Source organism: Aythya marila (genome assembly GCF_965140915.1).
Source record: "Aythya marila genome assembly, chromosome: 3".
Lineage (NCBI taxonomy): Eukaryota > Metazoa > Chordata > Aves > Anseriformes > Anatidae > Aythya > Aythya marila.
In genome coordinates this window covers 87,072,672-87,194,567 of record NC_139044.1, presented here as the reverse complement: position 1 = coordinate 87,194,567, position 121,896 = coordinate 87,072,672, and the positions used below count along the sequence as shown (strand labels likewise).

Below are 121,896 nucleotides of genomic sequence, written 5' to 3'. Positions count from 1 at the left end.
GCAGTGATATACTACTCTATGACATTGTGGAAACACTGGTTTTAGAAATTCCTTTTTTAAGAGCTCTAATTTAAATTTACAATTTAATTGTAGGCTATAGTTCAGGATAATTGAATCCTCAGGGAGTTATTTCCTTCTTTAAAGTGAATCAGTGTTAATGTACGCTAAATTGCTTAATAAAAAAATGAATTTTTCTTGGCCATTTCAGCAGTATTTACCACAAAGAGAGTGGGGGTGACACAGGCCTTTTAAAAACACTCAAAAAGCAAAGGGAATAAGGGTGGCTAAGTCAAAATGATTAATGCATCTTGGTAAATGTGATTTCATTGCATACAGCTGTAAAAAAATACTGCCCTGGGAAAACAGAGTTCTGTGGGCAACCTGGCATCATTTGTAAAAGTTTGTAATTTCTTTCACTTTCATTGAAACAGCGTGTTTGTGCAGGTTTTTGCATGTCCCTACTGTAGGGTTGAACAGACAGAGAAAAATGAAGGTGTAACTACTGCCTTGCAATAAAAAGGCATTGTGTGAACCTGCTTCCTAAAACCTGTTCTGCTTATGCATATCAGGTAAGATACAGCACATCAGTCAGAGGTAAGGGGCTAAATGCAAACAATGCAAACAATGCAAACTCAGTTCTTTGTATCAAAATTACAGAGATCTGTGTGCTAGGGAGAATAAAATTCTGGGTTAATCCTGACCCTGCTGAAGGGGATGATTTCAGTGCCATTGATTTCTGTGATGCCAAGAGTCTACTTTTGGGAGACCTCCAAAGGAAATCTGAAAATTCAGCCTGTTACAGATACCACAACTCCTTGCACAATGGAGGTCCTTCAGCACGTCAGGAACAAGAAGAAGGCTCATTTCCTTGTAGTCCATTGTCGTTCACTAACATCCACCAACTGCCAAGAACTGTTCTGCGAAAAACAGAGGACAAGGTCCTCATTTTACTTCCATTATGGTCCTTATGCACTACTCAGTCAGCTCAAAAGGGCTGTAAGGGCAGGGAGCAGGTAACTGAGGACTATTTTTGCTGTAGGCAAACTCCTACGTGTCGTGAAACAGTCCAGTGGAGAGCCCGTTCATTCCTGCACTGGATCCATGGCTAAAAAAAGCGTGTCCAGAAATTAATCTTGTTCTGGCTGCCGGGGGATGGCTCAGGGGAATGGCAGCGAGCAGACTGATGCTTAGAATAGCTCTCAGCTTTCTCCAACTCTTTTTTTTTTTTTTTTTCTTTTTCCCCTGGAGATTCAAATGTTCTCTAGGTAAAGTCTAGAGAAGGAATACAGGAAAACATCATAAAAGCACTCTGTCCCACTGCTAGCTCCATGCTGGTGCCCGGCTCACCTCAAACAGACAACCTATAATCTATTTTGTGCATCAACAGTTTTGACATGATTCTCAGAGTTTTTGTTTGAAAGGGAAATATATCCCAAACATGGCTTATTATTGAAATTTAATAATTGTTATTATTTGAATTTTTTAGAGCTCCTTTTTTTGCTAGCATTGTTACAATGTTATTTTTTTTTTTTCAGGCACCCGGAACCTTCTGTATTTTCCAAGGTTTATTAAACCTCAGCACAAATAATTCAGATAGTGCGGTCTAATGTACCCCAGTAGAAGCTGCACTGTGCTGCAGATTTAAAATGTTCCCTGCTAATAGTTACTGTGTAGCAAATTCCCTTTGGTATTTTGGTACTCAGCAATTTGGCTTGGAGAAGTTTAACTTTGAAGAAAATGCTGGAAGAAGGATTAAGCTTTTATTTTTCAAGAGTAGCAGCTACTTTGCTCCAGTGACAGGTCTTGCAGCAAACAGTCAATAGTCATTTGTAGATTTGCTCATCAGACTTCCACATTTTCCATTGTGTAATTTTATCATTCCTTCTTTAATTCCCCATCTTTCTGTATCTCATTTCTAAAAGTGAATCTCTCAAAACCTCATAAAGTCTTAGCCCTCATACCCTTATACATCTGATGCATTTCCTAAAAGACAGAGCTTTATTTTTTTGGCGTATTTCAAAGCACACATTGAATATGATGCGATAATACAATGTTTACAGCTTTGATCACATTTTTGATGGGTATGATTAAAATGTATGCAAGCATTTTAATAACAAAAATATCATGAAAATATAAACATAATTCTAAGAGAATAGGATCTTTTTATGCTATATTAACAATGAAGAAGCTTCTCTTCTATTTGGACATTCTCTCTGCTTGTTTGTTCTCATACCAATCTTTGAAAAACAGAAAAAAAATCTGATCTCTTCAAACAGGTCTTGATCCAAAGGTTATACAAAATAATATCTATATTAACTTACATATTTATATTATATAATATTTATATAATATATGTTTGATTCATTGAATTCTCAGTTAGGACACTTATGTTATAGTTATGTATTCTGGAGGTAACGATGTATTTCAACTACTTGTCTTGACTCCCTTTTTAGACGTTCAACAGAAGCTGGTACTTGTAGGATGGGATTCACTTGGTTAATTTAGAAGCCACTTTTAAATGTCTCTCATTCAAATGTAGGTATCATAACGGGTCACATAAGCATGGTCTGAAGAGTGCCTACTTCTCTCCATTGACTATTCATTGTATTTAAATAACAAGTTGTAGACAATAGAGTCCACATTTGACCAGGTGAATCCTACCCTCTATGCCTGGAGTAACAGTTCAAGTTGGCAGTGGATTTACAGATGTCAGTATTTATCAAGAGAGATGTCTTCAGGTACTAGGAATAAAGATACTAATTGCAGTGCAGACCAGTTTTTCATGAAACTCCACCCTGATAGCTCTGGGCAAGTTTCAGTGCACGGCACGCCCTTCGTCAGCGTAGCATAAAACATTTTGACACATTCCATCATCAGAGCCTGCATCAGAAGTGTTATTACTGAGCACTTCTGTGAGAGCTTTATATCCTATGCTCCTGTCAGTGCTTTCCAGCAAATGCAAATTCTTCAGGCTTACATCTAAGCAAGGAATGTGCCCTCCTAATACCATGGAATGATCTTCCACCTACCTATTTGTGGTATTCATTATAATTTTTGCTCACTTGCTGTGAGTGATAAAACAGACTTTTGCATCCTTCCTAGTTCCGTGAGTCGCTGAAACACAGTTTCTTTTAGGACCTCATCCAAAGCCTACTGAGAGTAATTAAAAGATTTATCCATCACCTAAATGAGCTCTATTTCAGGCCTTGAGTTCAGTGATGCATAAGGCAACTGGCTAAGCTTTTGAAAAGATAAAATATTGTGCTGGAAGAGATGATAGTGATCTTCTAGTTCAAATTTCCACATAGCAGAGCCCTTCAGATTTCCTTGAATTTGTCTCATTTCATGGAAACATGCTTTGTTTGCACCAAAATGCCTGCTGAATCCAGCTGTATGTCTGACCAGCCAAATTCACTGGCTAATGCTAAAACCAGGATGGGGCATTGACCATTCAAGCCCTTGCTGCTGTAATTCCCCAGTATTTTAAGGACTGTAGCGGTTACGTTTTTGCCTTTACCAAACAGTACTGTTTTCTTCATGTGATATTGGAGAAAAACAGACCTTGCTGTGCATGTGTTTATTTCCAGACAGCCTGCACACAATTTGTAGTGTTTGGTAGGTGCTGTGATCCTTCTTATTTACCAAGGCAGAAGCTGCTTTCTAGACCCATTCAGGAATCATTCCAGTTTGCTGTACTTACATAAACACATTTTTACTTAGCTTATTCCTGGGCCACAACTCAAAGGTGTGATTTCAGCTTGTACTGATATGCATATTCAAGTTAGATTTAAACTAAATCGCACAGGAGCAGACAACAGCATAATTGTGAGCTGCCTGAGAATGTAGCCAGTGATATAGATGAGTTTTGCAGATTTATAAGCTCTGTTTGTCAGGGAACACAAAAGATTAGCAAAATTAGAGAGATTAATGTTGTTAGAAGTGAAATTTTCACTATGATGACATATCACAGATCAGTAAAACTTGAGTCTCATAATGTTTACTTAATTCCAAAACGTGAAAATGAACAGAGAAGGATTTTTCAGCTTGCTTTCCTGGTTGGCATACTGAACACAATGACAACCTGTTTTACCCTCCCAAATTGTGTCTCCAGAGTATCCACTTCACTGGCTTGGAGCAGTTGAAGGTTATTAAGACCTTTCATGCTAGGTTATATGCTTTCAGAATTGTTCCTAATATGCAGAAGTCTGATCCAAAACAGCTTTTCCTCACATGGTGCTCTCAATAAGTTGCTGTGCAGTTCCCTGCTTCCAGTTCTGTGCACAAATTACTCTCCCAGGTGTTTCTCAGAGCCAGGCATTTAAAACCTCATTTAGCCCCGAGACATTGCCAAATGGTTGCTTCCATGGTCTCGAAAATGATGTGTATTTGGGCTAAGGTATTTTGTTTAGCTGAAGACAGATATCCCAGCAATTTAATAAGAGTAATAATTTTTGTCTGCCTGTTCTGAGCAGACTGATTTTTTTTTTCAGCTGAGGATGTTTTGTACTGTACCACAGAAGCCAGTGGGTATGCAAAAGCTTTTCAAATCTAGGCATCCCTATGTTTAAATTTGACCAATTTATTGCAAACTCAAGTGCCGCTTGTTTTTGTTTGAGTTACCAGTCTGAGCTAGATCAAACTAATTAGTGGCATGTAACTGCATAACAAGAGCCTAGCGTACACAGCCGTAAATGGAAACGAGCAGATTAACAGAGTGAAGGGGGATGGGACAGTCCTGTAATCAGTAAGGCTGTGTGATAAATTACATTTACCTGAAGTACAAGTCAGGACCGACTGAACACGTAGTTTAATACTTACTGAGCATGAACAGGGTACTGGCTCAGCCCAATGCTCTCTAAGTATGCTTATTTTCTAATTTCTCTGGAGTCATTGTTATTTTTTCTGCAGTTGTCAGTGAGAGAGTGTGTGCAGAGGAAGCCTGAGATACGTGTTGTAATTATAGCGTACACTCTCTATAGGGCTGAAGGTGGCTTAAAATCTCCTTATTTTATCTTGTATCTGCTCATACTCCACAGTTTCCTATTTACCCATCTACATACTGTGCTGATAGCCTTCGGTGGGGCTGTGTGGCATGATTCCACCAGAGGGAACTCCAGGTAGGATTAGGATGGGATTGAAGGGATACGTCCAGGGAAGTCAGAGCTTCAGAGATCTCCAAGTAGTGGGATGGTCCAGTATTTATTTAGCCTCTCTGAGTGCCTGGAAGTACCTTTAAGAAATGGAGCTTGACTGTTGTTGCGGGATGGCATCAAGCACTTAATTTCTGTTTATCCATATCTTAACGGAGTTAAATTTATTCAGCACAGATGAAGTTGTAAGGTTAATAATCCTTTTATTCTCTTACTTCCTACTGTAGGATTTCTTTATTACTATTTTAGTAGAATAAGAGATCAAATACATTTGCAAAAAGTATATTTAAATAACTAGCCCATGGGAAAAAAATGTGGCTCCACAATACTGTTGCACAACTGGGCAAAATCTGTGTCATTTGCAAGCGTTTTCATTAATGGACTTTCAGGCCACATCCATACTAATGAATCAAACGGTGCCAGCAAATGTTCTTGGGACTGGAAGTTCATTGTCTCAGCCTCAAGCTGTCCTTGGCACAGTTGTGCTCTGGCCAGCCAGTGCTCTCCTGCAAAATCCCTCGTACTGCTGTGGAGCTGTCCTTGGAAGGATGTTTCCATGTGGCCACCCTCTTTTGGAGACTGAGAGAACTACCCAGTGTTGGCAGGTATGGTGGAGTGATGGCTGGTCCTGGTGCCAGAGACTGGCAACGTGTGTGCTAGCGGTGGCTTGACCACCGCAGGCTGCGGTGCTCGGGATGCAGCCCTACTCGTAAGCACGTTTCCACCATCCCCATGAAAGGCAGAGCCGGGGACCGTTCCTCTTCCCTGCCTGTTTCTCAGGAGCAGCGAGTTAAGGACTGACAAACAACAAGAGCAAACATCTCCCAAACCCTGCCTCGGCACGCAGCTTTCCCAGGCGCGGAGCTGCCAGGGCCAACCTCCCCGGCACCAGCCACGCTTGCAGTGCCGCCAGCCCTCTGGGGCCTACAGAGGCGGCACCCGTGGAAGCGAAGAAAACCAAACTGAGCGATGTTGGAAGACTGCATGGCCGCCTGAGAGACTGTTAGAGCGGGGCGTGTGCGTGTGCTCATGGTGTTTGCTGCTCACGTGTGATTTCCCTAAGGACAAAACACGAAGAGAGGTTTCTCCCTGGGACTACAGGTGCGGTGCGTGTGACACGGGGAGTGCCAGGCGGCACTTCTGACGGCTCCTTCTGAATCTCTAAACGCCAGAGAGGCTGCAGATGAATCACTGCGAGCCGTGCCTAGCCCACACAGTTATCACAACATCCCACGGCAGCTGGAGCTCACCCGAGCTTCTCCTGCGCCCGACAGCGCCTTGAGACCCGACTTCACTTTGCAGCCAGCGGGCGCAGCCCCCAGCGCCCCACCAGCCCCGGCTCCCCCGAGCCCTGCGCCCCCGCAGCCCCGGCTCCAGCCCCGGGGAGCCGCCGCCGCCCGGGCGGGGGCTGCAGGCGGGGCCGAGCCCCCCGGTGCCGGCCTCGGGACCGCCCCTGGGGCCGCTCCTGCGGCTGCCGCCGCCGCCGCCGGGCCGTGAGTCAGGCCGGGGCCGGGCGGCCTCTCCCCGCCCTCCGCGCCCGGCCAGGCGCCTCCCGGGCAGCTCGGACGGAGCGACATGGCGCGGAGCCGCCTCCTCCTCCTCATCTTCCTCCTCTGCGGCTCCGCCGAGGCCGGGTACGTGGGGCCGGGGGGCAGGCAGGGAGCCGGCCGGCGGTGGGGTCCCCGGGGGTGCCCGGGGGGCATCGCTCCCCACCCCCCCAGGGCTGCGGCTCGGGAGGGAGGAGGGCTGGGGGCTACACCGCGCTCCCCGCCCTTTCTCCCTCTGCCCGGTTGGTTTTTCCAACCCAAATGCATTGGGACGGGTTGCCCGGGGAGGTGGTGGAGTCGCCGTCCCTGGGGATGTTCAAGGAAAGGCTGGACGTGGTGCTTGGGGACAGGGTGATGCTGGTGGTAGGGGGGTGGTTGGAGCAGGTGATCGTGGAGGTGCTTTCCAACCTTGACGGTTCTGTGATTCCAGACCCACGTTCCTGGTGATGGTCCCCTGGAACATCAGACCCGGAGCAAGCATGACCATCGGGGTGGCTCTGCTGCCGGGCAGCCCGCCGCAGGTCACTGTGAGGGGAGAGGTGACCAGAGACAACAGGACCATCCTGAGCAGGGAAATGGTCTTTGAGAAAGGTAGGGTAGCGGCGCTGTCCTCTTCCACTTCTTCCACAAAGTATCGCGGCTCCTAAATGGTACTAAAATGCAGACTTTTTTTGTTACCTAGTGGGGTGCAATATTGGGAAGGCAGTCGTGTGTGCTGCTGGCTGTGTGTGCAGGTGGATAATGAGGGGTTTGTGTGGGTGTCCCAACTCACTGTAAACTCTAAAAATAGTCAGATGTTGGTGAAGTGTTGTGGGATCTCTGAGGTGCCCCAAGGCACTCTGGTTAGTGTCATCAGGCCACCAAAGACGATGGTGAAGAAGCCGCCTGTCTCACTGAAAGACTTGCTGTTAAGGTGCAAGCTAGGAGCATGTGAAAGGATGGTAAGTGTGAAACAATTCGATAGAGCATCTGGGCACAGCTGCTGCTGGTGCCCTAAGAAAAGGAGAACCTGAATTCAAGAAGAAAGCGGGGGTCACCTTCAAATGCTGTCACTTGGAAGCTTCCTGTGGTTGTGGAATTAAAAAAAATTAAGGCTCAAGAACTGAATTGTGGGTCAGCTTGGGGGACTGAAGCTAAGTAAACCCTAGAGCAGCCTGATCTAGTTCTATGCCCCCGTTGTGGTGTTAGGGGACGTTGTGGCAGGTCTGAGTAGTTGGAGGACTGAGATATCCTGGTCACTGCTACTTTTTGTAAACTCCTGCTGTGAACAGAAGCATAAAAATGTATCCCCGGAGAACAGCCCTCACAGGAAAGAAAATCTTTTGTCTGGATAAGCCAGCTTTCAAAGTGCTCTTAGTATGAAGCAATATAAATGACACCCATTTTATTTGCCAAAACTGGAGTCGGGACAGTATGAGGTCCTAGAAAAATCTACACTGCTGTAATGAACTTTCTCCTTGCTGCTGTCAACTAATATTTCAATTAAGGAATTACAGTTAATGCAGATGCCTTAATTGTAAGCATCACACCTCCATTTCAAAGGCTTCAAAGAGAGCCTACCTCTCTTGACAATCTGTGTAGAAGGCTGAAGCTTTATATATGCCTGCCTAGCTAATGGAATGATGCTTGAAAACTGAGTTGCTGATGTTAGAGGAAATGGTAGATGAACAGTAAGAGGCATGGCACTGTATCAGACACAGGAAAGAGTATATAGAATCATAGAATCTTTTAGGTTGGAAAAGACCTCTAAGATCATCAAGTCCAACCGTTAATGTTGCACTGCCAAATCTGCCACTGAGCCATGTCCCTAAGCACCACAGCTACGCGTCTTTGGAATACCTCCAGGGATGGTGACTCACCCACTCCCCTGGGCAGCCAGTTCTAATGCTTCACAACCATTTCAGTGAAGAAATTTTTCCTAATATCCAACCTAAATCTCCCCTGGAGTAACTTAAGGCCATTTCCTCTTGTCATATCATTTGGTGCTTGGGAGAAGAGGCTGATCCCCGCCTCACTGTAGTCTCGTTTAAGGTAAAAATGTAGAGTGCAATAAGGTCTTCCCTGAGCTTCCTTTTCTCCAGGCTAAGCAACCCCAGCTCCCTTAGCTGCTCTTTGTAAAACTTGTTCTCTAGACCCTTCACCAGCTTTGTTGCCCTTGTTTGGAGACACTCCAGCACCTCAATGTCCTTCTGGCTGACAGGGGTCCAAATCTGAACGTAGTATTCAAGATGTGGCAAGTGTGTTACTTAAAGTGCATATACTGATTATACTTACTAACTGATTATACTTAACTAGAATGTTAATCCTTAACATTCTATGTAATTTTTAAATATATATATATATAATTTGATGAATAGAACAGCAAAAAAAAAAAAAAAACAGTACTGAGCACACAGTGTATTTCTGCTTGTGAAAAAAAAAATTGTATGTGAACATCCATTCTTTAGAAGTCAAGTGATATAATTTGTTAGTCATTTTTTCTCTGTGAAGAAGTATGTAAGCAGAACTGTTAAGGGTCAGGAGCAAGGGAACTGCCCTGTAACAGAGGATGTGGTGTTGAGGGTGTGTATCCTCAGATGCTACAGGATCAATTGTGAATAGAGTTACTGAGAGGGAAAGCATTTTGTCCAAATAAGACTTTAAATCTTTAGCTTGTTTTCTGAAGAATAAAATGATCTTAAGGTAAAATGTGTAGCAATAGTGCTGTAGTTATGCTAGTCTGAGAATTTAACTGAAGCAAGGCCTGGGGAGGTTTTATTAGGCCAGCTGCTGCAATTGAAGGCAAAAATCCAAATATCTCCAGGCACACAGAATCTTCTTTAAATGACATCACTGCTGCATATATTAGTGCCCAGAAAATGTTGCTTTATCTGTCATTTGGGCCTGTTAGGTTACACAGAGTGGCTGATACAGAGGTATTAGTATTCCTGTGGTGCACATGAGCTTGGGAAGTGTTTTTACCATGTGTCTGTGCAAAATAAGGATTAAAGGAGGCAGGGTGTACCTACAGTTCTTGACTGTGGTAAATATCCAGGCAGCTGTGACTGCTTGCCTGCCTTGGTTAGAGCACAGCATTCAGTGACAGTGTTGCCAAAGGTGGCTGAATTGTGCTCTGTATTTTGCCTTGCGGGGCTGCAGCAAAAGCAGGTGGCTTACTGCTTTGAAAAACCTATCTAAAATAGTTTTATTTTGTTGAACACTTTTTTGGGCAGACGGCTTCCCTGGTTTGGTGTGCAAACATTTGTGCTGGTGGAACCGAGATGGTTCAGAGTTGGGAATTAAAGGCTGAGGACAACTTTTTTTATTTGTTTAATCTTGCAGGCTGAGTTCAGCCAAGTACCGAAGCATGAGAGCTTTTAAGTACCTGTCTGACAAAGTGCATCTGTGGTTGCTTAAAGGATGTGCTCTGGTCCTCTAGCAGCAGCTCAGTGTGGTGCATGTGATTGTGTTTAAACTTCTGAGTTAGTTCCATAAAACGATCTTGTTGAATGAGAGGCACAGCTATTTTCTTCTTCATATAACGTAACTCTTGCTTTATATTAAAAATAGAGTGCTTAATGGTTGATCAAACAATCACTGGTTTAACATTACAGGAAGGGGACTTTTCATTTTTGAGCAATTTTTGGAAAACTGACCTTTAGAGAAAGACTGCAGGAATGGAGCTTGGTTCATATCCTCTCCCCTGCTTTGCAAGTAACAAAGGGATTACAATTAGTGATTATTTTATACAACACATAAGTAATTATTATCATATATACAAAACTTTATATAATTACTAATTATATTTATTAATAAGTGGCAAATTTATATTCCTTGGTCTAAGTGAGGAAGTCTGTGTGTGCATGTGCATTTAAACAAGTGCAGCTACTTAAAGCTTGTCCTAACCTAGCAGAATCCAAGCGTAGCAAGGGAGGTAGCTTGAAGACCAATGTTTTGGTATGGAAATTAAGTTGATTAGTTGTAATGACTAGAGGCCCACTGAATGTCTGCAAGCAGTGTGTTACTGCTACAGATAAACTCTGTGTAAACAAATGTAGCAAAAATTGTCAGTGTGTAACCAGGAGAGAATAGGCTTCCATTATCTACAGTGGACTCAAGGAAAACACAAAAGCAGTAATTAAAGCTGCTTGTGTGTGCCATATCAGGCCTTGACACATTTTCTGTGGGGATGCAATATCAGAAAGATCCTCATGCTGATTGAAAATGACTGCAGAAGAAAACAATGGCTTTCATGCAATCCAAGCTGTTGGGTTTTCTGGGTCAACAAATAAAAATGATGGGAATAACAGACAGGCAAGTTAAATTCTGTGCATGAATGGCTTGATTTTCAGTGATTACAGTGAAGGCTGGTTCTTACCATGCCTATACCAATACCAGTGATTGATCAGTAAAGATGTAATTTGAATTGGCAAGAAGTGTTGACGTGCTAGATTTGCTACCTAGCACTGCAGTATGTATCAGTGTATGAGAAAACCTTATACCTTAACCAAGAGATCCTCTGAACAGTCTGCTTTCTTTATGGGTGCTGAAATGATTTGGAAAAAGTAAGTAACATACAAGTTGAAAAAGAACTAATTAAAGAAAGGCTTTCATGTTTAATGAGGTGTCATCATTTACCTGACTCCTTGAACAATTTTAATTCTTAAGAGTAAGGTTTGATTAAAGCTGGTACTTAATGCACAATGCAATGTATTTAAGGCATGGTGAGTGAGAAGTACTCTGAGAACTGAAGAAGCAGGTTTAAAATAATTTGGGTTCCCTGTAAATTGCTTGTAAATGTTAATTACTTTGCTCTGTTTTTCTACATTTCTTCTACATTGCAGTAAACTTGTTAACAGAGGGAACTCTGAAGTAGAGCGTGGTAAACACTCAGCCAGGATTTACGAAACATGACAGACTTTGGGAGAATGTCTGTCAAGTACAGACATGTAGTGATCATCCCTATAGACAATGGAAATTCTGCTTTTACCAGCAGGCATGTTTTGCATGCTTAATAATATGGTTCTGACTGTGTTAGTATGTGAAACAGTGAAAAACACGAGTAGTAAAGTAACAGCTAAACGAGAATGAATGGCCTAGGCATGTCAGTCCCTTTTGTTAAGTTGCCTCTGTGCCTTATTTCAGGATGAAATGACTGGCTCATTGGTGACTACAAAATCCATCCTGAAAATGTAGGACTGTGGGGTAAAGGATTTTGCTGACAGTTCAGTGGGACAACTCCTTTCTTTGTAATTCCACCTGAAAAGTGAAGCAGCAAGAGAGCAGGAGCACCATGTTTTCACATGTGTACTCTCCACCTCCAAACATTGGTGAAATACTCCACATGAAAAATAAGTTGTCAAATATTCATCACGCACAGGTAACTGATGCAAAATTGGAAACAAGGAAAGGTTTTGGGGAAGGAGGTGCTGGGGCTGGATCCAGAGGCAAAGCAGCTAGTAAAGAAGATGGCACTTTCTTATGTGCTTTCATCTTTCTGGAATGAAAAAACACAGGTTTCCATGGCTGTTGTTGAATCCATCTTATTTTACTGATAACAAACCCATTGCGTAGATCGCAGAGAAATGGAAATACCAGTCCCATCCAGTTCCTGAGCTTTATGTTATTGGTTGTGTGGTGTTTGAGGCTTGAGGGAGAGAGTCCTTCTGTGGCTTCATGGGTTTGCCTGAAGTCATTCTGGTCACCACATCCTTCACTGGTACCCAGCCAAGGACAGTGAGGCAGACCAAGTGCTGCAGACTATTTCATGGGAACTTGGGAAGGAAACGGGATGGAATAACTTGGCCATGGCAGGAATGATGGCAGTGGGGAATTTCTTTATGGAGAAGTGAACAGTAACATGTTAGCATGCAATTGTCCATTGCGTGTGTGAGCTGAAAGGGCTTTACAGCTTTTAGGAAAGGGAGCAAAACGAAACAAAACCCACAAAGTAAAGGCTGTGAATTTGGAAAGAAAGGAAAGTGATGCCAATAAACAATGGGATTTCAGAAACAAGAAGGAAGGGAAGCAGCGGGAGAAATCTCTTGAAGGGTTCGTATTAAAGGGATATGTGCACATTACCCTAACACAGCAGAAGGGTTAAAAATAGAGTGACTAAACACAATCTTAATACTGACCAAAAAATAGCAGAAAAATGAAGAAAAAAAAAAGTGTGTATAAACTGAAAATGAGATCAGATTACAAAGGTGGAGCATAAATGAGTAGCATGGGTAAGAAGGGACAAAACTGGAAAGGTCAAGCCATGAACAGGAAAGAAAGTGAAGGATAATAAGGCAGGATTTTTAAATACTGTGTTAGGAAGATTGGCAAAGAGCGTGGCTTGTTCCTGGCTAAGATGAGCAGGGCACTGGTTGGCGATGCTGAGAGGCAGATATGCGTTCAGTCTTCACGGAGAGGATCAGCTGTGAGCCAGCCCATAACACAAGGAGCTGCAGTGCACAAGGGCGAGGAAGTAAGGCAGCAAAAGGGGACGAACAGGTCAAAGAGCACTTGGGTGAAGTAGGCTTTTAGGCCCAATGTATCTGCAGGATAGGGCCATATCTTGACTTTAGTAAGGTTTTTGACACTCTGTGGTGTGACATTTTGGTAAAACGGCTGGGGGAAGCAGGGACAGCATGGAGCTCTGAAAACGTGCATTTGTGTCTGGTTGAAAAATAATATTGACAAAAGAGGACCAAGTGGTTCACCCTCAAATGGGAATTAGATTGCCTTGGAACTGCACTGTTCGATAGTACTGACGTGGGTGACAAAAGGAGGAATGTTTCTTAAACTGGTGAGGGGGTGGCGGGGTGCTGGGAAGCAGGATTAGATTTCAAACTCATTTTTGCAGTTTGGGAAATGATTAGTGGAAAAAAACTAGGATGTGATTCAGTAGGGCAGCTATAGTGTTCTGCTCCTGTTGAGGAGTAAAAGAGTGAGAGTTTACTGGGTGAGGAACAAGGTTAGGCAGCAGCAGTCCTGCAGAAAGGGAGTGTGTGTGCTTGGGGTGGTGTGAAGGGACTCTAAGGTGAAAGCTTTCGAGTAATACTGTAGTGCTCAAAAAAAAGAAGGCAAACGCTGTACTAAAATGTATAACAGAAATGTTTTCTGTAAGCTACGAGAAAGTATTCTAGTTATTTTCACAGCTCTAATTAGCCATCCTGGGGAATGTGTTTTTGGGTGCTTTTAAAGGAGCATGAACCAAAAATTCCAGAGGAGAGCTGAGAAGATCTCTCAAGGAGACGAGTTCAAACCAGACTGAAGAAGGTGGGCCTTCATGTGAGGTGGAAATAAATTTTGGAGCTTCATTTCCTGGGTGTGGTGGATGGAAAATGTGATTGCACAGATTCATGAGACAAAAGTCGATCAAGGGCTGGTCTGGTATAAAGACATTCATTTTGGCTTTTCAGGTCCTGAGCCTTAAATTACATAGGCTGGTGGAGTACCCAAGGAAGGGTAATCGTGTGCTTGTGGTTTTTATGCTTTTCAGAGGTCTGTCCTTGACCCTTGCTGGAGACAGGACCCTGAGCTAAATAAACTTTTGGTTTCGTCCCTGGGAGTCTCTTTCATGTTCTGGATAACATTTGAGGAGAGATTGGAGGAAGGGGGGTGAATTGTGAGAAGTGACCTATACGCATGGTTATTACCCCTCAGGTAGATAGAAGGTAGCCTTAAAGAGAAAGGGGTGGGAGCTGAGAGTGGGTCTTGAAATGGGTCTAGGGTGATGTCTTTAGTGTCTAAGCAAAAAAAAATAATCCAAACTGAAGTGCTGTGGAGCACTTCACACCTGCAGAAGTAGGAAACAGTTGGGAAATTTGTGTACACAGGTGACTTCTCTTTTCAAATGACTCTTGACTGCATTGGCAGTGGTGCTGGATCCTGTGCTGTCCTTGGCTACTTGTGAAGGCAGAGGTGAGATCCTGTCTGCAGAGTTTGAATAGTTCATGGGAAGAGATGATGCTGGTTCATCCAGATTTACTGCAGTCCAAAGAAATGTTTGCACAGAAAATGTGGCCAGAGTGACTGACCCCCTTATCCCCAACTTCCCCGATTTCCTGGAGGTGCAGCTGTGAGGCCCAGGTGTTTCTTTTGAAGAGTAAGGGAATTGTATTGCCTTCATTTATCGATGAAAGAAGTCTCTGGTAATATTTTTATATATCTAAATAATTTTGTGGTCTCAGAAAAATGATGTGGGTTTGTCCTCACGGACTCTGAATGCCTTCCAGAAAATGGAAGAAAACCAATGTAAAAACAAACCCTCTTCTTTCACTGCCTCTTAGAGGAAGCTTAAATAGTACTTGAGTGTTTTCTTTTTCAGTGAATGAGTTTGAAAGGTGACCTGACTTTGAAATTTTACTCCAGTTGAAGCAATTAATGGCACGAGGGTGGTAGTAATACCACCAAGCCTCTGGCGTAGATAGGCTTGGCCACAGTTTGTCCTGTTATGATTTCCCTCTGTTTTAAATCAGAGTAAGGACTGCAGCTGTTCTAAATTGCAGCAATAGTGGCTTTGTGTTTATTATCCATTGTGGTGTCCGTGAAATAATGATGTCCAACAGTGCCTTGAAAGCCGGGCATGCAGACGCCCCTGTGTTTGCATATTTGTGTATAATTGCCAAGGGAAGAGTAAATGAATGAGATTAATTTCCCATTTAGTTGCGTAAAGGCTTAAGTCTGAGATTTTTCTGAATTGGCTGCATGCTTTCATAGACTGGGTCTGACATCAACAAAGTTTCCTCTGTAATGTTCGAAACTTGTCTTCCTAACTAACAGCAGTAAATAGATAATACCTGGGAATAAAGTTGTTTGGATGTGGTAGGCAACAATAGGTTCAGATACAGGTTCTGGGGGACACCACTAGGCCTCCAAAAAGTAACTTAAAAGAAAAAAAAACATGCTGAAATGGACACAAGTTACTTACATTCCTAACCTGGATGTGCTGGGGTACACTTCTGGTTTTGGGTTATATTTTAATCTCTAGATGTATCAAACCATTTGTGTAACTCTCCAGAGGATTCACAAAGAGCAAGGGGATAGGTGCAGTATTACCAAGAGACTGAGCAGCATCACCTTTTTCATCCGTGGAGAATAAGTTTGTTTCCTGTAGAAAGAAAATAAATTTATTTTCCCCAAGCACCGCTACAGGCTGGGAGATAAGTGGTTGGAAAGCTGCCTGGCAGCGAAGGACCTGGGAGTATTGGTTGATAGTCGGCTGAACATGAGCCAGCAGTGTGCTCAGGTGGCCAGGAAGGCCAACAGCATCCTGGCTTGTATAAGAAACAGTGTGGCCAGCAGGTCTAGGGAGGTGATCGTCCCCCTGTACTCAGCTCTGGTGAGGCCGCACCTCGAGTACTGTGTTCAGTTTTGGGCCCCTCGCTACAAGAAGGACATTGAGGTGCTTGAAAGAGTCCAGAGAAGGGCGACGAAGCTGGTGAGTGGTCTGGAGAACAAGTCCTACGAGGAGCAGCTAAGAGAGCTGGCATTGTTCAGCCTGGAGAAGAGGAGGCTCAGGGGCAATCTTATCGCTCTCTACAGGTACCTTAAAGGAGGCTGTAGCAAGGTGGGGGTTGGTCTATTCTCCCATGTGCCTGGCAACAGGACGAGGGGGAATGGGCTAAAGTTTTAGGACGGGGAGTTTTAGGTCGGATGTTAGGAAGAACTTCTTTACCTAAAGGGTTGTGAGGCATTGGAATTGGCTGCCCAGGGAAGTGGTGGAGTCACCATCCCTGGAGGTCTTTAAAAGACGTTTAGATGTAGAGCTTAGTGATATGGTTTAGTGGAGGACTGGTTAGTGTTAGGTCAGAGGTTGGACTCGATGATCTTGAGGTCCCTTCCAACCTAGATGATTCTGTGTGATATGGAGTGTGCGTGACAAAAAGTCTGTGGATGGCTCTTACAGGCTGGGCTCGGGAAAGAGTTGAAAGGAGCCTGTATTTGTGGTTCAGTGCCTGGGATGGTAGCTGTAAGAAGCCCTTTGACTAAAGAGATGATTTAGTTTTAGAAATATGAAGCTGTTCCCTTTTTCCTACCCAGCGTGCAGTGTTTCAGATAAACCGCAGAGGGTTTTAAGTATTGTATTCTTGCAGCTGGCCTCTCTGACCGCTCGTCTGAAAGTGATAATAATAGTGGCATCTACTGAGACGGCTGTTTTACATCAGAAAACTGAGCAGAGAGTTAGATATCTGAATTAGACCCTAAGTGTAGAAAGAAATGAGAAGGGCCTGCCTGTCTGCCCTGAATGTCTGTCCTGATGTCCACCAGCAATCCGTAATGCATCTGTTTGAGTGTGGTGCTGTACCTCTGTCTATTGCCTGGCCCAAATTTAGCCATAATTTAACAGCAGTGGCTCAGTCTGTGTATTTTGGGCTGCTTGTGTAACTAACCAGTGATAGTTTTGGTGCTAATTTAGGGTAATAGATGAGGTGTGTAACACATTTAAGGAAACCTGGAAACTCAACAGGTTTGTAGGCCTTCTTTTATGAATCAAAAAAGATTTTTCACTCCCTGGGCAGTTTAGCTCTTGGTAGTTATACTTCTTTCTTTCTTCAGAAAAGAGAAGAAAAATAGGAAGAAAAATTTGGAAGGACATTGAAGAACATTTTTTATTTCTCTGATGTTAAAATGATTTTTTTGAAATAGACTCCTTGGGAGAAAAAAAAATCCATTTACCACTGTAAAGAAACTGCTGTTCTGTAAACGATTCCTAAGCTTGGGTATGTGAACACGGCTGCCAGAAGAAGACCATGACATCATTTCAGTAAATCAGTGCAGAGTGGTTCCAGTTATATTCCTGCATTCCCTGGCAGGACTAAGAAGAAACAAGGATGTAGGTAGAAAAGGTTAAGTGAAAAGTCTGTTTGCAGCAATAGATACCTGCTAAATAAGCTAGGATGTAGGGTAAAGACTGGAATTTATATAAATGAGTTGCTGGCTTAACTGCTGTTGTGCTCATTTATATTGGCACGAGTTGTAGTTAATTATGCCAAGTCATAAAGTCACTTTTCTGGAACCTCGATCCTTTTTTGGGAGTGGAAGCTGAAACAGGAGTGTTTATGTCTGTATAGATATAACTGGGGCCAGGCTGCGTGGCAGAGAGCAGATCGGGATATCTGTAGGGCATGTAACCTCAGACCACAAGCTCTGTCAGGTGATTCAGGGGAAACGCCACGTAGTGCTGAGATTATTTGGAACAAATCACTGAGAATATACATCTGTCATCTTTTGAAAAGCCCCTCTGAAGGAACACATAAATAGGCCCAGTGCTGGTATTGCCAGCTCAGGAACAGGTAGCATAAGTTTTTTGGGTTTTGGTCGGGCCAATTAGATGGGAAGAACGTAAGATGCTGTTGTTTGTGTGTATCAAAGATGATCTAGTCCGAACCGCCTGACCACTTCAGAGCTAACCAGAAGTTAAAGCATATTCCTGAGCGTATTGCCAAATGTCTCTTGAATACTGACAGGCACAGGACATCCACCACCTCGTCAGTAGGCCTTTTCCAGTGTCTGACTCACCCTCATGGTAAATAAACTTTTCCTAACGTCCAGTCCAAAACTCCCCTGGTGTGACTCTGTGCCATTCCCTCATGTTCTACCTATCTGCTTTGCTAAAAGGACTGTTAGACCTGTAAAAATGTTATGGTGGTAACATATTAAAAAGAGTTTGATTCCCACTGCCATTCATGCTGGTGACATCTCACTGCCCTGCAGTCTTCTTTTCTTCTTCTGTTGGATTGTCCTAAATGCCAAGGACAAGAGAAATAGAAAAGGAGGCTGGACAATGCGGGTGTTGTTTCCATAGTATTTCTGTATATTTCTTCAGTGCAGTATTTATCGAATATACCACAAGTTTCAGGAGTTGTGTGTGTGTGAAGTGATTTTATAGGATCACAGAATCTCAAAGGTTGGAAAAGACCTTCAAGATCATCTGGTCCAACCATCCCCCTACCACCAATATCACCCACTGAACCATGTCCTTACGCACCACGTCCAAGCCTTCCTCAAACACCCCCAGGGACGGTGACTCCACCACCTCCCCGGGCAACCCGTCCCAGTGCCTGACTGCTCTTTCTGAGAAGAAATGTCTCCTTGTTTCTAACCTAAACCTCCCCTGGTGCAGCTTGAGGCCATTCCCTCTAGTCCTATCACTAGTTATCTGCAAGAAGAGGCTGACCCCCAGCTCCCCACACCTTCCTTTCAGGCAGCTGTAGAGAGCAATAAGGCCTCCTCTGAGCCTCCTTTTCTCCATACTAAACACCCTCAGTTCCCTCAGTTGCTTCTCACAGGACTTGTGCTCCAGGCCCTTCACCAGCTTCGTAGCCATTTTGTGAGTGATGAGGAAGGAGGCCTGTTCTGGAAATGTCATGATCCCACCCAGTTTCTTTCCTCAGGATTAGTGTGGAATAGACCACTGAATTTTTCCTGCCTCCCTCTTCATCTAGGGCATGGCTCCCACCTGGGAGTGAAGCCTACACAGCAGCAGGGACCTGTGCTTGCTCCAGGTCTTTTTCTCCATGGTGTGTGGCAGCAGTGCCGGTTATTGCTCTGCTGCAGAGAGCAGAGGTGGGGAGCCAGGAGGAAGCGTCCTCTGCTCTGTGGTGCTCAGTGCAGGTGGAGTAATCGTAGTGGGCTCCTTGCTAAGCCTATTTCTACGCCTGGACTTAGCCACCTGCAATTGCTGGGAGCTGTATTTAATGCCTGAAGTCGGCCCTCGTGGGGATGTGCTGAAGGAGGGAGATAGTGTCCAGCTGCTTGGTGGCAGGGGTCCCAGCAGGGCAAAGCTGCCTGCTAGCGGTTGGACTGTGGTTAGCTCCTAAAAACATGGGAATGCTGTACCATTAAACATAACTGAAATTCATTGAGCGGATGGAAAAATGTGGTGCATTTCAGCAATTCAGCAGTGACAAAGAGGAAATGTTTTGCCTGCTGCTCTTGCTTGAGGATGTCTGTAGCCACCTCTGGGCGCAGCTGAGTGGAGCTGTGGGAGGTGGCTCAGAAGCTCTGAGAACATGGGAAAATCTTGCAGGACAGGGAGACTTGCTACAACACCAAAGAGTTCCCGATCTGCCAAGGCTGCTCGATTCCTAACAAAATAATTACGTAGTGGCATGAACTGGGAGATTACCTAATGCCCCAGAGCCTGTTGTATGATTTTTCACTGGCTGGGAATGAGACAATGCTCTGGGCTTTATCACGGGAGCCAGACAGCTCCCTAACACAGCTTTCTTCAGGAGGTAAATGCTTTCTGAGTTGCACAGAGGGGAAAGGGCTGTGATATAACTCTCCTTCCTCCCCGGCAGTTTCCCCATCTGCATCATGGCTGTGCCTTAGTTGTTATCAGGAGATGGATGCAAGCAGGCAGCATTCTGGTTAGAAAGTTGCCCGGTGCCTGCTCTGTCCCAGGTCGGGTTGCTTTGCATGCTGCGCGATGCTGCGCGGAGCAATGAGCCCTCTGCCCTTGCAGTGTGTGCACATTGGTGCAGGTGGCAGAGGAAACAAAGCCAGAGGTGTGCACTGTGGCATGAATATCAGATCTGTATTCAGTGCCTCACAAGGTACTGAAGCCACTGCTATAGCCATGGCTATGTTTGTCTGTCTGTGTTGGATAGATTAAAGCTTGTGTAGCAGTACCTGACCATGTGCATACCTGCTCAGGCATGTTGTAAGTAAAGCTGAGTTCCTCTCTTGTTGATAACTGATTATCAGTAGCATCAAAGATTTTGTTGTTGTTGTTTTTCTTTCTTTTTTTTTTTTTTTTTTTTTTCCTGGTGTCACAATGTCCTGGGTTGTGGTTGTATAAAACTCAGCTTTAGCACAGCTTTATTCATGTAGAGGGATGGGAAATAGAGAAGTGTTAGTCACACTCTTGTTACACAACTGAGAAAAAGTTCAGGTGGTAGCTTTATAACATCTCTATTATTGCCAGTTGTCCTGCATCCAGCCTCCTTTACTGGTGAAATATCATAATCCCTTCAAAAAGGTCACCACCTGCTGACCAGTGCCCAGAGTGTCCCCAGGCAGTGGTTCCCCGACCCCAGCCAGCCCCCCTATATTAACTGTTCAGCATGATGCCATATGGTATGGGACATCCCTTTGGCCAGTTTGGGTCAGCTGTCCTGGGTCTCTCCCCTCCCAGCTCCTGCTGCACCCCCAGCCTGCCCGCTGGCAGGACAGAGCGAGAAGCTGAAATGTCCTTGGCTTGGTGTAAGCACTGCTCTGCAACAATTAAAACATCAGCGTGTTATCAGCACTATTCTCACCCTAAATCCAAAACACAGCACCACACCAGCTCCTAGGACTCTAACTATTAACTCTATCCTAGCCAAAACCAGGACACTGGTTAACAGTCATGAGTTAGGAAGACACAGGCTTCCTTCAGGTGAAATGATGTCCCTTCTTAATAGGTGCAGAGTTCTTTGGGTAGGTGTTGGGAATAAGTATGTCGTTAGGTGAGAGGGATTTACATTACCTGCACATTGAGTATTCTGCAGCTCTGTGCAATTCCTCTTCTGTTGCCAGTGGCTCTCCAGCACTTCTGTGCCAAGCAAGCTCAGCTGTGTCTGGGGCTCCTTGCCTTTGTGTGGTGGGCCAGAGTGCCCACTCTGCTTGCTGGTGGGAAAAAAACGTGGGTATTTTGCCTGAGACTCCTGGCTGGAAAACCTGGAAGGCTGGTGGGGTTGCTGAGAGTCAACAACTGCATGGGCTGCTTCTCGAGTGAAGAGGACAGAGGGATGGGAGGGAAAAACTGTGGCTTCAGCAGTAGCATCCTGTGGAAGGAGCTGTGTCGCTTAGGGCCAGACGCCATCCATCCTTGTTAAACCGTTGGATACCAGAATAAAGTACTGAAGTGTGCTACCCACAAACATCGTTTGCAGGATGTGAGTCATTTGGTTTAACCCAGGTTGTAATTTGGCGAGATGGTACACGCTGAGTGGGGCTTTTCCTTGAGCACTCCGACAGCAGCAGGAACACACTGCTTTCAGTCCATCACGACTTCCTTCTACTTGCCACTGTCAGAGAAATGGCTTTTTTTTTTTTTTTTTTTTAAATTAACATTTATTGGAGTTCAAATATCAAATAATTGCTTCATCTTTGAATGCTTTTATGCTCACAATAAATATAGGTGTCAGTCTCTCTCTTTATGGGAGTTATAAAAATGTGTAACTGAGTGGAAATTCCAAAGCAGTTCTGGTGATACATGAAAAGCAAATCCTGCAGTGGCTGCAGTACCCATTTAAATTTTATGGCACTAATTAGAAAATTGTTGAAGTATGTTTTTGCCTTTAAAACGGTCAAATATGGCTGAACGGTAATGGCTGCAGATTTTATCAGCCACGAGGTGCCACTCTTTTCCAACCTCAGCCAAAAAGGCCTGTAAAACACTAGTAATGTTTAGATATGAGAGGTAATGATACTGAGAGGCAACACCATTAAAATCAGCAAGAGAAAGCACAGTACATAATTAAAATAAAAGCTGTGGCACTTAGTGGCTCCAGGATGTTATGTTATCCAGGATCTTAACAGCACATTTATTTGGATTGTGAGAAAATTTGAGGCCACGTTATCTGAAGTAGTTAAAATATTAAGTTACATTAACCCCTGCACATTAAACGTGCTAGTTACTCATTCCCAAGGGGCTGTAATGGAGTGAGGATGGTTAATTCTTTGTGCTTTGTTGCTTAAGGGTGGTAAATGCTGTGCAGGGTTTTGTAAATTTTGACCTTTATCTGAGCTGCAGAATCAACAGCAAATAGTAACTGGGGTGGAATAGAAACCTGAATAGACAGTAAGGATGTTTCAGTGTGTGTGTGTGTTTCAGAATGTAAAGGAAAATGTTCGAGTGGAGAACGTGGGCATCTGCTCCCACCAAACAGAGAAATGCTATTGCTGTAGGACTGCTCTGGAGTCGATCCTTTTGCCAGGCTGTATTGCACATCTTCCATCAACCCTGTAAAGAGGAAAGGGGCAGAGGGGATCTATCTGGCAAAGAGGAGGCTGAGGGCCAGAGCCCAGTGAAGAAGCAGCTTTAGTTGCTGTAGAGGTAGTGGCTCAGCACAGACAGACTGTCACACTGGCTTTCTTTTCTGTTTGTCCCCCTAGCACTGAAAGCACCAGGGAGGTCATTACCTCTAGAGGGAATGCCCAGGATTAAGGATTTTTTCACTGTTTGCCTTTCATTAATAGCATGCAGTTTAAAGTCTTTATTTTTATATATTTTTAAAATTCCTTCTGGAAACATTGTCTTGATAAAAATGACTATGAAAAGTAGTCAACTATTTAGCTGAAGAAGAGATTAATACAAAATACCCTGGGTTTCTCTTCCGTGTGAAGGAGTTGCGGAGTCAGCTTCTTTGCAGGAGCAGAGGAATGCTTTGGTCCTGGACCAGCCATACCCGAGAGGGGATTTGTTTTCAAGGAGAGCGAGGCCAAACCATATCCTCCTTGTTCAGGTAGCTCTCAGCTGGGACTCTGTTGGCACCTGCAGACCATTATTGAAGTGGAGCATTGCATTTCAGTTTTTTCTGGGCTGTGCTGTTCCGTCTGCTTCTTTTAGTGGTTTTGGGACAGTAGCGATTGTTAGGGAGCTGCTAAATCCAGCAGGCTGGCAGGGGCTGCCCCAGGTCCAGCCAGTAGTGAGGCTGGGCACATGTTCCCAGCAGGCACACAGACACAGGGATACCTGTATGTGGTATGTACATCCAGCGGCTGGTCGCACAGACCAACACAGGCACGCTCAGCATTCACGCAAACAGCCCCAGTTACCTTACCTCTGGCTGATCAGGCTGAAGGATTCTGGTTAGTGGGAACATATATACGTGACCACAGCATGGATCTCTGCAGTAGCAGGGCATAAATAGTCTGCCCAGCAGCTAGCACTGGATTGTGATCTCCCCAGTTCCTGGTAGCTGGGTGTGCGAGACCCCCTGGCCACTGCCTCGCTCCAGACTCTGGTGCTCAGACCCCTTTGCACACACGTGTGCACTCACTGTGGATCCCACCAGCAAACTGTCTTTGAAGCCTAGTCTACCCCAGTAGCTGATCCCGGATCCTTGCTTCCCCCAGTTGCTTCCTGCACAGAGAATGAGAAATGTACCCGCACATGTACAATACTGACCAGTGCAGCAGTTGCTCTGGGATATTTATTTTACAGTTTTCTTCCCAGGTGTTGTTTGGCAGCAGTCAGCTGCATGCTGGCCAGCCCATTGCACCAGTTCCACGTTGGTTTACCAGGCTGTCTGAATGCACCAGGCTCTGGAGGAGCCGCATCAACGGGGTTCAGTTGTCTGATGGGTATTATGGGCAGTGGGGGAACAGGGGAGGAGCACTGCTCTACTAATTAACCTGATAACGTGGATATTTTATTCAGTTTTTATAAGCTTTGTGACACTGTCATATTTCTTTTTCCTTTTCATTTAGATTCCTTTGGGACTCTTGTTCTTCCAGTAGTAAGTATTTCTTTCCTTCCCTCCTAAAAAAAAAAAAAAAAGTTGACTGCCTGTGACTTTTCAGCAGCTAATGTTGATGTGATGATGTATTTTTATATGTGATCTTGGCTATTTTCACTTTCTCAGATGAATGTATTTGCTGACCAATAAGCCAAGGAGTTTTCAAATTAAGTGCTCTGCAGCTTGTTACAAGTAATTACAGGATATGTGAGCTGACTTCCAGCATCAGCACAAGCTGTCATTAAACTTGAGTCCAGAACTTGGCTTTGTATGTTTTCTTTTTTTCCTGCTGGCTGATACCTACATCCCTACTCCAGACACACTATGAAGGCTAATTAGAGCTGAATAATTGTGCAAAGTAATAACAGAAATAGTAAATTTTAAGTAAAAACATTGCTTGTATTTATACCCTGTCATCTTAAGGATTTGTAAATGCACATTCAGTGGAAGTACACGATTAACTAGTCAACAGAAATGTATAATGCAGTTGTTTATTGAGCAGAAGTTGTCAGTTTATAGTCCTGGATGCTTACCTTGAAAATCCGATATAAAGAATTTGGTACTTCTGTCAGGAAAAAAAGTATTTTTTTTTTTTTTAAATCAAATTCTTAATTTTTTAACACCTTTAAGAATCCCTAAATCCAGTGGGTTTGGATTCTGATCTCAAAATTTCTATCAGATAAAATAATCTGAAAATATTTGATAAACGGATAAACAATGATGAGCGTTTCAACATTATGAAGACTATTAGATTGCAATGTTATCTGTACAAACCATAAATTAGCAGGCATAGACAACTCAGTTCAAAACAAAATAGGTTAAATTAGCAAGTTCCTTAATATAATTTCCCAGTCTTAAAGCATCCTTATGTCTCACAGCCTTCTACAAAATTGAATTCCATAATCACTTTACTGGTAGTAAGAGACAGATGCTGTGATAACCAAACTGAAAAACTTTTAGAGCACTTCAAGTGTTCAATAAATATAATGGGGAACCATGTACTGAGCTTGATCTAAATTTGCCAACTCGCCTTACCACAGCCTTAAAGAAACAATACGTTCCTTGAGGCCTCTTGCCATGCTTCTTGAATGCTCAGGGTGTGATGTGGGGGTGGGAGAGGAATGGTCAGGCACAGTTTGGACCTGACCTGTGGTGGTTTTTTTGTTCATGTAGTTACGGTAGATTCATGTACTGCCCAGTGTGTGCTTGGCTGGTAGCAGAAGGTGGGTAATGAGCTGCTGGTTTCAGCTGTCATATTTTCCAGAGGAGACAGTAGCTTCCTTGTCTAGGTGCTCGTGAGGGTGGCTGGTGTGGTCAGGAGAAGTGCTTGAGATGGCCTCTTTCTCTCTCACGTTAGGAGTGCCAAGACAAGGATAGTAATACCATTCAGCTGAGGGGTGTATCTATGAAGATAAAATGTTTCCACAGTAAGTTCCTAATAGCTGCTGTTAAAAGCTGCCTTGCTCATAGTTGTATTGAGAAATGCCCTTTTACAGAAGGAATTGATGGGGCTGAGGTAAATAGTTAGCATTATTTTAGCACTGACCTTCCAGAAACATTGTGTTAATTCAGTTTTCATTAGCATGGATATGTGCACTGGAATTTGGGTTTCTGTACTCCTCAGACATCCTGATACACTGCCACGGCAATGTAAACTTTTACTGTCTCTGTCTTTTACATCAAGAAAGATAAAACAGGCAATTTTGTCACCAAGTTACAGGGAGGAAAGATCTTTTGCAATATAAAAAATAGCATATATAAGATACTATACAAAGTATCAAGAAATTAAAGATGAGGGGAACAGCCCATGTTGCTTTATTCACAATAGGGAAAAGCTACAGAAAAATAAATGAGATCTGTAAATGGTGATTGCAGACTTGTAAAGAAGAAAACAAAGACAGTCTTTGCAAGTATGTTAAAATAATGCTGTAAGAGCACTATTCACTGCTACAATGAGACAACACAAGCTTATTTTCTCACCATCTTGACTCTGAAGGTTTATAATGATTCTGGGAATTCTTGTAGGGAATCCTGTCTGCTTCTTAGGGAATAAACCTTATTTAATAAGCGGTAATATTCTTATATGAATTAATTGTGAGGTAATATTTGACAGATGTAGTAACTAAGGCTGTTGCTCCTATTTAATATATTCCAGAATACTTGGCGAGGAAGTCTGAGAGTGTTGAAATATGTGAATCATATGTTCTTGGCAATGTGGATACAAAGACCTGCAGTTGAAGCAAATGCAGAATCGATTTCAATCTAGTGTTTTGCACCTAAAGTTTGGTTATATAAGTCCAGATTTTAAAGGGTACCTTTTCTCCCTGTGTCATCATATGCCTGCTCATGGGTGGGGGAAAAAAAGAGCCTGTTTATTTCCCTTTTCCCTGACTTTTCCTTCTGACTTCGTTTTCAAAAGAGAAAGTCAACAGAGAGGGATGAAATTGTAGTCAGTTCCTGTTTATAGGTAAACACACAGAGAAAGAAATGTATTTGGTACAGACATTTGCATTTACCTTATTTATTACTATGTGGTATTTTTCTCCATTTGAGAAAAATTCCATTACCTCACTGTACAGTCTTAAAATTAGTTTTGACAGCAAGACAGTGTTTCATTATAGAGCTTGGTAGGATACTTTTGAAGTGCTGTGCCTGGTGAGTTAACAGATGTAATTTTCATTACCAGTGCAAGAGGAGAGCTTAATTTCCATATGTTGTGCTGAAAAATGTAAGCCTGTCTGCTTTAGTTGTCTTGACTTCAGAGGCTTTACTCCAGATTTACTGTTCTAACTACAAACAGAAGCATGCAACTCTTAAGCTTTTTAGCAGTGCTACTTGTTGGAACCAGCTGTATGTTTTGTTAAACCCGTTCCATCTTCAAAGAGATGCTCCCAAGCAGATGGCAGTACAGAAGCCAGCATTCGGGCTGGGATGCTCCTGGGGTCATTCCTTGCCTGTGCAGGCTCTGCTCAAGGTGAAGTCTCTGTGTCCTGCTGCAGTGCTGCTTTAGATGCTTTAGACCCACTGTGGGTGGGATTCCTCCCATCTAACTGCAGGAAATGAACGGGTCCATCTGACCTGTGAGCTCCAGATTTCTTCTGGGCACTAGAGAGACACCTGTGCATGTTTATTCTGGTCCTATGTGATCTAACTTTCCTTGCCTGTCTGTGATGTCTGTCTGCGTTCACTGCCAGCACAGAAAGAACTTTCAGGGTTTATCCTGAATAAAGCGTCTCAGCTAACCATACAAAATGTCTTTTATTCTTTAATATTTTGGGAAGAATGATTATCTTACTAGTTGAGCTGCAATATGTGCCGGAATTATGAATCATTAAATTACGGAGGTGAGACAAAACCAGTCAGTTGCTATTGAAAAACAGTACCTGTCTCCTCAGGAGATTTTTCTTTCCGAATTTATTTTTTCTGCCCTAAAAGATGTGAAGGTAAAGCTTGTAAAAAGAACTGTAGAGTTTTCTTTCTGTCGTGTTCATCTTGCCCGCATGTAGCTTCTTCGGCTGTTTTATTTCTGGAATATTTATTATCAGAAAATGACAAAGTCTGAAAAAAAAATAGCCCCCAGAATCAAATGCAGGAAATTTCCCAATAACTGTAGAAAGAAAAGAGAGCTCAATGCATGCATGTCTATGAATGGTACTTGGGTACATAGATACTCACATTATTGAAAATCTGATCACCAGTAAAAATCATGTAGAAATATTATGGAATGATGCTTCTGAGAACACACTTTTATGTAATTGTTGTAGTGACAGAGTCCTGCAATCCTCTTGTTCTTTTTGAGTATTTACATAAGTTGACTTGTTCAGGAGCATGTCAGAAACCTTAATAGCAAATGTTTTTGGAATAATGATGTCTTCAGTTATATCTTGGATAATTAACAATGAGTCACTATTTTCTTTTCAGCTGCCTTTGAACAGTGCTTCTGGTGATTATGAATTACTGGTGGAAGGCCATGCTGATGGCCAGCGCATTTTCTCGAACCGTACCAGCTTGATATACACAGCAAAGAGTATCTCTGTATTCATCCAGACTGACAAATCTACATATAAACCGGGACAGGATGTGATGTTTCGAATTGTCACAGTCTATCCTGATCTCAAACCTTACAAAGCATCTCTCAATATATATATCCGAGTAAGTATCCACAGGAACCTCAGTATACATTGAAATTTCTCATGTCTTCCAACACCATATTCCAAATACAGTTCATATGTATTGCTATCTAAATCTTGCTAGCAAGGCCTCGTGCATTTTACATGCAGCCTGTTTTTTTTTTTAAGGACCCTCGGAAGAAGTTGATTCAGCAGTGGCTGCTAGAGGAGGGTGATTTGGGCGTAGTTTCGAAAAAATTCCAGTTATCGACGAACCCTCCACTAGGAGACTGGTCCATAGACGTGGAAGTGAATGTGAGTATTAACATTTGCCAACTTAGAGAGAGATTTCATTTATCCTGATACATGTGAATAAAGCTATGTTTACTTTGCTGAAGCAAAACCATAAATAAGCATGGACCATGAGGAGAAATCCTTCCTTCGTGCCAAACCTGAAGAAACTATGCAAACCTCACAAGCTTTTCAGTACTATATGGTTTTGTAAGGAAATATATTTAAAAGAAAAAATAGATACGTAAAAATACATATTTTATCCTATGGTCTGGATTGTGATTCTAAAATGTGTTATTTCAAAAGGCAAGGATTTTTAGTGTTACTATCAAAGAAAGAGCTTGTGGAGTTCTGTTTTTTTAAGTGAAACACCCTTATGCTTATTTTGTAAGCGAATATACAGAAATTCATTGTGCCCTGGTGTTCAGCCAGTCAGTGTCTCAAGGGGTGTGGAATCAAAGACTGTCATTTACAAATGTCTGTCTAGTTTTAGTGGTGTTTTACCAATTCATGGTGACCCAAGAGTTACTGAGGAAAAAATAACCATGCAAAATAGAAACGGCGAATAAAATAGCAGAACTATTGCATAACAAACCTGGTATAATTTATTTTGTGTGTGTTGCTATTGGTAACAGTCCTATCAGTCCAAATCCTTGAAGATCTCATACACTGGAAAATACACTGTAGAAATAGCTGGAGATTTCAAGATTGTGTGTGTGTCAAGTTTATTCTGACTGCTCTAAATGCTTGTAATTTGGGAACTACATTTCCGAACTGGCTTACAGTGACTGCTCAGAGACATTTAGCAAGTACAAACAGGACTGTGCAATGATTCCTAATAAGATGGGGCAGAAGCATTTGACTGTGTATAACTTCAGAATGATATTTGGCAGTAACAGTTATACGCTTTATAGATTTCTGTAGGCTGAGGTACATGAGGTGTTCAAATGAGTATCAGGACCGGATTCTTCAAACACTTTCTCATGCGGGTGTGGATTCGGCACTATTGTCTTTGCTGGGAAAAATGTTTTAAGTTGTTCCTGGGCTTGGCCACTCCTTCGCATCCCTGTGCTGCTGTTCAACAGCTTCTTGGTAGCGCTGAGGCATGTGTAATAAAGCTGAGATCTAAAGTACGTCAGGGAAATGACCCCGATTGAAAAGCTTGAAGATTAAAGTTTTGTTTTCCTTTGTTTAACCTAGACCAGCTCCCTGATCTGGTTTGCAGTGCAGCCCCTCTCACAAATGCACAGGCATTTTTCAGGAGGAGGAGAAGTGTGGCTCAGACATGGCTTGTAATGATGATGGGCTTCTTCAACAGCTGTCTTGCCAGGGGGAAAAAACATGTTTGTGAAATTTTGTTTGGACTATCTGTTATGTGATAAATCACCCTGAAGTCAGGAAGACACTGTTAAAGGAATGGCAGCAGCTGGTCTCAGTGAAAGTGTCATGCCCTCCTGAAACACCCCTCCCCATCCTCCAAAAAAGGAAGAAAAAAAAAAGTTAAATTGAAAGATTTATCTGGACTGATAAAGCAGCTGAGAAAACAGTCAAGTGAAGTTAGATCTTAGTACATGATAGGAAATAATGGTGCTCTAAATTTTAGCCATGAAGTATGTACTACAGAAGGTTAATGAATGTCAGTAAGCCAGGAAAACAAGTCTCTCAAGTGATGAGTAATAATGAGGAAAAGATAAATAGGGAACATTTTGTTCACTGTCTCTTCCAATAGATAGCTAGAGGACACCAGGTGAAGGAGGTAGAGGACAATTTCAAACCAATTAAGATGGCACAAGTGAACTGTAGAGCTCATCATGAGTGCATGTTGTGAATGCTGACAATTCACATGGGATCAAAAAAGTGCCCAGACAAATTCAATGAAGCAAGCCTGTTAAGAACTGTGAACTGAAAAGCTCTTATCCCTGGTTCAGGAGGCCTACTTTCAGGCTGGCACTGTGTTGCTGACTGCTAGCCCTGGTTGGTATGATGGTGTGATGCTCTGGGTGTTGAATATTGGCTTCTGCCAAAGACTGAGCTTTGGCCTAGGTTTGTGTTAGATCTACCAGGGTGTACCCAGGTTGACCTAGACAACCCTAGGTTGTCTTTATCATATTTCAGTAAGAACATCCAGTTTTCCCTACTGTTAATTTTTAAGACTTAGTGTTCTAGCATTGAGTGTGGCCTTGAATGCCATGTTTGGGGTCTTTAATAGAGCTCCAGATACTTCAGTGGTGTGAATAATATCCAAGGACATGGATAATACCCATCAAACTAGGGTATGTTGATCTATTTGATAATTCAAGGTGAAAAGTACTGCAAAATGCTTTTGGTACAATTAACAGAATACTCTCTTGGGAAAAGATGAACTTGGTCAGAACAGAAACAGGATCCTCCGTCAGTGAAAATGAAGAAAACAGTACATATTTTAAGAAACACAGCATTTAATAAAAGTGCGAGAAAGAGGGAATTAATAGATATAAATCTAAACGAGAAAGTCTAAACTCTTGCATATTTGTAGGAAATACAAAGACCCCAGGGATGGGGTCTTTGGGTGGTTAGTAACAGTATGAAAAAGTTTTCAAAGTTTGTTAGAAACAAATGAAATTCCAGAGGTGGCAGTGCCCTATAACATGTGGAAACAATGATTATGTGGCAGAGATGGAAGCATTTAATGTGTGTTGTTATAGTTCTTCGTGGTTTACTGAATATCACTGTGGGAAGCTTTGAGAAGATGAGCAGGAAGTGAATATATCCTTAACAGTAAAGCATAATTGAGGCATTATGGGAAACAATAAACCTGTCATCTGTCAAGGTGATTTGGGATTCCACTGATGAAGAATTAAATTCTTTCAGGCTATTATGGATCAGGCTTTTAAGCACCAGAACAACAAAAAAAAAAAGTGAGGGAATCTCTGTTGCATGATGTTTTAGCATCAAGAATGATTGCCTCTTTGGAAGATGCATTATGATTGTGCAGACGGCTGGAGTAGCTGAATTCTAGAGTAACCAAACTGTGATAAAAGGAGGCCAGGATAAATGGCTTCTGTCATTACACTCTACGAAAGGAAAATTAAAATAGAGGAGAGAAAGCACAGTGTATCTTTATATATAAATTGGATTAATGAAAACTGCAAGAAACCTTGCAGAATAAAGGAAGAGAAGAATTTAGGCGATGGGAAATTCCTTTCGGTTTTAGTTAAAAATGAGCTTGTAGTACAAGGTCATAGGGGTGGGATTCAGTTTGAGGTTTACAGTGTGTAGATGTCTATAGGTAGGTTATTCTGGGTGTTGAAGTTCCTTTTGTAGTCAGTGGAAATGGAGTCAGTGTTCAGTGAATGCAAGTGAGTGACTTGGATTGCTCCAAGTGCAATCTGGATAGTCCTTGCTGGACTGAAGCTGCCATCAAGGGAGGTACGGGTTTTTCTGTCTCATACATGAAGTTGCACATTCACCAATCCCTTCTTGATAACAGAGGTCACTAAGAACGTGGCTCTACTGCTAAGGAGTACTAAGTATATGTATGTGCTGCAGGTTGGTGGGAATTAGCATTTTTGTAGTTATATTTTACCTGTCCTTAACTGGTACTGCTAGCCCTGGATCCACAGTAATTAATCCATGAGATCCTACACAGCCTTTGGATCTTCTCATGGCTTTAGGAACACCTTCAGCTGGCAAGCACAGGGTGCTCTCTGCATGACTTAGCTTTCCCGATGCCAGGGCCTGAGTTTTCTAGTTAAAAGTGTCAGCTGTCCAACCTTTTTATCTCTGCTTTTCCTCTCATATTTAAAGTGACGTTAAATCTGTAAGTAACACCTCCCTTCCAGTGGATAAAGGTCAGTTCCCAAGTGTGCAGAATTTGGGTTCCTGGAAGTATCCTGGTGCTGAATCCTGTTTTAAATCATGTTTGCTGCTATTAAACATCTTAATAACAGTTCAGGTGTTTGTAGAGCTGTTCCAAGAAAACTCAAGACAGAGTAATTACAGTCTGGTTGCCAAGTCTCCACCTTGTATTTTTGTTGGATATCTTATATTTCCTGTTATGGAGCCTGTTTTTGAAAGTCTTTTAGTTGTTGAGGTTTTGTAGCAGGCCTTTCCATCTAAAAGTCTTTTTTATTAGGCCTTTTTGTAATCAGTGACAGTAGTTATTTGGAAATTTAGCTACAGAAGAGTAGTAATTGTTCAGGAGCAATGAAGACTTTCTAAAATATTTTTGAATTTTTTTTTGTTAAAGCTTCAGATGTAAATCAACTTTCAAATTCATCTGGGGTTGATTTATCATAAAGTCATGTCCTTCATGGTTTGAATTGTTTAACTTCTGAAATTTTATGTATTTTATAATGTATTCACTGTGAATTCTGTGGTGTTCTACCTGTAGATCACTCATTTATTTCTCATTAGATCTGATGAGTTTGAGGTTGGATCATTACTTACATCATTGCATGTCGCTATCTTGCAGAATCAGACTATACATACATTCTTTGTGACTTTTCTGTTTATTCAATATCTTGTAAATGAGCAGTGATACTCAATCAGATCTTTCGGTGTGAATATTGGTGATACTAGTGGTACTGCTTTGTTTCTGGAGAACATGCCAAGGCATTTGAACAGAATTTTGCAAATTCATACAAAATTTGGGGACACAAAATGTGAAAATCAAGTAGTCGTGAAAAGCTTAGGCTAAGTTAGTTCCTTCTAGGTAATGGCCTGCTCCACTAATTGGCTACGCAGTAGAAGCTGAGGTGTTCCTGGCCTGGGCCACCTGGAGCCTGGCCTGACACTGTAGCTGGGGAAGTGCATCAAAGCCAGTCATGGTGGATCTAGGCCATGTTCACTTCAGGATCTTCCGGGTGCCAAAGAAGTTAAAATCTGGGGGTGCCAAAGAAGTTAAAACCTGTCATCTCACTTGCTGGATTGGACCCAAATCACTTCAGACAAGACAGTCATTTCAGAGCAAAACCTGGGCCTTAGTTGTTCAGTGATTCTTAGATGTCAAGGTCTGCAGCATTGAAGGCTCAAACACAGAGAGGCTCCATCATCTGTATAGTGTCAGAATATTTATGTGGGTCTCTTTTTGGCACTGCTTTTTTAATCTGTAGATACGCTATGGGCAATGTGCACAGAATATTATGGGTCTCTTGTGGTTTAAGAAATGCTGGTTTATAGCAAAATGGGAGACCCCCCCAAAAAAACCTGACCAGAGTAAAGCAGCACAAGTGGAATAAGCATCGTGATTGTTTTCCTAGCTGAATCAAACAAAACAATAATCTCTTGCTTGGATTGTGTATGTAACTAAACACTTGAGAGCCACCACTCCTGGAAACTAGTTTAACAAAGTACACTTCAAAATATTTGAATGATATTTACCAGAGAGATAGCCCTGCCCTGAAGAATTAAAATGTTTCAAAGTGTTTGAAGTGATGTTACTTGGCCTATTTCAAACCAGTTTGGCCAAAATTATGTGTTAGTGAGAAATCTTTTTTGGTGGTCAGATCTAGATGACCCATGAGGGTCTTTTCCTTTCCCTGCAGTATCAGTCCACATCTTGCTTTCTAGCTAGTAGAGGTACTGAGGTACTATAGCACATTTGGTACTTGCAGGAATGGCATTGTTCTTGGAAATAAGCAATGAAGACTTTGTATGACTTCATAAATCTTGATACAAAGTCTTCATCTTCAATGAAGACATAATCAGACTTCTGAGCTCCACATCAACATAACCTCATCATGTAGTTGAACAGCAGCCAGTGATATTAACCTTGGAAAACAGACAGTCTGTCAGTAGGAGATGGCTGTCTTGATCATTCCCTATGTCTCAGAAGGGTCTTCATCAAAGAGGCAAACAAGCTTTTGAAAGGAGCCTCTCCCTTCCTGTCCTTCGGGAACTGGAGATTCTTTCAGTTTCTCAGCCTGTTCTTCCAGCCCAGCTGAGCTCAGATTTTCCTCTTGGAGGTTTTTATTTTTATTTTTTAGAGGAAAAAAAAAAAAGAAAGAAAGAAAGAAAGGGGATTGAACCCTTTCCTTCTCCTGCTGCTCCTGTGTTGCTTAAGGCTTGGGATTATTTTTGGCTGTTTTTCCTCTGTGTCCTGCAGTCCTGCCAGCAGAGCCTTTGTGTTGAAACGCCCTGTCCGCGCATGGGAGCTCCTCCAAACTCCCTGTCTGAGCACGGGAGCTCCTCCAAACTCCCCGTCCCAACACAGGAGATCCTCTGGTCATGGTGACAGCTGCTGCCTGCCCTTGCGGGCATCCAAAGGGAGTGCTGGGGAGACCATTCAAGTCATCTCCTTCTGAGCCAAGCAAAAAAATTTTGTCAGCTGACTCATGAGATCTGTGGACACGGCAAAAGTGTTCTTGGATTATTATTTTTTTTAATTACTGCTATTTTAAAGCCAAAGTTTTAAAAATATACATGTATCCAAATCCTTGTTATATCATTTCACATTTTCAGATGAAGGTTGGCATGAACGTTTCATAAGTAACATATCGGTGTTTTTTCCCTCAAATAAAACTCTTGAGAAGTATTTCTGTTCTTATATAATATTTTTTTTTCTGTTGACAACATCATGTGTTTATTGGAACTGAGAATATCAAAAGGTTAGCAAGATATGGGCAAAAGATGTATTATGCTAGCAACTCTTTTAGTCTTTGTTTATGTCATTGATACATTGTTTATCACAAAAGAATGTGTTAACGTTTCCCATATGGTGAAATGAGGCACAGTCTGGTTTATTAGTGATTAAAAAAAAGCCTTGTTAGAGTATTTGGTCATTGCTCCAGTGGAATCCTGGTGTCAAGCAGACCAGCTGAGATTCAGAGCTCCAGTTCCAGGCACTTCATGCCATTCCCTTACTGATGGCAGCTTCTGACATGATGCTGTAAAAAAAATCGTGGAATAAGGGTTATATGTTTGCAGACAAAGGACTTGTGTGCTTGGTCAGAATTACTCACACCCTAGCTGGGAAGAACAATTGAGTAAGAAAGCAAACAGCAAAGTTAATGTGGCTCAGTACCATGACTTTTTGGGTCAACTGTTGTTGTACCAAAGAACAAAATTAGCTGCTGATTTTTTATTTTTTTTTTTATATTTTTTAAATGTTTATGTTAACAGTGGGGGGGAGAAAAAAATAAAATTCATTTTCCAAGAATGTGTATCTAAGGTACCAAATCCAAAAAATCTGCTGGAGTAGGCTTTCACATATTCTGAGAAAACTCAGGAAATAAATAAATAAATAGGAAAATAGTCCTCTAGATAGACTGCAGGAGCTTCCCTTTTGCACAGACATACCTGAGCTAATTTTGAATGAGCTTGTAGAGATACTGCTGGTGGGTTTGTGGTGGTTCATCTTGATTACTGTAAGTACTTATGCTAGGTTGTTCTAAGCTATCTGGCTCAGATATTTGTTTTTTATACAGAAACCAGCTGTATGTAGATGTCTACAAACTGGAAGCTCTCTGAGGTCTTCATTATATATACCTAGAGTATGCTGTATGTGAGCTTCCCGCATTCTTCTGTGGTGCAAATTCCTACAACTGGTTCTTACAGGAACTCTGTAAGAGGAGGTGATGATCGCTGAGCTGTAATTTACATCATTTCAGCAATTGTAATTTAACCTGAATGTGGGTGGGTTTGGGCCTAAAAGATACATTTCATTTGCTAATCCAACCACAGTTTTTTATATGCTCTTACTTTTTTTTCAATAGGGTCAAGTTCATTATCAGAAATTTAAAGTGATGGAATATGGTAAGTGTTACATAAGGGCATTGAGTAGTGGCCAGAATGGGTAATGGAGTCTCCATTAATTTAGAGTTTGGAGTCTAGCTTCCCTTGGCTAACACAAATCTTTTGAATACTCCTAGAAATTTTACTTTTCAAATCTGCTTCTCTGAGACTGACTGTCTGTCCTGAGAAAAAACATCATCTTATCAGTTGCCCTGTTTATCTCTGTTAGCTATTATGACCTACTGCTGTGGTGTCTGGATGTTATGCAATCTTGAAAATACTTATCTTAAGCCTCTGAGATGCAGTTGTCCTTGTTTTACCAGGATCTTGTAGGCAATGTGTTCATCCTAAAATATCTGTATAATATCCAGTCCCAAAGCTTGCTGAATATTCTGTTAAGGCTGAATAGGATGAACGGTTACTGTTTCCCCTACAAGCTTGCTGTGATGAAGGAAAAATAAATATTTTATACTTCAGCCACACAAGTGTGTGCACAGGCTGCTCTTGTGATGCTTGGTGTTCTCCTTTTGACAGAAAGTCTTAAAATGAGGCATGCATCACTTTGGGTTAAAATTATATCTTACCTTATATTCCACATATTCAACCCTTTTTACTTTAAGAAGAAAAAATATTATTTTTATGTGAATTTAACACTTTGTGTAATTTTCTTTTTAGTTTTACCAAAATTTGATGTTATGATAACAACACCATTATACTACTCTTTGAGAGAGGAAGATGTAAGTGGTATTGTCACTGCAAAGTAAGTAAAACATTGTTACCATTGTCACCCTCACTGTTGAGATAAATATTGTGTATTTGTAAATTTGAAAGCAAAAACTTACATTTAGAATGCTAACAAAGCACCTTCTAATCGAAACTAGCTGTCTACCTCACATTTTTAGTCATTGTGTAGCCATATTGGATAGATCTTCAGACTGTTAGCTGCACCTTTTTGGTTGGGTATAGTTATTTATAGACTACAGCCAAAATATTTTCAGTTGCCTTATTCATAAAATTTCATGAATCTTCTGCTTATAATGTGCGTTGTGAGACTTTTTTGTTGTTAATATGTCTCTTTTATGGTTCTCTCCAACTTACCACATCAAGGTCTGTACGTAGAATAACTATGTTTTATTAGACCAATTGGAAATTTATTCAAGCTTCTATTTGCATCTTTCTTGTTCCAGTTTGTCAACATTGTTGATTTGAAGTACAGGCTTCTACCAGCAAACAAAAGACCTATACCTATAAATAGCTGAATAATTAAAAACTCTTGAGTAGTTCAGAAGACACTTCACTGTAGAGTACTAGATTTCATTGTAAACTGCTGTAAAAATTGTATTTTGTTTTTTAATCTCAAAGGGAAATTAGTTTTATTTTGGGAAGAGGAGAGCCAAGTAAAGCTATTTGATAAACCCATTCAAGAAGACCTGAAAGAAAAGGTCTTTCTGGAGCTATTTAATTCCATACAAATGCATGCTTTCTAAACAGGTACTTTTAAGTGAAATACAGATATGATTGATTAAGAAGCTATTTAACTGGAACAGTTAAACATTTGGGAGAAAGCTTCCTTTATGAGAGGCAATGTAACCTGATACTATAAACCATATAGGTTTCTCATAAGGTGCAATTAAAAAAAAAAAAAAGTGGATTCCCCCCCATTCTGTGCTACTTTTGGAGTGTAGCATATGCCAATATGAATTCTGTTTCCTAAGTTGCTTTGGTTTGCCACAGGATACTTCTTTGTTAAGCTCTCATAAGGTATTTGAAAGTGTCTCTGTCTGCTGCATAAATCCAGACTTGGACAGCAGTGAATTGTCTGAGACAAAGTGCCAAAGTTTTACTGATATGTCATAATTAATTACAAGGAATGAGTTCATTCCTACTGACTGTTTTTATAGGCATAATGTCTTTGTATACAAGGACTTTTCATGTCATTTAAGCTTGTAGATACCATAAAATCTTTTTCCCTTCTCATCTCTGGACTGCTATTAGATTAACTGCAGGATGCTACCAAATGGCAGTATCATTTCAGGCTTAATGGCAGCTTCTTACTGTAATTAGGTCTGCTGGAAAGGACTGCAGCTCAGGTACAAGACAGTGTGGTCATCATTTTTCCTGTAGCTATACTGTTTGATTATTCTTTTCCTCTGCTTTTCAGCTTTGACATTGCTTAAGTGGCTGCCAGTCAAATTCGTACCGATTTAAAGTACTTAGTTATCATATCTGAATGCAATAGTTCTGTTGGATAAGAATGATTTTTTTCTCCCCTTTGTCTGTTCTGTAAGGTCTGAATGTAATGATTTCTCTTACATATAGCTTAGAAACATTTCAGCAAAATTTTTAGTTTATTACTACTCACTGATTACAGTTTGCTAATGGCATTCTAAGAAGTGAGTATGCTACAATTTACAAGTTAGCTACAGCTGCTGGTTGTGTTTGCTGACCAGTAATGCCATGATTTTTTTTGCACTGTAATTATTAAATAATTTGAATATAAATATCTTGAAAGCTCTCATTTTGTACAAGCAGCACTTGGGAAACATAACACTTGCACTTCCAACATCCCATTTTCACTCTACTGCGTGTTAGTTATGATGCTACATTGGCATTCTGTGCAATAACTTGCTTCCAGCTGAGCTTAGCATAGTTAATTTGCCTACATTATAAAGCCCCTTATAATAATAACAAACTTGATGAGCTCATGTGTAGCAAAGGGCAGCACTTGTGACATCTATGTATGTTCTCCAGGTTTTGGGCTTCTGACTTCAGTGTCAATAAACTGGTCTCAGTGCTGAAAACTTCATGGTTCAAAGTACGAATACATTCTGGTCATATTCAAAACTGAGGAAAAATGTGTTTTAGTTGAATCTTTTGTCTTGAAAGCTCTTCGAGAACCCAAGAGCTTGAGATGGTGCGCTGTTTGACTTTGGTTGGTGTGTTTCAGGTATACATATGGAAAGCCAGTGAAGGGAACTGTAACAGTCACCTGCCTGCCTGTCTCTTACTGGAAAAACAAGAAGAACATAACAAAAACATTGGAGGTGGGTCCTTCCTTAGTAGTGTTGCAGACTCCAAGGCTCTGTCTGCTTTTGTAGGTTAAATATGCCTGGGACCATTCTCAAGTGCTGAGTTCTGCTGGCATTGTCTCTGGAGTGACTTGCCTGAATAGCATTAAATTTTAGAAAATAAAACTTTATTTTCTAGTACAAAGTGGCTACATTCAGTCTGCCTGTAGGGAACGGTAGTTGGCCGCTGTAGTCCCTTGAACTGTGCCTGGAAGTTATTTTGGAGAGTGTTTTCTGGCCCAAGTAGAAAAACATTCCTGAAGCCCTTCCTAGCAGTGTAGGTGACGGAAGCCCAGTGCCCAGGAATGTTCCCTGGTGCCACGTGTGCCGTTGCACACTCAGCCATGCATTATAAGGCCAGAAGAGACCACTGCAATTGTCCAGGTGGGACTCTAGTATGACAGAGACTAAAGCATTTTGCTTACTAATTACCTAGTAATTGTATTGGAGTTGCTATGCTAGAGGTGAGCTGGAGCATGACGTGTAAGAAGACGTACAGTTTTGATATGAAGACTTACAAGTGTTGAGAGATTCATGGCATCCTTCTGCAAAATTTAATTTTGAGCTGTGGAGTACGTTAAAAACAGCTTCAGCTAAATAGTGTCTGTCGTTTCCGGCTCACTTCAGGCTTTCAGCAGCACTTAGCCTACAGAAACTGAGCTCTGGGAATTTGGGTAGAGTATATACTCCCTCAGGCACCGTCCAGTTCATTGTCTTTTTCTGTAAACCATAGACACTAGTGCTTTGGCAACGTAGAAGTGTACAATTTTATTTATAGGTACACACTTTTTTCCACGTTGTAGATAAATGGATCTGTGAATGTTACTTGTAACAAGCTTTTGTTGAAAGACTTGAACGATGATCAGTCATGGCACCGTGGCGATGACGATTATGCAGAGCCAATAGAAATTATTGCTGTGGTCACTGAGACACTCACAGGTATGTTGTTGCATGAGGTCTTCCAAGAGAAATCCAAAGAGCAGATCATGCTGAAAGAGCGTAGTGGTATGCAGAGGGGCTTAGAAGTATTAGTGAAGTGTTATGTGCTGAAGGAAATATGAACCTGTCACATCCAAATATATTATCTGAACTGTTTCTTGCCTAGATATTAAATAGTTTAACCAGCTGTTAATTCAGCTGAATACAGTTCTGTGCTATATGATTTATTAAGTAACCAAAGGATTTGTTCAAATGGGGGCCTAAAGCCAATGACTGATTACTTTTGATGGAAAGAGCAGGCATTACGGATTACTAGCATTAGGTTGTCTTACAAACTTGAGTTTAGACATAAACTTATGTTACTTGTTTGCTTGTAAACCACATCAGTAGAAAGAGTTCTCTGGCCATATGTTGCCCACAGTCTTTCTAATCCTCTTCTACAAAGCCTGATTTGCAAACTGAGCTATCTTGTGAGCTGCTGTTATGTTACACCTTGCATATTAGAAAAAAACAAACAAAACAACTTCCACCTGTTCCAGAAACTCAGACTTCCTGTGGAAAGCTCAGTAAGGTGATGTTTGATGACTTGGGATTCATAAGCACCTCTCTTTTGCCATTCTGAAATAGTATGGATGAATTATGGCATGGTGTGGTATGGCTTATTTACTATCATGGGTGATAGTACCAGTATGTATATCACCTTTGTACTGGTTCTTAGCTGGAAGGATGGAGAGCAATAAGAAAGGAAACAGTGAAAAAAATGATAGAATTATCTAAATATAATTGACAATAAATTATATTGCTGCTAAAGGAATATGTATGTTATAAACTTGTCTAAACACATACAATTATTCAACAGGAATCTCCCAAAATTCAAGTACCGTCATATTTCCGAAACAAAGTGACTATTTTATTGAATTTGTGGAATATTCTAGAGTTATTAAACCTTCTCTGAATTTCATCGCTACTGTAAGTTCTTTTGATTCATTATGATTTGTACATAAACAAGTGTGACTCCTTCTCCTGTATTTTTGCTTAGATACCAAAATTTGCCTCAGACTTTTAAGTGTGATTTGCAAATTTGTTCTCAAATTACCTCTTTTTCGTGATACATATCAGGAAATACTAAGCTGAGAGGTATTTGCTATAGCAAAGGAACAAGGAATGATGTAGTGTTTAGCAGGATATATTTAAATGTAGTTTGTTGGAATTCATAAGAGAAATCTTTTATGTTTCTAGCTAATGTTTTCCATTAGTGTTTTCGTAGTTATTGAGTCCCAACTCTCCTAATATTTGTATATAAAATGCATATATATGTTCATAAATGTGAATTATATATATATTAAAAACCTAACCAGTTGTTACAAAATTAAGTAAAACTCATAAAACCACATTGCTCTGAAATGAAAGAGCCTCTTTTTTTGTGTTCTGTTTTTTTCATACCATCTACAGTCCCTTTCAGAAGCATTTCATATTTTTCATGCTCTCCTGGTCTGTGTTCAGCATTTCTCCATTTAAGAGAGGTTGCATGTTGCATCACTGCATTTTGCTTGAAGAGGAGAATAGACTTCATAGCTCTTGAAGACAACCAGAGCCTTTGCTATGTAGGAATCAACCCTAAATACCAACAAAATAGGCTGAATACCAATAAAAATATGCTGAATATACACTTTTGGAAGAGATTGACTCAACTTGTAACTTTTTGCTGGCTTGGGCCTTTGGTTTTATTGCTTTTCATTTTCTTTGCCAGCAACCTAGTTTGACTTCAGCTCTGACCTACTTCCTCCTCCTCTGAAGATGAGCTGAGTGAGAGGGAGCTGAGGCATTTATCAATGCTGCAGGTAGCAGAGAGGGAGGCACCAGCTATGCTCCCAAAGGAGTGTGAAGGAACAGCTGCTGCTGTTACTAAGAGGTGAAGGTCTATGTGCTGTACAGAGGATAGGAAAATAGGAAAATACTAGAGGAGAGGTAATGGGGTGACAGACCTTTGAAATGAAAAAGGAAAGGGAAATATTAGTTCAACATTTTTAAATGCAGAGGTTGAATTTTTGGAGTAAAAAATACATAGAATGGTTTTACTATGGGGCCTGTTTTCAGTCTTTTTAGTTCTTTTGGTGAACCCATAAAGGCATCTGACTCAGTATCATCTCTGTTTGTCTGATGTGTTTTCCTGCACATGATGTAATATTAGGTTATCCTTTGATAAAATTAAGTATTCAGGTAGTAGGTTTGATGTAGATATTTTTCTCTATAGACAAGGACTTTAAGAAGAAGAGTTGTAATTCAGAGAGCTGAAAGGCAAAGCAGGTCACCTTTTCTGTTTCACCTGTGTTTTTTTTTTTTTTTTTTTTAAAAACTGTGCAAGTTTTAAAAAAAAAAACAAAACAAAACAAAACAAAAAAAACCTCTGTGGAATTATGAATAATTTTGGTTTTGGCTGACTTGCCTACCTGCAGTGATCTCAAGAGAGTAAAATAAAGTTGCTGATGTGTGACAAATATGAGAATGCCCTTGGTGGTTTTTTTTGGATGATGATGTAATTGCAAATTCATTGTTAGATGTTACGTGTTGTGGATTTTAGTCTTGCCCTGTTTGATGGACATTTTCTCTTTTTGTTTTTAGCTAAAGGTGACACGTTCTGATAGCAACCATCTGACAAGTGAAGAGAGACAAAATCTTGTCACAATCACTGCACAGCAGTCAGACTCGTTTTCTCACCATTCTTCATTTTCGCACCTTGAGAACGAGGCAACAGAGGAGAGAAATAAGACAGTCCATGTCCTGAACTACACAGTCCCAGAAAATGGAATTGTTGATATTGAGTTTCCAATCTTATCTAATACAAAAACTCTGAGAGTTCAGGTATTGCTTTGTAATACGATGTTTTGAAATAGCAATGCACTGAATTGAGCAGGCTGTGATTACTGGTATGCTGTTCCTGCCATGTGCACCAGCCTATGTGCCACCTGCTATCACGTTCCTTGCTTATTCTTGTTAGAGATGGACTGTCTAAATGCGATCTAAATAAGCGCACCAAGGTAGCAAGGGAAAAAAGAAACAGATACCCAAAGCAAGAAGTGGTCCTGTATTGCCATTACGGGTACCAAGCTGTTATAAACAGTAACATATATGTGAACATAGAGATGTTGCTGTTATTAAGAGCTTTGTTTTATATTGTTTTGCAGGCAGAGTTCCTCAACAGTAGAACTGACATAGGAGTTTATGATGTTTTCAGCTCCCCCACAGATACTTATCTCCAGGTTAAAACAAAGAGCCAGGATATAAAGGTACAGATTGAGACAAAATTTTCTAAGATAAAAACAATTCAAATTACTCATCATCATACTCATCCGTATCAATCATATTCTTTTCCTAGGCTGGCAAACCTTTTGAGCTGCATATTGAAAGCAACAAACCAATAAGAGAATTTCATTATCTGGTAAGTTACTGGTTTTACATATGTGGACAATCCAAGATGACTTTTACCAACTTGAGAAACATTCAAGTGGAATGTGATTAAACACTAGAAAGACTCAGCTTTTTTTTTTTTTTTTTTTTTTTTTTTTTTTTTAATTGCACTTTGTGAAAGAGTTGGTCCAAACTTTTCTTTTGCACTGGGATGGCCCTTCTTCAAAAGAGAGCCCCATTTTGCTACCTGGCAGAAACACCTGTGGCTCTCTGGGAGAAGTGCATCTTTATTTTGGGTATTGGGTTATATCTACTTGTGTGTATGTGGGGCAAGGTGGAGCTGTGCAAGTTGTGCTCTCTTCCTGTACAGAGAATATACGGTGGGAAGAGTAGGGGTGTCTAGGAGCAGCCCAAGCTAGGGCTTGGCAGCATATCCTGTGGATTTAGGGGGAAGAAGGGGGCTTGTTTGCAGGTGTGGGGCTGACAGGGTTGAGCCTGCAGGTACAGGGCCAGGAGAAGACCTGCCTGCTGAGAAATGAGTGGTCCAGTGGGAAGGGTGCAGTGGCAAGCTGAATAAGGAAAACCTTAAGACAACATAAAATGCAGTCATTCTTCTTGATTTTCTAAAGTATGAAAGCTCTCTAGAAGATTTTAAAGCATGAAGTTTGGAGGCATACCTTTTGGTTTAGAAATCTTAATGTCTGATCTGTCACTTGGTTGTCTAAGGCAAGAGATCTGCAACCTTTTGCTTAGTTCTTATATGAAGGTGGTTTTGAGGCATCCCCAAGATAGTTTTCCAGTTGCATTACTGTTGCATTTTTATGTGCTTGTAGCACACGCTATGCTGTGCAGTCATTGTTATAGTTCACTGTTGTCTATAGTGATAGGGGAATTAAGGAATGGGAAAAATATTTCTAATATTTAAATATTACATTACACCCTTATTTCATACCAAGTCTTGTAGAACTAGTCAATCAAATGTTAGAAAAAATCACAACTATATCCCTCTTCTTTTAACAGCTGTTTGTAGAAGGAATTGCAGAGCTTATGACATACTGAGATGCCAACAAATTAAGTGTTTAATTTTCCCCTTTCAGGTGTTATCTAAGGAACAAATTATGGCTTCTGGAACAATGGCTGCAAAAACATTCAGTTTAACAGCAGAAAATTCCTGGGCTCCTTTGGCATGCATACTTGTATTCTATGTTGATGAACTTGGAGCAGTTGTGAATGATGCTCTTACTATCCCTGTTCAGCCTGTTTTGGACAACAAGGTAAGCTGTACTAAACTTGAGCCTGAGACCATGTTTCTATCTTTGTTGCATGGTAACCAGTAGTTCAGATCACAGGACAGTAAATGTGAAGTCTTCCTCTTTGTGGATCTAATCTGACATTTGTGTAAGTGTTTGGAAAGGCTTAATCATGCCAGTACAGTTAGAGTCCAGCTATAAATGTAGGGCTATTTTGTATCTGTATAAATTTCTAGTAGCCCTACATGTTCCCTATAAACAGACAGACATCATCTCATGCTTTTAGTAGTTTGGCCAATTATTGAGCTAAAGATTGCTCCTGGACAATACAGTAGAAAGGTACTAAGTCCTTTAAGTGGAATTGCAAACATTTACAGAGACATTTCTCTAGCCAAGTGGTGGTCACATTGGACGTGGTCTGACCGCAGGGAGCCCTGCACACAGCAGTGTCTCTGAGGAGACCTTGCAAAAGGATCTTCCTTCCACAAGCTGTGAGTCCTCCTAGTTTTCGTCATGGAAGCACAGAGGCAGCTTTTTGGCAGTACCGTTAGTGAATGTGGCCAGCGTTTACTGGGACTGTGCACACTTCAACTTAAAAAAGCTTGAAGATTGAGAAAACAACTATAGGCAGAAATGAATTGATTTTCCAGCTTACTTACCGGGATGAGATTTGGTTCTTTGGGCTAATAAAAGCCTTACTGTGACTTTTTACAGGTGAGACCAACCAAGGACTCACAGTGGGTTCAAATTCTTCCTACACATGGAAATTTAACACTTATACATCAGTGGCAACACTGTTTGTCTTATTCCTGTGTGCAAAATAGTTGCCTGTTATGTACTCTTTGTAACTGTGAGTGTTGTTATCTCACAGAATAAGGAGGTGGAGAGGCAAGATAGCAAAGGATCTGCAGACACACACTTGTACATTACGCTTATTATGCACCAGTGTCCAAAAATGTAAATAAACAGAAAACAAGTGAGATAATGAAATTTGGGAGTTTTAGGATAGAGACAATAAAATATTTCTAGTGGGAAAGCATAACAGTTGGTTCAGCCTTCTGGAAACAAATAGAAAGCTTCCCACTGATTGCAGTGTTCAGAAATGATTACAGGATATTTTGCAGCAATGATGTAAGGCCTGACCTTGAAAATGTCAGTTCAATTAAATGCGGTTTATAGATGAAAAATACTGTCCTAGTGTACATAGAGAGGATGAAAAATTGTGAAGATAAATTACAAGAATTTAGTATTTGCTATGAAGAATAGCTAGTGAAAAATGTCAGACAAGGAAAGAGCTGATCTCAAAGGGTTCAAAATTTCAAGTTCTTTCAATTTTTTTGCTGGAGCGCTAGCCACTGAAATTAATTTTGTACTGTGGAAACTTACTTTCATTGTAATCTTTGTAGCTATGCCTGGCATCTTGCTTATGTAAATGAACTGGTAAAGTCAAAACACACAGAGCTGCAGTGCCTCAGTGTGCTTTAAACAGATGCAAACCATTTTTCTGCATGAATTAGTCAGATGCCTGGTTACATTGCATTGCATGCTGCTAATTGCACTTATGTTGCCAGCATTGGTGTAATTGCTGTTCCTCTGTAATTTTCATACTGAACATACATGAAGATATCCTTGCACAGATTATCAGAGAAAAGATATGACTGAGCTGTAGATTCAGACATCTAAATGTGTATTTATATGTATGGTCAGGGTTCAGTTGCTGAAGTGTAGGCATTTAGTATCCTCTGAAAGGCCACAGGGTGTTCAGGATATTGGCCTGGGACCAGTAGTTATTTCACAGGTCCTGTGGAGACCTCTCCCCTTCTGGAGTGGGAGCGGAGGGCCAGACTGTGCTGAGGGACATCTCATGTGGTCACATGAATGGCACTTCCTCTCCTCACTGCCCTGTAGGAAGGCATACTGACACTATGTTAGCCTCTTCATGTCCTTATTCCTTGCACCCGCTTCATCAATCCCTTTTTCCATGTTGATGTCACTGTGGAACACTTCATTGGAATCTTTCAGGGATGGATTTTTTCCCCAAAATCTCTTTCCTGAAATGCATTACATGCTGTATTGTATGTACATTGATAGAAAGAGAGAATTAATTTCATTTACTGCCCTTAGCTGTAGAGACCAGCATATTGTTGTGGCTCAAGAGATTGCTACTTACATTCTAAGAGTTTGAAATGACTGTGGATGCTGTCCAGGGAACTGGCCAGCTGCAAGATCAAGAGAGCAGAAGGAATGCCATGGTAGTTTTTCAAAAGTCCTAGGAAATGAAAATCAGCTATAACTATTAATGATAGACAAGTAAGAAAATGCTTCCTTAGAGTTGTTAGCTGACTGTAAATATCAGTTATAATTTAAGCCAGTGCCATTTTTTTTTTTTTTACTTTTTTTTAGATTAAAATTTCCTGGAGCAAAGATAAAGTCAAGCCATCTGACAAAGTCTCTCTCAAAATCAGTACGACAGACCCAGGATCAGTAATTGGACTTGCAGTTGTTGATAAAAGTACAAAGCTCCTAGGAGAAAGTAGTGACATAACAGAAGATTCTGTGAGTATATGAGGAAAAAAGGTTTTCATTATTGCATGCATGAAAGATGTAAGGTTTTGTAAATACTACAATTTATATGCTGAATGAGTAATGTTTTTGGGCATAATTTGTATTTTTTAATTCTGCATATGGTTTTTCTACCACTTCTGCAAGTAGCTTATCTACATGAGCAGAAAAGACTCTAAGGTAGAAAAGACTCTAAGGTTTACAAGGTAATAGGCCCAGCATTTCTAATTCAAACTAATACTTTATTTGGTTTCCATTCAAGAAATTGCTCAGTTAATACTTGAGTTTCTTCTTTTGGGAAAGACCAAAAAAAAGTCACAGAAATTCTCCGTGATTTGTGCATTGTGCTCTTTAATATCAGCAACATAAAATAATAAAAATAATTTTATTTTTTGAGGAGTGAAATTAATTATTCATCTGTTTGAATTTCCTTTACTTGCAGAAGCTCTGGTGCACCTACAAGCTGAAAGAATTCATATATCATTCCTAAAGTGCCCAGGTGACATATTAGCCTAAGTGCTATAAAGTATTAGTGGGCTGTAGGGTCCTATTATAGGTTTATGTAGTCTCAGGCACTCATCTCTTAATTATGAAATGAATGCAGCCTAATCCCATTCATCTCATCATGGATTCTTTTCTCTTTTATGTGGGACTTAACAGAGCTACTGCTTGAGGTACAGCTCCATAAATTAGCATATGTAACAGTGAAAATTGTGGAAAAAAATGTTAGTTTGCATTTACTCTTTGTGCAATACTTTTTTTTTTTGTCCTAGGTATTTCATGAACTCAATTTATACAACACCGCGCAGTTTTTCCCCCTGATCAGAGGTTCTTTTGGTGTCTTTCAGGTACCTTTTTAATTTTTTAGATGCAGTTTTTCTGGGTGTGGCAGGGTTCTGCTTTGTGGTTTGGACATCGCTTAATAGAAGAAAAGGCTGTCAATGCCCCTTTTAAAGCTTGGGACAGTAGACAACAGTCTACAGCTTTTGTTGCTTAAACAGATTTTAAATTGTACATTTATCAACGTGTAAATACTATGAATACAAAGAAATATGTTTATACTTCCATAAATATGGCTTGCATTATGCTTAATGATGTCTTCCTTTTTAAAAGTTTTCTGTCATTAAGGCTGTCATTCAGATAGCCTGAGTTTTGTTGGTTCCTGTGCATTACTTGCTTTGGGTCTATAATTGCTTTATTATGGTGACTCTATTTTCTTAAAAAGACAATAGGATGAGCACTGTTGATGTCCTGAATGTCCTATATTGAGATATATTGTATAAATTTTATCCAGAAATGCAGCCTTTGGGTATCAACTGATGCAATTCTTGAGGAGGATAAAGACCATCTTTTTTGTAAGTAATAAAAATAAATGTAGCCAAATCTAATTTATTAAGTAGGAAAGGAAATTCATGGGTTAGGGCCCCTGTTAGGTTGTCTTACTGTAGTATACATGCAGGCTGCATCCAGCCTTGCAAACCATTACTGCTTTAAAACATGCAAAATTCATATAGTTAATATTTTTAAAACTTGGTATTTGCTGCTGTCCTGAGTGATCCTACACATCAAAGGGATGAGGGTTTTTCATTGTAGTTCCAGCTATACATGGCAGTGGTTTGTCATTTTATTTTATGTAGCCATATTATGTCAGTTGTCTGGAGGGGCCATGCTGAAACTTTGTTCTTGTGAAACTTCTTTTGTTAAACAAAACAAAACAAAATTTTAAAAAAGCCAAAAGAAATAGTTCCTGATGTCATAGAGTAGTGTTAACATATGTAATAAAGCTGTAAATTATACTGCAAGCACTTTTTTTTTTAAGCATAGACATTTGTAGGTAGGACAATAACTTCTGTTTTGTAGATGATGGAATGATACCCATAGAGGATGGCTTTGGTGATGATATGCCGGTAGCTAGAGATGGACCTCTTGATTTCAGCACTCCCTATGTGAGGACACATTTTCCAGAGACTTGGCTTTGGATTGATACCAAAACTAGGTAAAAAATCAGAAGTAAAACTGATTTACTCTTGCTGTTGTTATTTTGTAGGTTTTAGTATTATTCTGCATTGGGGCAGAAAAAAACACTGCTTAAAAATGTGGTATTATTTATATTCTACTACCACCTAGAGGCCACAAGTGAGATTGGAGGCCCACCAAGTGAGGCATTTTACAACAGGACAATTAATAGAAAGTTTACAAAAATCCTAAAGACAAAAGGAAATATAATCCTCCTACAGATGGAGAGCTAACTTATAGGGAGACTCAATGTTTTTCTCTACAGTACATGAGAAGACTGTGACCCAGAAGCTGACATCTGTTCTTGTCTGCACCTAGTTCAAGGAGCAGTTCAAACTATCGAATGGATGGTGAAATCCGACCTGTGTTGTGAAGCACAGATGCTGCATTTCTTCACATCTAAGAAGTTAGGGAAACAGCCATCACTGGGGATTGTTGGAGTTGGACTTGATGATCCTTATGGGTCCCCTCCAACTCAGGATATTCTATGATTGTTTTACAGAATCTGTAAAATTTGATTAAACGTAATGTGATTAAATGTAATTCCCTTCAATTTATGTAATTTAAAATAACTTAGATAAGATTTAATCATTTTGATCCTATCACAAATATTTCTAAATGATTAGGAGAAGGAAAACGGGTAATCAACAGCTTTTCCTGCCAAGGGTTTAAGGTTTATTTTTAATGTTTTTTTAAACATTCATGTTTTCTTACTCATGTCTGTAAATGGATGCTTTTGAAAATCAGCTATGTCCTTCTGTCATCAGATCTGACACAGATACCACAATGGAAGTCACTGTACCTGATACCATCACGTCCTGGGTAGCCAGTGCTTTTGTGCTTTCTGAAAAGAGCGGGCTTGGAGTGACAACTGCTCCAGTAGAGGTACCGTAGCACTCAACAGTTCTACTTTAAATGCTGTTAACACTGTAGGTTATTAATTGGAAACTGTGTTTTAGTTCTAACAGCAGCTGTCTCTTTATACTAAAGAAGTGATTGCATGTGTATTCAAACTGTAAAGAAAACATCATAGTGAAGTCATATATGATGCTCTGTCTGCCTCCCTTTCATGCTCATATGAATAACAGACATTACACAGATCCTTGGGTGCTAATTCTTATTGGAGTGGTTGTTTTGTTAGAGCACTTTCAGGATGTGTGTGTTTCAGAGCTTTGGTACATGGTAAGGGGAGAATGAGTCCCTGAGGACAACATATTTCCATTTTCCATGAGTTCTCTGACCAGGTATCATGCTACTTCATGCAGGAATGTTTACACAGAGTAGCTGCAAAAAGGTGGCTGGGACAGGAGAGGCATGTTGTCTGCTAGAAAGATCATGCCACAATTCTTCTATTGTACCATTTACCCCAGAAGGGAGGACAGGACAGTTGCATAAAGACTAAATTCTGGTATCACTTTCACTTACATGTCAAAACCAGTCTTGGACTAAACATAGGTACTCCGTTTTTGGGTAGCTTAGTGTGAGGAACAGAGTGGATGTGGAGATCAAGCACCAGGATGGGTTGCTTATTGCTGCTAATTTCCTCTCTCTTGTGGCTCTTTTTGTACTTCTGAGTGTTCAAGGAGAGTTTAGCAATTTAAGCTAAATTTAAACCTCTAACCTGAGATTTCCAGCATCAAAATGCAGTTGTCCTAGGGTCACTTTATGATCATGGAAACAGCTTCATAGAGAAAGTGATTTCACCTCTTTAAAATATGAATTAGTCTTTGATATTTCATTTAAGCAGTATTTTGCATCTTTTGAATTCTGATTCTGTGGAGGTAGTTATCTCATTCCATTTGTTATGTAAAAATCCTAGAGAAACTGCATTCCTAACTGAGACATCTCCATGTAAGTGCATAAGGTTAGAAGGGTTGAAATTGTGCAGTACTGGGTCATAGGTTTCCCACTTGATGCCAGGACATAGCTTGGAGACAGCCCTTTACTCAGTGAAGTTCTCATGCCCTTGAATTCCTGGGGAGGGGCATCATTCAGGATACAAACCAAGATACAGACCCAGATTGTGCAGATGTTTGCTACACTAGATACAGACCATGCGCTTTGAACGCCCTGACCAAAACTCCACTACAAAATTTGGAACCTGATCTGTATTTTGTGGCTGAGGCTCCTTTGAGACTGGAATCATGATTCTTGTTTCTTTCACTCAGCTTGGCAGAGATGGGACAAAGAGGGATAGCTTTCTGATTCAAACTGTATGAAAATATATACTTGGCCCCTCACCCTCAAATTTGAGAAAGCTGTGAGTAGAGCAGATGTTGAGATTATTCCTTAACTATAATCACCAACATGCACTGCTCAGTACTTCACCCTTGTTGGGATGTTTAGATTGTGCTTGGAGTTCCATATGGCTGAAACATGTTAATCAGTACCATACAGAGAGGCAAATAAAAGAAATGCATGAAAACTGTGATGGGGAAATAAATAATTCTGTGTGCTTAATGTCATTTCCTGCTTTACATGTTGTTTTTATATGACTTCTACTACATGGAGTGTTGATAATTTTATCTTATTGCATTTTATTGTAAGATACTGGGATATTTCAGAGTGTTAAAATTTAGTATTGCAAGAGGTTTAAAGGAAAAAAAACAAAACAAAACAAAACAAAACCAAAGGAAATGTGTACCTAGTGAAAACATTGAGTAAGAACTAAAAAATTCTCCATCAAAACTTTTCTAATTGTAAAAGACATTTTTGATACTGAAAGCTTTAGTAAACAACTTCAAAATATTTTTGGAGTATTTGCTAGATAGAAGTCTGAGGGTTTGCTGGATCTGAAATTCAAAACACTTAGAAGAATTTTTTTAATGAAAACCAAATTAAAACCATTTTCAGTTGACATTTCACTAATAAAAGATATCATGCCTCAGCCATTCCTATTGTACAGATGTTCATAAACAGTGAAATTTTGATCCTGTTCAGCTTGATGAGAACTTACCACTGCCTTCTCAGAGCCAAGACTTCATCCAAAAGCCTCTGTTAACAGATAAAAGCAACTGCTTGCTGGTAGATTTCTGCAATTTTTTCTTTAATTAATAAAAGATGTATTTTTAGAAATATAATTTAGAACTCAGGCCAAGATTAATCTTACAAAATAACATTTTATAGCAAGGCGTTGGTGAATTACAGAATTTGGGAGAATTAGTTATCTTGTATTCCAACATGTATTTCTGGATTGACATGGACAAGGTGCCTCTGTCAGAATTTGCCATGTCAAAGCTGCCAGGAGTCCAGCAGCTCTCATCTGAATGGCATTGCAGAGTGCCAACAAAGGTGGCTATGAGCAGAAGCATCTTTGGCTTCTGCTTCAGCCCTGTCTAATACATTTTGTTAATTGTAGAGTACAAGTAAACATACTCTCATATGTATTTAAAAATGAGACATTCTAATTAGAAGACATGCTGAACAGACATTTTCTTACTGGTGTCCAGTTTTAGGGACTCACTGTTTTGTGCTGATCTTGTTTTGCAGCTAGAAGCCTTTCAACCTTTCTTCATTTTCCTAAACCTTCCATACTCTGTCATCAGAGGAGAGCAGTTCATATTGGAAGTGAATATCTTTAATTATTTGAAAGAAGAAGCTGAGGTAAAATAAGTCTGTATTTGAATGTTACCAGACACTGTGGGGGTGGAGATCACATCTTTCTCTTTTGAGATCTTTAATGTTTTCTTCAGTAAAGCAGATTGTAAAGCTATTTCTCTGTCTACCCCAAAAGAGGAGGCTTATGAAAGCAGTTCTTCAAAATTAACACCCGCTATTGCAAATGTTACTGTATTTTACAGGTTAATGTGATCCTGGATGTGAGCGATGCTTTTGATATTATTTTAACATCCAATGAAGTAAATGCTACAGGAAATCAACAGTCTGTATTTGTACCAAGTGAAGATGGGAAAACTGTTCAATTCCCAATCAAGCCAAAACAGCTGGGAGAGATTCCCATCAAAGTGACAGCGATATCGTCTGCTGCTTCTGATGCTATCATCCAGAAGATTTTAGTAAAGGTAAACAAGTTGTCAGCATGGCTTGTTCCAGAGATAAATTGCTCCCTAAATAGATAATGGAGTGTTGCAAAAAAGCAAACTGATTTACTTCTCTGCCTCTCATTTTTTTAAGGTTGGTTTCAGGTCACGTGGATTTAAGTTGAAAGCACTTGTTTTAAAAAAATTCCTCCTTTAAAAATCTTCAGAACCTCTTTCAGGAATGAAAACATAGATCTTGTTCTACAACTGATCATGGGTCAAGTCTTTCTGAAAGCAAAGCAAAAATCTGTTTTCACATTAGTGAATTCATGACGCCACACGTAGCTTCATAACCTGTTGTGGACCAAGTGGTCCAAGAGTGGACCAAGTAACTGTATTATGAATAAATGCAACAAATTTCTTAGTGCACCTGGCTTCGTTCAAAGCCTGTTTTTTTATGAACATTTCTGTATTGTGCCAGTGGTGGAAATGTAGCACCCAGATTTTCTGATAAACCAGAAGCTTTTGGATGAGATTTGCCTAACCTCTGATGTTTATCCATTTGAGTCATGTTAGGCTCCATTTAAGGAGAAGGCAATAGACACTTGTAATCTCATCCTAAGTTAACTACTAAAGATTATAGAATCAGAGAAGTGTTGAGTTTAGAAAAGACTTCTGGAGATCATGTAGTTCATCCTTCCTGCTCGGAGCAGGATCGACTACAGCAGCATGTTCAGGACCCTGTCAGTCAGGTTTTGAACATACTCAAGGATGGAGACTTCTCAGCCTGTCTGAGCAACTTGTTCTAGCCTTTGAATACCCTTACAATGTTTTTATTTTTTTTAATACTTGAATGGAATTTCCCTTATTTCAGTTGTACCCATTGCCTCCTGTTCTGCCAGTGGGCATCACTGAGAATAGTCTGGCTCTATTTCTGAGAAGAGCCTGGCTCCTTCTTCTTTGCTCCCTCCAATCAGGTGTTTATATACATTGTTGAGATTCTTCTTGAATCTGCTCTTCTCCAGGCTGAGCAGTCCTAGCTCTCTGCCTCTCCTTGTATGACAGATGCTCTAAGCATTTAATCATTTTTGTGGCTGTTGGCTGGACTCACTCCAGTCTGTCCATGTTTCTTGTGGTGAGCCCACAGCTGGACCCAGTACTCCAGATGTCTTACCAGTGCTGAGTGGGGGATCACCTTCCTCAACCTGCTGGCAATGATTTCCCTGATGCATCACAGGATGCAGCTGTCTACCTTTGCCACAAGGTCCCTTTGCTGGCTCATGTTCAAGGCTACTTCTGGCCTTGTAATATGCTTGGTCATGGAGCTCTGTGCTTGGCATTGAGCTCACTGGAATCAAAAATGCTTTCGTTGATTTTGTAGGCGTATTTTTATAATTAACATGTGGTCTCTAGAAGCAAATAGTGGAGGCAGGTTTTTATAGTTTTTCTGTGTCACTTCAGACAGGCCAATAGCTCAAGTTCTTGATGTGTTAGGAAGCAGTGCAAAATACCTAACAGAGCTTCAGGTGTCTCAGCACTGTAAACATATAGTCCCAATCCAAAAAGCTGCAAACTGTTGGAAGTTACAACAATCCTCTCTGTTTTTTTTTTTTTTTTTTTGATAGGCTGAAGGATTGGAACAGACATATTCTCAGACACTCCTTTTGGATTTAACTGGGAGTAAACCACGAGCAGTGTCAAATACTTTGGATTTCACTTTTCCTTCTGATGTTGTAAGTGGCAGTGAGAGAGTGCAGGTCACTGCAGTTGGTAAGGATTATTTTGTTTTGTTTCCATCTTTATTATTTGTTGGTCAGCTGTTTTTTGTTGTTGTTTTAAGAATAGTTTGTTGCCTACTAGGCTTTTGCTGAACTCAGCTAGTACCTAAGATAGAGCATGAAGGTACAGCATGCCACTACCACTACTTTTGAGAGTGTAGGGTATCTGTATTGCATATAGTTGTGGAAGGATGGGTCTTCATTAGCAGTGTTTCGCAAATGTAATATCATTTTGCAAATTATGGCATGGTCACCAAATTTAACATGTGTTCATAATCCAGGTGCTGGTACCTCCTGCACTGCAGTCAGAGGTGCTTTTTAAAGAACTGAGCAATTGCCAGTAGTTACTGGAAGCACTAAACTCTGTCAAGTAGACCGGGTGGGGTAGATGTTCTGAGCTAACACACCAGGATTTTACAGAGCTTCTCTCAGATCTCCTACTAAAAGATCTTCTAAGACTTTGCCCTATATGGTTGTTGCTTTATAGTTTTTTCAGGAACTGCGTTAATTTTGATTTAACTGCTCTGGGCTGAATCATTAGTTCAAATTCATTTTTCATTGTGCATTGGATGAAACATAAAAAGACTGTATAGACGGAGTGTGTTATTCATTTTGTTTATTTCATTTACAGTGGTATGATATTGACTGTCCTTTTTCAGAGTTGGAGAGGGGGTCAGATTTTAATAATGAAGGTCCTGCAAACTTTGCTAGTTTTGTGTTTTAATTCTACTTATCTGTAGAATACAACTTAAAACTCAGCTGATAGTTGGTCCTTGTGACTTCTAGGCTTTGATAACCCTGGATGAGAATAGAAATACAGGACATTTGAAATATGTGCAATTACTGTAACACTATCCTAGAGAAAATAACTTTTGGCTTTTTAAAACGGTGTCTGTTTGAAATTATCCTGTAGCTGGGAAGGTCAGGAAAGCTCTGAGGGGAGATTGGTCAGTGGGCAAAAAGCTGACGAGAAGACTGTGTACGTGGTTAATGAAGTTTTCTGCCTGATTAGTGGTGTTTAGTACATACATTTCCAATGTATCATGTTTTCTCCCAGTATAGCTGATACTACCCTTTATGTGTTACGCATACATTCATTTGCTTTAAGGCTAAATTTATTTGCATTAAACTTTAATTTTATCTTTCAGGTGATTTACTCGGGCCTTCTATCAATGGTTTGTCATCATTGATTAAGATGCCTTATGGCTGTGGTGAACAGAATATGATCAATTTTGCTCCAAATGTATATATTTTGCAATACCTCACTAAAACTGGGCAGCTGAGAGAGGATATTAAATCAAAAGCTGTATCATTTATGAGAAAAGGTGTGTATGCTTAAAAAAAAGATATTATCTTTTGCTAGTAAGAATTTTTAAAAATCTATCTGTGACTTTGCATTTGGTATTTGAAATCCTGTTCTGTTGTGTTGTGCAGACTGGAAGAAAAACTCATCTTTTTCTTTCTTCTCTTTCTTCTGAGATGATAGAATTAAATAGCAAACAATTTTATTTACAAGGACAAGTTTACTCTGAAAATTTTTATATAGCTGCTGTTCAGAGGGAAACTGCATTTTAGAAGGCAATTCATGTAGCTTTCCTTGGGGGGTTGCTATCTCTCCTTGAATAAAACCATGTGTGAGCAAACATTTCTGATCACTGCTTTAGGCAGAGAAAGTGAAAACCAGTCAGTGGTTAGAGTGACCCATAGTCATCCCATGTTTATATTTGTCCTCAGTGACAGCATGCACATCCTTCCATGTCCTTGCAGACCTCAAGGAATGATGCTTGCTCAGGTGACTGGTGTTTGCCCATCCAAGTTTTAGACTTGGTCAGAATTGAACTCTGTGCTGCAAATTAAAAACTGGAAAACTGTAGTTGGAAATGGTTATATATTTTAACCTTGAAATACTTCAGGGCATCATCAAGTGTGTTGAGCATAGCTGTGCAAGGAAGCATGCTTTCTTGTGCCTTCTGGGTAAGATGGAATATGAGATATACCACCCTGACCATGTGGCACCCAACGTGCTGAGTGTTGCTTACAGAGAGGAATGAGATGATCCTCATCTGAGCTACACCCCTACTAAGGCAGAATGATGATATTTTCAGATTTTTTTTTCCTCTCTGTAAGTCTGATTTTTTTTTTTTTAATGATGTTGAAATTTTCCTTGGAGAAAACACATTTCAAAATAAATTTTTCTTTCATCAAGAACCCAATTTTGTGTCAAAACTAGTCAAATGCATTTTTTAAACCCTTCCTACTACACTGTTTAGTTGAAAAATAAGAAAAAAGACATGTTATGTAAACAGCTACACTGAAGTGTGTAAGCAATCTACCACTCTTTGAAGATTGAGTTGTACTGCCATAATTTCCTGAAGTTTTCCAGTAAGAGATTTACAAAAGTTATTTTAAAGCAAGTGAAAGCTATAGGATTAAATGTTACTCATATGCAAAGCATTGTGTTACTCAGATTTTTCCCAGGCTTTTGAGTTTAGGTACATGTTCTTAACACTGTGGTAGCCAAAGAAAAATACAGGGAAATATTTGTAACTTTAAGATAAAAAACAAAATATTTGTAACCTTAAGATAAAAAAGAACAGTGATTTAAACATCATTTTTTTCTTCATCTTTACAACTGATTTCAGTTGTTGCACTGGTTCATTTAAACGCATTAGTAAAGAACTTTATCTTTAGTTTGAGTTGCAACTTTTCATAAGCTCCATTTTTGAAAGTATTGTCATGTAGTTTAATTTAAAACAGACTTTATTTCATATGTCAAACTCCACTAAATATTTGAAACAGTGACCTCATAATCTGAAATAAATATACTAATTTTAAGATTAGATGTTAATCGTGGGAAGGAAACATAGCTAGCAGTAGTTGCTTTTCTTTTACCAGATTTTGTTTACCTAGAGCAAAGGCAATGCAAAATAGCTGCCTTTAAAAACAAACAAACAAAAAACTATTTCAGTTGTGGAAATTATAGATCCTGGCTTGAAATCACTTCAGAATTAAAAAAAAACAAACCAACAACAAACTGGTTGGTCTGAAAACTTTGGTGCTAGACTCGGGCAAGCACTGAGTTGGAACAATATTTTCGAACTGTTTGAAATGTAAGACCTTTTAGTCCTTCGCATATTTCTGAAGTCCTTTCCATCCTGATGTACGCCTCTTTTAGCCTGGCTCCGCTAGTCTCCTACATCTTTTGGGTTTCAGCCAGTCCTCTGGGAGTATTAGAGTACATCTTCATAATAGGATCCTTCTTTGCCTTGCCTTTCCAGTTGTATGTGTTGACATTTGAAGTATCATTTTTCACGTCTGATTGAGTGTCCATTGGAACAAACATGGGGGTTCACAGCCCTCAGATCTATTGTTTCAGCATTTTTGCAGACATCCCTGTGTTAGATACTCGTGTTTGAAGATTTTTGCGTGACTGCAAGGGACTTGGCGTTAAGAAGAAAGCAAAGGGAGTGTAAGAAATAGCTGTCCTTCCTCTGGTTCTGCTCATCTTTCCATTCCTGCTCAATCCTAGTAAATTCTGAGATAAATTTATTTTTGTGCAATGGCTGCTCAGAAGTATTTGTAAGCTGTTGGTCTTAGTTCAGTGCTTTTACACCACTGGTGGCTATAATCCTTATTTCTGTGTATTGCCTGCTCTGTGAAGAAACAGAAGACCTCACCTTTTGGGCCTTGCAGTCAGGTATTTTTGAAGAGGAAATAATCTGTATATATACATATATTTGCGTTCCTTGTGGCACGTTATTTTGAGGTTAAAACTTTGACAGCAGCTTTTGCCACTTAATTCCTTTTTCCTCCTACTTAAGAATTCTTGACTTCTCAAGATCGCTAACTGAGATGACAAATTCCTCTGTCTGGGAAGGATTCACCCATTTTAATGATGTAATTAACCAGTGTTGTTGTGCTAAATACATTTAAAAAATGTTTAAGTGGGAAGTTGTAATTTCAAACACTTCTAAAGAGACAAAAACTAAACTTGATACCACTGGGGTAATAGTTTACAGGGGAAGCCGTACTGGTATAATGTAGCAGTTCAGGCTCATATATTTATATTTCCTCTTCAATAGAGAGACCTTGAGTTCATCTTATGTCATAACAAAGACTGAGGGACCAGGGCATTTGTTCCTCAGTAATTACAGTTGTGGTTCACACAGTGTCTGTATTCAGGGTAGTACGTAAGCAAGTGATAAATCCTTTTATCAATAAAAGCAAAGAAAATGTAGGTAATGGTTTTAGCTGGATGGGCCTTATAGGGCCTGTTAGTAAAGATAACAAGTATTTGCTCTCCTTCCTTTCTGTAGGACTTAATGATGCATATGTCTTTATAAAACCTTGCTTGAGGCTTTTTCTTCTGCCTGACTGGTTCGGTATTCTGTATGAATGTCAGGTGTTAAACTAATGAATATTGTTTCTTAATTATAATAGCCAAAATAGTACAGCCATGAAATAAAAAAAGGGGGGGGGGAGGGAGATAAAAAGGCGTCTCGTCAAATGCTATTAATAGATATGGTTGTTGTTCTTGACACACAAATGGCAAGCAAAATGTAGGGTAAGGAAGGTTTTACGAATCAGAGACTATGGTGAGTAGCATATTTTAGGGAGCTCTTTCTTTGGAACATTAACAAATGCTGGTTCTGCACTGAAGTCAGCTGTTGAGTAAGGACACTGCTGCTGGTCATGAGCAGCTAGTAAGCCTCTGTGACTCTTCTATGATAGATGTTCAGCAGTCAGGAGAAAGCTACATTTGGTCTGGATACTGAGGAATCTTTGGGTGCTGCTTAACCAGGTACCCCCCCCCCCCCCGGAAGCCCTTTTGGTTACTGCTGAGTGTTTCACTCTTTTTCAGAAAGGCCTCTTCCAGTGTGCTTCTTTGATAGCTTTGACCAAAGCAAGTTGCTGAAAGGGTCTGTTTTTCAGCAGCATTTGTAGCTGTGCCCATGCCCTTCCAGTTGGAAAATACTTAATTTTTGCTTCTCTGTTTTGCTGGGGAAAATAGAGCATTTCTTTAGGTGCATGATTTCAGTGCCTCAGCACTTTGGTGAGCTGAGCTCTGTAGCTGCTGCTCTGGTCTGCACTCACTGCTGTCCTGCTGGAGCCACTGAGTTACTTGGGAACAGGTCTCTACCTTGTACTGTCCCGTCTGGGTGGCAGACCAGTGGGAATGGAAGCCACCTAGGTCTATTTTTGTAGATAGATCCTTTGTGTTACAGTGATCCACTTTCTTGTAGTCTTCTGCACTGTTCTGTATGTTTCTATGTATTTGGGAGATATTTTATGAAATATTTATTCAAGCACTGCTCTCCACAGCCTTAGAAAATGCCTTGCTTCATGTCAGCAGGAGGTTTGTACGGGAACCCATGTGTTCAATACCTGTCTCTGCTCTTTCACTGCAGGTTACCAAAGAGAGCTGCTTTTCCAGAGGGAAGATGGCTCTTTTAGTGCCTTTGGAAATGAAGATCCCTCTGGGAGCACATGGTAAGTAGTTCTGCCAGATTCACTTTGGAATTTGAGTATTTGAGATATTTTCCCTAAGACTAAAATTTTTTGTGAGGCTGGTAAAAGTTTCCAGCTGTATTAGCCCTGTGCCTGGTTTTCATTAGGTGTTTAGGCCAACTCTAAGGTCATTTCACTGAACAGCATGCTGTCAAGGCCATTATTAGGGCAAGGCTTTTTAATTTTGCAAAAGACAAATGATGAATTATTTTATCCATGGGAATAGCTGAATGAAATGCTTTGAGATGTTCTGTTGGAGAGGACAGCTTATCAGCATGGAGAAAACTTAAAACTGCTTTGGAAAAAAAGTGAATTAAGGCTACTCAGAGCTTGGCTTCTTGCTACAACAAAGAGTGAAATGTGGCTAACTGTGCACAAGCAGAATGGTGATTGGATGTTTAAATCACTGCTGCAGGCTCTCGGGTATCCAGAGCTGTTAAGTGGTTAAAACACACTCCAGTTTTATTCTCTAGTGCGACATATTTACTAGTATGTTAAGAAAGTGCCCAGGAATATTCCTGTACCCAGGAATTTAATTCCCGTTACCGTTTAATTATTAGCATAGTTCCTGTCAGCCTTCCAGACCCTGACACCCTCTTAACACCTTTTCAGTTATTCCTGCACCTGGTCCAGGAGTTAACGCACTGCAAGGTCCATGCCCATGCAGCACTTGCATTCAGCAACCCTGGTTTGGAAAGTAGTGGGTTTCACTGGTCTAGCTACAACTTAATTGGCACTAGATGTCTTCAGTAGCCAGAAGCAAATTCTGAGGATGTCAGACTTAGTAATATAGATGTGTCTCATCTGTCCAATTGCTCTAAGGATTTTGAACAACAGAGCATACTGATTCTGCCTGCTTAAGAACCAGTATCTAGGAGATTCTTCCCTAGCAGGCAAAAGCGTCATAGACTCACCGTTACTCCTCTAGTATAAAGATGTATGTATGTATGTATGTATTATGTATAAAGACATAAGGAAGTGGAACTACTTTAAGTGCTGTATAGGTGACTCCACAGAGAACCCAGAGCTTGGTCTGAAAGTGTTTTTCTGTTGCTTTCCTTGAAGGAAGAACAACAATAATGGCATAGCTTATTCTTGCAGTTGACTGAAACCATTTAGGGCTCAGTCATCGTCATTGCTTCAAATAGATTTTCAGTTTTCTCCATACTGGAGGCTGAGGATTCTATGAGACATTCCCTGTGGGGTGAACAGAGCTACTGATGATAAAAAAAAATAAATATAAAAAAAATTGTCCTGCTTGCATCTTAATACACCTCCTTTTCTGAGACTGTAAAACTCTTTTCAGTGCTGAATTTCACCTTAAGAAACATTATAAGAAACTATAAGAAACTTATAGTAAGCATAGTAGTGGAAGCTAGATAGATAAATAGATAGAGACAAGTTCCAGCACTTTGTTTAGCTAATCCACATTTGGTTAGTTTAAATGTACTTATGTGCTTCAGCCAACTTCAAATAGAACTGTTCCAATTACTCTGCTGCTGATCCAGTCCCTCATCTGGAGTCAGTGAGCATCTTTCTTTGACTTCATTGGGGTTTATCTTAGACTAGGTACTGATGGACTGTAAAATGAAGATAATTTATCTCCATTGGCAACCCTGGCACTTACATGGTGCGGTGACAGGTTACGTGAATAAGCATTTAGCAAAGAAAGGAGTCAAAGCAGAACTTCAGATTATTGACGAATTAAACAAGGGTTGTTTCGATGATGTCATTGCAGGGATAATTGTGATAACTACCATCACACTTATAACTGCATTACTGTTAACTATGCCTTTGCCACTTTAGCCATGCAACAGAAGGCAGGAGAGAAACATTTGAATAAAGTTAAACAAATGCTGGAAGAGACTTGGATAAACAAAGATAAACAGAGTCTTGGAGCCTATATTCTGTGCTTGTTTTTGAAACATAACAGCTGCAAAAGGGATTATCTTTAGGAACAAGGAAATAGCTTCATTTTTTGTGGATTAAGCTTAGTCTACTTTCTTGTCTGGTTGAAGCATGTAGTTTCCTCTGTGCTTAAAGGTGTGTATAGAATACCTCACTATATTCTTACGTCATGTTAGCAGAAGCTGTAAGATGTTGCTAATTTTGTCCTATTTAATTAACCTTTTCCCCAAGGTTATCAGCATTTGTATTAAGATGTTTCCTTCAAGCTCATCCATTCATAGATATTGACCAAGATGTACTCATGGATACAGCTAAATGGATTGTCCGGCATCAGAAATTAAATGGAGAATTTCAGGAGCCTGGCAAAGTGTTACACAGTGACCTCCAAGGAGGCACCAATAATCCAGTCACTCTCACAGCGTACGTCATGTCATCCCTTCTAGGGTTCTCAGATAAACAGGTATTGGAACTCATAAATGGAATTTATAGTTCCTGAAATACTTCATAAACTGTCATACTGCCTGGCAAACACCTGGTAGTGTAAAGAAATAGAGGAACATCTGAGTAGAGACAAAACTTAACCTGATTTGGTAAAACTTGCCTGTACTTTGGCTTACTACTTAAGACAATACAAAGTTGTGCTGTGAGGCCATCCAATTTTGTGTACCTTTGCAAAATCTAAAGACAATTGCTTTTAGCAAGAATATTATCATGTCTTCAGTCCAAGAATTTAAAAAGCAATTTACAGGGGGAACTATCCTTAGAGATGTTAAGTCATTCAGTTGATTTAATTGAGATTACTCATGTTCATAAAAGTGCCAGATCAAAAGGTTTGCCTCTGGGGTTCATGTCTGTGACTCTGAAAGAGATTTTCAGTATTTGGTTGCTTGAAGATAGTAATGCTTCTATTCCTCTACAAGTTTTTCCTTTATGTTGTAATATGTATTTTATTAATCGTATATTCTTCAATGTGATCTTCATTTTCAGCATGCTTATGTTATCAAGAGTGCTACAAACTATCTAGAAGATAAATTACAAGAAGGCATTTCGGATAATTATACCTTGGCACTTGTGACATATGCATTGTCATGGGCCAAAAGTACAAAAGCCAAGGAAGCCCTGAGTATACTGAATGAGAGAGCAGAACACCAAGGTATTGCACAATAGTCTTCAACATTTGTATAGATGGACATTCTTCAATTTGAAAAATATTTGTCATATATTTACAGCTGCATATGGAATTAAAGAGAATCTTCTGGATTCAGATATATTTTGAGCTTGGCATATATAACAGACTAGGAACTTCTGGAAAGCTTTAATGAAAAGTGTCCATAAATGAATGACAATTCACAGCAAATCTAGGCCTTCCAGTTTTAAGTACAGCAGCCTTGATGGGAGTACCATGATGCTGTCAAAGAACATTACTTGTTGGTTGTAAGATCCTTGTGGGTGGTTAGTTGAAATCAGTATTGGAATGAAGAGATGAAGGATTGGACTTCCCATGAGCTGGTATGGAGGTGTATTGCACTTTCTGTAGTGACCAGTCATCTGATCACATTTAGCCTCTTCTGAGTTCAACATGACTGAGTTTTGTTTCCTGTTTTGGTGGAAGAACAGACCATATGGCGCATAGTATATCAAAGCTTTGGGTTGAAAATAGTAACTATCCTCTTGAAAAACCTGAAGGAATTCATGTTCTAGACTAGAACCTGAGCCTCTAGAGTGTCCTTCCATCTTTACTGTGTTAGGCTTTTCAGTCAGTCACTTTTGGGAAGGGGGGATTTGCGCTTCACTCAGAGACAAGTCCTAGTGGGCAGTCATAATGTTTGAAGTTCTTTCTCTAGTGGGTACCCCAGCAATGAGGTGGCTTTTCTACAAGGGCTCATTTACTTCAGGCTCACAACAGGAAGGGTTCACACGGTAAAGTTCACTGAAATCAGTGGGAGTGACTATTTGGACTCCAGCTTTCTTTGTACCTATATTCAGCAACCTCTGAGGAAGTGCTTAAATTAGTCCTTTACTGGACATGCAATTCACTTAATTCACTTAATTTTAAATTCACATAATTTTAAAGAACACTGCTAAATCCAGTATGTAAGCGGAAGTTAACTCTTAAATAAATCTTTCCCAGAAGTCCAAAGACTTCAGTCTGTGAATCTGGGGTTATTTTGGTTTATTTTTCAGGAGAATTTCGTTTCTGGATAACACCCACTTCTGAGATGTCTGATTCATGGCAGCCACGGTCCATTGATATCGAACTTGCAGCATATGCTTTGCTGTCACACTTTCATCAAGACAGGTTAGAAGAGGGGATCCCTATTATGAAGTGGTTAAGTCAGCAAAGAAATCATCTGGGAGGATTTTCTTCTACTCAGGTAATATCTTGCTCAAGATGCTTTGTAGTACTTTGTGAATAAGCACTATATACATATATATATATATATTTTTTTTTTTTTTAAATAGCTATTACTGTTTTGTTTTTAAATAGTGATTACTGAGTTTTGTTTTGCTGTAACAGCCTTGGTTACACGCATATTTGCATTCTTTGCAGGATTGGCATCTTAAACCTAGACTACCAATTTTAGTAATTTGGCAAGTATAATAATAATAATAATAATATATAAAAAAAAAACACAACAGAATTAAAGGATCACCTTGATTGTTTAAAATACTAAAACCCAAAGATGTTAAGTTAAGAAGAAGTGATGCCTGTGGAAAAAAGAGTTGTTCAGACTTTCCAAGCAAGTGTGATAAATATCTGTGCTTATGTTTCTTCCAAGGAGAGAAACATCTTTCTATTCTTTCCATATGTGGGTCTACAAACTCCTGAAAGGCTATTCGCTAAGATAAGACAGGGGAATGGGTTTTAGAGGAACAGCCTAACCTAGTGCCTTTGTTGGCAGTTGGTCTGAACTTCATAATATGCTGTGTCCTCATTATTACACAGAATTTTGATGGGCCATGAAATTTGGAAGATCTTCGTTATCTCCAGGAGGTTTCTCTGTTATTGAAACCACATCTTGTAAGCTGTGCTGGCATCCAGAAAATTTATATTACTTTGGATTGCATTACTTTAAACTTGCTTTTAAATTAACTACAAATGCTGGTCACAATAAAATGTCACACATCATCATACTGCTTGGTACCATTCTGTACAGGCTATTCTTCCTTATTTTCATATGTCAGTATTAATCTGAAAGAAAATAGTTCTATTAAATAAAATGTAATTTAAGAACCAGCCTGGCTCCCCGGAGGTTCTAGTATTTTCCTAATGTGTTAATTGTTGCTTATTATTTGAAGAGACTGATTGAAATACTGAATTGTTGGAAGAGCTTTCCTCTAATTCTCCAGAAATTGTTTTTACTTGAAAGTTTGAAACTCTAGCAGTGTATCATTTGCCCCTGAGGGTGAAATTAAAAAATGAATTTAATCCTTTTGTTTTTCTATAATCTAAACTATTTTGATTTCAAAATTACTCTAAATGTCTCTGTGGATGCCTTGTTTAATTTGTGGAAATGACCCCATACTTTTTTTTTTTTAACTGCTAAGATTGCTTTAAAAATGTTTGGAGTGTTTTCTTGCATGGGTTTATTATATTAGAAACTTAATATATTGTTAAACAATAAGGAAGAAAGTAATCAATTGCATGTGTGATATATTATAAGTCTGGGTATCATAACACACTGTAATTTGTGTACCTGGTATAACTTACCATGAATTTGCCATGGAGATTTTTTGCTTTATAATGCTTTCAATGTTGGGACATGAAATTATGTATATTTCATGTATATACAGGAATACAAGCCATACAACAAATAACATACATGTGAGTGCAGATATACACCAATTATGTAAAGCCTTTTGTTGTTGAGCAAGAGGGTCCTATGCGTCTGGCCTGAGATCCTATTTCCTAACTTTTATGTTAAGAGTTTTATGTTAACATCTTGAACGCTGACTGAATTAAAGGAAAGAAATGGAAATGTGACAAATTTAAGGACTTGGAAAGGGAACTTCAAGGTATCCTTTGATCTCCACAATTTAGGTAAGGGTAGGCTTGTTGCTACTTTCAGATGTTTAAAATGGGATTCTCCAACAAGATCTTGCAGCTCTTTAGATCTATAAGATTGATCAGATATGTAAATCTGATAGGTTGCTGTAACTTCTTTCACTCCAATATGAAAGTATACAAACTGCAAAAATCTCAGAAAAATATTAGAAATGCATAGTTGATTTTGTATTTTTTTTCTTCAGAAAATAGCATGTCAAATACTGTAATGTTAAAATTCTCATCCACTAAGCCATGCTGAACCAATTGCTCAAAAACTGACTCTTATGTTCAAAACCTGGAAAATTAAGACTGCAATCAGACATAAAGATAAATAAAAGAGAATTATATATACATATATATGTTTATAAACATATTATCCTTTTTAAAATAAATATTGGTAGTTTTTCAGATGTATAGCTTTTGCTTCAGTCATCAAGGTATCCTGAAAAATTGCTGTGAAGTACTGGATATTTAATGCTTCATCATTGCATACGTCTGTAAAACAGCAGAATCATTACTTCCTTCACTGGCTTTCTCCTCAGTCTGGATGGTGCCTGATTCTGACTGTTACGTCTATCAGGGTGTTGGGTCTTCTGTATAGCTTGCACGAAGCTCCCTTTGCTGGCTCCCACCACATTCTCCATTGCAAGTCATGGTGTCTAATCATTGCCCTGTGTTGTTGTCCCTCTTCTGCACTGGGATCCTTCACGCCAGTGGAATCCCAGTGGAGATGTGGATGTAGGTGTATGAAGACTCCAGTATAGTCAACAAAAGGAGCAAGAAGGAAGCATGAACTCTTACAGGCATGGCCCATACGGTTCACTGTGCAGAGTTCTTCTGTTTAACACTGAAATATTTATTTCTCTCAACAGGACACTGTAGTAGCTCTGCAAGCCTTGAGTCTATTTGCAGCGCTCACCACTGCACACAAAACAGAGATGAATGTAACAGTGACAGCGCCTTCTTTGAAAACTCCAGAAGTATTTTCCATTGGTACTCAAAACCGCTTCCTGCTTCAGACCAAGGAGGTACTGTAGAAAGCGAGAAATGCCTTTGTAAAGCCTGCTGCCTGCAAGTGTTTTGAAAATACTGTTTTGCTCATCTGTCTTTCTTTTAGATTCCCCCTGTGCAACCAATGACAGTTACAGTTTCAGCGGAGGGAAGCGGGTTTGCTGTCTTTCAGGTATGCAGTTATTTTATCTAAAGATATACTCTCTAAAAAGAAGGTATCTATTTTGGAAGCTTTATTAAATATGTCAGTAAGAACAGTCTTCTGAAATGTCTTAAACCAATACCAAAGCACTTTCCTTCTTGAGAAATGCTGTGACCCTAATGTTATGTGAATGTGCATATTCACGTAATTGTGTATGCTGAATGGCTGGCCCTTTTAAGTGCTGTTGGATGATTGACAGTTTTGGAGCACTTTGTGGATCACAGTCATATCAAAATGACCCTGTCTTCCTGCGGAAATGCAGGGGTACTTTGTCAGTCACAAAGGCCATGGTAAAAAAAGGCCCATGGACAGCATGAGCATGCTACTAGCTATTAGAATTATTTTGATTTTGTTGAAGTAGAATGCAACAACAGTGGAAAAGCTAAAAATAAAAAAAAGGTATTACAGCCAGGTTTGCCAGCAATTTTTATGCTGCTCTGAAGTAGTATAAAAGAATCAAAGGATCCTGCAAACTGCCAATAGTACGTGCTTAGCATTAGCCAAAATGGCAAGACATCAGGAGGACATGGCAAAGAGTGGAAGGAGGTATAATGATCCCCTCTCTGCCAGTGCTGCAGAAGGCTGTTTTAGTGGTATAACTTCAAACATCTTTACTTATATTTAAACAAATTAAGCTGACGTCAGCACATACTGTATTTTAAAATTAGCAAACCGTAAATAGGCGTTTTATGCATTTAAGCTGCTTGCTCTTTCCACATAACAGATTATGTTCTGAACAAATTTTGCCTTCGAAATTTTCCCTAACCTAATGAGAAATATCATAAGAGAAGAAGGCTGTATTGGATCTGACATGATCTTGACTAATGGGTCTGTTTTTCCCCATTGTATGATCTGTGATGAAGGCTTGGAACCAGATGGGTGAAAGAGAAGACTTTTGAAAAACTACAGATAGCGCATGAATGTTAGTCTCTGAGCATGACAGAATTGCTCTATTACAAGTAAATAGATAAACTTACAGTTGCTGAGTCTAGCACAAAACAGGGCAGAGTTCCTACTGGACTCCTTCTACTCATACCTGGGAAAGCTGAACACAGGTCACCTTTAATGATCTCAAGGTTTTGTGCCTGGTTAGATTCCATCTCAAGTCCTTTCCTGTCCAACTTTCACTTCAGTGTTCCTATGCATCTGGAAAGCAAAAAGGCACGCTGATGGTTGTCTTTCATCCAAAAGCGTATTTGCCATTCATAAAGAAGCCATGACTACCTATCAGCAATGACCAGCAGCTGGAGCTATACCTCATTCATTCTGCACCGTTTTGCAAAACCCACAGCACCATAAACCCATACCCATGTTTATTCATTCCCTGAAGTGCAAATGATGTGTTCCGAAGAGTTCAGAAGTTCTGGCAGGTATCTTAGATTCAGCCCATTAGGCCAAAATAGGAATGAACATCTCAGCAGGACAGCATTTACACATCTATCATTTCAAATTGTGTGTGTAGTGTAACAGAGCAGGGCTCCAGAACAGCTAAGATTACTTAACTAATAATTGTTGAGAAATACTCCCTGATGTTTTGTCATAAAAGCTGATCAGAAACCTTTCAGTGAATTGTTTCTTGCTGGAAAAGACTAATTTGTTGAAATGAGTGCCTTTTGTGGAAGCATTGGTTCCAATTAAGTTTTTGCCAGGAGGTGAATTACACATCCAAATCAGCATGTCTGATAAGGACCAAGCTGAGCTCTTCCACCTACAATAGTTAGCAGTTAACCCAGTGGTTAGTGGGCTCCTTGAGGGTGTATAGCACCATGGTTCAAGTTTCTGGTTTGTTGCATGAGCATGCAAACATAATCCCAAATAACTGGTGTTCAGGACCCAGCACCAGGTTACCATCTTCATTCAGGTCACTGTGCTGTTGCCTTTTTTGCTTTGCAGCTTTGGGGCAGAAATAGTGTGACTTGATTCAAAATACTGTACTTAACACGCTGGAGTAGTTTCTCCAAAAACTTTTCTTAGCTGGGCCCAATTCTTTCCTTCTGCTTCCTTTGGCAGGTCTGGTATTCTAAAATAAAAAGTACACTGATGCCATTTGAATGAGATTTCTCCTTTTCCCAGACACAAGCTAGATCTGGGTTTCATTTAATAAATCAGATAGCATATGACATTGTGATCGCATTTCTTCAGCTGGGTTTCATTGTCTCAGGCCCGCCAAAGTACAGTGGTGAGATTCACTGTTCTGGGATTTGACTTGCTGGCCAAATGTAGCATGTCAAAACAGTAATTCATTTAATTATCAGAAAACACAAGAGTTGGTCCATTAATGGAAAAGGCTGCTTTCCCAACAGAATAGTTTCTTAGAAAAAAAAAAAAGCTTTTTGTCTGTGTATATGAGTTGGCAGTGCCTTCACTTTTGACCCTGCAGGATCTCATAAAATGTATTTATAAAAGTGCAACTGCAAAAGCAGACACCGTACTTAGTTTTGTGGTCCTGTTGTCAACAGAATCTCCTAGCTTATCCCTTCATTATGTGAGTATAAACTTGGGATGTCCTAGGGCACTTACCCTGCAAGGGGAAGGAGAGGATGGTTGTAGGGTTAGGGTATATGCAAGGGTCCTAAAAATAAAGGAGTCGAAAAAGTGATCTAGGTGGTCTGCTGAAAGTCTTGGAAGAAATGTCTCTTCACTGTCTGGAGCCACTGTGAACTGAGCTTGGCAAATGCCTCAAAAATGTGGCATGGCCCATGCCTTCTGGGATGAAGGAGGTTGCCACTGAAATCCAAGACTAGCATCAAGGGCAGGTCTGGCAGGCTTGAGGAGGATGGATATGGACAAAGTGAGCAAGATCCCCTTGATCACCTGGTCAGAAAGAGAGAGCAGTCTGGAGAGGATCTTACATCTCCCTCTGCTCCATGGCAGGAACCGCTGGCTGGCATCGCTCCTCTCATCCATCCTTTTTCAGAATAAACCTGGACTCGCATGTATGAGAGCTAAACCAGCAGTTCTCACATGGCAGAGGGTAGACATAGTCTGTGTCTTTGGTAGAGGAAGGGAGTGAGAAGAAAACTGAGGATCACCTGTTACTCGTTACTGAAAAGCACTGACTGTTTTTTCCACTCACCATATTTTTACTAGGCTTAGGCAAAGGACTAGATCTTATTCAAAAAAGATACACTGTGAACTAACCAGTCAAAAAGGGATAGGAAAATAATTGGAGACGATTTCATTGAATTCATACCCTGTCAAGCACATTTATGAAGCTAGCTGAACAAAAAATAAAGAGACATTGATTAGAGTAATATAAATGATTAATGTTTTTGAAACCTAATGTTGTTGCTTGGATCAGAGACTGTTACAAGGACTTCTTTCACGCAGAAAATTTCAAATTTCTTTTCTTGGGCCCCTCACCAGGACTGGTTGCAGAGTGACAAGAGTGGATCAATTCTGCATTTAGCTTTGGCAGTCCCTTTTTTTAAAGGGGTTAAGATGAAATGCAGTTGCTTGTTTTGTTGATTTAATGCTAGTTTCTGTTTAATAGCCTTCTGTCCCCAAAATAACAGTGTATAAAGGAGGAGGCTTTAATTAAACTCTGTTGTGAAAAACATTTTCCCTTCATTGTCATGAGAAGTCAGGAAAAGAAAGTCAGACCGTAACAGCAATAACTCACTCCAAGAAAATACTAGCTGATTGACCTGTTCAGTATGTAGTTTCAGACATCCTGCTTTGGCAGTAAGTTCCCATTCATTAGCTTTTTCTGGCAAAAGTTGAAACAACTTTTTTTCTGTGATGACAAATCGCTGAGGTGCTGCCAGCTTGTCTTTTTACCAAATTTTCTGCATGCCTTTAACTGGCAGGCTTCTAAGCTGGCTTTCTCCTTGGTAGAGTCTTCTTCTGCAGAGCAGTTGTACAGATAAATCTTCGCTGTTACACCACTACTGTTCTGAGTGTCTGTACAGAATTGTCTCTTCACTCACACAGCGTGATAAATTCAGGAATGCTGGGCAGGTTGACAGGAATACAGATATGTGTAGACTGAAAGAAAGAAAGAACATAACTTTCATATCAAGGAGCGAGGGATGTAGTAACAAAAACAAAGATGAGAAATTAAAACTCATCCATTTGCACTGACTTTCTATCCTATAACTTGGACAACCCTCGTCATACCTTTAAATTTGGACTGTCAGTTTTCCTTTTGCTGCCAGAAACTGTTGAAAAGGGAATATAATTTTCCAGAAGCCCTCTTCGCTCCCTTTTCTTTAGCCAAGCAAAGTGCATACTGGGGTCTTGAAAGAGGAATTATTTGAGCCATACTCTGATTATTTTTGTACAAAAACGAAGTTCCCTCTGCCATCTTGATGACTGAGGGAACATGTAATGATTATTTATCTGTGAAAACTGTATGAAAACTTTCATCATCGTTGAAAATCACAGTTCTGTCAAATAAATATCAACTAATCTTTGATAATAAATATTTTCATAGTTTCTTATATTTGATTTTGTCATTCTAGGGTTTTGAAAGTTGAGCTTTCTGATTCATCTCAATGAAGTTCTGAGTCACCAACCTCTTCTCTTGTCCTCTGTCAGAGGTGATGTCCTGTGTGTACCATAGCAAAGGGATACTGCAGTTACCATCAACATCACATGGGGTGTTGATCAGTCTAAAACACCTTAGAATGTCTTCTTAAAGATAAATTTCACTTTTTATGTCTTTTTTGGCTATAAAAACATGAGTACGTTAGAGCGGATGCACTGGGACAACTGGTATTTTTCATTATTTATCCCACAGTGACCAATGAAGGTTACTAGAACAGGGCAAATGTGGAGTGATATTTCACTGGTATACCCTTCTGTCCTTTACCAGTCTGTGTTGTGGGGCCTTCCCAATCCACAGGTCATCTTTGTGCCATCTCTGGCTTGGTAGATTTTTCTTCAATAGATTTTTCTTCCATAAATGCATTACTTTTTGAATCTTTCTAAGTTTTTGACAACCACAGCTTTTTGTAGCAAGTAGTTGTACAGCTAATGGTGTAGTGCATGAAGAAGTGCTACCTTTTCCTCCTCTTGAATCTGCTCCCCATAGTTCATTTATTTGGAGAGTAGGTATAAGAGGAACTGTCTTGGGGCAGAGCAAAGCCCAGTCCTGCCCAATGTTTTGTTTTCCACAATAGCCAGAGATGGATGCTTAGGTGGGAGTGTAAGAACAAGATAATGACATATGTTACCTGATTGTCTTTTCTACCTCTTACCTTGTATTATTTGAGATCTTTGTCTGGAGATAGTTTCTTTAGGCATAGAAAATCTCAGTGGGATTCCATGAAGTTACCTATTTTGCCCTTGAACTCTTGTACAGTTTAACACCTACTGCATCCTGTGGGAAGGAATTCCACAATTTAATCTTGTGTTGCATGAAAAAACTGTTTCCTATTCATCTTTCCCATGACGGTCACTATTCTCTAGACCCTTAACCGTGTCCTTCCAACTTATGGCTGAAGAGTTGTCATGTATTTTACCATCTCTTAAATGGAAATTATTCTCTGCCTTTGATCAGCTTAGTCAAATTTATCTGTGCCTTTTGAAATAATACCATATCTTTCTTGGAGTACAGAAGCTTCACCTTGGCTTTATAGTGTGTCATTATGATGTTCCTAGCCTTTGTTTATTTCTTTTTCAACATTTTATTTGATATTTTTGATGACCGCTGAACACTGAGATGATATTTTCATAGATAAGCAAGTAAGTAGTAAGTAATTGGTTGGAAGCCCATTATGTACATAAAAATTCTTTTATTCTGCAACTCTTTGCAGTAATCCTTATCTTTGCTGCCTCAAATGAATTAGCATGATCAGCAAACTTTACTGCATCAACATTCACCTCGTTTTCTACATCAATTAAAGATGTTTAACAGTGGTCATCCAGCACAGATTGCTTTAGGACTTCACTCCTTTTGTGTACTTGTACCCTCCAGTCTCACCTTTTAACAGCCTTTTAACCCTTGGCATCTTCTTTTGTTTTGGTATCTTTGGTTAGTTATCTTCCTAACCAGCTATGTGCCTGCGTAACATCCAGGAACATCCAGGTGGAGCTCTGTCCATGTTTTTTTGCTTAATTAGGGTAACTGATAGCAACAGGTATTCTTAAAAGTGTCACATTTACTTGTGTAATTTCCGCTGTGTTTTCTGATACAGATACTGAGTTTACGTAAAATCTGCTGTTCTGTAGACCTCCAGTACTCTTTTAAGAATTGCTGTCACATTTTTCATCCTCCAGTCTAGTACCAATGCAGTTTTAAAGAACTACTGCAAGTAACAATTCAACTGTTTCTTTACCTCATCAGGTTCAATTCTGTAGGCAGTACAGCCTTTTTTTTTTTTTTTTATACATAATTTTCTGTCATAACTGATAACATGAGAGTTATTTGTTCTTCAATTTCAGCTCCAGCATTTCTGCTTTGGCTGTTGGCAGTGGTAATTTTATAGGTTGTTGAGATAATCAGGCTGTTCCCCAGTTATTCACACCACCTCTAAGAGCTTCTGGTTTTACCAGTCTTCTACCACTGCTTCAAGCATTTTATGCACAATCTATGCTAAAAGAACTGGAAACTCTTTAAACTGTGCTTAATAGATGAACTTGTTTATATTGTTACTGTCCTCTATTGAACATCCTGTCATACTTTCTTACTTGGCTCACTTAACAGAGCTTGGCACTCATTGAGCAGAAAGGGCAAGAGCTCTGTCTTTGAAGCAGAGTGAGTATAGCTTTGTCTTTCCACAGATGAAACAGGTGATGAAACTTCTTAGTGCATAAAAACTACATTATTTCAAGGGTGGAGTGACGTGCTATTCCTCATCTGTTTTGAGTGTATGAATGCTGTGACATGAAAACTGAAGACAAATTCTGTACATATGCTATGTATTTGCTCTTGCTCTTTTATTTCCAGCCTTTTTTTTTTTTTTTTTTTTAACCCAGTGGGTGTCAGTCTCTGAAGTTTGCCTTCATTCATCCCATTTCATACTGTCAGGAAGTAGCTGCACACATTATAAACCAGCAGAAAGCAACTAGGAAGAAAATTGCCCATTTTCCTAGAGCTACTTTGTGTTTGACTCAGATGTGTCCAGCTAATTGCATTGGTTTTTGGTTTGGGCTGCATAATAAAATGTTCAGAAAATATATCTTTCAGAGATTGCCCTTGGGATCTTGTGTCCAACTGTCAGATACAAGGTCATATATCCTGTCTCATATGATCATACCTCTGGCATTCTACTGTTAGTGTCTTAACTCCATAGATTTGTTTTGCATATGTCCTATAATGTCTCTATATTCAATCCACAGCTCAATGTTATTTACAACACAAAATACGCTGATCAGAAGCTCAGATCTGTGCGAAAACAAGAAGCTTTTGACTTGAATGTTGATGTAAAGGATGACAAAGATGATATGAACCATTTGACCTTGAATGTGTGCACAAGGTAGGTAATTCAATTGGAGCATCTCATGTACCTCTTTGTCTACACAACAGCTGTGTTGCTTAAAATAAGGTAAACTTCCCATATGTTTGCATGAATATACTAGTGTATGGCATTTTAACATACAATTAAAGAGAGTAAAAGAATTACTTTGTAAAGACATTAGTAATTAAACTAAGAAGCAATTTGTAAGGCAATAAATCTAGTGACAGCTGATGGATATGAATAGATCCTTTGTGCAAAATGTTTGCTGGACAGATTTTTTTATTTACTGGCTTGCATAAATATAGTGTCTACCTACATGTTAGAGGTATATGGAAGAATTTGTGTGAAATAAAAGAAAAAACTTAAAAGCTTATTTGGTGCAAGTGCTTCTTAGCTATACTGAGAACCCTGGACAGACTTGAAAATTGAACCTCTGTCTTCCATGTTCTAGTAACAGACTGTGGGAACAGTCCCATAACTTTACCCTTCATGAACAGAATACTTTGCTTTTGATATAGAAGTAGATACCTCCTTTTATAAAAAGAGAAGCAAATTTCTGAAGTGTTAAAAAACATTATGAAATAGAAGTAATCATTCTTTGTTCATCTCTGTTAATAAACTTAGCTTGGAACAGTTTTGACGAGTCAAAATCCATGTCTTTGTAATGTTAACTTCAACTGCAGTTTGTCTTACTGTGCAAGTGTTGTGGTCTTTCATTTATATATATCATGTCTTTATGATTTCAGTAATGTAACTTAATGTGAACATGATTCTAGAGTTGAAAGAGGTGATGATTTTTCTGTACAAAATCATTTTATTCTTTCCCCTAAATAAGGGCTGTGAGGGTGCATCTGGGATGATGCTTCTTGTTCAGTAAACATCTACTAGGAACTGAGTTGAGATTGCTGAAGTATCATCTCAGAGACCATAGAACAGTCACTGGATGCGTTGTACATTGTGAGAAATTGAATCAGCTGAGAATTGGTGACACTGAATAGTCATATTGCATATTCCTAGGTCAGCCAGTCATTAAACCAGGTTGTTTCTTTGACTGCTTTGCTGCCTCCTTTTTACTTGCTGAAAAAGTGCCTATACATGTATCGCAAACAAACACACAAAGATGTTCTTGTGATTTTCTCAGTAGATACATCTTCCTGTCATTAAAGCGCATTTGAGTATTTCACAGAAAACTCTTGAGGACACTATCTCTTTTTACATATGTATTTACATTTTATAATCTTATATTTCTTATTATCTACAAGGATGTTGAGGTGACTACACTCTTTGTATTGAAGGAAATCATCTGTTCCTTGTCAATACTTCTTGAAACACTATTTACTTCTTTTCATCTTATAATGGGTTCCTTATAAATGCAGGATTTGTAAAGTATCACCTGATCAACCAAGTTCACGCTTACATTCCTTTCCTCTATGTCCTCTTATTGTTATTTATTTAAATTTTAAACTTGTTATAGCTAGGACTATTTTCATGCTCTGCACAGCGGAGCTGTGACCGGAGATGGTGCCTCTAGGTGACACCATCACACAAATAATAGCTATAGTGAATATGATGTCAGTGTGGAGAGGATTGATTTAATTTGGAAAATATCCAGCAGGCACAAAGCCAGATCCCTGTTTTTATGTGTTTCTGTTAACCAATTCAGGCATACAGATGGTGGTCAGGACACTAGAATATATGAGAGCTCTTGAAATAGAATGGGCTTTTTCTCTTGGTTTTCTGTGAAGTATCAACAGCTTTTTAAAGCCTAGCACCAAATCCTGATGTGTAAAGGCTTACATGATGGGTCTGGGATAAACCTGGGATGAGCATTCTGATATTCTAGCTCAGCACTTTGACTCAGGAATACAGATAGGAAGGGACTTATCTCTAGAAGGCTGTAGGATGATGTTTTACTTGCAAAGTGTTCAAAGGATATTGGGAAGATCTAGCAGCATTATAAAAGTACCCCTGGGTGCATACTTGGAACATTAAGATCCATCAGCTCCGTCATGGAAAGTGGAGCAGTGTAAGTGCTACTATTCTGTGTTTCTATTATTTAAACTGAGACTTCACCTCTGGTTGCTTGGCTTGATGCACTAGTCCTCCTCTTCTCCTCAGCCCCATATATAGTATATGCATTAACTATATTAAATTCATGAATCAGTTTACAGCTGGTCCAGTTACAATCTTTACAATGCGACATGGCTTTTTGGTAAAGAAACCAAAGCAGGTAAATGCAAAGACTGCTGAAATCTCAACCAGTTTATCCAGCTGTGAGTATGCATAATCCAGTAACGGAGGCTGCAGCTCTGCAGTTTTTTTTTCTCTCCAATCTGCAGGTTATCCCACCTTCTCTCCCTCTCACTCCCCCCCTTAAGTAAGGGAGCCAGACCTTTATCACTTCTAGGGATGTATTATTTCCACTTCCTGGCAATACCATGCTAGTTGGGTTACCTGGTTGTACTTTGGTGGCACCCCAGGTTACCTAAACAGGTTGGGTATTTTTGTCTTCTCTCATTGGTAATTAAGCAGAAATAGTTACATCCAGTTCCAATTCTGTTATTTGTTTTCAATAGCAGCCACTTTGGTGTAGCCCATTATCCAACAGATGGTTTCATTTGTTTCTAATCTCATGCGCCAACTAAAGTCAGCAGTTGTGCTGTATTTCTTTCAAAATCATATCTGTGTTCAATCAACTATCCTGCCAGGCTTAATAGCCTTGCTTTGAAAGAAAGTCTTCCCTTTTTTTTTAAACCATCCAACTCTACAAAGAAATAGTTTTATTCAATTATTTTCAACTACTGTCAGGCCTTCAAAATGAGGGTTGGAGACACTTCTATTCTAGTACAATAGTCATTTACCTGTCATGACAAGGGAGGAAGGGAAGTTTTTCTGCCACCTACTTTATTTAAAGCTGTACAATCTTTTGTAGGTCACGTAAGTGTCACTTGTAGCACCGAACACCATAAATATATTTTGATAGTTCTGGTGTGCGCCATGGTATATGTGTCTTGTTCAACAGAGCAAAGCTTTTAAGTCCAGCATCTGATTCTCAGACTGGAAGAAAATGTAATAATAAGCATTATTTACAAAAATAAAGAAGGAACTCAATTTATTAAATTTCCAGTTTTTCACAAAGTGGATGCATAACACAGCCATGCATTCTAAAACTGTGGTTTTGAGGAACAATCTGATGATGATTTTGTTAATGAAACCATCAGTCTATATCAAGGGCATATGGGAATGTTTGCGAGACTTTTTAGAGACATTTATCTCACTCTCCAAAAATGAATAAAAGTAAAGCAATGCATCCTTGAGTGGAAATATGAATATTTCAGTGCAAGAGTTCCTGTAGTGGTTTCTTAATTATCTCCTTTTCAAATATTCCTTTTCATACGTTTAATCACATTATTTCATATGTATGTGTGATGTAAACATGTACTTCAAGATGCCAGTGCTGTCAATGTTGTCCTAGTGTTGTCCCTCATATCATTTATATACTGTAGTTTTGTCAGTTCTAAGCTTAAATTTTTGTATGTGGCTGAAATTAGGCAGAAAAAATAGAGAAATCCATTCTTATCTCTTTATTGTTAGATATTTTTTTTCTTGATGGCATTTTGTTTGATTTGTTTCTTAAGTATTCTTGAGCATTATTTCTTCTGTTGTTGAGATGTAATAATTAAACAATTTATTTGGAGAGTTTGCTATTGTGTTTCTACTAAAATTTTCTTTGCCTCCATATTTTGAAAAGGTACTTGGGTTCTGGTGCAGCTCCCAGTAGTGGTATGGTCCTCATGGAGGTTGGCTTACTCAGTGGTTTCTCTGTGTCACCGGATTTCGTTCCATTGGACAATACAATTAAGAAGATGGAAGAGGAAAATGGAAAAGTAAACCTATACTTAGACACCGTAAGTTGAAAATAACAGAGAAATGCATTTGCAGTGATGCTAATCTTGACTGCCAATGTTAGATTTTAAAGTCAGAAAGACAGTATGATTGTATTCTTCGTGGAAACCAACAACTGCTATCTACATTGAATGAGTTCCATTTTTTAAAAAGAGACTGATGGGATAGGTGCAACACCATTGTAAGGTGTTTCTAGACTGCAAAAATCTTGTAAAATCATTTATACGTAGGTAAATTTTTTAACAAGTCTGTGTTTTGGCCGAAGTAACAACAAGTGAAATAAGTGGTTTTATGTGCATCCTTGCTCCAAGTCTTTATAAATGAAGAGAACTGCCAATGAGTTAGAAGTTCTTATCTCTTCCATGAACCACCATCAGCAGGGTTCTCAGGATGTTTCTCTTCTGTTTTTCTAGCTAAATGAAACACAGGTTTGTGTGGATATTCCGGCTGTGAGAGACTTCAAAGTGGCAAATATCCAAGATGCTTCAGTGACTATAATGGATTACTATGAACCTAGTAAGTGTCAGTCATTCCAAATGGATCTTAGTGATTCAGAAGCTAAAAATATAACGTTTCTTTTCATGGAAATGGGACAAATTTTAGTGAATAGAAAGCCACATTGCACTGCAATTTACATTTTCCATTGAACTGCAACATTTTTGACGTTGACACACCAAGTTTTCTAACAAACAGTTGTGTTTTCCTGTATACATTTTGCTGTTCTCATGGGTTGGTTCCATAGATGGTGTGAATTGTCATAACTTAATTGTCAGCTGGTATAAATTGTTTTCAGTATGGTTCTCAATGTGTTCCGCAAACTACCAAAATGAAGCAGGAACTTCACTGCGGTTCACTTACCAAGTTAATGATTATCTTTCAAGTAGCTTTTGCATCTGTTTCTTGTTTAATCAGAGAGCCCTTCACTGGAGAAAAAGTCAGTGTTTTGTTTTCTATAGTTATGTAAAAAAAGAAGTACATGGGAAAAACAATTTCAATTTTATTTTTTATTTTTTAAATAGTGTGTATTTTAGAGAAAGGCAGAAACGTACAAAGTGAGAAGCAAAGAAAGATCACAGGCTGCAGGAGAAGACGTTAGAGAGGTTTTCATTATACCAGACAGCTGAAACATTATTAATGATTTGGGCTTGGTTTGAGATAAGGAATTAAAAAGTTGTATGAGCAATTTTCTCCATGTTGATCTGTTTTAGCGTAGGACAAAAGACAACCAAATACAAATGTGTACTGCTTTAGCTGAGTAAAAATCACATTTCTTCTATTTAGGCTGAAATGTTTATTCAATCCCAGGAGTTTAAACTAAAATAGAAAATTAAAGGATGTAGCTAAAATACCCACTAACCTAGAGCATGTTTTAAGTCCTAGTGGCTTAACAACTTGGAGCAATTTTTATTTAAGGCAAACACATAACACTTGGAATCTATGGCCAAAACAAATTTCCACATGCTTCAGTGATTAGGAGAAGAGCTGAGGACCTACTCTTTTATAAGAGTACTGGCTAATGAATATGTGTACAAAAAGTATGTATAAATGCATATGTATAAATACTGTTATTCAATTTAAATCTATTTAGAATCCACAAATTTTCAATGAATAAATAAATATTCATTTAAAGATAAGGATGAGTATCCTTAATGAGTAAAATTATATAACAATCAGTGCTGCAGTAAAAGGCTTTAGCTCCAAGAAAAAGGTTGCTTCAAATATTATTTTACAAGATTTCACTCCTTTTACCATGTAGCATAGACATATTTTTGGTCAACATGTAAACACATGTTGATACAGGGGTGTGCTTTTATTTTATTCTGTTAATTTCTATCAGTTCCGTAGCTGGTGAACCATGCTGCAGGTGTGTATTTTATGTGATGGTTACAGGCAGAGTCACATCTGATTTCATTGCTTCATATTCAGAGCTAGGAGATGTCTAAAAAGTCCATACGCTCTGGCATTTGTCAAAAAAGGCATGTCTCCATGGTAGATATTACAACCAGCATAGGTGTGAGGACTGGCTTGGGTACCAGTATAGTGGTGCCAGCAGTGAGCTCTGCCAGGGTTAATATGCACAGCTATTCAGCACATTCAAATGACTGTGCTACTACTTTTACCTGATTTTGTTCACAGCTTGTTGGGTGTCACTATTCAGTAAGGGTTTGGCCCTTTAAGGATATCTTTTATTTTTTACTATCTGATGCCTGAAACTGATTATTGGCTCATTAAAAAAATAAAAATGCAGTGTCTCTAGTTGGAATGAAAATCTTCAAACCACAAGCAAATGAAACTTTCCAAAAGCTTGTTCTGTAAGCAATTAACATGCATTGATGTTTTTGAAATGAGCATGGCTTTCCAGGCTTCTAGTCCATTTGGCTCTGTAGCAACCCTTCAGGAAACTGGGGAGCAAAATGCAGGAGCAAGAGCTAGGTGAGGTAGGTAATCCCAGAGTCAGGAAGCTGAAGCTCTCAGACGTAATAGTGAGAACAAGACTCAGTTATGAGAGACTGATATCTTACATGTGAGAGCCAGTAACCTGCTAGGGAAAACATCATAATTCCTTTATTATGGGGGCTCCCGAGTCGGTAGGGGCAAAATTCGCTCTAAAACATTTGATCAGGTTTTCTGAACAGTTTGGGACTCACTGTTTAGATTTGAGTCTATGACTGCAGGTCTTTCATTTGAGTATTTCTCAGTATACTTGTCTGAGTGTATTGAAAATGTTTGATGCTTTGTGAAAGGAACAGATATTAATTTCCAGGCTTAAACACCCACTCTAAGAAGGATTTTGTAGTGTATGACAAGGTCTGCATTAGAGTTTAGTGCATCCTTTAAAAAGGCTTTCTTTGTGAAGCTAATCTGATAAAAATCTTTCCAAGATACGCGGATGTAGGTTACTGTGTGTGTATATTTAAATCAAGATCTACACCCTGAATGTGGCCAATGGTTAAAGGCATAATTCTCTGTCTGCAGATGGGACTCTATTAGAAACCACATAGCATTTCAGAAATTTGGTTCATTATGAATACTTATTTCAGGAAGGATGAGCAGTCAGTCTCAAACTCCTTTTAAACTAAGTTGTGAATTTCCGTTTGTTGGACAGTCTTCAGAAGTTCATTAACTTATGTTAATTATCCTTTCTAAACAGGGAGAAGAGCAGTGAGAAGCTACAATTCAGAAGTAATGCAACGTATAACCCCTTGTGACTTGTGTGAAAGTGACTGCAGCCTTTGCCACCAATCTGGTTCTCTAGCCTTGCTTCAGCACTCTTCCTTGGCTTCCTTGTTCTGTGTGCTGTTTGTCCTTCATGTAAACTTGCTGTGCAGTTGGGTACTCTAAGAAGAAACAGATTGTTTCACATCTAACATTTCCATAAATTAGCCAAAGAAAATTTTATGTTCAGATACCAGCCCATCTTCAGTGATTAGTGACCTAACTCCTGCTGTGTTCAGGGAGAGCAGGGCTGGCCCATATGGTAAATTTCTGGCTGTGCCAGAAAATTTCTTTAAGCGTCTGCTGGAAAAAACTTTCCAAGTGTTAGTTTCATACTGAAGTTATTTTCTGAAGAAGCACAGTTACCAAGAAAGCAGTCTGAGAAAATGCAAACCTTGCTCCATGTTCCTGCTCCCTTTTACCTTAGCGTTTTTGCATATTTTTTTAGGGGTGTATGTTAGTTTACAGTGCTTTTCTGAAAAACTGTCTCCTCTTCCTTTACGATGTTGGTAAGCAGAGTGCTGGGAGCTTGCATTGTTCTGTTCTGCAGACATGACACTTAACACTAATACTGAGTTTCTCTGTGCTCTCATGGGGAATAATATGAAAAATAAAAGAAGCTTGCTTCAGAGCAGATTCAAGAGCCAAAAAATGCTGCATTTACAAACTGCTGAACACTCCAGAAAATTGTCAGTCTTTTTTTTAATCATTGCAAAGAAGCCAGGTGGATTTTTTGCCAATTCATAAGTTAATCATGTTTGAAAATAATGCCTCCGGATGTTTTCATGGATTTTACTCTGGAAGTCTTTACTGTAAATTCATTGAAGATGGAATATAAGTTTGAGACAGTTTTTTTTTTTTTTTTTTTTTTTTTTTTTTTTTTTCCCCCAGGGTTATTCAGAAAGAAACCTAATTCTCTTTCCATGTGAGAATACTGGTGTCCCCTAGTATATTTATGGTCAGTGAGATGACAGTTTTAAGATTTTTTTCTAGAAATGTCACTCTGGGAGATCATTTAGGTCTTGCATTTTGCCTTATCATCTTGTTAACAACTTAAGTGCCATAACTCTTCAAGAGCTGTTCATTGTTCTTTGTGACATATCAACTCAGTGCCATCTGTGGGTGCAAGTCCTGGTTTTGTAGGCAGGGAGGCTTTTAGTAGCTGTGGGCTCCACACACATCCTGTGTTCAGCAGAACACATAATTGACTCATTTAAGCATATCCTCATATGTTTAAGTGCCTTGCTAGAGTGGGAGGGAGGAAGAGGGATGATGAGGTCTTCCTGGAGCAGCAGACATTTACAGCCCAACTGGCTGTTTTCACGTGGGGAAAATTAAATGTCTGTATGAACGTGGAAACGTGTAAGCTTGGGAGCTCTTCCCTCTTGCACCAGCATCTTTCTAAGTGAACCTCTTCACTGTTGAGCAGCCCACATATCCTTCCTGAACACTGCTTGTGGTATTTAATGCTTACTTCTTTTTGATAAGGAAGCTGATAACATTCTGACTTATTAAAATGAAATTAATTGTTGTTATGCTGACTAACAGAAATTTTCAGGCTATTGATTCCCTTCCTTTTGTACCTTTTTGAGACGGAGTGTGTATATGTACACATTGAATTACACGTCAGTCACTTTCCTTGAGCAATTTCTAATTTTTATTCATTTTTTTGCTACTGCTTAAAATGTATATTTTTGTATTTTATGCTTATGTGTATTTTTGTTCAGAAAAGGAAATTAGTTCATGGTAGCATGGAAAAGGGCAGAATTTCTTGAACTGGGTGCTTTCTTAATATGAGATACTGGTTTTTAACTACAAAACTAGTTTAGGTGGAATTATTTGTTTTACTTTACCTGTATTTAGAATTTACAATATTTTTCAGAAACTTGGGATTCTGTTCAGTCTCTCTGGCAGAGCTGAGGCCTAATTCTTTGTAGCCAATTAGTGCTTTTCACTTGTCTTTGGTGCACATTGGATCTAGCCCTTTGAGTGGTTGTTTAGTGCCTTAACATGAGTTCCCATGCTGCTGTGACCTACACGAAATGATATAGTATGTATTGAAATCCAAAGCACTACTTAGTCAACAGACTGCAGAATATGACCCTCTGTAAGTCATGCCCTTGGTTATAGGGGTCCAAAGCTAATAGATACCAAGATGCAAAAATGAAATATATCCTTGTGTCTCAAATCCTTTACTCATAGATGGGAGCATAGACTGAATGGTGCCAAGTGTAGTTTACCGAAAAACATTCACACTCTAAACTGGGATTGTTTTGCTGTGGGTTTTATTTCTTGATAAAAGCAGATCTTTTGCCTTTGGGGACAGCAGCCTTGACATGTCATTTGCCTCCATTTGCTGTCATTTCAAGAACATGAAGCTCATATACTTTCAGCTCTACTATATGTAGAGTTTTAAAGAGGGACATTCATGTCTGATTAATGTTATGATAGAGGTTTATTTTCTACTGGAGACATACTAGAGATAACCCACTCCTTTGCAGTAGATGGTAGGAATAAATTCATAGTTTTATTTTGCAGGCGGTCCCAGTTTCCCAAATACTCTGTGGAGAAATGGACTCAAACTGCTCAGCCTAATTTCAGACAGAGCAGCTTTTATTAGTATTCCCTTACATTTGTTTTTGAGACAAACAACACATGTTTTTAAATGGCTCTTGGCTGCCTTGCCTACCCTACTAAGAAGCATCAGTCATAATGCACCATGTCACGGAAATTGTCAGTCAGTGAACAAACATCCTTTTTTATTTTGTTTTCTCTACTGTAGTATATCACTACAGACATCCAAATGCCTCTGTTCTTAAGTTATTTTAAAGGTACCATGTACAGCATATGACTTTAGACAAATGTTTACATCAGGTGGCCTTAACTTCCCAACGCTGTTGCCTTGAAAGATGCCTTCAGTCACTTTGTAGCAATGACTATTGCCTTGAATGAGTTGCAGAGGATTTTGTATTGTGTAGTGTGTATTGGCAGTGAAGGGATCAGAGTAAAAGTAATACCATGTTGCACAGTGACTCTTTTGTTTTCCTCATTGTTGTGTAGGAACCTGTTCACAAATGTTCAGCATATGTATTTATTCTGTTACTCTATAGAGCAAGTGCTTGATGTTAGAGGGATCATGCTCCCACTGAAGTTATCCCACTGAAGTTACTGGTAAATCTTTTAGCAAAAAAAACTTTAGGAAATCTTTGAACAAGGTCTTTAAGAAGCTTTATAGTGGTGCTAAAAGCAGTCAGGAAAAGGTATTTTGTGCTGGAGTCTTCCTTTTGCATTGCATGAACATTCTTGTGTGGTTGCTCTTTGAAGTCCAAGTATTCTTTGGTACTTCGTGTCCTTTTCAGCTTCATGCTATCAACAGATAGTCTGTGCAGGTCCATTAACATCTTATTAAATCACTGAGAAATAATCATTTATTTCGGACTGGCCTTAAAACAAAACCTTAATTCTTTTTAAAGGTTTATAAAGATTTTTAAATCTTCGCACTCCACGTTCTGCCTTCACTGTCATCCATGATCTTAGCTGAGTTTTCTCTACAGATTTCTTTATGTGTGTCATCTAGAAACCTGTGCAGAATGCTGCTGTACATAACAGGAAGTGCTCATGCTGTAATGAGTGCTGCCTAAAATGGGTTTACAGCACCTTAGAGTTTGCAGTTTTGCATGCTGGGCCAGCTCGACGTCTGTTTTGGTTCCTGGCGTGGCACCTTCATGCCCCTATTTACTTCAAAAGCAAGAGCTTGCTGGCTTGTGCACATCAGTGGCATATGATAAAAGAGAAAATTGGCTGGACTGGTACAGAAAAAATTGAAGAGCCAAAGTCCATTGCCTCTCTTTTGGCTTGAAAGTCACTTTTGAAAATCAGACCTGGGATTCTAAAATTGTTTTTAGTAAGTTTTCAGAATAATATCCTAGCAATGTTTCTCCAAATGTGTTCAAGTTGGTGTGAATCTTGACAGTTCTTGGTTCAAGCAGATTTATGTTAAAGCATATGTATATACATATCCATTATACTGGCTCCAATGTACTACAGTGTGCAATGTATGTGCAATTAAAAGCATACAGGATTTTCAAGAAGTGCCCAGTAATGTTGTATGATGTTCTGTTTTTTTTAGGAAAAGATTATATTTGGAAAGCAACTGGTGCCTAATGGAATCATTTCGATATCTCAAACACTAACCAAAGAGAACAAAATCACCCACTTTATTCATTTTTTTTTTGGTAATGGTCAATTTTTTTTTTTTGTTTTCTGTTATAGCCTTTCTTTTTCTCCCATAAATTTGTATGCAGTGAACCAGCTTTATCTGTTTAGTGCTCCAAATATCTAGGAGACTTTAAATTTTATCACTAGTAATTTATAGATAAAACTATAACAGCAATTTTGTGATCAGGCCTTTTGAGTTTTTATTAGATTCCCCTTCCCCCATGTCAAAATAAATTTGACTTCACTATTGTTTCTTATTCAATTTATTATATTTTTGTGTGCCACTTGAAAATATCATTGCACTAATGCTATTTTACGCAATAAAGTCTGACATTGTGCTGTATTGGATCAACCCAGTGTTTATTTTTCCTAGTGGGTAGCTCTTTCTTTTTAGATGTGTATGAATGGCGTTTGTATATGGGCTACATTTGAGTCTCCAGAACTCCAGTGCTAAGATTTCTCATTAGTTTCACACGATGCATTTTATTTCTGTATTTTGTAGTGGTTACCCTAAAGCTTCATCAGCTTTGCTTGAATCTTAAGGTGTTATATTTAATTTTATTTTTTGGTGATTTTTAATATTGTTATTTTGGGCGGGATACTAATATAAGGAAGACAATATAAAAATGCTGGCTCATATAAGCAGATGTAATGAACCACACATTAGCTGGGTATTACATCTCTAGTTTTTTCATGAAAGGCCTTAAGCAATTTGAACTAAACTTCTTGTCTGCCTTGAGATGGTCAGAAATGCACTTAGAACTAGATTAGGATCATCATACATACATGTATTTTCACTTTTGATCAAATCATAAATGGTAGGAAAAGAATGCTTTCATGAGCTGTTTTGATCAAATGACAGTGAACTAACATGTTGGCTGTGCAAATTGCTTCTTTTTAAATAATTGAACAAATATGGAATTGGACTGATTCACAGGATCTTGAAAAATTGTCATTGATTAATTTTTATTCAAATAAAGTTTGCAATAGCTATTTTAAAATTTTATTAAAGATGAATTTTAGTAATAATGTCTAGTGTTTCCTTGTTTAACGATTCAGTCATCTGTAGGAGATGGCAATTTCTGTACTGTGTATGACTGCCCATCCTCAGCACTTCTTACACATTGCCTCAACTGTATTTTAATGCTTCTAAGTTGAAGTGCTGCAGTGATGATTTCCATGGTCAGGCCTTGGAACATGATCTTGCAGATCATTGTTTGGTACTTTTCAGGCTGAGGCACTGTGTTATCATAACACGTTTTATTCAACATGGAGTCATCGTGATACTTCAATTATTTCTCAGTGGTCTTGGTAATCTGGAGAGGTCACAGTTGACTGGAAGCTGGCAAATGCCCCAGTTTTCAAGAACAGGAGAAAAAAAAGACCCTGGTAATTAAAGGCCTGTCAGTGCCTCACTTCACTGCCTGGAAAAATTGTGGAGACAGCCAACAGCATCCTGGGCTGCATCAACAGAGGAGTGACCAGCAGGTCGAGGGAGGGGATAATCCCCATCTGCTCTTGTGAGGCCCCACCTGGAGTGCTGCATCCAGGTCTGGGCCCCCCAGCACAAGATGGATGTGGGGCTGTTATAGCAAGTCCAGAGGAGGACAATGAAGATGATGAGAGGGCTGGAGTACTTCTACAAAGAAAGGCTGAGAGACCTGGGGTTGTTCAGCTTGGAGAAGAGAAGCCCTTGAGTCCTTTTCACCATATTTTCTTCCCCTTTTCATGTTTTATGTTTTCATAAAGTACTTGGATGCAGAACTTGAAGGTATACTAAGTCTGTGGATGACATTAAATTGTTTACTCCACAATGGGTAGAGTTCTTGCAGAGAGATCTTGACAAGTTAGAGGGCCGGGCAATCACCCACCACATGAAATTTAACAAGAGCAAGTGTTGGATTCTGCACCTAGGATGTAGCAACCCTGGATATACATGTATGTAATGGCTGGGAGACAAGAGGCTAAAGAACAGCCCTTCTGAAAGGGGCCTGGTGGTTTTGGTTGATGGCAAATTGGAATTTAAGTCAGCAATGTACTCTGGCAACAAAAAGGGCCAACAGTACCCTGTAGTGCATCAAGCACAGCATTGCGAGCTGGTCGGGGGAAGGGGTTATCCTGCTCTGCTAGTGTGGCCTCACCTTGAGTACTGCGTGCAGTTTTGGGTGCCACAATATAAAGACATAAAAACTACTAGAGAGTGTCCAGAAGAGGGCTACAAACATGGTGAAAGGTATAAAGGGCAAGACATACGAGAAGTGGCTGAGGTCCCTTGGTTTGCTCAGCCCCGAGCAGAGCAGGCTGAGGGGAGGCCTCATGGCGGCCTGCAGCTCCCTCACGAGGGGAGCAGAGGGGCAGGCGCTGAGCTCTGCTCTCTGGGGACAGCGACAGGACCCGAGGGGACGGCATGGAGCTGGGACAGGGGAGGGTCAGGCTGGGGGTTAGGGAAAGGTTCTGCATCCTGAGTGTGATCGGGCACTGGGACAGGCTCCCCTAGGGCAATGCTGATGGCACCAAGCCTACTGAGTTCAAGAAGTGTTTGGACAACACTCTCAGACATATGGTCTGATTTTGGGTGGTCCCATGCAGAGCCAGGAGTTGGACTCGATGATCCTTGTGGGTCCCTTCCAACTCAGGATATTCTATGATTCTGTGATTCTAAGTTAGTGGAAGCTTGTCATTAATTTCAGCAGAAATAATATACATAACATGATGTGATGAACTCTATTCTGGCAGGCCTCTTGTGCTCATGAAGAACCTCGGGGACTCTATTCTTTCCTGTAACAGGAGCAATCCTTTCAGGTACAGAGCTAAAGGCTGCTTGGGGGCTGAAGTGGCAGTTAAAAGAGCTCCTAGAAGTCTTTATGCCAAAAGACTTCATAAAATACTAATTGAATTAATGTTCAGATTATTTTTCACATGAATTGCTATTTTAGCTGTCATTCTTGACGCTTTAGAAGTTTAGTGTCCATAACTCTTCGTTTTCCTAATTCTCCTCATAGTTTTCTCACTGTTCCTTCAGCTTGCCCTTGGAAGAGCTTCAGGATCCATTTCAGCTTCTAGTTCAGGTTCTGCTTAGCCTTGCTCATCTCTTTTACCCCGACCTCTGTCTTGCAAATGAGCTCAGCAACCCTTCCTCTCCTGAAGTCTCACAAATCTACTTTTTCCTTCAGAGCTGTTGTTGCCTGTCAAGACTAAAATCCTTTTCAGTCTCATTTATGGATGAATAGCTGCAGTCCAGCTGGAGAACAGTCACTAGTGATGTACCTCAGGGGTCAATACTGGGGCAAGTACTTTTTAACTTCTTAATTAATGACCTGGATGATGAGACTGAGTGCACCTTCACCAAGGCTGCAGATGACAGAAAACTTGGAGTAGTGTTTGCTAGACCAGATGGGTGTGCTGCAATCCAGAGGACCTGAAAAGGCTGAAGAAACAACATGTGCAGGGGGACGCTATGAAGTTCAACAAAGGAAACGTGCCAAGTCCTGCCACAGGGGAGGAATAACCCCAGCACCAGCACAGGTTGGGGGCCAACGGGCTTGAAAGCCGCTTGGCAGAAAAAGTTCTTGTTCTTGTTCTGTCCCAGCTTGTCTTGGTGGGCAAGTTTAACATAAGCCAATAATTTACCCTTGCAGCAAAGAAGACCAATGATGTCCTGGGCTGTGTGAGGCAGACCGTTGCCAGCAGCTCAAGGGACGTGATCCTTGTCCTCTTCTCACCACGGGTGAGATGCATCTGGAATGCTGGGTCCAGTTCTGTGGACTGACTGGGGATTGGGATACACAGTCTCCTGAAGTCCCTTTCAACCTCAATCATTCTTTGAAAAGACTACTGAATTTGGTAAAGCACTCCACTATATTTTTTTTTTCTGTGTGACTGAGGATCTTATCACAATCCTGGATGTCACATAGGTCTCTAACCTGTGCATTGCATTTGTGTTGGGATTCTGTAGGTTCCTACACACTGTTATTTTAACTTTCTGCAATCTTGTTCTCAAATGTCTAAGACTGTCTTTTCTATCTGTCTTCATAGCTGTATCTTTCCTTCTCTCATTAGTAACATTTTAAACTGGTTTTAACAAATCAAGCATATACCTTGTATATTCATCTACAATACCATCACATATAATCCCTAGTTGTTCACTTTCTGCATCCCATTCATCTCCTTTCACTGCATCACATACATGGTGCTCAGCATCTCTTACTCCCACCCGAGAATAAATGCATGACTTATCTCCACCTTGTTGATCAAACCCTATTAGTATGATGACTCATGCCTTTGATTGCCTCCTGCTGCTTTCTAACTTTTCAAGCAAGTGCCATGCTTTACATGCTTTCATATGTTCTTATTAAGCTGTATTCCTGCTTTCCTGCTGTGGTGAGTTGACATCTGCCAGAAACTAAGCCACTCAGTCACTCCCTACATCAAAAGGGATGGGGAAGAGAATAGGGATGGCAATTTATTTTGATAGAATCTGAAATACCTTGGTTGTAAAGATCAAGAATCCACTGAATTAATATTACTGTATTAACTTTGGAGAAAAATTAAGATTTATCATTTGTTTTTTCACCTAGAGCACTCCATACAGTCCCCAGACCTTGCAGAAAATACACATATTTCCAGATGGCAGCAGATGATAAAAGATATGGAGTGTTCAGTGTTGTTCCTTGCTTTTTCTCCCATATGTGTAACTGCTTTAAGAGCTGCAGGTTTGTGGGTTTATGTGTTTTGCCCAATATGAGAAGATAATAAAGCAATAAAAATACTCTGCTTAATCTTATTGCCATGTGTTTTAGTTGTGTGTTCTTATAACTCATAACTTATGCTGATGTTTCTTCCCACAGTGGAAGATGCTTTCATGGTTTTTCTGTTTTCTAAAAATATTTTCCCTCAGACTCAAGAGAACATTTGTATTTACAATATTTTTCTAGAATTTCAGTGCCAAATGTCTGCCATTTGTGCTTGTTCCTTTTCTGCCTCCTTTCCCCTCCATTACAGGACTGAGGGGTGGTAATCTTTAATGGCAAGGAGAACTGCAGCAGACAGTGACTGTTGAATGTAGGTAATGTACATTTTCACAGAATCACAGAATCACAGAATTTCTAGGTTGGAAGAGACCTCAAGATCATTGAGTCCAACCTCTGACCTAATGCTAACAGTTCCCACTAAACCATATCCCTAAGCTCTACATCTAAACGTCTTTTAAAGACTTCCAGGGATGGTGACTCCACCACTTCCCTGGGCAGCCTTTTCCAATGTCTAAAATGTCTAAGTTTTCTAATGCTATAAAATGATGGATGCTGTTTGCAGGCTTTGCTTGCTCTGCAAATGATCCTTTTCTTGTTTTCCCTTTGATTCTTTTCATTTTGAGTTTACTCCTCGTCACTAGCATTCTGCTACCATTCCAGTAAACACAGTTGTGAGTGGGGACAGGACTGTGTGCTTGGTAGGCTAAATGAGGAGACAAATCTTCCTGTACCATCTAAGTAAATGATGGAAGAAGATAGTCTTCCTAGAAGGGTTAGTCAGAGTATCTACATCATCTCCTGTTTGGATCATGCTCCCAAAAGCTTTATTTATTTACTTATTTAATTCTTCTGCTACATGTAGCCCAAGAAGATCAGCATCCTAGTGAAAGTGTCTTAGCCATCAGGCTCAAGTTAGTGAGAGAGATGAGATGTACCTGTAAAGGGAAGAAAGGCTCAGTTAAGGAGAAGTTAATACCTCATGCATCAGAGTGTAAGCTAGCTTGAACTGTAAGAGATGAGGAATAAATTTGGTACAGGGTAGACTATTATGCATCTAGACTTTCATACCTTTCTTTGGAAGTGTCCTCTACAGGTTTCACTAATGGGGCTGGATGTGTTTCTGCTGTTATTCACTACAAAGCAAACCCTACACCCTTCTGATGCATAGACATCCAGATGAAACTGGCACTTGCTTATCATGCTTTTCTGGGCTTTGAAAGCCTTAAAAAAAGTGACAGTGGAGGAAGTATTATGAAGACCTGGGAGGGCTTTTGAAACCCCAGAGGGAAAGTTATATTAAGTCAAGTTTCACAGAGTCCTATTTGAAAAGCTAGAAAGCAGCCTTTTTATATTCATAAGCATCAATAGCCTAGGAGAGACTACCAGCACTCCAGAAGGTAGCATTCAAGCTGACCTAGACAAAAGGCAGAAATCCTACCTAAAAACAAAGATAAGAATAGAGATCTGTCCTCAGGAAAGGTGGAATTCAGCTGCACAGATCCAGACAGGGGAATGACTAATGAGGTAGACATTCAACAGAAGAAAAGCCAGGATGCAAAGGGATCATCTACTGAAAATAGGCCAAGCTATTGTGTTTGACAGCATTTGTAAAGCTATTGCACAAGAAGCAAACATGCTGAGTGGTGTCAACAGGAGTGCTGTCTGTAAAGCCATGCTTTCTGCAGCCAGAGTGGCTGTCCCTGCCTGGGTGCAGTGCTCTGGTAACAAGGGGATGCTCATGAGAAAGGCAGACAGACTGGTCAGGGACCTTGTAGATGAAAGGGTTAAAGAAAGCAGTGGTTTAACCTCCAGCAGAGACAGTGGTGGTTAATAGGAAAAGTTTTCAAGTATGGGGAAAGCTGCTGGAAAGAAGTCGTGTTTCATTCCCACTGTAATAGTAAAAGTAGTAAGGAGATTTAAATGGCAAGAGGGAGCATTTAGTGTGGATGTTGATAAAAAAGGTTTAAAGTATCTTGAAGACTTAAGTTTTTGAAAATAGCTTGTAGGCTCAAAAATAATATAACAGGAACCAAAAATATGAAATCTAACAGTTGTAGCTGAACAACTGAGAGAATTCAAAGCCTGGTAAAAAGGCTAGGTACAAATGACCTAGAAACACATAGTGAACCAGGAGAATATCAAAGGCGTATGTGAGACGATGTGGGGGTTCACAAAGGAGCTGTTGTAAATCCTGCCTGGGGCATGGGCATGGTTTCTCCATGTCCCTGACACAATTATTTATGTGGGTTCAGAAATCTATTGCTGGCTCTACTTCCATAAGGCCATAGCAAGCAGTTGAGTAAACAGTTGCAGAGCAGAACAGGCTTATTTAGATACAAAACTTGCTTTGTGTTTATATTCCTACTAGCAATTTACATTTTAGTTTTTGCCTTGTATTTTATGTACTGTTTGTTGCATTTGGAATCCCTTTTTATTTTCTTCATTTGCCTCCAATTTAAGTCTTTGATGAAATCCATACAGCTGATTCCTTTCAAGCTAACTACAAGCATTGCTTTGTAGTTTTATGTTATATATTTTATGTAGTTTTATGCACTATTGTCTGCCATAATCTCTCAGCTGATATATGAAAAGATTAATACACCTAGAAGTGTATCTTCTGGGCCGACACTTTTATTATGGCCATTGAGAATGCAATAAAACTGATTCACTATTCATGAGAGCATGTAAGAAAAGGGGAACCCGCTGAGTTTATTACAATGCATTTCATTATTAGAAGAAATTCATACGCTGTTACAGTTCCAGATGGTTTAAAATTTGCAGGGTGACAGATACCTGCAAGCTGATTTTGTAGCCTGATTGGAGGTATCTGCTGGTGTGGTCTCCATTCCCAGCCAGTTGTATGGAAATTTGAATTTTGGTTCTATCAATAATTGTTTCATTTCAAAATATTTTTGTATTAAATATAAATAATAGACAAGATTGTGTAAGTGTAGCATGAAATGACATTTAATATACATTTTGGGTGTGAATCAAAGCATTAGATTTAACATTTTTGGTTTCAGTATTGATATTACCTCTAAATAAAGCAAACTGGAAAGAAGAGGCATATAGACTACAAATGAATTCCTAAAAAGGTGGTTTTGGTGAAGGCTGCAAAATAAAATGTAGAAGCAACCAGAGTACATTGGACTGAACATTGGGAAACCTGAGTTTAAGTGTAAACATTGTGGTGAACATACCAAGCAGTCCTGAAGGTGTCAGGCAGATGCATGAGTAAGTGGATCAGCAGTGTTGACTTCTTGTTTTTTTTTTTCCAACCCATGGGCACCTTTAAAATGTCTGCTGTCACCTGCAGGGGAATGAAACTTGGTGATGCTGGCATTCAGACCTCCGTATCCTGCTGTGGTAGCACATATTTCTCTGACACTAGCAGGGTGTTCATGTCTTGAAACGAGACTTTAGGCACTTCTATTTAGGCAAGAGAGTATTTTAATATGGCTGGAGAGAGGAAAGAGAAATCATATTCTTAATAAAGAAGAATGAAATGATATAAGAAGAGTCCCTTGATCTGACTCACAACAGCCCCCTACCCTTCTCTGGCCACACTTCTGGCTCACATTGATGGACTGTGCTGAATGACATTTTAAGTAAGCAGATAGACATTTCTTTATTCTTTATTTTTCATTTTTTTAACAAATGATAAATGTGTTTTAAATTGCTGGATCAAGGGGCAGGGATAGTAATATATGCACATGTGGAAATAATGTACTGAGAAAGCTCTGTGGTTTCATATGAAGGAAAAAGATAGCAGCCAATTCTAGCTCAGTGGGCAAGTAATTATCCAGCAATCTCTGTACATAGCATTCTAAGTTCAGTGCAAGAACATGCATCAGTAAGGTGCCATATGATTTTTCCTTTATAATCTGCAGTTTGATTTCAGGAATGACCTACGCATCATCACCACAGGGATAATTTAGAGACGAATGAGTTTGCTGAATGTTAAAATTAATGTCTTTTTCCTGTGCATGATCATCAGGTTAGATGTTCACAGACAGCTTAGGGCTATTGTTTATCCCTACTTGGTTCTAATTGCATTTTACCTCCACTCAGAATAATAAAAATATGACAATTTTTATCTTTAACATTAAATAATATTAAGACACTTGTAAGGCATAAGCTTGCCACTGTTCCATAATAAGCTTGCTCCATTTAAAATGGGATGTTACAGTGTTTAGAATTCCTTTCCCTGCCCCATCCACCATGTTTCCAATACACAGACCAACCACAGTCTAAAAGATTTTTATTATGAAATCAAGGAGAAGCAAACCAAAAAAATGGTGTGAATTCTTCATGAGGAAGCACAGTGCATGGTCTCAAAATAGTACTTCTTACTGAAGAAGTATGAGACCATTAACGGTGCAATATAAAGAAAACAAAGCCTAATGTTACCTATCCATCTGTTTCCTGATGTCTATTTTTTTCATTCTTTTTTTTCTTTCCCTTATAATGACTTTATTCCTCTACCCTTGCAATAACTAGGACCATGATAATGCTGTGCCATCTACGCTTCATCTTTTGTCTGTCACCCAAATGCTTTCAGCTTTCTTTTTTGCATTTGGCAGCATCAGTGAGGTCTAAATTTCCTAGCAACACTGACTGATGTGATTCAGCCTTAAAAAAAAAATCATATATTATATTCTCTGTATTCATTTTGAGTATATATTTGTTTATCTTCTCCAGATTAATTTTTAGTATATATTTGTTGAAGATCTGAAGTCAAGAACTATATAGATGTAAATGATCAGCTTGATTTTTTCCTTATCTTCCTGAACTGCTCACCTTGCCTGATGCAAATCACTTGCCTCCTCCTGCTTCCTACTTTTCCACACAGGGCATTGCAATCTGCTAATGTCTACCTCCCTCATGGTGTGAATGCAAATAAAGTTTAAACTGCTTGATACTTTATTTAGGCATTGACATGAGGCAGGTTTATCTTATTAAGATCAATATGGCAAACTACTGGTGGCTGAGATCTCACAGTGTCCAGATGCAGTTAGTCCCAGTTCTCAGGTGGGTACCATTTCCTACATCCTTGAAAGAGTAAGGCTTTGAGGAAAGTGAGGGTTTTACAATGGGTGTGTTGAGTCCCTTTACTCAGTGTAAAGATGGGGCAGAACTGGTTGCAATAACAATCTAGATGGAGAAAAGGATGAGCGGGGTTGCAAATTGCTCCTATATCACATGAGCAAGATGATCATGTATAGGAGAAAGGAATAACAGCATGGGAGAACTGGAAGCATGAGGAAGTAAAATGGCTTTCACAACATAAAGTGTATATACTCTCTCAAACTCAAAAAGACATGAAGACTTCTAGATTAGCAGCCTTCTGACAGCTGGTGGGACAGGTCTGGCTTGCAGGAGGTTTGTGGTGGCCCTTTTCCCCAGAGGCAGTGGAAAACAAGTTGTGTGAACTGCAAACAAAGCCAAATGCCACCTTGTGCTCCCCAAGCAGTGCAGGGTGACAAGAAGAGGGGCTAGATCAATGTGTAGGTCAGTACTGACTCCGTGCTGCTGGCAGCAAAACCGCCTCTTCAAGCTGATGTGGCATGACCTGTTTTACAGGTTGGAAAACATATTCCATGTATTCAAGATGCATTTAATTGGCCTGAACGTGAATCTCTTGCTCTGCATCACGTGCAGTCTACGTGCAATGTGGATCACTCCGTGAAGGATGTCAAGGAACAGGACACACGAGCATAAACAAGCCCAGCAAGAGTCAACAAAGTCAAGCTGCAGTGGAAAAAGGCAAACAACAGACTCTGATGTATAAACAAGAGTACATCTTGGGAGAAGCATGACGCCCTTCCACTTCTTAGCTACTGGGAACGCCATGGCCTCGTTTTGTTTAGGTCTGTAAGAGGAAATCAGTGGTCTGGCTGGTGAGCTCCCAGGGCAGACAACAAGGACTGTCTGGAACATGGGGAGGTTAAATGAATTAGGGTTGCTTAGAGCCCTTGGAGGCAGGGCTGTGGGATAAGATGTTTCTCGATCAGCTATGTCTAACTATGTCAAGAACTCTTGAAGAGTTGAGGGGAATGATTTTTGTGCTGTTGTCATGAGAGGTAAGATTAGAAGCAGACAAGTCAACTACAGCAAATAAGTTTCAGTGTAAATGTCAGGGAGAACATCCCGAACAGGACAGACCGTGGGACAGGCTGCTGTGGGAGGCAAGATGGCTGAAAAACTGCTTGGAAATCATGGGAGTTACAGTGAGGTTATGTGGTGTAAATGAGAATTGAGCCTCTGATTCCCTCCATAAGTCAATGCTGGTCCTAAAAATCATAGCAGGACCACTGTGACAACAGACTTCTGCTTTACAAAAGTACTCACAGAATTTGCAGGGTGATATGCTTGTTTTTGGAAAATGCCTCATTGGAAAGTATAGGATCCGACTTCCTATGAGAAAGGGCATCAGATACAATGATCTGAACTTCTGAGTTTTTCAGTGGGCGCCTACACCTGGTAGATGTGAGCAGGCACCCTAACTGCAGATCTAAGCATAGATGAGGTACCATTTTCTCAGGTTGCTCCTATGGTGAAGCCAAATCATATAATAGATTTTATATGTTCCAAAGCTCATTATCATTAAAAGGTTTAAATGATGTCTTTGTGACTGTGCTGCTTACAGCTGTGCTGTTGGACTACCTCATGCAGATTCAGCTTTACAGAGTACGAGCAAGCTACCCAGGGAGTGTTTTCATTAGTAGCTACAACTCTGTGCCAAGCTTTGTCTTTCATATCAGATTTCTGCTGAGCTTTCCTGCTTCTCCACCATTTTCTTCCCCAAGGATATAATCAGAGGTTACAAAACCAGAAAAATGATACTGAATGTGCAGCAGGCACATAATAATGCACAGAGAAAACAAGATTGTGATAACCGAGATAACCAGGACACTTTTGATTTCTAGTTATGTGTTTCTATGAAAGCAGAGCTCATTTTTGCTTGTCCAAACAGATGTTGAACAAATGAACTATTTATCACTGAGTAAATTGTTTGCTGAAGGCGGGCTGTTAGGCAGAAGTACAGCTCTACACCCAGTACCTTTACAATCTATCTATAGATTAAGCTGGTATCGTCCCAATACCTCCAATACTTGCTGTACTTATAGCTTTGTCATGTTTTGACTACTATACCTGGCTCTACAAGGGCATTGGGCGTGCAGGACTAGGAGAGTGCACAACACCCCAAGAGGTTGTGCTGAAGATTAAACTTTGATGGGGCCAACTGCAACAGACTACTGCAAAGCATCCAACAATAACACCTCCCAAACAGGTGATGTGGTGTCTACTTAATCTATAATCTAGGTAGGGGACACTCGCTGCAGGCTGTGACTGTTACCAGTGATAGCTGACAACTGTTGGCCTGATTATTTGGAACAGAAACACCCACTGTTCTTTGGGAAGCTGACATAGCTGCAAGATGGAGGTTGATGACATGGATAATAAATAGGGGATTTCTGTAGTCCTTGGTAAGAAGACTTGTTACCTCCACACAGGCATCTTGGAGAGAGAAAGAGCAAGGATATATGGATGTCTCCACATCTTTAAACTTTCAGCTCTTGAAATTTTTTTGGCTCTGCTACATCTCTTCAAATAACCCATTAACAGTTATAGAAGGAGGTCTATTTGGGATATTCAGAAACACCGCATGCTGCTAGTCACTGCTTTAAGTGACTGTGAGAATGACAGAGACTATACCTGGTACTCCACGTGTTTGTTGAGCAGAAATACAACCCAGCCTTACCTGCAGGATTACGTGGAAACAGTGGTAAGTGTAGGGAGAGTTACCAGTTTTGCATACCCACATCTGTATGTCTTGAATGAAAGCACAGCAGTTTGTTATTTTGTGTTCTACAGCTTGCAGCTGCGTGTATAAACACTTTACATTTGAAATCCTCCCAGATCTGTGCGGGTGATGTGAAATCCCCAATGATGTAGGTCATATATCCTGGCAGGGGTTCAACTCAGCATCTCCAAATGAGTGTTGATGAGGTATGCAGACTCATCAGATGCTGTCTGTATTTCCATTCTTCTGGGGTGCAGATGCCCATGAAAGAAGACACGGTGCTGGGCCAGAGCAAGTACTAGAACTGCTGCCCTTGAGCCATTTTAGCTTTACCATCTGGGAAACAATCGATTGCATCCATTTAAAAAAAAAAAACAAGTCCTGCATTATTAGTTTCTTATTTATTTATTTATTTATTTACCCCTTGGCAAAAACAGTGATTTAAAAATTAGCAAAAACTGGTGCATGCCATGCTGTGCTTAGAGCCAGGTGTGGAATTTTCTCTGGGGGCCACCGATGGCTTTTGGCTGAGGCACCTTCCCAATGTGAGGATACAATGCTCAGCTGCCAACTGCACATACTTTGACTAGTTAGGCCATCTTCAAGCACTTATGAGGAATACTTTAGAATCAGAAACGGAGATGAATTTCCATTCTTGCTTTCTGAAAATCCCAGAGTCCTAGAGAGCTGTAAATAATCTGTTCCTTTCAAAATGCACTCACTGCTTTCTGGTGAGCTAATTGTGATTGTAATAGCTTACTGGTAGGTTCAAACTGGAAAAAACATTACCAATAGTCAAAATGAAAAAAAAAATCTACAGATACAGTATGGATGTAACTTGGGTAATGCCTAGAGAGCCTGGCAGGTCTGAGAACCAGATTACACTTTTTTTTTTTTTTTTTTTTTTTATATATCCTCTTTTTCCTTGTGCCAAAAAAACAAGAGCGTAACTCTAGTCCTACTCTTCAGCAAGCTGTATTGGACTTTATCTGTTTTTATTAGAGTGGTCAGTTTTTGTGCAAGTCTTTCCATACATAAAATTAAGTGCAGAAAATAAAGGAGGTAGAAAGATCAAATGACTGTGCTGTTACATTATTTTTTCTTTTATTACTTCCAGCAGAGTATATAAAGCCTATGTACTATCATGTTTTATGAGGGAGGCAGATGCTCAAATGGAGAGGTTCATATATAATTTGTGATCGAAAATCCCACTTTTTTAGTTTTCTTGGGAAATGCCACTAGTTTAGAGAAAACTCACATTCAGTCACAATTCGTTTTCACTGATGGTTCCCAAACAGAGTTCCTATTGCAGAGTCCCAAAGCCACAGGAATGTATCAAGTTTCCTTTCAAGCTTCCAGATGATCTACAAGCATTTCAGTAAGCCCTGGGTAGACTCCTGATACAAAAGTAGATAAATTAAATCCCTTTATAAATGAAAGAACTTGCAGTCCCGTACCCAAAGATCTTTTTAATGGGATTTTATTTAAATATAATTATAGAAAGAATTTATTGCTTTTATAAAAGTTTATCAGGTAAAGCAATACAGATACACTTGCTAAAAGGTTTTGCAAACAAAGATTTTCAGAAGTTCAAAAAGCAGTTTAGTCCCCAGCTGCCATGAGCAGCAAATTCCCATTTTGAAAAATCTCCTGTAACTGATTGTAACTGATGCACTGATTTTCTAAACAGATTTTCTGAAACTAGATTCTGCTTCACATCAACCCTCTAGACAGCCTCTCAGGTGCTAAACTAATGGGATATGGTGTGCAGCTTCAGCTGAGTGTAATGTAACTGAAAACTTGTCAACTGAAAATGTTCTGGTTAGATCATTAAACTGCTTCATGTTGTGTTTTCCTTAGGGTATGTGAAACTTCACGCATACACACACAATATCCAATTTTAAATGGTTAATGGAGAAGCAGCTGTCAATTCAGCATGCTCAGGTAAGTCAGGACTTGGTGTACACTGTACCACTACTGCTAAATGGGACAACTGCAGTGTCCTTCTCAGTGGCCACAGCTCATCTGTGCCAGGCATTATACCAATATGGAGCAAAAAGTTCCTACTACAGAAGGCTCACATGAAACAAGGAGGGCACAAAAAAGTGCAGAGAGATGAAGGAGCATAAGAAAACAGTGAGACAACAACAAAGCAGCAGGAACATGAATCTCAATTGATAGCATGTGTCTGTTAGAGTCCAGGTGTAGATGAGAACATGGGACCAGGTGTTCTCATCTCCTCTTTGTATCTCTTTAATGCTACCATATATTAACAGGCATTAGCTTACTATAACTGTGTATTAAAATTGTGATTATGCTACTTTGCATGATTTGTACATTAAAGACATATAAAGATCATTAAGATTGCTTTGAGTAGGACCCTTAGTGTCATTATGCGTTTTAAGGTTCAGAGGAAGAACGATGATGACTTGAGTCATCATCGTAACTTTAGGATAATTCCTAACTTTAGGATAATTGCAAATTTGAGGGTGACAGATTGCTACTTGGTTAAAAATATGAAAAAAATAATAAAAAACAACAAACAACCAAAAAAAAACCACACACACACACAAAAAAAAACCAACAAAACAAAACAAAAAAAACCCAAAAAAACGAAAAACAAACACACACACACAAAAACCCAGCCTTTCTTTGTTTTTATTACTCCCCCATGTAATTAGCTATTCTGGAAATATCATTAAAATGGCTTAAAAAGAAATGTTAGCCATAAGAGAAGTTTAATCATTGCATTCAGTTTTCTCTGTGGAAAATCATAGGTTTTAAATGTAATTGAATGTAAGAGTTCTGCAGATGTAATTGTTGTGCCTTTTAAAAGAAAAAATTAAATAGATGTGACACTCTCCTAATTAGCTCATCTTCCTCTTGCACACCGACTCACCTCTGTGTACAGAACTGGTGAGTGAAAAAATCACACAAGAAAATGAGAAATGAAAGAAATTTAAAATAATAATAAAAAATCTGTCTTTGTTTTATGTTCAGCAAATACTGCGTTTATAAATAGAATGGCTGACCACTGTATTCTGGCACTGCCTTGCCATGCAGAAGGTAATTCAGAAACTGAGGAGGTCCAGAAGAACGATGAGGGTGGTGAGATTATATAGAGAGGATTCCAGACCCAGCAACTTTGGAAAATTTGAATCAAACTTGAACTTCATTAAAGTTTCTGAGTTTCTTTCCTGAATTTTGGAAATATCAATGCTGTACAATTTCTCCCACGGCTTAATGCTTTATTTTTTGCAGCCTTGGGGAGAGATGCTAAATCAGTTTGATTCAGAGTTAGCTCTAGAGAGCAACTTCATCTCAGGCACAGATGCTGCTGAGTACTGTAATAAAGCCAACAGTTTTGTGCCTCTGAGAGACTGACCTCATTGCAAAGGCTTAAGATGCAAGGCATTTTAAGTGCTGGGAAAATCGTTGTCAGCCAACTGTATTGGGAAATATTTGTGTCTGAGTGAAGGGTAGCACACATTCTTGTGTAGATGAAGAAAGATGTATGTTCATCTGGCTGTACTTCAGAGCACTGTATGTACTTCTCTGTATCTAGTATATGATATGGACAAATGTCTGGAACTGGCAGATACTATTTTTTGTTAAACATTTGGTGCTACCTACAATCATTTCATGTGTTATTACAAACCCAGGGATGTAATAGAAGGTCTGATAAAAGCTGGACATCTGTTTGCAAGGGTCAAATTTTGAAACAACAGGAAAACAAACAAGAAGTAGATGCAAGTTTCCTGATGTAAATACTCAGAAGACATGTTTTACCTGCAAAACTGAGGCAGAAGCACAAAGGTCTTCTGAGAGCTCAGTTTTGAGGGTTCAAGATGGCTCAAGTTGCTAATTTGGCCCAAGGTTTGTTATTGTGTATTGGGATAAAAGAAGGAATATTGATCATCTTGGTGTAATTCCAGAAGATTCCTGCAGAAATTTATTAGAATTTCCTGTTTTTCTCTTTCTCTTCCTTTCAGTTTTGATGCTGAATGTGAACTTTCAAACCAAAATATTCTTGAAAGATTTCTATTCTGAGAATGTTTCACAAAAAGTGTATTACATACCTTTGCAGTGTCATCATCCATTTATGGCAATGATTTCATTCTGTAAAAATTGTAATTCACTATAAAGTTAGAGAAAATACCATAAAACATTGCTGGAATTGCAGAAAAAAATGCTAAGTCTAACTCACCTACCAGAAGCTTGAGCATTTCAGTAAGTTGACATTCAAATTTGATTAACATATTCCGGATTCACTGAATTGTGATAGTTTTCCTCAAATGATCTTCCTGACTTCATTTAATAAAATTAAATTCAAGAATTATTTAATCTTTGATGTTTCAGAGACTTGATGGGAGGTGGGTGGGACACTTGCATTTCTCCAAACGCTTTTGTTAATATTGGAAAAAATAATATTTGAAGATTTTGTCACGGTATAGTGTAGGGCAGTCCAGTTATGGTAGTGTCTATTGCTTAACAACCTCACAGAAATCAAGTGCAATAGTGTATCAAAGTCATAAAAAGACTGGAGAATGTGGCATTAAAATTCAAACACAGCTTTGGATTCTAATGAGAGGCAATATGAAGATAGTTGCTTCAGAAAAACAAACAAACAAACAAACAAACAAACAAACCTCCCAAGGAGAAACAGCTGGTTTTGACCTACTATGTGTTTATCAGTTCATGACATTCCATTTTCATGGCCCCAAACTCATAAAACAATGAATAATATCTTTAATACTAACACAGTAAAGCATTGTTTTCAATAGGCAACTCCAGTTAGACTACTGATGAACTGTATGTTAGACATTGGTTTCAATTCCTTTGTTGTATCAACACCACATAATACCATGATCTGCTTTCCCAAGAGTGTGAATGAGGTAGTGTTAAATTAGTTTGTAGCCCAAGTTAGTTGCCAGTCCCTGAACAACAAAATGTTTCCATTCATGTTACGAATCATATGGATCACATTTCAGGAAAAAACCCTATGGATTAAGCTAAAGAATTAGAGCTCCAAACTGTATTTCTTTGGGCAAAGAAGATTTTCTCACCAATTCCTGCAATATGAACATACTTAATATGTGCTGAAACTGTGCTTGGCACTGTGTATACTGTCTTGTAAAACAGTCCCTCCCTTCAGCTGTCTATAGACTGAAAAACAGACCAGGAAAAGGCTAATTATTGAGAAAGCAGACAGCAAAAGAAATTCAAATACATTAGAAAAAACTTAGCTGCAAGTCTTGAAATGAATGACAAGTACTTCATTTCAAGAGTTTCTATATCTATTGAGTCGTTACATAGAACTGAAAAAGTGAGTTTGTAGACTGGTGTTATGGCATTTCTTTCTTCCTTTCTGAACTCATCTGAAGTCTCAACCCTCACCTTGAAAAAGCGTCTTTACCTCAGAAGATATTGAATGACTGTGCCTATTATTTTTTTTTCTCAAATTTTTAAAGAATGCCTGGCAATAAAACTTGTTTAACACATTTAGTGGTCCCAGGGAGCCAAGTATCAGACCTCCTGCCTTTGCCATTCAATGTGAAGAATGATGTGTTCTCCAGATGACAGTAGATCAAATTGTCATGGTACCCAGAGGTGCTGAGCAGCCTTAAATCCCAGGCATATCAAAAGAGTTTAGGAGCACTCAGGAACTTTGGAGGCTTCTAGATGTGTCACTGGCATAGTGCGTGCTTGGACTGATGAGCTCTGTTCACAGGTTTAGTTCTGTTCTGGGGCAGTAAGACCTGACATCTAGCTCATGAATCATAGCTTTTCCTTGCCTCCTGGGCAAAGTGCTGACATTTAAAATTCCAGAACAATAAAAAAATTGGTCTTTTAGTAAAATAAAATAAAAATTAGTGTTTTCAGCTTGCAGGGTCAACGATGTGTTCTTCACTGAATTGGTCATGTTCCAATGCAACCTGAGGCTGCCAGGAGAAAACACTGGCCTGGAAGTCTGTTAAGGAACCAAAAGGGGTGACTTTTTTGTCTCCCTCATTGCCCTTAATTGATTAAGTGTTGGTAGACATACCCTGAAATATTTTCAAAACTGAAAGTTTACAAAGTTTGCATTGTGAGCCAGAGGGTGGGTGACAGTATTTTGGCCTACCACCTATCCCCATGAAAATCTCATACAGATCAAGTTAAGTAGCCTGAACTGCAGGAGAGCAGTCAACCTCTGCATGTCACCATAATGAAGCTGCTACTGCCATCTAACCTGGACTAACCTCTAGAAAACATGGATGTAAGTAAGGTAGAAGGAACAGAATACCTAATTTATTTTCTGTGGAAATAACAAAATTTAGGACATTGGAACAGCCCCTGAGGTGAGAACCTACTACATACACAGTGGTACACAGTTTTATGAAACCTACAAGCCCTCTGATGGAAAGTTCATGGCTATTGGTGCTTCTGAGCATCAATTCTATGAGCAGTCAATAAGGAGTAAGTAGCTTGGAGTTGTTTCACATCAGTTAAGCATGATTGAGTGAGTTCTTTAATACTTTATGATGCTTCATGACATTAGTTATGTCGATTTCTTTGTAAAAGCCAAACACTTCCTGAAACCAGTTGGGTAGTATGGTAGCAGTTCAATTGATTTTCTTCTTCTAGTAGTTGATTTCTTTGGTTTTTAACCCTTCTTCATCTTACATTCAGATACTACACTTAAATTAGAAATTTTATCCTGAAATTATGGTAGTGGTAGTCTGTGACGTGGCTTAAACACTAATCAACTATTTTTTGAAATAATTTTATTCAGAAAAATGTGAATATGCTTTAAAAGGAAGATATTTTTTTTTTATTATTATTGCAAAGAAAATTGCAAGCAATTTCAGTTATTTCTGCTATAAAATTTTTAAAGACACTTGAAATTATTTTAGAAATGTTCATGGGACATAGATCTTACTATTTCCTGATGAACTTTTTATAAAAACAAAGCTTTCCATCTATCTTTTTCCAGTAATTCCCATCACAGAATTAGAGTGTGTTGTGCGTGTGTGTGTGTTCAGCTACGGATAAGATTTTTTTATATTTGACTAAATACTTTTAGAATATAACTATAAAATAAGATTTGTCTGCTTGAAAAATTAGAACGGGTCATGCTACGTGTTATTATAAGAAGGATACAAAACTATTAGAGAGTGTCCAGGAGGGCTACGAAGATTGTGAAGGGTTTGGAGAGCAAGACCTGAGTAGCAGCTGAGGTCCCTTGGTTTGCTCAGCCCCGAGCAGAGCAGGCTGAGGGGAGGCCTCATGGTGGCCTGCAGCTCCCTCACGAGGGGAGCGGAGGGGCAGGCGCTGAGCTCTGCTCTCTGGGGACAGCGACAGGACCCGAGGGAAAGGCATGGAGCTGGGACAGGGGAGGGTCAGGCTGGGGGTTAGGGAAAGGTTCTGCACCCAGAGGGTGGTTGGGCACTGGGACAGGCTCCCCTAGGGCAGCGGTCACAGCACTGAGCCTGGCAGAGTTCAAGAGGCATTTACACAATGTTCTCAGACATATGGTCTGATTATTGGGTGGTCCTGTGAAGAGCCAGGAGTTGGACTTGATGATCCTTGTGGGTCCCTTCCAACTCTGGATATTCTATGATTCTTTCCTTATAGACATTGTCCCACCCAGATCTTTGCCTACTCAACAGCTGTTCTCTGCCAGGCTTTTCCATATCTCGTCCCACCTTGTAGCAGCTTCCTCTTGGGGTTGCCCTGAGGACTCCTGTGCAGATTTCCTTCTCCTTTTCCTCTGCCTAATTTTTATTGCCTTCAGTGTTGAGGCTTCTGCTTCCTAATCTCTATAACCATCTAGAAATTACCTCTGCTAGGAATTTTTTTTTTTTCCTTAAAGGAATGTGTTCTTAAAAATAAAACTAAACTTTCAGGGTAGACTCAAGAAATGAGTAATATTTTGGCGCACCACCAGAGGTTCATATTCTCTCCTTCTCTTCTTTCTGTTCAGTTCCATTAGGTAGATTTTCAACTCATTTTAAAACATAATTGGAAATCATATCTTTATTTGCCTTTTTCACTCCCCCCCGCAAACAAACTAACAAAAACCAAAACAACAACAAAAAAACACCAACAATTCATCTTGCTACTCTGGAAATATGAAGTACTCCAAACAAATTATTATGGGTAACCAGTGCTTTGACCATTGCCCTTATTTTCAGTATATTCTCTCAGCCATAGCTTTTGACTTCCTCAGTTTATGCCTCCTGTGGTAAAGACAACAGAATCCTTGCATTATGCAGTAGACACCTGAAATAATCCTGTGTTTTCCTTCCCTTCTTCTATGTACAGCAACTGAGCTCAGTTTATCCTATTCATATTTAAAGGTTTTGGAAACTATAGACAATAAAGTTATTTTTCCATTGTCTGGCTGGTTTTCATTGTTTTTGTTTGCTTGTTTGTTTTGTTTTTTCTCTCCCCCCCCCCCCCCCCCTTTTTATTTTTCTTAAGAAAAGGACCAAATGGTTACTGTGCTGTCACCAGCATCTGCTGCTCAGTTGCTTAATCACCAACTTGAAAAGCCTCCTGGATTCTTCTCTTTCCCAGCACTTGCTTGTCAGCTATACATAGCTTTTTTCTCCAAGCTAATCAGCTTGGAGAACCCATGAGGATGACAAGTGTTAGTCCATTTCCAAGGAAGAAATAATAAGAACAATTAAACCTTCTCACCTGGTGGCTTCCGGGGCTAGTTGAAGTCACAAAGGAGACTTCTAGGCAGGTTTCTAGCAGTGCTGAACCTGCAGCTTCGGCTGCTCTTGGTTGGAGGGAGGAGGAGGTGACAGCCTGGTGCATGTCTGGCTGGGGAGGGGCACATGGAGCTTTGTGCCAGTGTGAAGGCTCACTGAGATCCTGCTGAAGCCAAGAAAATGCTGGCGACACAGCCGCAGAGGATTTCCAGATCATGACCCGAGGCCTGAATTAACCCAGGCAGATGCATCAGATGATCCCATCTGGTTGTTGATTAGCGCCCTCCAAGAACAGTCTGGGAGTCTGCTTTATTTGCCCTCCTTTAGTCTCTGTTGGAAAATTCCACTGCATCCACGTTTTTCTGATTATTAGAAACCTTCTCCTAATATATAGCCTAAAATTATCATTCATGCTTCCAGACTGGAACACTAATGTGTTGTTGGGCTGCAAAAAACAGCCAGAAGAGACACTTCCCAAGAGGAGGTTATCACTAACTGAACCGTGTATTTCACTAGCTTTTAAAATGCGTCTTGGATGCTTATTTTTTTCTAAACAGTTAAATAACACTGTGTGTTGTGACCACTTTTCTTCTTTTGATATGCAACCCAAAATGAATCTTCTCAGGATGCCACTTTATCCCATCTCTTTATCTCAATACTATTACTGGATGAACGAATTTCAATGCACTTTCTGTGGGACAGCTACTTTTGCGGCCATGGGAGCATGCTGACTACTGAAAGTGTCTCAGAGACAAAGACACACGTGTTACACGGAGACTCTATCAGTTGCATTTTAGCTTTAGAGAAAACTGGGGTAATAAGTGAGCTGCAGCATAGTTCAGGTAGCTTGGAGAGATTCAGTGAGCCTACCTGAATTATGATTGTCTCATTTGTTGCCATGCTGGTGGAGGTATAAGCAATGAAGGCAGTTTGATAGGAACCCCATGGAATTAAAAGGAAGGACTTTTTCCACAAGGATCCTTCAGCAGTGTCATTCCCCACTGTAGCCCAGGATGAGTAAGGAGGAACTTCAGGGCAGTCAGTGTGTCCTGCAACTGTTAAAAAGGATCTGAAGTAAGTTGTCCTGTTTGCTCTTCACCTGTTGTGCATGCCTTTCTGTTTGACTCATTTTCCTTTTCCTCAGTCTGATGTAATTTTTACAGATGAGACATAAACGGAAAGATTCCAGCAGAACTCTAGTAGCTTTTTCCATTGACATAATGCTTTATGCTTTTAGAACTATTTCAAGTAAATATGATAGTTAATAGAGATAGTCAACAAATTAGTAACATAAGGCACTTTTGGAGGATGAGCAAAGACCACCCAGCATATCACATATTTCTTCTACACACATATATTCCCTGCCTTATTCTAGCCAGTTGCTACACAAACAGCTCTAATATTACAGTCCTGTTTTATCAATTATGTCTAGATTTGCCACAATCATAATTAAAAAGCGCACTATATGCTTGACCAAAGAATCACAGAGCATCCCAGAAAGAATAGAAAAGAGGGCTCATAGTAGCTGATTATTATTTCTATTTCTTCCATGACCACTTGTCATACCTGACGTATTTTTCTAACCAGTTCTTAAAAGTTTCACAGTAGCCATTGTGCTTCTTCAGTCTCATAGCTAAAGCAACATCAGAATTAAATAACCAATCCTTACCACTCATATTCCCTAACAGATAGAGTTCTTATTCCTTGAGATTCCCATCCTGTGCCCCTCTTGAAACCAATGAAGGGATGACAGTTCAAACTGGGGATAGGTTTTAACGTTCCTGGGTAAAAATTTCTCATTCCTGGGTAAAAATATCTCTGGAATGTTTAATTCCACAAATTCTGCGGGCACAAATGAGAGCTGAAAATTCTTACCTGGGCATTAAGCATCATTGCAATGTATTTTTTTTTTTTTTTCTTTCTAACTACAATAGCAGCCAGAGAAGAAACCTTTCTTTTCAAAAGTCTTGAGAATCTACTCCTCCTTTTCTTTCATGCATGACTTTTCATTTATGTAGATGCTCATAAAACATAGCCCTTCCAATGCTCTGGCACCTTTGGCAGACTTTGAAGTATAGAAAGGCGATCATTTTGCATTTCCTTGAGCTTAGCCGCAAAACACAGCAAGACCAGAAGGAAGGAAATGAGTTCAACCCTCTGCCATCCGCAGGGCTTATGTCCTTCTGTCGCCCACCCACCTCCTCACAGGAGGGGAACATGATTCCCTCTCAGAGACAAATGACTGCATGTGGCTCCGGGTGAAAATAATTTCCAAGACATTGAGCCCTAATAAAGAATTTCCAGCTCTGCCTCTGCTCTTAGGACAGTGAGGCTCAGCAGCAGCACATTGCTAAGACAGCCTGGTGGGCTGCCTCGGGGAAAGGAGGACATCTCTTAGGGAAGACCTGACTTTCTGAGACTGGTTTTAAAAACTGGGCCTGACAGACAGCCTGTTGGCAGTGCAAATCCACAGAGAGCCCACATTTGGTGTGTTAGTGGAGGGAAATGCCTTGTCAGACGTGGGGGGCCGAGTTGATTAGCTGCAGTCTCCAAACAGATCTTAACTACAGCCCTGTGTCAGCACAGCTCAGTCACCTAATCTCCAGCTGATGCAGGCTCAAGAGGTGGTTGCAAAATTCATATCCAAAAGAAATGGGCACAATCCTTCAGCAATCCAGTAAGTGGAAAAAAAGCAACCTTTGCTATAGTGCTTGCTAATCTTCGTCTGGGAGCTGGGATGCTAACCAGACACCCCGATTACAAAACCAAACAGGAAAGGCCGGCACACACCTGTCAGGAAACAAGCAGAAAGCCTGGCTCTTCCCATTGCTGGATGCCACCAGCCAGTACTGCCCGACTGGAGCCAGCTCTGCTGTGACCCAAAATGCTACATAATGCAACTGACAGCTTTGGGCAAGCTGAGACAGCAAATATAACAGTCTGTGCTAGGGTATTGTTCTCTCAACATCCCACTGCCCACACTGCTGCAGCCTGGAGGCCTTCAGAGTTGTGGATATTCCACACACCTGAAACTAATGATGAAAAGACAACATCTAAGGCCCTTTTATGAGAATCCCACCTTCATCAAGAGGACAGTGCAGTGGGAGGGGGAGGTAAATGGTTTTCCTTTCTCCCATATCTGCAGAGGAGTAGAGATGAGGAGCAGAAGTAAAAGGAACAAATGAGGGACCCCTTGTTCCTTCTTAAGAAAGAAATATTTAGGCTCCTATCTTCAGAGATCTGGGTTATGATTCCTGTGTGGATGGATAAGAATGTCAAAAATCAAGGCATAATACCAGAGGAGATGGAAAAGGAACAGAAGGCCCTGTCCTGGAAGCACTGGTGAGATTTGTTGTTTTCCCACTCAGTGCTGTTTGTTTTTTTGTTTTTGATGCTCCTGTGCTGAGGTACCTAGCTTGCATCACGCATTGTGTAGTGATGTCTAGTACCTAGACCTGGTGAGACGCAGAGCATCCAAGACCCTTTCTGGACTTGGTCTTAAAGTGTATCAAGTTCATGTCTGATGTGTATGGGTACACTGCCTTGCTTGGGACCCAATGCCATCTGCAGTCCATGCCATCAATAAGAAATCAATGCTAGGCTGGTTCCAGTCAATGGAACCCACAGCCCAGGCCATCCTCAGTCCTCCGAGTGACAGGTCTGCCTTCAGGCAGGGCTGGCAGATATGAGTTCTGAGCTCTCCGTGTCTTTGCCACTCAGGGTACAACTCAAAATGATAGCTGAACTTGATGAAGCCCCCTGAGGCTGGGTCTAAGCCTGCTGCAGCCTTCAGAGCCCATGGGGCTGGAGCTGGCTGTTCCACAACCACGTGCCAGGGGCTGGTGCTGGCCTGTGTCCCTCCAAGCTTCATCCTCTGGAATATTGGCCCAGGGAAGTGCTGTGCAGAAGATGAAGCACATCTGCTTAGCCTGCATTTTTAATCAGGAGGGATTGTTTTCCATGGTGAGGGCTGTGTGCGTGCAGGCAAAGGAGATGTCCGTCTGGGTTGGAAGAAGTAGGTGCCTGATTTCACAGCTTGGAGATACATATATATATATATATATATATATATATATATATATATATTTAAATCAGTATTTAGGTGCACTTCAGGCAAAAAAAAAAACAAACAATGCAAATCCTGTAATTTTTTTTTCTGCTTTTTTTTTTTTTTTTTTTTTTTTTTTTTATATATATAAATATCTCCGGACAGGGACCCTATCTGCAGCATTTTACAGTTATGGAGGACGGAGCAACCGTTCAAAAACTGGCATTATGTTCCCTTGATTTCCCATCTATTCCCATGTGGATTTAGAGAGGAACTGCACCAGACACAGCATTTGGCAGACTTTGGTCATTATTTTTTTTTCCTTCTGTTTTTCTTTCTGTTTGATCCTGGTGAGGCCGGTGTTGAGGAATTTGCCACCAGTGAAAGGGCCGCTGAGCTTTCAGGGAAGATGAGACCGTGAATGTTTTGTGTTTCTCCTGGATGAGAAAGCAAACAGCATCCACAGTAGCCTTATTTAACCTATGCACTACCCCTCAGACAGCCTGAAATCAGGCCTGCCGAGATGGCAAAACAGTGCTGCTCTGAGTCTGCAAAAATAATTAGGATATTCCGCTGCTGCAGGGACTGGGTCCAAGCGAAGACAATCTGCCTTTGAACGCAATCAAACATGAGCTTCTGCTCCAGAGGCTGGGGGGAAATGCCAGGAGGACAATTTGAGTGCTAGTGGGATGTCTGGTGACCCTGGGGCCAGGCAGTGTGCCAGGCTGCACTGACCCACTCAGTCACCACCACCGCCTCCGTCCCTGAAAATGCCAGGGCATTTTGAGGTTTCTCACTGGGACTTTTGGTTTTCTAGTATTTAAAACATGCCTAAACTGTTATCTTGGCTGCTGTTACCAATGTTAATAACAATTTCTAAGGAACATAATCATTTACCTTGAATTATTACAACAAATTAGCAATGGGAAAATGGTAATGTTCCAGTATCATCATATTTGTTTATTGTTTAAAACACATTAGGACAGATCCTGTCAGTTTCTTTCTTGGGTTGAAGAAAAGAAAGTTTACAAATACTGTGGCTGAGCAGCTGCTAGACCTCTTGTCAGTATCTGTCCAAGCTTGGATCTAACAGCTTTTCACTGTCAAGGTGAAATTCTCAGCTGCAACAGTGCTGGAAATTTGCTCCTCGTTCATTTTTTTCTCTAGGTCCAGGAATGAAATAACATTATAAAAAATGCATCTAAACAAGCCTGGAAAAATATTTGCTGTCGTACAGAAAGAAGGAGACAAGAACGCTTGCAAACCACAACAATTTCTGTGCATATGTAATCAAATCATATTTGATTGGCAATGTATATATTTCCTCCAGGCTCATTCCTCTACAGCAGCTGAAGTACCGCATCGTTACAGTATAATGCTTGTGTGCTTTTTTTCCTGACACAGGTCTTGTTTGTTCTCTTCTCTAAATCAGGGAGCAGGGACTCTTACTCATGATTTATTGTCCCAGCTACTCTTAAAAAACGCAGGCTTACAGTCAGATCACTTTGCTGAGTTAAATTATTGGTTGAATAAATCTGAAGAATGAAAGAAACTTGAGTGAAAAATCTTACCAATATTTCAGTGTCCTATCTGAATAAAGCTCAGACTTTGTGAATAGCTGAGTCCATAGAGCACATATTTCACAACCCTGGCATTAAATATATTATTTCCTTGAAGCAGAGATTCTGATGAAGCAGAAGCAATTGGATTGCTTATAAACAAGTTAGGAGCCACCACCACAGCTGGGTATCATTGCCGGTTGCATTTCCATGGTATCTGAGGTATTTGCTACCTTGCCAGTCATTTAGGAATGAGTATTTTTACTTTGTTCTTCTGTCAAGCCCCAAGCACCAGCCCAGTAGATTGAGCTAAAAGATATCTGGCAGTCAGCTACCTATAGTTCCCATTTTATTGCTGAGGATGGAGGCAAGAAGGGCTTTCCTGCCATCCCTTGATGAATACTCTCCCATGGCTTCTTGCAGACCTCCTGGCCTTGACCTTGCTGCCCTGGTGACTCCTCTCTTGATCCCTCATGTTATAACACAGCAACATACTTGCAAGAAAGCAACAAACCCCAAACCACTCCTGTTTGCAGATGTCAGGGAAGCCGGGCCAGCATCCAGCAGGCAATGACCAAGTGTTAACAAGCTTATAATTTGCAGAAGCCCTCTGATGTCTTTGAGAGGGAGGCCGGTGCTTCCCACCCCCACGCCCCACTGGGAGGGTTTCTGGATTAGTTTTTGGATTAGTCACATTGGAGGTGTCAGAAGAGCAGAACAAAGGGAAGAGCTCACTTTGATTATGAAAGGATGGTGCCTAAAGACATCACTTGGAAAGAAACCCATCACCTTGAGAGGCAGAGAGCACCAGAGACTTTAATCTCCATGTGTTTCGCTTGGGCCACAATGCAGACATCACAGAGAGGGTTACTGCAGGAAGGGCCAGCTGCTGATAAATGAGCTTCATAGCAAGGGCTTCTTCCTGGGGATAAAGCTTGACCCTGTTCTAGTGCCTGGGCTGGCAGTTGTGCCCTTGGCCCAAGACTAGAAGTCATTATCCATGACTAGCTGTGGGTGTAAACAACTTGTAGAATGGTGATTCCTCTGTACTCTGTTTTCCTGACCTGTCAGAGCAGCAAGGAGGATTTACACAGAACAACAATGGATGTTTCACAGGGATAGAAATCAGGGACGTGGCTTCTTGGAAAATTTCAGCATGAAACTGAAAAAAGAAAATTAAAATTTCCTCCAAAGAAAAAAGAGGAAAAGTGCAGATTATGTTTCAGCCAGCAATGTCAAATGTTGGGGGGAATTGCTTCAAGAAGGCAAGTGATGAAAGAATTGTGGTTTTCTATGAAAAAGGAAAGAGAAAAATTTCCAAGAAAAATTTTTCCTAGTAAAAAATGTACTTTTCCATTAAAAATGAGGAAAAAGATTAGATCAGACAATTCCTCCCTAGTCTTGGTTAGGCCTAGTATTCCTGAGAGGACCTTATCCACTAGGTGTCAGTCTATTGCCATACAATAAAAACAAATGAACCAGAAAAGTCATCAGGAGTTTTTTCAGGATGAGAATATTTCCACTGAACTGTCTCCTGTTAAAAATGTTGCCAATAACTCCTTAATTTCTATAAAATTCCTCAGCTTTAGATTTCCAGACTTTTTCAAAGTGATTGCAACACATTCCATGTACTATGCCAGCCAGATATTTTTCCACTACCACATCTAACCCCCAACTGACCTTTGGTTCACCAGATCTTTAAACAGTTTTAAGCATGTCTGAAGCATACAAGAAGGTTATAGAAGCCCCTCCAGCCCCCCAGTTCAGTTCACGTTCTTATTGCTTTTCTAGTGACAGAGGAACAAACCCTTATTTTATTGAGCTATGAGTGCACAGCAAAAATTTCTTTCTCAATATTTTATACAGCCAAAGTAAACATCTTTCTCCCTCAGAACTACACATAAAGACAAATGGGTTGTATTCCATGAGGTATGGCATTTAAAAATTATCTATGATTCTCCTGCTCTCAGCAATCATTCTTTTTGCAGCACCTGCAGGTGTTGCAGGCAAATGCCAAAAATAAGACATTGTAGATAATGCCTACTGAAAAGGGTGTTCTTCCCACTGCACTTGTGGCAAATGCTGTGATGTTGTAAATTGCTTACATTGACTTTCATTCCTGGATTGACTTCTGTGGAATTTATGGCATTTATATCACAAGAAAATGTGGCCAATGATTTCTAAACTTTGTGGTCTGGGTGGTAGGCTATTTAAGCATATAATGCTGCTCATGTCTGCATCAGCATTGTTTGTGCCTGCTTCACTGTTGCTTGTCTTCCGAGAAAAATTAGTAAGATTTACCTCTGACAGTAAATGCAATGGGAATAATTACTTAGACCCCAGCTCAGAATGGTACTCTCTTTCCTAACTGCAAAACCAAATTTTTTTTGGGAGACTTGTTCACATATTTCCCGTACTGAATTAGAAGCTGAATTTTCAAAAGATAAAAACTCTCTTCCACATGCATATATGGTAATAGCAACATGGACAGTTCAGATTTTCTGTGTTTGGCAAGTCAACTTTTCTTAATAGCACACAGAAGCAACTGGCTAATATTTGAATTACAAAATCTGCTTGAACATCCAGGTTCAAGCCTTTTCCTGATGTCTTGATGCTCAGTTGAGACTCCTCCATGGACAGAAGAAATTTTTTGTGTTAAGAAATATTATAAAATGTTTCTGGAAAGGTCTTTTTTTTTTTTTTTTTTAAACAAACAAACAAACAAACAAACAATATGTACCCAATATTTGCAGCTGAATTTCATAGGCTTGCATAACTCTAGTATGCTTTTATAATGGATTATGAGGAAAAAGATTCTTCCCTTTGAATTTTCAAAAGTAACAATATGCTTATCAGATTTGTGTTTGCAGATTGAACAAACCAAGATAGAAATAAACAGACCAGTCCATCATAAAACTTCAAAGCCTCACCTTCCTTACAGAAAACATGAGTGAAAAATGAGAAATGTACCTATTTGTATTAAATAACTATTTGTATTAAATATCTTCCTGTTTGCTGGGTGGTGGATGTCAAGCCATGCTTCACACTAATGGTCTCTGAAGAGACCAAAGGACAGTTTTGGGTGGCTATTGGACTTATGCTGGTAATGAATAGAATGTATTTGATTACAAATATCTTCCTTATTTATAAATATCTTCACCTTATCTTCCCCCAACAGGTCTCTATGACTCAGCTGTAGAAATTAAGCTTTTTGATTGCCAAGAGAAGTGGTTGGCATAACAAAGAGATGTAAAAAGGTAGATAGTAAATTGAGTATCTTGGTGTTAACTGGAGTTCAGTGCCAAGAAAATTGTCAGTAACGTGTCCTAAGAAGCTGTACGCACATAACTTGCTCAAAAGAAGCCTAAAAAAATGAGGAACAAAAGTCTGTGAGAAAGCACTAGCAAAATACATGTTCTGACTTACGAGCAATATTTCCAGCCACATTTGGCTTTCATTTACAAGTCGTGCTTTCCACATGGGGTCTGTCTCACAGGTGTAGTGTGTTCCAGACAGCAGAGATCAAACAAAATTGAATAAATCTGCCTATTGAGACTTAACATATGATGTATGCTGGAAGATATGAGACAACACCTTTGGTCCTCTGTAGTTATTCATACATTGGAACATACTGGTATTTAAAGAGGTTCACTGGAAAACAGTTGTTTAATTTGCTTTAACCTAACACCTACCTTCAAACCATTGGTGGCATTTTCTGTGCAATTGCTCCAGTTTATATGAGCTACGACCCCTCAGGTGGGGCTTTGTTTTGCAGCTTGTCCAGGGCCATTAGACTGGCTGTTGGTGACAGTAATTTCTCCCAGGCCTTTGGGAACACGCAATAAACAAGCAGTTAAAACAACAGGAGAGGCAACCCAACCCTGCTCCTTTCCTGCACTGTTTCACTCTTGCATGAGCCCTGGCTTAGAGGGTCAACAAAACTCCTCTCACAAAATTGTCAAGGTCCCTCTAGTACTGGGAAATTAATGGTGCTTTTGGCTTCAACGTTTGTTGAACATGCTGCAAAACCCTTTTTTTAGCTAGCCAACGGGGTTAGACTTTGCTTGTGAAATCATCTGGGAGCAGACTTTCTCAATACAAATACTTTGAACTCTTCCATTGACAAAAAATGGATTGGCCAAATGCATTCTTCTAAGTAACTTTCTTTTAGATTTGGCTTCGGGGCTAAGCGGTACTGAAAAGATTACTTCCAGAGGTGCTTGACAGACTAATGCTGCAAACGGCTCCTGTCCGAGGTTAGAGAAATCCCATGTACCTGTAAGGAGACACTGTGATACTGCGGGCAGTAAAGACAGAAAAGAGAGGCGGGGGAGTGGAGTGGAACATTTTATGCAAAAGCTGTAATGCTCTGCTAAGATATTAATTACAAAACAACAACAACAAAACAAACAAACAAACAAACAAAACAAAAAAAACCCACAACCCTTTGAATCAATTTACTGACAAAAGGAAGTAAAAGTATCAGGATAGATATTTAAGAATGAAACAAGTTTATCTGCCAGTATGATCTGCCTTTAGATAGTTGGAAAGGAACATGAAAGGGTCTGACTAGCAGTAACCTTTTGTTGAAATCAGGCTGAGAGGGAAAGCTATTGTGTCTGAACATCAAAGATATGTAAGAGATGCAAGACAAAGTAGAGATATTTTACAAACATTTTTCTTGCCCTAAGCAATATTTGGCAGACTAAATGAGATTCTTCTTGAAGATGTGAATTTAAGCTATCTTTCAGATCCAAAATATGGCCTGAAATGAGATTATATTACTGATTCCTCATATTAATTATATTCAATAAGGATATATTATCATTTGATAATAGTCTGGTGCAACAAAGAGTTTGAGGATGAGTTTTCTGCTGCCAGGGCAATGTTTAGCAAGGTTGTTTTTTATGAACAATAACCCAGGAAACAGTATTCCTCCTGAGATTTTTCAGAATGGGAGACTGTGACACAAATTCTAAGAATGTCACAAAAAATAAATGAGTAGGTTTTCTTGGCAATCCTCTGTTGCTCTTATATGGGCCAAAATTCCTCATTATTGGCAGCCTCAGGGCAAACTGGTGCAAGTCAGGGTTGCTGGGACAGTGCAAGGAAGTTTCGATAATGACTACTTGCACTGTGTCAAGTTCTCATCATTGCTTATTCATTTCTCACTTTCCAAAATATTAAAGACAACATTTTTTTCCTATTTGGATGGCAAAGTCTATTTGAGTTAATTAAATCAGAGGTGAACGGGACACCAAGTGATATCACAGACTGTGTCAGTTGTGTCTTTTATGCAGGGGACTTTCCCAGTACAGTCTGCTTGGAACATGGAAGAGAATTGAAAATGCTGGCGCTTCCCCCCTCATTTTTGGCATGTGGGATGAGTAAGGCCTTTCCAAATGTGCCATCTTTGTCAGGACAGGTGTGGCAGCTGCTCGCAAGCCTGACTAGGTAGGTCAGAGAAAAGCAGCCTTAGGGTTCAGACAAACAACAAAATTGGTGGAGTTTGACAAGTTATTGCATGTCAGCTGAGCCACAATAATTCTGTGGGTGTGCTTGAAGCATGTCCCAGATCTAAGTTATTACAGTTCAGCTTAACCCTATTTCACTACAGGCTAAGATAACTGCAGCATCTGAATTAATACTTCTTCAGCACTTCAGAACAAGTTTGAAGTTCTTCAATACTTTGCAGGGAGAGTTATAATACAAAGTCAATGGGAATTTTGCATTATGATTATAGCTATGATATCATATGGTTATGAAACATGCCTTCCACTGTTCAAGACTAAATAGAATGTCAAATTTCACCATCAGAATATTTCTACCTTAATTTGCCCAGAGAATTTAGCAACCCGGTTTTCACCCCTAAGCAGTTCTCTCCAATTCTGCTTGGTGTAGTTGCTTTCCTCTCTCATACCTGCATATAACATTGCTTATCCAACCTTCAGATTTGATTATTTGAGGAAGGACAACAGCTGGTAAATAACTGAGATAAAGGTTTTTGTAGCAGGGATGTTATCTGATGCAAAGGTTTGTTTCACAAAGGCTATTAAGAAGGATGAGTTTGATTGCTTTGTACAAGGATAGCAGGGTATGATCCCTTTAAACTTAAATTTGCTCTGCTTTTGTTGGTTTGTATTTAGTAACAGCTTTTTCTTGTCAGGTGCTTACATTTCAAAGTCACATTATTTAGTACATCTTATTGTATAAGAATTGAAAACTACATCACATAGGGAGATGCACAGTTTTGCAAAACTGAAATTTGATTTTCTTGCTGTTAAGGCACATAATGCAGTTATTTCAACCATCTGTGATCACATTTTTTTTTTTTCATATAGTTATTCATCAGCAAGTGGATAGCACTTGCTATGCTATGCTAAGCCATTTTCATTAAGAATAGCAAAGTTAAAGTTTTAGGCTTTCATAGCATGACTTCATGAGAATCCAGTGAGGTCAAAACATAGTAAGCAGCTAGCTGATTCCCTGAGGTAACATTGATGGAGAGGAAACTGAACTGCCCACATGCATAAGACAGCTTTCCGCAGATTTTCCATTAAATGTTCTGTCAATTTGCAGAAGTTTTCTTTACTTGTTGAAAGCAGCCAAACTAATGTTACAGCAAAGAAGAATTAGTTAGGGGTGAGAGAGTAATACCCTAGGAGTTTCCTTTGGATTTAGGAGTTTCTCCTTGACTTTTTTTTTTTTTTTTTTTCCAATTTCCCAGCCAACCACGAGATAAACTGATACCTGCTTTAGTGCTATATGCAGTGTTGTAATGTCCTGCAATACCAAGAGATTTTATTATTACTACTGTTATTTTTTAAATGCTGAAGAACTCTTCTGATGTTCTATCTTTTTGTTTTTAATCTGTATTCTAAATATTGCTGGAGGAATGAAGCTAGCTTAGAGGATGGTTGCTACTGGTGTAAATACAAAACATGAAAAAAAGAGAGAGAATGGGTAGGTATGTCTGAAAACACAGAAAGGAAATATTGGAATATGCGCAGCAGTTATTTATAAAGTATACTTTAAACTCTAGTCACTTGGGGATGCTCTTGAGTTGTATTTCAGCTTTGGAACAGATAACTGGCAGAAGGGAATATATTACTTAATTGTTCTTCCAGTTTCACTCCTCTCTCAGCTGAATTCTGAATTTCAGATAGTGTCCCATCATACATCTCTCCTGGGTCTCTCCTGCATAGACTCAGTGAACAAAGATAGACTCACTGTGAGTTCTTCTGTGCCAGAAATGATCAACTCTGGAGGTGGGATTCATCTCACTGTTTCCAGCCATCTAAAAATATCCACTGAAAATTAGTTGTTCAGACTCTCTTCATTGTTGCTAGACAGAGGCCCTTTCAGAGAGTATTTTATCTCAACCCACTCTAAACCAGGTAGCCTTCTATTCTTTGACCACTAGATGAGTATTTTATACTGAATTCACAGTTTTTTTTTTTTTTTTTTTTTTTTTTTTTTTGTGCCCCTAAGTCCCTTTTCAGTTTTCTGGCCATGTGGGCTAATCCAGCTCCATGTTGCATGTATGGTACAACAAAGCCAGGATCTACCTAAGATACTGGTAGAGAGGATATCTCCTCACCTGGAGTACTGTGTCCAGTTCTGGGCTCTCCAATACAAAAAAGACAAGGATTTTCTGGAAAGAGTTCAGTGGAGGGCCATAAAGATGATACGGGGCCTGGAGCCTCTTTCTTCTGACGAAAGGCTGAGAGACCTGGGTCTGTTCAGCCTGGAGAAAAGAAGACTGAGAGGGGATCTTATCAAAGTTTATAAATACCTCAAGTGTGGGAGACAGAGGGATTTGGCGAACCTTTTTTCAGTGGTTGGTGGGGACAGGACAAGGGGCAATGGCCATGAAAATGGAGCACAGGAAGTTCCGCACCAACATGTGAAAGAACTTCTTCACTGTGAGGGTGACGGAGCACTGGAACAGGCTGCCCAGGGAGGTTGTGGAGTCTCCTTCTCTGGAGATATTTAAGGCCCATCTGGACGCCTACCTGGGCAACCTCCTCTAGTGAACCTGCTTTGGCAGGGGGGTTGGACCCTATGATCTCTGGAGGTCCCTTCCAACCCCTACAATGATGTGATTCTGTGATCCTTTCAAAACAAGAATGAAGAATATGACCAAATGTTCAGAGATTTATGCAGTATCTCAGCTGTAACAGGAATCTAAGGAGCTAAGCCATATCTTGAAACTATGATAAAAATGGCTCTGTCAGATCTGCCCTCAGGCTTCCAAGGCTTCACTTCACACTAGGCATCCGTGGCTGTTCCAAGTAAATACATTTTCTGAAATGATAACTGCTAAGATCTGTTCCAACACATTGCTGCTCACCTGAAATGGTTAAAAATAAATTATTGTA

General features: G+C 39.7%; 1 protein-coding gene across 1 annotated transcript; it reads left to right on the top strand.

Moving 5' to 3' along the window:
• The first annotated feature begins 6,707 nt into the window (after positions 1 to 6,707).
• CD109 (CD109 molecule) lies at positions 6,708 to 87,622 on the top strand. The gene is made up of 33 exons (XM_082757264.1): positions 6,708 to 6,784; positions 7,128 to 7,288; positions 24,089 to 24,117; positions 28,039 to 28,269; positions 28,416 to 28,541; positions 36,212 to 36,251; positions 36,906 to 36,990; positions 39,178 to 39,274; positions 40,102 to 40,237; positions 41,097 to 41,206; positions 42,860 to 43,099; positions 43,423 to 43,524; positions 43,614 to 43,676; positions 44,743 to 44,919; positions 47,299 to 47,451; positions 48,231 to 48,305; positions 48,752 to 48,812; positions 49,318 to 49,453; positions 50,241 to 50,358; positions 52,963 to 53,076; positions 53,274 to 53,492; positions 55,076 to 55,220; positions 56,377 to 56,553; positions 60,637 to 60,718; positions 62,876 to 63,104; positions 63,632 to 63,797; positions 64,829 to 65,019; positions 67,565 to 67,720; positions 67,810 to 67,875; positions 75,190 to 75,326; positions 79,060 to 79,216; positions 79,628 to 79,730; positions 82,366 to 87,622. Exons 1-33 carry the CDS (start codon positions 6,726 to 6,728, stop codon positions 82,554 to 82,556), a joined length of 4,332 nt encoding a protein of 1,443 aa, XP_082613390.1. The 5' UTR covers positions 6,708 to 6,725; the 3' UTR covers positions 82,557 to 87,622.
• Positions 87,623 to 121,896: the final 34,274 nt, after the last annotated feature.

Coding starts and splice junctions, on each gene's coding strand:
- CD109 (XM_082757264.1), top strand. CDS start 6,726: ATGGCGCGGAGCCGCCTCCTCCTCCTCATCTTCCTCCTCTGCGGCTCC. Junction 36,252..36,905: donor ATTTAAAGTGATGGAATATG/GTAAGTGTTACA, acceptor TTTTCTTTTTAG/TTTTACCAAAATTTGATGTT. Junction 44,920..47,298: donor AGCCTGTTTTGGACAACAAG/GTAAGCTGTACT, acceptor ACTTTTTTTTAG/ATTAAAATTTCCTGGAGCAA.